Genomic DNA, 137,842 nt, shown 5'->3' with positions numbered 1-137,842 from the left:
CATAACATAGCGTAGAGCAGCTTGAGGCTGTGCCCAATAGCAGGGAAAAGGTGGGGTGAAAGAACACCCCAGCCACACACTCCTTCCTCCCTCGACCTGCCCCCTGCTCTGAGGAGGGGAGGATGCTGTGCAGAGCTGGCTACACCAACTCCGTACCTGGCAAGGACTCCCTTATTGAGTTGTTCCCTCCCATGTCATGGTGTAAGGGGTGTGGTGCGTAAGGGGATACCACAGCCACTTTAGGGCTCCTTCCCTCCACTGATATCAGGCTATCTCGATTGGTGGAAATGGGGCATTATGGGGGCTGCTCTCTCTGCTCCTGCCCAGACTGTCCCTGTCCTGTGGATAAACATAGGAGGGGCTGTTTCTTAATGACTCAGTTACTGTGGGGAAGGCAGGAAGCGGGAGAGGCTTTTAGCCACCTCTCTGGGTTCTAGGGACCTTTCTGATGTCTGGTGTAAATTAGAGCAGCCTCAGGTCTGCTTTAACTCACTGTCTGCCCCTGTGGGCCCTGCGGTGCCGAAAATAGCCATAGCTCAGTGCAGTCCAGCTGCCCCTCCTTCCCCTGATTGCAGCTGTTCCCATGGATGCACTGGTGTCAGCTCATGAGGCACAAGTAATGGGAGCCCAACACAGACATGCCACAGGTGAACTGCTCGTGGCATTTCCTGCCGGCCCCGCCGGGCATTGACTGGTTTTTTCTGAGTTAGGAGCTGTGGTACCAGGGTCAACCCTGGTGATTTGGGTGGCTTGGGCGATTGTCTCCCCTGCGAGCTGTCATTGGGTAACTACACCGCCATCTACACCGCTATCACGGGGTAACTGCAGCTCATGTAGACATACCAGAGCTAGCTTTAACTGAGCTGGCTGGGTACCGGAACGGCTAAGCCATGGCAGGCTTGTACAATCTGCACTGAAGCCGGTGCTGCCGGAGCTTCGCTGCTCCTGGACCCGAGCTAGCTAGATTAAAGCTATCGTGGGTATGTCTACACAAGCTGCAATTGTCGCCTGGGATTGCAGTGTAGACATTCCCTCTGCCCCACTCCTCCACCCACCAGTCAGATTGTGGAGGAAAGAAAGTGATAATACCTCTCCCAAAAACCCACCCACCTGTGGCACCAAAATGCAATGTTATTCCCAGTGCCTGATGCCTATCCCTCTACACATGTTGGACAGCAGCATCTGAGTAAACGCCCCATTGGAATGCATGGGGCCATTCGCCTCCATACTTCTCAGAGCAGTTGTTTCAGGCTCTCTGCAAACTCAGGCAGGCTCAGTTTACATTTGTTTCATATTTTTTCGCAACCATTTGTGCTAGAGACTTACTTTGTTTTTCCAACGGAAGCTAAGATTTGGGAGAATACAACAGCAGCATCGAAAGAGAAGTGTAGGGTCACTGACCTGACCCAATTCCAGCCCTGCCTCAGTCCTGCAGTAGGAAACAACTAACTTACACCTCTCCCCTACCCCATGCCTGCTACTTCTCAACAGATAAACCATTGTCAGTTGCACCTCCCTGCTTCTCTTCCACACACCCTCTCCCCTCCCCCCATGCTTGCCATAAATTATGTAGCATTTAAACATAACCCTCTAGCACATCACACAAAACAACAATCCCAAATGCCTCAAAGGAGATCAGCCCAGTCAGGCCACCGAGTTCTCCACTAGCTCCCAGCTGTGATCATATTAATAAACTCATCCCGAAACTCCGCAGCACCTAGTAACTCTGTGCTGGAACACAGAGTTCTTCTGCCTGCCTTTTGTTGTGGCTGCTATTGTGAAACAGCCCCCAGGCTGCGTGTGAAAAGGTGCCCCATTCCACCAGCAGGCAGAAATGCTTTTCTCTTTCTCCCTCAGATAATTGATGGGTGGAAACTGACACACAACATTAGCCTTGGACTGGATCCTACTCGCTCAGTGAATCAAAAGGTCTTCCCCAAATTCACCCTTAGGCAGCCAAGGTGCATCAGGCAATTTTCTGGTACCCGCCGCAGGATAATAAAACTCATCGCGAGTTCCAAGCCCTGGATTTGCCTCCCACGGGTGAGCCTGCTGAACATGCCCTTGATCATTAGAGATTATTATAATGACGATAATTACCTCGCATTTACTTTAGCAGCCCCTTTCCTACCAAAGGATGGCAATACACGCTGCATGCTGCCTGGGGACATGCGGCTACCACTGGGGGTGAGCTGTTGGATCGAGCAGGACCACGCTGCAGAGCAGCTCAGGAAGAAGCGCACGTGTGAAGACGAGGGAACCAGGATGGGCTTTGGCTGGGACCCCGGGATTCGCTCCCGATTGCTGTACCCTGCAAACAGATTTGTGCATGAATCTCATAAGACCCCGACTTGTAGGAGATGTATAACTGGATCTTTAGTGCTAGAATGGGCGTCTCTGTGTATCCGTCCCTCTTTCCCTGGTATTCCCAAGGTAGCTCTCATTGTAGTATTTTACCACCATTACAGAGGGTGAGCAAACGGCTGTTGGTTGAGAGACAGGGTGTGTATACAACTCTGCCTCTTCTCAGCCCTCTGGGCAGGTGAGTGTCTCCACTCTAGCCTCCGCCCTGCTGATTTATTGAAGCGTATAAACTCATGGGCCCAACGCTCCCCTGCCTGGCACCCTGTGTGTGACTACTTATTCCCAGGTTAAAACACAGCCATTCTGACCTGCTGCTATCTCACATGCACTGGTGCGAATGACTCACGTGGCAATAAAGAATAAGGCCCTGCAGTCTTTTAACTGTATAAGGTCTGGATCCTCAGCTTGTGTAACTCAGTCAACCGTGCTGATTTACACCATCTGGGCCCTTTGACTCCACTGGAGTGACTGATTTCTACCAGCGAGGGATCTGGCCCACATGCATATAAGGAAAACATCCAGTAGCGGGGGTGTGCATGTTTTACCCACCAGCGAGGGTTACTCACTGGCTGCCAGGTGCAATGCAGGGCTCAAGGTGAAGCACAGAAAGGGCTGAGTTCAGATTGCTTCAGTCGTGCTTTGTGCTTCTGGCTTATCATCTACGCAGGCAGGTGGTTAGCTCCTCAGAGCCCGTAGGGCCAAGGTTCGAAGGTGAAATGCAGCATCAGGTCTGCTCACCTGCTCTCTAATTCTTTCCCTCTCCTACTAGAGCACACTTCCCTGCCAGAGCTAGCAATAGAATCCAGGAGTCCTAACTTTCAGTTCCCCCTGCTCTAACCACTAGACTCCACTTCCCTCTCTGAGCTGCAAAGAGAGCCCGGGAGGTCTGACTCTTAGGCCAGTTCTTCAGCCACAAAACCCATCCTTCCTCTCCGTGCAACTGGCTACCTGCACACAGGTGCCATCTCTTTACCCCGCCGTCCTGCTTCATTCACACCTTTCACCAGCGGCCATCTTGGAACTCAGGTGAGGCCATGGGCTCTGGGTGCTACCGTGCAGTGGCAAATGCAGTGAATTGGCATGAGTGGAATGACAAACTGCCTGCTACTAAACCTGGTAATTCCCTGTTTTGATTTGTTGGCTTTGCTACTGTATGGCTAGATGCAGAGACGTGGTTGGTGCTGTGGAGATGGATGGACAGAAATGGGGGGAGGGTGTTCGGGGATAAAAAGAGAAGTTTTAGAAGTGGTTGAAATTTTTCAATCAATATTTTTTAATGAAAAAATGGCCTTTTTCCAATCCCCAAAATTGTTCAGAGTACTCTGATTTTTCGGTGTGTTTTTTGCTTTCTTGATGTTTTTCCCCTTTTCTCTTCCTCCCTCAACTCTGTTCCCTTTTTTCCTCCTCCCTGCGCCTTCCATTTGGTGACATACATTTCCCATCTTTTCCAGTCAGCACCAATAGTCAAACTGGACTGATTTGAGAATGAGTCCCGAAGTGGAGAAAGAGGCAAATTTGTCGGGCTAAACATTTGCACCAAATAATCTGATCCACTCTAGTGCTGGGTAAAAACCCTGGCACAGGGCCCTTTAGAACCTGCAGCCATTAGAAGGGAAGCAATTACCTAGTGGCTGACTAACAAGATTTAAAAGCGCCCCCACAACAAAGGCTTTGAAGTGAGTTACTTCAATGAACAGCAGAACTTTGCTAATTACAGCAGTGCCTCGTTAATTTCTCTTGGGATCAAAGGCTGGCTATAAATGCAATGTATTATTATTATTAGACAGCCAACTCTGGAGATCCTTGCTCAATCCTTAGTCAGTATTCCCACTATTACTCACTGGGATAAAGTCTGCCATAACACACTGGTGTAGCGAAGCAAAGTCTGGTGGTTGGATGACTTCTTTGGGATGTAGGTCTAGTGGAGAGAGCACTGGAGTGGGACTAAGGAGACTGGGTTTTATTTCCAGCTCTCCTATTTCCCTGCTGGGTGATCTTAATCAAATCCCTTCCCCACCCTGTGACTCAGTTTCCCCATCTGTAAAATGGGAATAATGATACTGACCTCCTTTGGAAAGTGCTTGGAGATCTACAGATAAAAAGTGCTCGAGGAAAGCAAGGTGTTGTTATTCTCATCTACTTGTCGGTGCACGTCATCATACTATCAGAGCGCCTCACAATCTTTAGTGTATTTAGCCCCACAACAGGGCAGGTCTGTTTCCTCCATTTTACCAATGGGGGAACTGTGGCACGAGAGACTAAATGATTTGCCCAAGGCCACACAGGAAGACAGTGGTGAAGTTGGGGCTCGCACCTGGAGCCCCCTAAGTCCCATAGACACCTGCATGGGAAGGGGAGTAAGGACGTATCTACACCCAAAAGTGATTTTGGGTTATGTTTTTCTACTTTAACTAATCAGGTGGCCCAGCGGATAGAGCCCTGGACGGGGATTTAGGAGCTCGGGGGGTCTACTCTCTTTTGAATGCCTGAGTCCACATGGCAATGTAGCTGTACACTGTCCCAGGATAAGCCCCTTCATACCAATCGAACTGCCTCCACTCCAGGAGGGCGAAAACAGTACAGCTTCGGCGTGTCAGACCAGCTGCTGACAGGTGGCTACAGCAAACAATTCTGTGGGAAGCCCAAGGCACCAGAGAATGGTGATAGGCTTACACCAGGTGGGATTGTTTTGCAGGACTCTGCGTGCCGAGTTCACCTCAAGCTCTGGGCTGGGCTGGAAACCTGGCTCCTCACTATGGTACTTAAATTGGAGTTGAACCTGAACTAAAATCCTGGCCCAACCTCCAGCTCCTCCCCCTTGTTCCCAGCTGGCAAAGTGCGTTGAAAGAAGCGGAGAGGATGTTACAACCTGCTCCTAATACTGTTTTCCATGGCAGCAATAGGCTGGGTGTTGTTTGATCAGCAAAGGGAGGCAGGGAGGGAGGGAGGGGGGGACCGCGGGCGTGTTGCACACGCAATCGTGAGTGACTGAGAATGGAGGGGTTCCAAGGCAATCTCCTTACTCAAATGTGGCCCAGTGGAAGGCCTATACCAGGAAATGTGCTGCCCAGGTAATGCTAGGAGACCCATGGTTCTGAGGAGGTGCTAGGAGGGGGTACAAAGGACTCAGGCCTCCTCACCCCCCATTGTAACTATTGGATCACACTTCCCTTCCCAGAACCCAGGAGTCCTTACTGCCAACCCCATTCGACTACACTCCCTTCCCAGAGCTGTGTGAACAGAAGCTGGCTGTCTCGAATCAATAGAATCCAGTTCCTTGCTGCTCTAACCACCAGACTACACTCTCTTCCCAGCCCTGGGAGTAGAACCCAGGAGTCCTGTCGCCCAGCTCTGACCAACAGACCCCACGCTTCTGTCAGAGCTGAGGATAGAACCCAGGAGTCCCGAAGCTCAGCCCTTCCTGCTCTAACCAGTACACACCCTGCCTTCCCTTAGCAAAGAGTGAACTATTCCTCTTGTTTGTAGCCCCGGGATTTCAATGTGGGACAGAGAGGACGGGGAGTTAGAGGCATGTGGACTCACCACCCAGGTTGGGACAAACTCAGTCGGTTACAAAACAGCAGTAAAGGTCTATTCTGCGCTACAAAATTAAGCACATCAGGGGGGATCTGGCTACAGCCCAGCAGGGCCAGGACCCAATTAAACCCCAGCTCAGGCTTGCGTGCCAGCAGGCCCTTGATAAAGCCATGTACGTTTAGGACAAAGAGGAGAAGTCAGGGGAAGTATTAATGGAGTCAAGCTGTTGTTGAGTGAGGAGCTTTGAATAAAGTCTTGGATCCAGCCCGTTATGAAAACATCCCATATTCCCACGCAGATCCGGGACAGCGGCAGTTAAATTGCTATGGAATTTTCTTGGGTGGGGATAATGTAAAGGTAACTGGACACACACACACACTCACACACACACACGACTGCAGTCTATCCCTAAAGACAGCCTATGATCATCTGTCAGTGTCTGCTGGGTTTCTAAGGTGCTTGAGCCCGCGTAGCATCTGGAATGCCTTTGTCTGGCCATGTGTGTGTGAGCCACGGATGTATGTTTGCAAGCAACTACATCTGTGCCCCTCACAGCAGCAGCCCAGTGACTCATTAACAGGTTCAAGTCAGGCAAAACTTTCCACCCACTCCTCCGAAACAGACTCCAGGGCAGGAGAGGGGTGTGTGAACAAGGCTGTGATTTGAACTTGTATTTGGGTATCTGGGATTCCGAGCGTGGCTGTTCTTTGTAGTGTTGCCAACTCTCACGATTTGATCACGATAGTTGGTGATTCACTTAAATCCCAGAGTCCTGTGGTTAGGTGAGAATCTCGGCTTCCATTTGGAAAAAAGGAAGTTCCTAGGCCTCGCAACTGCGGAGAAAATCCAGAACATGTGATCCAAGTGCCCACCCAAATAGCTCAGAAACCAGAGTGCAAAGAAACCCATGTTTTTCTAAAAGATCTCATTATTCTTTAGGTTTGACTCTTGATTTTTGCACTCTCAGGGTTGGCCATACTGTATGTGAATATTAATTGTACAAATTCAGTAGGGCTGTGTGTGTGTGTGTGTGTGTGTGTGAGAGAGAGAGAGAGCGAGCCATACTCTGGCTATGAATGTTGCTTGCATGTGAATATTTGAGGCTGTGGTGGGGTTTACATTTGACTACTAGTTGCACAATTGTAATAGCTCCGTGTGTGTGTGATGTGTGGTCACATACAGACATTAACACATCACCATCTCATGGTTGTGCATGTGTGGGGTTTGCTGGAGCCTTATTAGTGGTTTTGTGCAAATATCTGCAGAGTGGGGGAGTGTTTGTGTGTGTTCTTTGTGCTTCTTCTCCTTTGTTGTACTGCCTGGCTTAGTACTCTGTGGCTGAGCATGAAGCTTGAGTGTGTGTTGTAGTTGTATGTTGGGATGTTGTTTGCGGTCGTATATGAATGTGCATTGAGACAAAGAGAGTGTTCATTTGAATATGTGTTGCATATAATTGTGTATGTGGTTGTGGGCACAAGTCCGTGTGTTGTGTTGTTGTTGTGTTAATATTAAAATAATAACACCTAGCTCTTCAACAGGTTACAAAGTGTTTTATAAAGGAGAGCAGTATTGTTATCCCCATTTTACAGATTGGGAAACTGAGGCACATAGCGAGGAAATGACATAGCCAAGGTCACCCATACCCAGGAATAGAATCCAGGTCTCCTAAATCATAATCTAGTGCTCTACCCACTAGGTAACACTGTGACTGCTGTGTGTGTTTATGAGCGAGTATTACTCGTAATGGTATGATTTGTGTTTGCGTATGCTTGAGGTTGTGAGTGAGGGGTGTGTGTGTGTGTATGAATATTGTGTGTTGTGTTGATCACACTCAGTGTGTCATACAGTTTATAGATGGATGTGAACGCTTCCTCATGTGGGCGTATTATTTGTGCCTGTATCTAGGCGTACGTGTGGTTGGTGTGAATTTTACTTGCCAATATGCAGCATTTGGGGCTGGACACACTGGTGTTTATGTGTGTGTTTGGGCTGCCTGTGGTAGCATGTGAACACGCTCACAAGTGCCTGCCTGGGGGGAAGGCATGTGGTTGTGTGAATGGACAATCGGAGCAGGGTTGTGGGCCTGTCTGCTGGAAGGTGCAGGGAGGGCTGATAACATTCTTACATACACAAGTTTTACACCAGCAACATTCCACTGGCTTCCGTGCAGTTACTCCTGATTTACACCAGGGTGTGAGCAAATGGAGAACAAACAGAGCGTTGATCTCCTTTCCTTGGCTCCTTCACGGCTTAGCTGCCCACATCCCATAATAGTCAAAACAATAATTCCCGCGCGCGCGCCCACCCCCCCCCCCACACTGCGCGGGTGAGTCAGGCCGGTGGAATGCATCCCGTCTGGGCGTGTGGGTGTGCTGAGCACAGGGCCAGCTCGGAGGACCCTGCCGTCTGGTTACCAGTAATTACCTAGAAAGGACATTTCTGCCTTGGGATTTTGCTGAGAGTGGGGCCGCTTGCCAGCCACCTCGGGGGCCCTCTCTCTGGATGAAGGCGCAGAGGCAGGCTGAACGGGGGGGCGGGGCAAGAACTTGTTCTCAGCCAGCGCCTTGGCCGGACTCTGGTTCACAGGTTTCGTTACAGCTGGGAGCAGCTGGGCAGAGTGTGAGCTGAGGAGGGGGAGCGTCAGAGTTGGAGCGAAGAAGGCACAAGACCAAAGGCTTTGGGGGAACTATGGCTCCGTGTGCCGAGTTTGCAAGCTGCGTCTGAGCAGAAGCAGTGGCGCCTAGTGGATAGGGCAGCAGATTGGGAGTCAGGATGCCTGGGTTCCATTCCCAGATCTACTGCTGACCTTTGGGCCAGTCATAGCCTCATTCCGTGCCTCAGTTTCCCCTCCCACCCATCCTTTGTCTGTCTTGTCCATTTGGGGATTATAAACTCTTTGCGAGGGACAATCTTCGATGTGTGTGTGCAAAAGCCAGCGTACTGGGGCTTGAAACCGTTCCCTAGGATATACCTCCTCCCGAATCCATATAGCCCTGTCCTGGGACCTCCACCCGTGAGTGCCATGGGATCCCTGGCTCTCTTCCCTAGGCCCTGGGCTACATGAACACCTGAGATCTCAGCCCCATGGTCCCTCTTGGGCTGGACAAGGACTCCTGGCCAGGAGAAACGCACAAAGAACACTCCTCATTCCCCATTTGATGAGACCCCCCCCCCAGCAGTCTTGGTAGGCTGCAGGTCACCAGGAAGTAGTCATCCAGGGACAAAGGGCCCATAGCAAGAACTCCTGAAAGCAGCCAACCCCCTTCCCAACTCAACCTTCTTGCATACTACATGTGGCCATAGTTACCTACACCTCCTTTCTAGGGGCGTTCTGTTTTACTAGCCGAGACTGAAGAGACCAGAGGTTGTAAATGCTCCAATCCCCCCTTTCAGATTCCTCTCTTTTCCTGAGAAAGGTCTTGCTCCCTTCCCCACCTCCCTGATTAACCCTTGTCTTGCCCTCATCACAGCCCAAGCAGCGGCTCCCCCAGCACGCCGGAGGTCCCGGATGCGGCCGACTCATTAATTTTTATTGCCCCCAAAGAACAGCAGCAGCTGCATCTCTTTAAACCCGCCAGCCCCTCACTCTGTCAGTACAAATAAAAATGAAGCCAGGTAAATTATTTTCCAGGCTTCTAATTTTCCTCAAGGCCTGATCCTGGGTAGCAGTGACTCTGGAAAGGTCTCTGGCGTCCTGGTGGATAATCAGCAGGAGGGAGATTATGCTCCCTTGGCTCTGGTGTGACCACTGCCGGCACGGCATAATTCAAAGAGGATGTTGATCAACTGGAGAGGGCTCAGAGAAGAGCCACGAGAATGATTACAAGGACTAGAAACGGGCCCTTTTTTTTTTTTAAATGAAAGCTGAGATTCTAAGTCATCACCTGGCTCCAGGAGCTGGGGCTTTGAGACACATCGCATACTGTGATAGTTGGCAGCGCTGCTCTGGTTTTCTAGGTGATCAACAGATTGAAAGGGCAAGTCTGCTTTCCCTCAGGCCTAGAAGTGAGAGCAGTGGACTGGAGTCAGGAGAGCTGACTCTGAGGGCAGTATTATCCCCACTTTATGGCTGCCCTCTTGGCTGCCGCCAGCGATTGAACTGGAGACCTGCAGAGCTAAAAGCTTGAGCTAAAGCGGTGATGCGTTGTAGCTAGGGCTGTAATGCACTCATCTCTTCTGTGGATTGGGGGCCCTGTAACACACATGTGGGGGTGGAGTGATACGCTATAGTCAGTGGCATGTGTCTGTGTCTACCCAGCGTGAGGGCCTGGCACACAGGCGCTGCCAGACTAGATCAGAGCCCCACGGCCCATCTCGCCTGATAGGCCGGCACGAGATGCGTCAGAGGAAAGCACAGGAAACACGGAAAGAAGCAGGTGGGAAAACTGAACCTTCATCTCATTGGTTACAGCAGAGGTTCTCCTTCATCTCATTGGTTACAGCAGGGATTCTCCTTCATCTCATTGGTTACAGCAGAGGTTCTCCTTCATCTCATTGGTTACAGCAGAGGTTCTCCTTCATCTCATTGGTTACAGCAGGGGTTCTCCTTCATCTCATTGGTTACAGCAGAGGTTCTCCTTCATCTCATTGGTTACAGCAGGGGTTCTCCTTCATCTCATTGGTTACAGCAGAGGTTCTCCTTCATCTCATTGGTTACAGCAGGGGTTCTCCTTCATCTCATTGGTTACAGCAGGGGTTCTCAACCTCTTTCTGAGCCCCCCCCCCCACACACACACACTGTAAAAACCGCACGGCTCACCTGTGCCATGACAACTTTTTCTGCGTACAAAAGCCAGGGCCAGCGCTAGGGACACCAAGTATAGCCATTGCCCGGGGCCCTCCTGCAGGAGAATGTACCTGGTTATTTATTGAACCCTTATTATACCAACGCTGGATATTCTCGTTACCCACAAAAATGGCTCCGCTGTTTTGGAATTCTGGTGAGTGCCTGGCGTGTTGTGGCAATGAGTTCCGCAGCCTTGTGGTGCCGACAAAGCAGGTTGGCGGGCACGGGGCTGCAACATGGATTGGGTTGAGGATTTCAAAGTGGATTAAGGGATTTGGATTACTGGCTCCCATTCAAATGAATGGAAACCAGGTGTCCAAATAGCAGGGTGTGATCTGAGTGTAACCAATGCCTGCCCGAGGCTACAGAGAACCTGAAACCATAGCTCCAAAGGCCTAAAAACAATCAAATTCAGAGTAGCACCAGCTCAGAAAGGCCTCCTGCAACCTCTGGGGCTGTCCAGAGCTCAACCCTAGGCTTCCCCTAGGACAGCTGCCCCCCCAATTCTGGGGCCTCACAGCCCTTAGGTTGCCAGCAGGTGAAGATGAACAGGACAGTTCCCACATCGTGGAGCAAATGTCACAGGCTCACGCAGGCGTTGCGTCCCCTCAGTTCGCATTATACAGCTTTGCTTTGTACCCAGGAGGGCTAGAAATACATGGAGGTTTTGTAGTGAAAACTGAGATTCAGATCTCACCATGCAACTCCAGGTGCTGGGGCCCTGGGTATGGGACTTAGCTCTCTATCCAGTCCTGGGGCTATCTGATTCCTGTGGCTCTGCGTGAAAGACACAAGGGATTTAAAATATATACGTGTTTAATACAGAAATAGCTCCGTTGGCTCCTGGCCCTTTCCTGCCACGCCCGTGTCTGCAGTGACTATATCTCCCTTGCATTCAAAATCCATTTAGAACAGGGATGCTGACACCATTTGGGGCTTTAATAATTCAGTCACGTGACAGCCTCAAACACTGCGAAAGGCCGGGATAACTGTGGGACTGTCCCTGTCTTCCTGTTCCCTCTGTAATCACTTAGTGCCCTGAACACCCTAGTTTCCTTTTCACCCTACCCTGCACCAGTAGAGGTGAATGTATCTTCTTATTAATCAGATGGACCGGGACCCTAGTGGGCTGGGCACTGTCCATCATATAGCAGATGTATTGTGGAAGCACTTGGACCAGGACCCTGTTGTGGTGGGTGCTGTACAAACACAACATATAAGGAAGGAACGGTGGCTTGTGGTTTTGGTACAGGACTGGGTGACAGAGTGCCTGAGTTCTGTTCATGGCTCTGCCCCCAATTTGCTTTGTGACCTTGGCAAGTCACTTCCCCGCTCTCTGCCTCAGTTTCCCCATATGGCCTCCCTGCTTCCTAGCAGGCTGCTATGCTGCTGCTATTACATTACAGTAGCACCCGGAGGCCCCATGTGAGATCAGGGCCCACACTGTACCATGTACTGCCCAGACTGGGATTAGGGCCCCATACTGCGCAGACACATAGTGAGAGACTGTCACGGCCCCAGACTAACTAGACAGGAGTCAGACACATGAAGGATCCTCCTCCTCCTTTTGTAGATTGGGGAACTGAGACCCAGAGAGACAAAGTGACATGCCCAAGGTTACCCAGGAAATCAGTGGCAGACCCAGGACTAGAAGCTATATTGACTGGGTCCTAGTCCAGTGCCCTATAACCACAAGGCCATCCCCTCCCCACCCCTTGCTCAGCCCCATTGCTATTTCTGGAGCACTTTGAAATCCCAGAAAGGTAGCTGCCCTCTAAGCTCCTATTGAAGCTGATGGCAAAATTCCTATTGACCCCGGTAGTGCAGGGGAGAATGCTAAGGGCCAAGTATTTGGCCTTTCCACCAACTCCCCTCTGAAGATCTCCATACCCTTTGCAATCATTAATAAATTCAGCCTCACCATCTCCCTGCCGCCCAGTGGGGGATAGGTCAAGATCCTCCCCATTTTACACTGAGGGGGGAAACTGAGGCAGAGGGAAGGGAAGGGACTGGCCCAAGGTCACCCATGGAGTCAATCTCAGGACCAGGAATAGATGCTGGGCCTCGTGACTGGCTGTCTCCTGCACTTTAGCCACTAGACGAGTCTCTGGAGAGATTAGATATATAGACAGGCAGACGTCCTCCTAAGTATTCATTTGGCTGCCAGGCTGGAAGGATGCCAGCGTTTTAAGAGTTAATATAGCACAGGCAGGGTCCCCAGTGACTTCTCTGAAATACCGGCAACAGCGCCTGTGGGAGAGTATTTACATTAATTAATGTAGCCTGGATGGTCCCCCGGGGAGGCTGGAAGTATTAGCATCCATGTGTTATCAGTGGGGAAACTGAGGCACAACAAGTAATGTGTCCTTCCCAAAGATGAGACAGTGGCGGAGCTGGGAACAGAACACAGATCTCCTGAAGTCCCTTGCACTATTTTTTTGACCATGTTCCTCTCCCAGAGCTGTGGGTAGAGAGAGGACAGGAGCACTGACTCCTATTCCCTCAATCCCTGCTGTGGACCACACACTGTTTAAGAGTTCAGAACAGAGCCCAGGAGTCCTGCCCCTCATTCTTCTGTTCTACCCACTGGACCACACTTCTTCCCAAATTCTGGAATAAAATGCAGGAGTCCTGACTCCCAGTCCCTTCCTCTCTGACTTCTCGACCCCCTGGAGCTGGGCATAGAACCCAGGAGTCCTATCCCTTTGTGCCGGAATCTCTCTTTCGAAGAGTGATCAGCGCGGTTCGATGGGAAGTAAAGCCCAGTCCACCCAGGAAGATCAAATGCAAAAAATAAACCTTCCACAGAAGAGAAAACAACAGTCCATGAGACTTCAGTTTATAGCAACCCTGTATTTATAGAGAGGCAGGAGGAGGGGGCCAGACAGGGATTTTAAATTAAAGCTTAATGGAGGTCTGCACAGCACTTGAAAAGGGGATTTTAAACTCATAATCAGGCCCTGGTTGCTGAAATATCTTGGAGAGCCGCTGCTGCTGGGGCTAAATCCAGCCAGCGTCCTCAGACCGGCGATGATGCCAGAGCAATTAAAGCTCCTTTTCACCACCGGCCTGCAATGAAGTTGTTTACGGGAAGGGGAGTGCCAGGGGAGTGAGGCAGTTGCTTTGGAAAATCTGTGTCTCCAGTAGAAACTGCCAGTGTGTGCACATGCGTGTGGGATGCATGTTCAGCACATGTCTGCCTTGTGTTAAGGGCAAGTTGACTGGATCTTGGTCAGATTCCTTTGCCCTTTCTGTGGAGGGGGGAGAGCTTTGCAGTCACTGATCAACTGCAAGCCCTCGCTGCACCCTCCCCCCACTGCCACGAGATGGAGGAATGTCACCACCACCTTCCCCCAGCCCCTTCCACCATTTTACAGAAGAGGAAACTGAGGCACAGAGCGGGTCCCCCAGAACCCAGTGAGTGAGTGGCACAGCTGCCAGTGGAATGCGGGATCTAGGTCCTCAGCTGGTGCAAATGGGCCTAGTGCCATTGGCTTTAACGGAGCTATGCTGACGTACATCTGGCCCCAGCTCTCCTGTCCTGTGCTTTCAATCCTAGGCAACACTTCCTGCTAGAGACAAGAAGGAAACCCAGGAGTCCTGGCTTTTATCCCTACTCCACTAGCCATCGATCAGCATTCCTTCCTGGAACTGGGAATGCATCCTAAGTCTCCTCACTGTCTGCTTTAACCACTAGATCCCATTCCCCTCCCACAGCCAGGAATAGAACCTAGGAGTCAGGGCTCTCCGCCACCCCCCTGCCCCACTCCAATCAGTAGACCCCACTTACTTCCCAGAGTGAGGAGTAGAACCCAGGAGTCCTGACTCCCAGCTCCCACAGCCTCTAGCCACTAGACTGCAGTCCCCTTCCAGAGCTGGGAATATAACCCAGGAGTCCTGACACCCAGTTCCACCTTCTCTAACCACTAGAGTACACTGCCTCTGAGGCCCTCTCAGCTGACTTGAATAATCTCTTCCAGTTGTTTAGTGTGTTTCATCTTGAAAGATGCTGATCCATAGGTAAACCCCTATAGTGAAGCCATCTATGGTCTGGATGGTCAGCAATCAAACAGCACAGAGTGGTGTCCCACCCTAGAGGTGCCTAGGTGTCCATGGCAAAGCAAAGTGATCACTAGCAGTTTTTTAAAGTGCTTTGGGAGTTCCTTTAGACTCAAAGGAGCCATAACCACGTACGAACATGGTCCAAAGCATTTTATGCTCGCCTGGCGAGACACCGTAACCTGGCCGAAGGTGGCGGTAAGAGTTGGGCGACTTGCTTGTTATCCTGATTCAACACGTGTGAACTTGGGAAAATGACCACCTCGCTTTGTGCTTCAGTTTCCCCTTCTTAATCCCCGTGCTTGTGCGATCTTTGGATAGAAACATGCAGGCAGCCACTCGGCTGTAAATTTGCCCCCAAAGTACTAGTATTCGTGCCTTCTGCTGATTTCTCACCCAGATTGTCACACTCAGGGATAATCACTGACAGATTCCCCGCTTGAGTCTTTTAAATTAAAACTCAGCTCCGCTCTACCTCTGTGTACATGTGTGTGTGTGTGTGAAAGAGAGAGGGAGAATGCAGCATCCGTGGGTGCATTTGAGTGTCTGGGTGTACATGCAGCCTATCTGTACATGTGTTTGAATAGCGTTTTGAAGGAACATTTGTGGGCGTTTGCATATAGCATGGGTGTGTAACTATTTGAACGCAGTGCGTGTGTATGAATGTTCTTTGTGTGTATCCGAGTGCGGCGTGTGTACATTTAAAATTAGTAACTGGAAAAAAAAAGTCTGTCCTAACTGATACCAAATGTCTGTGCTGAGAAGTTGGAGGCACTTGAGAGAATGTGGTTTGCCTGCTTTAGCTTTTCCAAAGGACTAATTTTATTTTTACCTCCAGCTTTCATCGTCTGGGCGCCAACAGGAAGTGAGCATTCTGGAGCAATCCAGATGTTTTGGGCCAGGCGATGGGGAATGGACACAGCTGGATGGGCTGCCACAGTCTGTGATTGTCTAGGTAGAGCCCTGAGGAGGAGAAAGGAAAGGGGGAAAAAAACAAAAAACCCCTCCCGGCCCTATATCCTGGTCATGCTGCCTGGGTTTATTTTTAAACACTAAGGTCACATTTCTCCCGAGCTTTGTGGGTTTGGACAGAAACATCATTTGCCCTCATTGTGGGTCTGTTCCAGCCCGCATTTCAGGGAGAAATTTGGAGCGTGGAACATGACAACATGGTGCAGGGATACCAAACAAAAGCAAAACTAAGGAAGAGGCCCATGCCCCATCATCCAGCGGAGGAGTGAGTCACTAGCTTGTGAAAAGCTCTTACACATGCTCGCCAGTCATCTGTGCTACAAAGCCACCTCCCAGAACCCGCGGTTATAGAGCAGGGTTTGTAGGGAGTTCTGTATGTGGGACAGGGCCTGGGTCATTGTCTCTCTGCCCCGTGAGCAGTCATTTGCACCAGCGCATATGAATTCATTGCTGTGAATCCGTGCAACGAGTGAGGGCGGCTGTCCATTATCAATTAGGTGCATTATGGTAGCGCCTACGAACCAGGACCGACTTGTGCTAGACGCTGTACAAACACAGACCAAAAGGAGGATTAAAAGGAAAAAGAAAGTGAGATACAGAAAGTGAAAAGGGCATGAGAGAAAAGTGTGGGCGAGTGTGTTGCACAAGAGAGTGTGATGGAGAGGCAGTGTGGGACCGAGGGGGTAGCACGCCGAGGGTGTGTGCGTGAGAGCCAATGCTGGTCCCCACGCTGGGATGCACCAGGCACATTGTTTCTATCCTGCTATTGTTTAGCCTCATTCTGAGCATGGAGGAAATTTAAAACCTCACAATAATTGTATTTAGGAACTTCCAAGCATCTCCATGGTGACCCGCTGTGACGCCAGCCAGTACCGAGGTGGTGAGGTTGCAATATTCAGCCAGAGCACAGCACACAGCACGAGCCATTGGTTAACCCCTCCTGGGCCAGGCTGGGGCAGTTGGGAAGGGTTGGCAAATATGGGCATTTGTTTCTTGTAGGAACCATGGGGCAGACAGACACTCTGGGAATAAGTACCCTATCTCAGTGAGAGGGAGAGAAAGGTGTGCACGGGGAGGGGAGGGGAGAATGGGTAGATAGGCAGAATTTTAACAGAGAGGGTAATTAACCACTGGAACAATTTACCAAGGGTTGTGGTGGCTTTTCCCTCACTGGTCATTTTAAAAACAAAATTGGATGTTTTCTTTTAAAAGCTCTGCTTTAGGAATTTGTGGAGGGCAGTTCTCTGGCCTGTGTTACACAGGAGGTCAGCTTAGATGATCACAGAGGTCCCTTCTGGTCTTGGAATTTATGAAGAAAGAAAGAAAGAAAGAAAGAAAGAAAGAAAGAAAGAAAGAAAGAAAGAAAGAAAGAAAGAAAGAAAGAAAGAAAGAAGGTAGCTAGACTCTCTTCTACTTCACTGACTACCCAAAGTGCTACTTGAAAAGAAATTAAATAATTATTCCCCATAGGCAAAAAGATTTTTAAAATACAGTGAAACTCTTTCTGTACCTACATGGGGCTGCGCTTGTTTCAGCAGCATCGGCGTGGGTTGCTCCTTGGATGGGCGGCTACCAAAGAAATCTCAGGGTGCTGCAGACAGCAATGTGGGCAACTCAGCAGTGCTGACCTCCGTGCCCCAGCATGGTGCTGGGGGGCGCTGTGCTGCAGGGAGCAGGGTGGGGGCTCAGTAGGGGGGGCTCTCCCCTGGCAGTCAGGGGTGACCCCAATGGGATGCTGGGGGGGGCAGTGGTGCAGGCATCGGTGTGGGTAACTCAGTCAGAGGTGCTCTTCTCCGAGTCCGTATTAAACCCAGTGCCCAGGGCTCACGATGACTCAGTGCCTGGGTGCGCTCCCCAGTTGCGGAACCAAGCCATGGCCCGACTAGCCAGTTCCCCTTGGCTCTGAGTGACAGAGACCCCCCGTGGCACGGCCAGACAGCAGTGCCCATCCCAGGCACGCTGACTCACTAGAACCGCGTGAGGCTGAAGCAGGGTGTGCCAACTCCCGACACAGCCCGCGGCGAGTGGCACCGCTGAGAGGTAACGCTCTGCCTTCTGGGCCAGGGCCTCAGCTGGTGAAAATTAGCCGCACTCCATTGACTTCCAGAGTCGTGTGAAGTTACGCCAGCTGGGGATTGGGCCCCATTGGCTCCAGTGGCAAGTCGGTGGCTGATTTAGACCAGCACCTCCCAACACCAAAGTGGGGAGACTTGGAGCCTCCTAGGTGTGTGGGGGAGGGGGGGATTCAGGACTCTTGGGTTCTATTCCCAGCTCTGGGAGGAGAGTGTTGTCCAGTGGTTGGAGCAGAGGATTTGCAGTCAGGACTCAAACTCAGTCACTGGCTCACCATGCGAACTTGAGCTATTCCTTTGTCTCGCTGTGCCTCAGTTTCCCCCTTTATACAAAGAGTTTAATAACTTTTCCCTCAAAGGCGATGGGAGGGGTAGCAAGGCCCAGTTACCCAATGTCTGAAGTATTTTCAGCTCTCCGGATTATACGTGAGTGTGTGTGACTTATTGTTTCTGGGCTCTTGGTTACTTTGTGTCTGGGACTCCGGGAAAGACCCTTGCATGATGGACAACGCGGGGATACCCGCAGTCAATAAAGCGGCCTGTTGCTATGGCAGAAAAAAAACAGTGTGTGTGGGGGGGGGGTCGAAGGCTGCTCAAATTACAGAGATTTGCATCGAGAGAGAAAATCTCTCAGCTTCTGCCCCTATGGGCAACCTGCACTGAATTAAGTGTTATGTTATCAGCCTCACATAGCTGGACTAACCACCGTGACGTCCTGCGGCTTTGCCGACTTCCGGAGTAAAACACTGTTTAATGTCTGTGTGTAGCGTTGCTATGGAGATACTAGCCTGGTGTGTGTGTGTGCGGCCCCGCTTATCACAGGAAAGCAAATCTGGCCTCCACCAGGGTCTGACGCAAGCCAGAGACGGTCTGTTACCTATGGGCTGACAAAAGCAGAGGGGAATTCCTGGGTTTTCCCTAATCTTCTGCTGGGGAAGGCACAGGCAGACAATGGAGTGGACGGCTGTACTGGCAACAGGGTGTTGTACCACAACGCAGCAAGCAAACACCCCTCTGGTTGGAAAGCACATGGCTGCCACAGCTAGGCATGTCTCATTCAGCATGTGCAGCTTTGGAGACAGTAGGAGAGATTCTGATCTCCTTTGGGCCACCTGGTGTCTCCAAGGCCTGAATTTCCTGGTGCAACGGACAGCGGAGCGGAGAAAAGAATCCACACGGCCCCTTCTCTCTTCATCTGTGTTGGGAGTGGGCTGGATTCTGATCCGGTGCGGGAATCCAGGGGAGCTCTAGCAATAGGAGGGAAATTGTCTAGCGCAATGGCTCTCCACCTTTCCAGATGATTTGTACCCCGCTCAGGAATCTGATTTGCCTTGAGTGCCCCCAGTTTCACCTCACTTAAAAATGATTTGCTTACAAAATCAGACATAAATATACCAAAGTGTCTCAGCCACACTGTTACTGAACAGTGGCTTGCTTGCTCATTTTTATCATATAATTATAAAACAAATCCTTTGGAATATCAGTATTATACTTACATTTCAGCATGATACTGACCCTGTTTTTCACTTCTGAGCCTTGTCTGAAGACCAAGCCCTGACACTCAGGGCTGAAGCATGTAACTTAGCTGCATGGGGGCCCCTATGGTGATCCCCTAAACCACTCCCAGGACCATCCTTGGGGCTGCAAGCCCCTTGTCAAGAAACACCGATCTAGATGAGTTGAGTACCCCTTGGAAGACCTCTGAGTACCCCCAGGGGTACATGTAGTGGGTGGCTAGTGGGTGGCTATCTTCTAGCAAAGTCTCTTGTTGTTTTTAAGCTCCACGCAAGTTATGGTCTAAACTCCAGATGGGGGATACAGGTGTGACCACAACTTGCTACATCTCTGCCTTACCTGCATCAGGATCTTACACCGAGATAGCTACCTCGATGTTAAAAATCACACGGCGGGACAGTTCCGCCAATTTCCAAGGGGAGCCCCACACCAGAACAGACTCCAGCCCACACGATTGCTACCCACATCCTTTCCTCACCTAGCAGCAAAGGGCTGTGTGCTCAGATGTCTGCTTGATACATTCCTGAATGGGATTATCGGATAGCTGGCACTGGGCTTGGTGACCCAGGAGGTCCCTGCCAGTCCTATGGTCCTGTGCCCTGGATTAACGGTGTAGGCTTGGTCTTCCCAGTGTTTATAAAAGTGTGGGGTCATTTTGATCAGGGGGGTGATTCTTACCGATGTAGCTACACCAGTGCCCCTCGTGCGGATGCCGTAATATCAGCATAAAGGTGCCTTGTACCGGTATAGCTCGGTCCTCTTCCCTCCCCGAATCAGCACCTTCATGCTGGTACCGGCGGTGTGGCACTGCATAAAAACCGTGCCGCTTTGGTGTGGTGAATTCTAATCCAATCCCGTTTGTCATGGGGATCTGCCCCTTTCTGTGCCTCAGTTTCCTCACCTGTATTAACCTGACATGTTAACTGCCCACTCTGGTATTAAAGGGCTTGGGGGAGGGAGAACTTCCCCACCCTAAACAAGCCACGTGTTTCGTGGGCTGACAATAGGTTATTCCTGCGTCGCCCAGACCTTTCCGCTGCCCTGAAGGCCTTGGGAATAATAAAGGGCTTTTTGGATGACGAGGGAGTTAACTCCAGTCTGCACCCCCCAATCCTGACACCCCCTCTTCCCGTTACGGGGATTCTCCTTCACTTCCTGTCCTTAAATCAAGGGACATCTCATGTCACCGTTTACACTAGGGTAACACACAGCCACGCTCGTCTGGGAGCATTTGATGCCCCCAAGCCCCCCTGTAGATCCAGGACCCCCAGATTCCCACTTTTTCCTCACCCCACCCCCTCTTCCTCCTGAGCCCCCACCCCCATCTGCTCAACCAGCTGTCTGGCCCCCATCTCTCTCCTGAGCCCCCAAACCTCCTCTGTATTTCGCCCCATTTGCCCAGTTTGTATGGCCCGTTGCTGGGTTACCTGGGGCCGGGCCAGGCAGGGGCCGGGCCGGGTCTCCGAGCCCATCCCGGGGCACCCGAGCTCCGGGAAAGGGGCCGGGAGGGGCCCGGGGGCGGGGCGGGCAGCGAGACACCCGGGGCGCTGCCGGGTGCCCGGCTGGGCTGAACTCCTCCTAATAGCCCGGCAGCTGGGGCCGGCGGCGCGGGCTCTAGAGCGGGGGTGGGCTCTAGAGCGGGGGGTGGTGTCCAGAACAGGGTGGGCTCTAGAACAATGTGGCTGCTCGCCCAGTCTTAGACCGGAGATTCTAGCACAGGGGGGAGCCTAGGACTCGGACTAGGACCTTGGCCCAGAGAGGTCTCGAACTTGGGTTCTAGAAGAGTGAGCAAGTCTAGAACAGCTCTTCTCTGCTCCCTTAGATGAGGTGCTTTAGAGTAGAAGGGCATAGTTGAGGGAGGATCTAAACCAGACTGGGAGGTTCTAGGACAGCATCCTCTACACAGCTGGCCTCAGACTTGGAGGGGGAGGAGGGCTAGAGCATCATGCCAAGAGTGCCGGGGACTGGGCTAGATGACCTCTGGAGGTCCCTTCCAGTTCTGTGATGCTATGATCTGCTTAGAACAGGCTGGGGAATTAGTATAGTATCAATGAGCCGTTCCAGATGTGGTTGTGGGGGGAGGGGTATAGGAAAAGTTGGGGGCTGCACATGGCGGGGGGGAGTCTCAGACTAAAGGTAGGGCAGTTGGGGGCTGGTGGAAACTGGAATAATTTGGGTGGGGACCAGAACAGGTGTCTGAGTCAGATAAAGCTGACAGGTTTCAGAGGAGCAGCCGTGTTCTTCTGTATTCGCAAAAAGAACAGGAGGACTTGTGGCACCTTAGAGACTAACCCATTTATTTGAGCAGAAGCTTTCGTGAGCTACAGCTCACTGCATCGGACGCATTCAGTGGAAAATACAGTGGGGAGATTTATATCCATAGAGAACATGAACCAATGGGTGTTACCATACACACTGTAACCAGAGTGATCACTTAAGGTGAGCCATTACCAGCAGGAGAGTGGGGGGGTGGGGAGGGGGGAAACTTTTGTAGACACTCAGAGAGCTTGTTCTCAATCCACATCCGCTCAGGGAGTGGGGTCATATATTCTCCAGCACCAGTAACTCTGGAGGTTTGGATCAGTGTTTCTCTATTCTAGGGGTGAGAGGCTGGGATATTTTGGGGTGAGGACTGGACTGGAACAGCATCTTTGCTGGCTCAAGTCAGATATGCGGGGTGGGGAATAAAACGTCTTAGCCTTCCCAAAGTCCTGAAGGAGCCTAGTTTTAAAAAAAGAAGGTCCCATTAAATGAATGGAGATTGTTTGGGATTTTGCCTCATTCCCTGTGACATGATGACAATCCAGCTTTGCCTTAAGAGCAAACAAGTTGCAGGGGAAGTTGAATTAAATTGGAAGTTTTTGGGGGCAGAGACTGCCTTTTTGTTCTGTTTGTGCAGCCCTTAGCACAAAGGGATCCTGGGCGATGACTGCGGGTCCTGGGCGCTACACTAGTACACCTAATATATAATGTACAATCAAGTCCTGGTCCATGACGGAGGTCCCTAGGTGCTACCATAAACAAATAATAATTGCTCAGGGCATAATGCCCTTAAATCTTCCCTTTGCTCACTCAAAAGGCAAACAGCTGCTGGGTTGCTCAGATAGGTTAAATTCCATTATACCTTACTAAATCACCCTGTTGCACTTTCAGCTGGATACAGGATTCTTTACTTCCTGTCCTAAACTCTTGCTTAGAGTTGGTCCTTGTTAAATAGCTGCAGGTTCCATCCCAGAGGTGGCTGCCTCTCAGCGAAGGATGATCCCAGCAATCCCTGTAGTCCAGACAGCTTGTGCAAGCCCCTAAAGCATTCTTGCCATCCCTACAGGGTCTGTATTCAAGGATTGTTATAGCATTTTGCAAACTGTGTATGTAGGCATCACTTTCCCACCACTGAAATGCAGCCACCTCTGAAGTGGAACTTGGCAGCTGTCTTAACAACTTGCACCAGTTGTTTAGGAAGACAAAGAAAATCTTGGCCGCAAATGAGGGGATTTGTGTATTTATTTATTTTTCAGGCAGGTAGTCTGTAAATTACTCTGGCTGGAATAATCCCATGGAGTCTGGGCAACAGCCGTCCCCACGCCATACTCCTGGCCAATGTGCGAGCCCGCCAGCATTTCCCCTTGCACAATTGGAGAAGCAGAGCTTCAGTGTTGATCTTCGCTCCTGATAACAGATCCCCAAAGGTGCGTAACTGTTGAGTCAATCAGCACCTCCTACACAGGCAGCAATTAGGCTTTTGGGTTTTGAAATAAAAAATAAAATAATAATAAAAAACCCTCTCAAAGGTTAAATAACAACACCCATAACTCACTCAGCAGGAATGGGGCTGGGACCAGAAACAGGCCGGGGCCAAAGCCCTAGCAGGGCTAGGCATCCAGGAAACAAAGGGGGATTTGAAATCCAAACCCGCACCCACACTGGGACGATGGGCCCTCTCTGTACAATGATTATAATATGTAGCACCATTAATCCACGGCAGAACTAGGGACAGAGCCCAGCAATCCTGAAATTCCCCCCTCCTCTTCCTTTCCCAACAGCTACTAGACCTCACTCCTCTCCCAGAGCTTGGAACAGAACTCGGGCGCCCTGATTCCCAGACCCCCTGTCTAACCACCATCCCACACTCCCCTCCTGGATTTGGGAATAGACTCCAGGAGACCCTCAGTCCTACTCCCCCATTCCAAGCATTACACCCCCTACTCCCAGTCCCCCCGCTCTAACCACTAGACACCACTCCCTTCCCAGAGCTGGGCACAGAACCCAGAGTCCTGAGTCCCCCCCCGTTTTAACCACTAGATTACATTGCCATCTGGACACATCTCCCCTCATCCCGTGGTGTTTGATTTACATGCCAGATCTTTCTGCAGGAAGGTAAACCCAAACCGCTCTCACGGATCCATAGATTCATAGAGTTCAAGGCCAGAGAACTGCCCCACAATAATTCCTAGAGCTGAGCTTTTGGGAACACATCCAATCCTCATTTAAAAATTGCCAGTGAGGGAGCATCCACCATGACCCTTGGTAGATGGTTGCAGTGGCTAATTACTGTCACTATTAAAAATGTCTGAATTTGTCTGGCTTCAGCTTCTTGCCACTGGACGGTGTTAGACTTTCCTCTGCTAGCCTGAAGAGCCCATTGTCAAAGACTGGTTCCCCATGTAGATACTTATAGACTGTAGTGAAGTCAGCCCTTAACCTTCTCTTTGTTAAACTCAAAGAGCTCAGTCTATTTAACTCATCATTGTGAGGCAGGGTTTCTAATCCTTCAGTCATTCTCATGGCTCTTCTCTGAACCCGCTCCAATTTAGCAACACCCTTCTTGACCCGTGGGCACCAAAACTAGACACAGTGTTCCAGGAGCGGACACGCCAGTGACAAATATAGAGGTAATATAATCTCTCTGCTCCTACTTGAGATTCCCTTGTTTATGCATCCCGGGATGGCCGTATCCCTTTTGGCCACAGTGTCACGCAGGGAGCTTGTGTTCAGCTGATTCTCCACCACAGCCCCCAAATCTTTTTCAGAGTCCCCCATCCTGTAAGTATGGCCGACAGGCTTTGTTCTGAGACGTACACATTTGCAGTTAGAATGCACATGGTTTGCTTGGACCCAGGTCACTCGGAACAAGTGACCTGTTCTTTTCATTGCCCTCCCCCAATTTTTGGGTCATCTGCAAACTTCAGCAGTGATGATTTTGTCGTCTTCCCGTCTTTCTTCCTTCGGTCCCCCCTCTTCTTATCATCCTCTCCTTCAGCCTCCTACTGACCCCTCCAGCTCTCCTGCACTCCCTCCTTGGGCTGAGATCATCTCTCTGAGCACATCACACCCCTCCCCCCAATTCAGATCTTTTCCACTCTTCTACTCTTGAGTCATGTCCTATCATGTTGCCCCATCTCCACCCTGCCAACCGTGACTGCCTGGCTGCCAGCTCTCCTTACCCCTGTGTCTCTTCCCTGGACTTGTCCCTAGCACCTCTCACCTCTCCTCCTTGGGACCCACTGGCACCTGACAGCTGTAAGAAACCAGCCAATTAATGATCGCTGGATGGAGGGGCAGGCAGGATATATTTTGAAGACGCATCTGGCTGTCTCTGTCTTTAAGGTCTGATCCTGCAAGGGCTCCACCGAAGCAGATCAGATTGCAGGCTGTTCCCCACAGACCGTAACACAATCTAGCTAAGGTATTTGTCTGGGCATCCCACAATATTTATCACATTTATCCTTACACTCCCCAGGAGGCAGGGTTGTGCTATTATTCCCATTGTACAGATAGGGAAACTGAGGCACAGAGCTGCAGTGACTTGCCCAAGGTCAGCCAGGGAGCCCGGGGCAAAGCAGGGAATTGAGCCCAGGTCTCCTGGGTCCTTGACTAGCACCCTGACCATTGAGCCTTTTTTCCTTTCAATGGTAGGATCCAATCCCAGTCTTGCCAACTCTTGTGACTGTATTGTGAGTCTGGGATATTTGGCACATTTCATAAAGGCCCAGCTCCCAGAGTCAGGTGATTGCTTAAGCATCTCAGCTTTTGTTTCAAGAAATACTTCTCGTGGTTGCAGGGAAAAGCTTGAAGGTGTGACCTGAGTGCATCTTGAAGGCTCAGAAACCAGAAGGTAGATTAAAAGAACCCCAAATATCATATGAAAAAACCTCATGGTTTTTAACCTGAGCTCATGATCCAAGGAGGAGGCTCCCTGGCTCGTGATTCCTGAATGCTTGGGGTGAGTGATACCACAGTCCGGACGAGGTGCCATGGGCATAACTGCCAAACAGTTTAGGCGCCAATCTTGCAAACACTTACTCGTGAATTTAACATTACCACTGTGCCTAATGATAACAATGCGTAGCACTTATAGAGGGCGTTTCATCAGTCGATTTCAAAGCATTTTCCAAAGGAGGTCAGTATCATTATCCCCATTTTATAGATGCGGAAACTGAGGCATGGAGGGGTAAGTGACTTGTCCAGGTCACACAGCAGGCCAGTGGCGGAGGCGGGAATAGAGCCCAGGTCTGCTGAGTCATAGTCCAGTGCTCTAGATGGGAGTAAAATTACCCTTGGCTTCAGGTTTGAATTGGAAACTCTCTGGGAAAGGCCTGTCTTTTTGTTCCGTGTTTGTACAGCCCATTGACTTAGGCTGTTCCCTAGCGCCTGTCTCCATATGATCTGAATCTACTGTATCTCCATCCTCATTTGTCATCTCCTAGGCAAACTTCCCAAAAACCACAGGCTCTTTTCAGCATGGTCCCCAGGGGAAGAGCCTTTGCTTTCAACCCAGTGTGCTTCAGACCATGCAAGGCAGGGAATATCAGGAATTGCTTCCGTTCATTTTGCTCCGAGAAAGCTTCTTAGATCAGAAGATTCTCTGGGGGCAAACCCCCTGGACCTGAACAGCCTGAATATTAGGGTTAGGGCCCCGTCTCTGCGCTTGCACTCACAACCACACCAGATCTGTGGGGGCGTTCGGCTCCAGCTCCAGATCTGAGCCCAGCTCCGATGGGATGGGTGGGTTAGATCCCCTTTTTCCAGAGTGTTGCTGGGGCTACTCTCCCCTGCAAAATCGTGTTTCCTGGAAGGAATCCCGATCCTGTGCCCTGGCCTGCCTCCCACTGAGTCAGCAGGTCCAGCAGACGTGAAAGGGAGTCATACTCCACACATTACTGTAAGTAGGCCCCTCCCACCTCCTGCCTCATCTGTCCGTCTGCCCTCGTAATTAGCAAGGTGGGTGGGGCTAAGGTTTTAAAAAGGATTTCCCTTCTTTGAGTAAAAGTCAGTGACTTTAGGTGGGTAAGCTCCCAGCCTGGCTTTAGGCAGCTGGAGAAAGATTCTTCTGTCTTTCTGTCTGTCTGTCTGTCTTTCCTCTGTCTTTCACAGTGGAATTATATGGGGAAACCTGCAGATCATGGCTTTTGCAGCGAAGAATTTCCAAACTGGTAAGTAACTTCTTGGGGTTTCTGTTGATTTTGTCCATCTCTTTAGATCAGCTGTATTTTTTTCTAAGTGGAGAGATTAAATAATATTTTTATGCTCTCCAAAACGTGGATCTTTGTTGGAAAAGCAGGCCCATGTTTCGGTGGGGTTTCATTCCCTGCCTACGTTGAAAACAACGTGCAGCTCCCCAGCACACGGGGGAAATTCTTGACATGGTCTCAATTTGGTGGTGGCCAGATTCTGATTTACATTTAGGCTGCTGTAACTGCGAGCAGAATCTGCCCCTTCTATATTATTCCAGTGGTGGGAAAAGTTGGGCTAAAGTGGAATATTTATATATATAATATAAATGTAAACAACAAAACCAGGCTTATTCTTGCGCGGATGGAAAGAATTTAGAGAGGGTGGAGTGTGGGTTTTTTTTCTTTTAGGAGTGTCTTGGTTCTGTTTGCGCGAGTTTAACCCCATATTGTCCATTGCAATGAACCAAAGCAGCTCTGGCAAAGTGGCCTCTTGCCCAGTTTTGGAAGGTCACTCTGACAGGAGTGGAGGGGACACTCCTCAGGCCGCAGGCACGACTGTGCAGTGCAGACGGATTTCCTCGGGGGTGGAAGGTTCAAGGCAGAAGCCATCAGTTTCAGTTGCAAGGAGGGAATCTCTATCAAAGCTCTCAGCTTGTAACATTTCGAGTCGGGTTCAGTGGTGACATTTGGCGAGGGCTCAGGGTATGATGGGACATTAGCTGTTCTCCAGGTGGTGGGGGGAGAAGGGAAGGTGGGCGGAAACGGGTGTGCTGTGAAATCGGCAACCAAATCAGAATAAATCAAAACCAGGAAGGGGCTTCTTAACATTGTGGCTGGAAGGATGGGGGAATTGGGGGGCAGGGGGGCAGAGACAGAAAATCCAACCTTCTCCTGTCGAATTTACCAAAAGGCAGACTCCAAGAGAAGTTTTGCCAGGAGGCGTTTTGGCTTTTCCCTCTCCCCAGTCCCCCTTTGTAGTTGTATAACCGCCTACCGCTGAGTTATATAAGGACAACTGGAAAGGGATGTGAGATCGCTGGGTGGGGGAGTCAAGGATGAAGTGGAGTTGGTACCCAGCGCAAACCCTCAAAGCAGCTCTAATGGCTGAACGTGGGAGGGGATTTTAGCCACCTATTTGACTTGGCCCATGTCTCTTTCTACCATGATTCATTCTTTCCTTGGATCTTTCTCCCTTCCCTTTTGTGTGCTTAAGTATTCTGATCCTCGTAAATTACGATCCCAGGCATTCACACGCGCACACACTCTCAGTTTCCCGCACCAGGCATCTTTCAGCTTCAGGACATCAGCTCAGCTGTTTCATAAATAAAGCTGGCGTGGAAGTGAGGGTGGCCGGCATGCCCAGGGACTGGGTGTTGTCCAAAGGGGCCTGGTTAAAATATGAATAAACCACGTGCGTGATTGTGAAGCAGAATAAAAATCCAAGCGTTCTGGTGGCTGGCACGATGCGCCTGGATGGTGTGGCGTCTCCTTTGCTAGCCCACCACTGTCTAGAGTTGGTTGGTGCTCAGTTTCTTAGGACTTGGGGCTGGATCTGACACCGGTGGAAATCAGCAGAATTCCTGGAAGGATCTGGCCAGGGCGGCTGGAAATGCCGTGAGCAGCGCGAAGACACTGCCGTGCTTGTTAAAAAAACAAACAAAACTGGGTGTGGGCAAGATTGATTTTGTGCTGCCCCGCCAGACGGGGAAGGGGATGGGGCTCGCAGACCCTTCGCATGGCGCCATCGGCTCCCTGCGGCTGAGCAGAATCAGGCCTTTTGCCTGGGGAGGGCGCACCCTAGGGGGCTTGGACCCCGCCATCAGTCTGTCGTCAATCTCCCCTGCCAACGCCCCAGCAGCCCTGCATCACGAGACTGTGGCAAGAGACGGAACTTTTTTTTTTTTTTTTTTTTTTGGTGTGTCATTTCCCTCCTTTTCGGCTCCTGGGCTGGTCCCAGTAAATGACTCGTGGGCCAAAATTCGGTTTCCTTTGTGACGTAAAAAACAGGGACACACAATTGCTGAGGCTTTAGTCTGCCCAGGAGTGAGGATCAGCCAGCGAGGTCTTGGCTTGGGGGGAGCCCGAGACCACTTTGCCGTGTGACCATAAGGTGCTCTCTCAAACGTATCATAGCTAAGGTGGAGAACAAAGTGTTCTCTGAGCCACAGATGAGCTTCAGACACCATCTCGACGGGTCTGTCTTTCCCTCGGGTGCTGTTTACCTGGGGAAGGCACCCCATGCCAGTTAGAATCACATTAAATTTCCACCTCTTCCCAGCCACCTGGTGGGCCCAGTCAGCCCCCAGCCCATAGCCAACCCCCCCGACCACACACACACACACACACTCAAGGGCATACGGCCCAGGCTGCAGCACCAGACTGCCTGCCTCAGAGTCAGGCCTTGCCCAAACCCGTAGCAATAGCAGCCCTAAACTAGTCGCTCGAGCGCAGCGCAGCCCCTCCTGCGGGTAAAGGAGTCTCTCTGTGGGAAGAGAGGGGCATTAATTGGCTTTCTAATGCAGTGGGGAACTCAGGGTGGGGTCATGTCTCAGAGGTCCCCCTTTGCTGTGTGGCCGCTCGCCCCATTAATGCTCCTACCCCATGACAAGTACCAGACTTTTCCTGCATATCGACTCGCTTTCCTTTATAAACGCCGTCCGCCATCCAGAGGGCCCTAGCAACTTGACCTGAATGGGTTCTGGATCTAGCCCAAGGTGCCCCTGTCACCCGTCAATCTTTCTCTCCCCGTTTTGTGAAAGTCTCGTTGCTGGGTGGGGTTCCCGCGATAGGATCTGAAGACACAGTGCTGGATTTGTTTGCCTCGAGTTAAGCCCTGCACATTACAGCCAGATGCAGCAGCGACCCGCATGAATCTGGATGCCTCTGACCACTGCCATGAGCAGCCCGTAGAGCCGTGCGGGAAAAGCACCCGCGTGGTCTGGGGTTTCTCTAAGGGGCTCGTGGGATTTTTCTCCTCATGACCCTAAAAAGGCCAAGACATTTTTGATCCCTCTGAGCACATCTGGCTCTCACTCTGAATTTGATTGCAAACGAGGGGAATTGGGGTGACCCTCTCACTGCCCCGCCACCACCTCCCCAGTGTGAAGTTGTGGGGGCGGGCAGCCCCAGGAAGCTTGGGTTGTGTTTCAAAGCTGAGCTCAGCTTTATTTATTTATTTTTTTGGTGCTCTTTTTTCTTGCAAAATAAAATAAAGAGGCCCCTGAAAAAAGCCCCTTCCCTGGATAAGAAACAAGCTCCCTTTGTTTAAAGCAGGCAGGGATCCGTGCGCAGAGGGACTCAGCGGATAGGTCATACAGCAAAAGTGAGGCCGTGAATAGGAGTCCAGCTGGTATTTATGGGCCTTGGGAAGGAGCAGCCAGCTCAGAGTCCCGCTAGGAGTCTGCTGCCTGCAGCGGACTGGCCCCCAAGGGGGAGGTCACCATATCCTGTGCAGCACAGGGCACCCTCCACTCCTGTAGCTGTTAGCAGGAGCTGGGAGAACCTGGCAGCTCAGGGTGGGTCGAGTTAAATCCCAGCAATGGGTCCCTATTGCACAACGAGGACCTGATGCTAAGCCTATGGACATGCACAGGGGAAGGACTCTCCTCCCACCTGTAATTCCATGTGGATCCTGATTTCACACCCTGAGAACACATTCGGGACATGTTCGCTCCCTTTGGGTCTGGGGGGCTTTGCTTTGGGCTGCGGCTATTTGGGAAAGGGAGCGTTGTCTAGCAGTGAGAGCACAGGCCGGGTCATTGGGGAATCTGGTTTGTTCCCTCCCGCTCATGGGGACACCTTGGGCAAGTCGTCCCCCTCCGCCTCAGAGAACGCAGCTCGATTTCACACACCTGGCGATCTCTGAATGGGAGGCAGAGGGTAGGGCCAATCCCGATAATTGTTTCCTGCCCCAGCCAGGGCCTTTTTCCAGGGGAGCAGAGCCACCCCCGTGGACACTGGCGGGCGATCTAGCACTCTTGCAAGACCAGGAGTGGGCCCGCTCCTGTGGGAGGCTGGGAGCTCAGCTGACTTCTGGGGGATTTGATGCTCAGCTTCTCGGCAAGGTGATTTCTCCTATGCCCACGCACTCGGGCACACTCACCTGTGCTTACACTCACACACACACACGGGTGTGGGCACACACACCCCACACCTTTTGGGGCTATCAAGTTGTCAGGGCCTCACCCACTGAGGTCAATGGGAGCTTTTCCACTGTCCCCAACGGCCTTTACGGCAGGCCCCAGGCCTTAGCAAGCACTTTCTGAGTCAGTTCTTCCCCCCCCCTCCCTCCGTGGACCGGGACTTCAGTCTCCCCTGCCGCATGCGCCACTTGGTAAAGGCTGCCTCCTCCAGCCCGGGCAGCCCCAAGCACAGATGCCACCCCCTCCTGGGACCCCTCTCTCCATGGGGCTGCAGGTTGGCAAGAGCGGAAAGGGCTGCCTGGGTTGATTTCTTTACGCCCAGTTCCTTCTCCCACTTGCTGAACCGAGGGACTTGTCTCTGGGACCCCCCTGGGCTTGGGACCTGCTTGACCCAGTGGGTCAAGGGGCTTCTTCCTCAAATATCCCCCCTAGGTGGCAGGGCCACGCCCTGTCAATCAGCTCTGGGTGCGCTGGGGTCACCCACAGGCCCATCGGCCCCTGGGATATAGCTGTGAGGTCTTTGCGCAGGCAGAATCCCCTTCAGCGGCAGAGGGTTGGCTCTTGGTTACAAGGTTTGGCAGAGGGGTGGGGAGCTGAGGGGTAGCTCTTGGGGGTGTTCCCCCCGTCCTTCGTTGACTGCATTTCACAGCCTGTTTTTCCTGGCAGAAATAAGTGGTGATCAATTCCAAAGCTGGATGGGAGCAGGTTTGACTGGGCAGATGGGGATATACGTGGGGCTGAGATTGACACATGTCCCAGCCACAAGAGAGGAAAGCAGAGATCTGAATCACAGTAGTGTTACTTTTCACATCCAAATATCCCCCATGACCTGGGGCCTGATTCTGATTTCACTGGGGTTTTCTCCTTTCTCGTTGAGCTCCTTTAGATTTACGCCAGATCAGAGTCAGGGCCCTGGGCGTTGGCTGGGGCCTATCTCCAGCTGAGAGGCATGAGACACTGGGAAGCCTCCACCACCCTAGTGCGGAGAGAAAGATCTCAGCGGTAAGCTGTGGCGGGTGCCCACTGACGGCCCTCGCTGGGCTGACGAAGGCTCAATCTCCCCCCGGTATGGTCTCAGCGAAGTTAGAAGATGGCGTGCCATGGCTGCCAGCCACCCACAGTAACGGGCCCTGACTGGAATCATACCAGAGCCCCCTTTGAAAAGCTCTCTCTGAGACACAGGGACATTGTTCTTCCACAAGGAGCTAATTTCCATCTAAACCTGTTTATATTGATTTCAATTACAACACGGAATACAGCGTGTACTGTGCTCACTTTATATTTATGTCTGATTACAAATATTTGCACTGTGACAAACAAAAGAAATAGTACATTTCATTTCACCTCATACAAGTACTGCAAGGCAATCTCTTTATCATGAAAGTTGAACTTACAAATTTAGGATGATGTACAAAAATACCTGCATTCAAAAATAAAACTATGTAAAACTTTAGAACCTACAAGTCCACTCAGTCCTACTTCAGCTGATCGCTCAGATAAACAAGTTTGGTTACAATTTGCAGGAGACAATGTTGCCCGCTTCTTATTTACAATGTCAACAGGAAGTGAGAACAGGCGTTCTCATGGCACTGTTGTAGCCAGCATCGCAAGATATTTATGTGCCAGATGCACTAAAGATTCATATGTCCCTTCATGCTTCAACCACCATTCCAGGGAACATGTGTCCGTGCTGATGACGGGTCCTGCTCAATAACAATCCAAAGCAGTGTGGACTGACGCACGTTCGTTTTCATCCTCTGAGTCAGATGCCACCAGCAGAAGTTTGATTTTCTTTTTTGGTGGTTCGGGTTCTGTAGTTTCCGCATTTGAGTGTTGCTCTTTTAAGACTTCTGAAAGCACGCTCCACACCCCGTCCCGATCAGATTCTGGAAGGCACTTCAGATTCTTAAACCTTGGGTCGAGTGCTGTAGCTATCTTTAGAAATCTCACATCTGTACCTTTTTTGCATTTTGTCAAATCTGCTGTGAAAGAGTTCTTAAAATGAACAACATGTGCTGGGTTAGCATCTGAGACGGCCATGACATGAAATACAGGGCAGAATGCGGGTGAAACAGAGCAGGAGATGTACAATTCTCCCCCAAGGAGCTCAGTCACAAATTTAATTAACGCATATTTTTTTTTAATGAGCATCATCAGCATGGAAGCATGTCCTCTGGAATGGTGGCCAAAGCATGAAGGGGCATAGGAATGTTTAGTATATCTGGCATGTAAATACCTTGCAATGCCAGCTGCAAAAGTGCCATGCGGTGACATTGTAAATAAGAAGCGGGCAGCATTATCTCCTGTAAATGTAAACAAACTTGTTTGTCTGAGCAATTGGCTGAACAAGAAGTAGGACTGAGTGGACTTGTAGGCTCTAAAGTTTTACATGGTTTTGGTTTTGAGTGCAGTTATGTAACAAAAAAAATCTACATTTGTAAGTTACACTGTCACGATAAAGAGATTGCACGATGGTACTTGTATGAGGTGAATTGAAAAATACTATTTATTTTGTTTATCATTTTTACAGTGCAAATATTTGTAATAAAAAATAATGCTATAAAGTGAGCACTGTGCACTTTGTATTCTGTGTTGCAATAGAAATCAATATATATGAAAATGTAGAAAAACATCCAAAAATATTTAATACATTTCAGTGGGTATTCTATTGTTTAACAGTGCGATTAATTGTGATTAATTTTTTTAATCACAGTTAATTTTTTTGAGTTAATCACGTGAGTTAACTGCAGTTAATCCACAGCCTTACTCTAAACACTAGATTGCGCTTCCCTCCCAGAGCCAGAAATAGAACCCAGGAGTCCTGACTCCCAGCCACCTTGGCTCTGAGCATTAGATTGGACAAATTATCACAGCTGAGAGTAAAACTCAGGAGTCCTGACTCCCTAAACCATCCTCTGCTCTAGCCACGAGACAACCTTGCATAAAATGACTAAACATAAGTATCGGTTTTTGACTTCAGCAGCACTGAGAACATGTAAACTCTGTGTCCCACACAACCATAGGAGAACAGGCTAGTTCTCATGTAGCTAATTCTCCGCACTGTTGATAATTCGCTCCAACTCACCCCACCCACCTAGCAGCCTCTCCCCACTTCTCAGCACAGTAAGCTTTGCAGCGAGATCTCGTAAGGCGCCAATGGTTAAACAAAATACCCCAATGTCCATTCAATGATCTGCCCTCAAGACTGAAAAGAAAATGGCACCTGTCACAATAAGGGAACAAAGAGCATTGTGGGAATGCTGAATCCTTGGTTTTAATTTCTTTTGTAATCTTCTTTGTTTGCTAATTGGCACAACTGGACAATACACACGATAGATCTCCCAGCCATTGGTGTGTCAGTGTGTGTGTGTACACACACACATAGTAGAAACTGTGTACAAGAAATTTGGACCCAATGAAGTTCCAGCAGCTAGAGAGTGGCCTAAGCCACAAAGTTTGTATCTGAATTTGCCCAGAGCTGGGCGGGAATATTTGGGTCAGGGGTCTGGTTCTGACCCAGTGGCTGTTTATTGTGCGGGGAAATGAAAGCCCTCACAAACTGGTTCAAAGCACTCGAGATGTGTACATTTCAGTTCTGGTGACACAGATCATGAGAGTGAAACTGTGCCAGGAAAGCCTGCTCCGTCTGTCTCTGGGCTAATGCTCTTGTGCACTGGTGTAAGCGACTGGGTGAGGGATAAGACCACACTGAGTTGGGCGCAGAATCTCTCTCTGTAACCCTCGGTCCTTACACATCTCCTGTGGTGGGCCTTTGCCGTCTCTGACTACTAGGGTCCTACTTTAGGGGCTGGGTCATACACTTGTCAGGTTGCAGAGACCCACTGCTGGCAGGTGCGGGGGGGGGGCAGGGGTTTCAGACAGGATTTTCCATGCCCCTGGTGCTTAGTTTAAGAAGAAAGCTAACACTACTCGGATAAAATTCCCACTCCGCTTCCTCCCGGTGCCTTCGGTCTCCACCCGCTGCCTCCCCAGAAGTCAGATCCCTTTTAAGAGCAGCCAGTCGAGCTGCTCTCTAGTTATTATTATTTATTTATTAGGTGTATTACGGTAGTGCATAGGCACCCCACTCACGGACCAGCACCCCACTGTGCCGGGCGCTGCACAAACACAGAACAGCGCCCCTCTGGGCTATCCTAGGAAGCAGTCTCCAAATCTATTTCTCAGGGCCTGACACAAAGCCAACAGGGGTCTTTCCACTGGCTGTTGGATCAGGCCCTGGGCTCCGACACAAGAGGTTCTCTGGACGAAATGAGGCCAGCGTTGTGTGATCTGTTGGAAGAGGAAGGGACGCTGGGTGCTTGCAAAGAGATGCTGTGGTTTTAATTTGTAAAGGCTCTTTTCCCTCTTCTTCTTCTTCCTTTTTTTTTTTAGTATTAATTTTCAGACCAAAAGGAGTACTGAGGGGAAATTTAAAAGGGATCAGAATAAACACGACAACACGCAGTTTATCTGTCTCCTGAGCTGTCCATCCCAGGAACTCAGAGTTAAAGGGTTAAGCTTTACCCTGCTCTGTTGAGGTTAGTGCTATTTTACAGACAGGGAAACTGAGGCACAGAGAAGGGACGTGACCTGTCCAAAAGGCCAGGTTAGAACATAGGAGTCCTGCTCTGACCATTAGACAAGGCTCCCAGACCGGAATTAGGAATAGAACCCAAGAGTCCCGACTTCCGTTTCCCTCTTCCTCTCAGCCCTAGGCCACATGCTGGGCCAGGGCCAGGGCTAGAATACACGTCACTTGCTCTGAGCCTGCTTTCCTCTCAGAGCTGGGGATGGAACCCAAAGTCCTGACTCCTGGGTCTCACCCTCACTCTAACCACTAGACACCACTCCTCCTCACAGCGGTGGGAATAGAACCCAGGAGTCCTGACTCCCAGCCTCCACCCCTGCTTTTATCACTAGACCACCCCATTTATCGTGGCAACCTGTCTTTACAACCTTGACGTCAGTCACAGCTCTGACCTCACAGTCAGCCTCCGGCCTCTCCCCGGCACACCCCTGCTGGCTGTCACGTTCACTCTGAGGCCAACCTGACGCATCCTTCATCTGTCTCCTAGCAAAATGCCGCGACCCCTTCCTTTGAAACAAAACCCCCTCTGTAGCGGCCACAGCCCGGGGCAGGCGTGGGTAGGCCGAGCTGGCTGGATCCATCGTTATCCAGATGGGAGCGAGTCAAGGTCTGAGACTGCGAACTGCGGTGTGTATGTGTGTTGTGTTTCTAATTCAGCAAGACTCAGGGTAGGACCGGCTGTGGGGGGGGACCCAAGTCTGATACAGCTCCGTCCCTCCCCCCATGCTCAATCCCCCTTTGCACAGAGAGGGGAGGTTTCCCAGTACATTACTGCATGCATGGGGGACTTTTATTCCTTTGGGTCTCACCTTGTTCTTTGCAATTTCCCTATGCTATTCTGTATGCTCTCTCCCACCCCCCACCCTCCCAATCCATCTTTCTCTTTTAATTGAGGGGGTCCCCTTTCCTTTTATTCCCCAAACATTTTAAGGAATATTGTCCTGGCCCTGTTGTGGTTAAGGGCCGTGCTTCGAAAGGGGGCCTTAGCATCAGGTGGGGATCTGTGGGGCACTGAGCTTTGGGTGTGTGCATTTGTTTCTGGAGTGGGGCTCAGTACATCCCTCTGTGAAGCTGACGTCCACTCCCTGAGAGCATGCTTATCCTTTGTATTTGGTAGCATCTAGGGTCAGGAATCCTGTGTGTTGTATGTTTGTTTGGTGTATTACGGTAGTGCCCAGGAGTTCCACTCATGGACCAAAACCCCACTCTGCTGTGGCCGTATGGACACAGATCCAAAAGACGGTCCCTGCCCCACAGAGCCCACTTGTCCATAGACCATTAGGGGCTGAGAAGGATCTGGCCGCGAGTGTCCCAACAGGGCCTGCTGGGCCCTGAGCACTGCCGAAGTGGAAACGGCAAATCAGACCCAGGAAGTAGAATCAAGTTAATTCCCACTGATGTGTGGGAGACACCATCTCTCTCCGCACTGCCTTTCACAATGCTGGCGGTATTCGGTGTGTTTCTGAAATCCCCAGCCCCTAATGTGATCCCATGAAAATCCCGGCTTTCATAAAAAAAGCACATTTGTGGCCAATGTGGCTGGAGAGAACAGTTTGAAAACATGGCCCGAGCGCTCCCTACAGGGGCAGAAACTAGGAGGCAAAGAGAAAGACCCACCCCTGCTGTGGTGAATGTGATCTCATGGGTTGTCAGCGAATCTCAGGATTTGGGAGAGGGCTGGCTCATGAAGTTTGCGCTCTCGGGGTTGGCAGCAGCGTTGGGGCTGGAGCAAACAGGCCAGGTGATGACTCCACCACGTGTTCCACTGAGTCTGACCAAGCGCCCCTCAGGCCGATCACGCGCTGCAGGCTGCGATGGAATCTCCCGGGCTCAGCGTGGCTGTGTGAAGCCTTATTAAGAGGAGGGTCTCTGCTCTCTAATTGTTGCTGAGAACTGGGGGATCACACTTGTGGATCAGAGATCTGAGAACTAGCTGGGGGGGGGGGTGTTTACACACACACACTATATCTTGGCTGCAGGAGGTACACACACAATCTAGCATCTGTCTATCTTTGCATATGTTCCATCTAAGGTAGTAACCCCCTCTTTGGTTTACACCTCAGTCTATACAGCTGAGGGGCTGCTTCAGCGTGTCCTCTCTATGGTGGCTACCTAAAGTACACCATTGCCTCACAATGCCAGCATTAGCTCCATTTAGAGAGGGAGAAACTGAGGCCGAGAGAGCCTTGCCCCAGCTGGGTGGTGAAGCAGCTCTGCCGACACCCCAAGCGAGGGCTCGAACCTCCTTGTCTCCTGTCCGGCTGTGACAGAGCCCAGAACTCTCTGCTTTCGGAGCCAGCTGCTTGACCTGGCCTTGGGGAAGGGTTTGAGGAGACGGACAGAAGTTGTCGGGTTGCTGAGTAGCTGGGTAGAAGGGGGAGCTGAATGGCTCCTGGGTTTGGTTTTGTCTCTTTCAAGAACTGGGGTATGGTGGGGTATGTGGAGCTGGTGCCTGGGCTCTCGTTATTGCTCTGAATCAAAAGAAAATAATAAAATAGCAGCAGCAGCAGGTGTCTTACAGGAGCCCCCTTACTCTTGTTTAGTTTATTATGTGTAGTACTGTAGGGCCTAAAAGTTACACCCCAAATCAGGGCCCCTATTGTGCTGGGCGCTGCCCAAACCCTCACTGAGATCAGGGCCCCCTTAGTGCCAGGCGCTGCCCAAACCCTCACTGAGATCAGGGCCCCCTTAGTGCCAGGCGCTGCCCAGACCCTCACTGAGATCAGGGCCCCCTTAGTGCCAGGCGCTGCCCAGACCCTCACTGAGATCAAGATCTTCATTGTAGCAGCTGCTGCACAGACACAGAGTGGGAGGCAGAGCGCTCCCAACAGAGCTCACAGACTAACTAGACAAAGGGTGGGAAGAGAAACTGAGGCACTGAGCTTTGTTGATTTCCCCCTCTGGTGATCCACAAATCTTACACTTCCCAGCTGTGTCACCTGACGCCCCAGTAGAAGGTTAAACGGCAGAGACAGCTCACTAGTGATTACGCGTCACTAGAACGCCATTAATATGTAACCAGATTTACAGAGCCGGCCCGTAGGCTGCACCTGCAGAGACCTCGCAGTTCATGCAGCAGCCGGTGGATGCACGTGTCACATGGGTGCTTGTGAGCCCATCTCGCTGGGTGAACCCCGCGGGTGCGGCGTACACGCCTTGGCTTGGAAGTGTGAGGCTGAGTGGGAAATGACCCACTTGTCAATTGCAGCTACTGACCCTGGACGAAGGAGACAGCGTTATAAAGCAGCTCTCCTGTGGGACTGCTACAAAGCCTAGGCCAGATCCCCAGCTGGTGTCAATCAGCCTCACCCCATGGGACTCAGTGGATCCAAGTGGTATGGATCGGCAGCTCTCCCTTGGACTCAGAAGGCTGAATTCTCCCATTGAAACTGATGGAAGCTGGGAGACAAGCCCCTGTGGCCGCCCTGTCATATCATCCCGGTCGTAAACATACCAGGCCCCATCTTCAAACTAGTTAGGTTATTTGTCCCCACAGCCCCTTCCTTGCAATCAGTTCAGGGCTTTGGTCCCCCGCCCTGACCCTGCCGCCTTGAAGGAAGCCACCTTCCTCCCCTCCCCTCACACTCGAGGAGAATGTTCAGCTCAAGGACGACTTGCTGGCCTGGGCCGAATCAAGGGTTTTCACTCGATCAAAGCTTGCCGTGGGGAGGGGCAGGTCTGGCAGAGCACCTCACCCCACCCAGTGGCGTCCCGTGTCAGTTTCACTGTCCCAGCTACCAGCCACTTCTCCAGATGCGGGTCTGATTGCAGCCCAGGTACGCAGACCTGAGCTAGCTTGGGCCCCAATAGCCGGGAAGCCAGGGCAGACTCAGATCTTAGATCCTAGCTGTAGATCTGTCCCCTAATTTTTAAATATTTTGGGGGGAAATAACACAGCAAAGAAACAGTTCAGCCAGTGACATCATCCCTGAGAGATGTTAATGATGGCAATCAGATGCACCTACCTGTACTGTGGAATGAGTGTCACCACCACAGGATTGCACTCAGCAATCATCTAACTCCTTACAGGGCTCAGAAACCAGCGACCGGGGCTATTTAATCCTTAAAGAAAAGGTTATTTAATCCTTAAAAAAATCCCCTGAGACAGGTCAGGATTATCCCCATTTTACAGGTGGGGAAAATTGAGGCCTAAAGCTGGGCAGTGAGTTGCTGCATGAAGAGGCAGAGCTGGGAACAGAACACAGGAATCCCGATGGTCAGCCCCCTCATTCTAACTCACTAAATTTCCCTCCCCTGCTAAAGCGGGAGACAGACCCAGGAGTCCTGACTCCCAGTCCCCACTGCACTAGCCACGAGAAACCACTCCCCTCCTGAAACCCTGAAGTTCTGACTCCCAGACCTCTGTTCAAACCAGTAGACCTCACTCCCTTTGCCAAAGCTTGAGAAAGAACCCAGGAGTCCTGGTTTCCGCTCCGAGGCTTGATCTAGCCCTGTTCCATTCCCTTTGGCATTTCAAGTGAGTACACACAGGTTTTCCCAAACAAGTGGCAATAAAACTTTTATAGCCCCCCTGGGCACCATCAAACATTTTGTTTAAGCAGCTGAGTTTGTTCATTGTTTATCCATATTTTTTCGGACTCCTTCCACCCTTTTCCCTTTGAAGTACGTTAGTTACTATGGATACAGTGATGTCATTGGGGAGGTTGGGGCTTAGCTAGATCCAGAATAGCAGGATAACATCGATCTAGGCCACATTACACGTTTCTTCCAGGAGTTTCTGCAACTGATAGCAAGTCTGTGTAGACAGGATCAGGCACTGATTAGAGCAAAGAGCTGGGAATCAAGACTCTTGGATTGTGTTCCTTACTATGGGAGGGAGCTTGGCCTAGTGATTAGAGGTGCAGCAAATCAGGGCTCCTGGGTTCTGTTCATATTTTTTCCAGTGACTCACTGTATGACCTTGGGCAAGTCACTTCCCTGCTCTGTGCCTCAGTTTCCCTGTCTGCAAAACGGGGCTATTGGCACTGACCCACTCTGCAAAGTCTGCTGATAAAATATACCGCGTGAGCAAACACTAGGATGACAATGTCACCTTGTACATGTGAGACTGTGCTCCCTCTCCGTGTGTGTAAAAAGTTAACAAAATAACATTTATCAGGGCAAAAAACAACCAAAAAATCCTGTTTTCACTTTGTACTCAAAAACAGCTGACCCATTTTTGCTCGGTTTCCAAAACAATTCACCCCCCTTGCAGAGGCTCAAGATGGAAGGATTTAGCCTGAAGGTGAAAGTTATAAGCAGTTGAAAAAGATCCTTTAGAATGGAGCCACTTAGGCAACCTTAACTAATACCTTGCTCTTACCTAGTGCTTTCCAGCAGTAGATCACGAAGCCATTTACAAAGGAGGTCAGTATTGTTATCCATGTTATACAGATGGGGAAACTGAGGCTCAGAGATGTGAAGAGACTTGCCAAAGGGCACCCGGCAGGCCAATGGTAGAGCCGGGAACCAGGCTCTAAATCTCCTAAATCTCAGTCCCGTGATCGTCCTACTAGACTGCACTGTCTCACTATACATACGATGTGTGTGTGTGTACCATACATACAGGCCATGGCTGTATACACAAGCTGGTAATGATAGTATATGGACCAGGCCCGTGTATATATATACACACATATATGGGGCAGGATGTACTAGAGCTGACTAACGATTTTGGGGGGCCAATCTGAGATGCCTGAAAGGGACCCGATTTTCAGAAAGTACAAAGGGCCTCTGAAAAGCATCAGCCTCCTTAAAGATGTCCCAAGTTGGGCACACAAAATTGCGGCACGCAAAATCAGTCGTCAGCTTTGAAAACCATGGCCCTGCTAAACACCGCCCCCCCCACCCTACACGTCTGTGTACACATAACAACAAAACACCCCCGCCGCAGGAAGATACATACATGATAAATACCAGCCCAGGCAATTGTATACCTTTGCTTTGTTGATCTTGTTCGTCTCGCTGAAAAATACTGAGGCAGCATCCCTGGTTATTAAGGCCCTGATTCAGCAAGTGTTTATGTGCTTTGCTGAATCAGGGCCTAGGGGAAGAAGTCCGCTTTAGAAGCTGGAGTGTATAAATCGGTTATAGTGATTCCTACTTAGCTCCTACATCTACATATTAGATTAGCATGCCCACATAATCTGCACCACAGTGAGGGTCAGGACAGCTCTAGTAGCTGAGATATTTGCCCCTTCCGCTTGCTGATCCCTTCTCTTTGTAATGTTGGTGGACTTTACTTTTTATTGACTGGGGGGAGTGGAAACAGTCAAAGATCCTTGAAGTTCCATTTCTCCAAAGCGCCTTCACTTTTGGGGTGCTGGAGGTGAGGAGAACCTGGCCCCTGGTTTTCAGAATGCTCTCAGCACCTACAACTCCCACTGGTTTGCTGAAGTTGCATCTCGAGTTGGGCACCCAATATCAATAGACACATTAGCAAATGTTGGGCCCAAACCTCCCCGCCTGCAAGCCCAGCGTGCTTTGGGCACAGAGTTGAAAGATAAATGTTGGGTGGGTTCCCATTATGAGCTCCTTAAATGAACATTTTATACACACAGGGAACTCGCAGTCCCATATGTGTGATTGGCATCTTAATAATGCTGTTCGCTGGGGCACTGTTCAGCAGGAGACGCCAAAGCACTTTCCAAAGGAGGTCAGTATCATTATCCCCATTTTACAGATGGGGAAACCGAGGCACAGAGCAGGGAAGTGACTTGCCTACGGTCACAAGGTGGGTCAGTGGCATTGGTGACGCCTTTGTCTCTCCCAGTGATACATAGTTTAGTTTTCTGAGGCCTGAGATGGGTTAAGCCTAACTCAAGTTTTTGGGCTCAATATGGGGTATCTGGATAAAAATGAAGGCCTTGAGGAACACACAGGCTGGGCAGAATTTGATTTTTTATACATATATATTTTTGGGGGGTAACATTGGTGGGGTTTTTTTTTTCAGTTTTTGTCTATTTACAGTTTAACACTTGTGCAAAATTCTGGATTTGAAGATTTTTTATTTTATCCATTTCAGTTTTTACAGTTGTGGGAAATTATGGGGTCAGACAATAATTATTTAATGACAGGAGACACTTGAGATTCAAAAAGTGAAAGCTTTATAACTGTTACAACACAAATGGTCAACAGCACGTCAAAATATATCAAGTCAATATCCTTCAGTCAACCTCTAGTTCTCAAGCAGCCTTCTTCTTTCTTTGCCTGTCTGTAAGTTTCAGTTATTATCCATGGAAATATTTTCCTATCGGTTTGTGTGTGCATGGTGAAATTGCCATTTACCAATAAAAATCTAATCCTTCCAAGCTCAGTTCTCCAGGAGGTCAGCCTAGACGATCTAAAGGTCGTTTCCAGCTTTAAACTTAAACTAGCAACAGAGCCTAGGAGTCCTGGATCTACTGTTCAGGAACCTCAGATAAGAGAGAGTCAGAATGTCTCTCAGAAGGAAATTGATAATGGTTTCAAGGTTGTTGAGGTTGTGAATAGAACTAGTGGAAAAATCCAATGTTATTTCTTTGAATAGATTTGAGAGAAACTATTTTGATCAACATTTTTGACTGAAAAATCCATGGATTTTTTTTTTTCAAGAGAAACATTCAAAATGAAACTTTTGTGCCAGATTGTTTTGAATGGAAATTTTGCTTTTTGAAATCTGACAAATGTCAATATGGAGATCTGGGGGTATTTTTATGCCTTTAAAAAAGAAACATTTCCCCCCTTTTTTTGGACTGAAAAAGGGAGAGACTGTAGAGGTGGGAGCCAGAAAAAGGATTTTTTCCTGGTTTTTGGAAACCCAAGTGAAATGAAAATTTCAATTTGGGACTGAGATAAAAATTCCAGTTTCTTTTTCTTTTTATTTTTTTTAATCAAAAAATTGGAATTGAACGTTTTCAACTGAGACACAAAACTGCATTTTTCGATAGGGGGATAAAAGCTTCTTTGAAAAACTTCAACCAGGTCTAGTTGCAAGAAAGACCTTGAAAAGCCGAGGAACCAAGAGGTTCAAATTTTCAGGATCTAGGTAAGACGTTTGGTTGCAAATCTAAAATTCAGACTGAAGTTTGCAAACTCCTAGTGTCAGGGAATCCTGAAGATCTTGATGCCTCTGGTTTTAGGTCCCCGATGGGGGTTTCCTTAGATAAATGAGGTTAAAACCCAACAGATTCCATTGAGTTTTGCTTTGATTGTTTGAAGATCAGGGACGGAGCGAATCAAGGGGAATTAGGCACTAACTCCCTTTGAGGACCTGGATGGAAGGTCCCCCAGGAGATCTGTGGCAGAACGGGGAAGGCCCTAGACTAGTAACCTGGCCATTGTGATGTTCCTCCACTCTCATTCATTTGGGTTTGCAGATCCCTGTGGAAATCTCAGCCTCTGTCTCCCATCCACCTGGGTCCAAGCCTTATCTGGCTAGTGGGAATAGAAAGAGTAATTCTGATCAGATTTCCAGCAGTGTAACTCCAGTGACTTCCCTGGAGTTACTCCACATTTACAGGTCAGAATCTAGCCCTTGCCCTTCAGACAGGAACATGCTTTCACGTGCCGGGCCAGATTCTGATCTTGGTATAAATGTGGAGAAGTCACCGCAGATTCATACCAGGGTGACCCAGATCGGCAGCTGTGAGTCAATATTTGCAGAAGTGATTTCCTCCAAAACAGATCGTCCACACCTACACGGCGAGGCCTGGCGTCAGGAGAACAATACTCCCCTGGCTTTGTCATGGCTACAATACATAACACTGCAGTTGCTAAGTCATCACCTTCTGTCACTCTGGTCCCCCAAAGGCCAAAATCAAAAATTGCTCCACCTGGTGGACAGAGATGTAACTGCCTCTAAAAAAAATCCTTGCAGGTGAATGAAAGTTGTAACAAACTTTGCCTTGACTCCTGACCGCGGGCGTCCAAGGCGTGTTCATCGTTGACTGCCCAGCTTCAGGTGATCTGCCTGAGCCTCCGTAAGCATCCCCCTCTGACAAGCCCTCAGTGCCCGCAGCTTTGGTCGCGCCTCTTCTTGAAGCTGGCCCATTAGCCCTTGATTCCCCCAGAGGCCGGGGGTGTCCAGAACGGGGTATTGCTCATTGGCTCAAACGGCTGCCGTCAAATCCAGATCGTCCCTGCCTTCCCTCCAGAAAGAATGATTGTTTGCTCCAGACTCGGCCATGTTTTCTCGCCTCTTTAATTTACTTGTTTGTTCATTTTCGGTAGGAGCTCTGTTTTGGGGGAAGGGTATCCCCCAGTATATCCAGGGATTGCCCTCTAGAGCTTCTCTTCCTGGCAGTCATGGCGGTCTCTTTTCAGCTGTCTCTGCAAAGGCACACTCCTCTGCAGAAGCAGAAAGAGAACCCAGGAGTCCTGAGTCACAGCCCCCCCTGCCCCTCCCCGCTCTCCTCACTTGAGCAGGCTCCCCTCCCCGAGCAAGGAGTAAAACCCTGGAATCCTAGGTCCCAAAGCCCCTGCACTAATGCACTAGACCCACAGCTCTAACCACACAACCATGCCACGCGGCAGTTCTTAGACCCCAGGCGAGGCGTTCCTTCTGGTGTCAGTGTACCACGCTATGTGCATTAGCCTTGCCGGTCTCCTCCTGTTGGCTCTTTGCTGCTTGAGGCGGGAGGGCGGGTTTCACAGTGGAGCTGACTTTGCATTCCCGCCCCATCGTGTATTTCCCAGCGGTATCATTCGCCCACTGCCTTCCCAGCTGGCCTGGCCCCAGACTGCAGCTTTTGGGGGAGCTGCATGCTCGAGCCCCCAGCCCTACGTTTTTGGGCCCAGGCAATGCAAGGCAAAGCCCGTTCACAGAGCAGGGCTGTGGGCACTGGCAGGACTGGGTCCCCTGCCATGGGCCAGATCTCAGATGCATGATGGGACGGGGGAGCAGCAGACTGAGCCTGTCCCCACAAACGGGGGGAGAGGGAACCCCCCCGTGCAGCTGCGTGAGGCCAACTACATGCAAGGGAAGGGCAAGGGGCTGGCAGCCTTGAGGGGAGGAGGGCTGGAGACCAGCTTCGTGCATTCTCGACACCACATGGCACGAGGCCGGCCGGGGGTTATTTTTACTAGGGCTCTGTTAGTACCGTACAAGGGGCGGCCCCGATATAGACACGCTGGAGCCCGGAGGGAGCAGTCAGGCTATGACCCGGCCTGACTCGGCTGCTGTATGAAGGCACACGCTGGCCTGGGAAAGCAGGACCAGCGCACAGAGATCCAGAAATACCAGCAATCTCAGCTGTGTGCTGCCCGCCCCCATTGCAAGCACCCGAGGAGAGGGGTCTTCTGATCAACAGCAATCACGGGGCTGTGCAGTTGGGTAAGAGCTTCCAAGCCAGGGCCAAAGCCAGGGGTAGAACCCCAGAGTCCTGAGTCCCAGCTCCCCACTCTAACCATTAAGATCCCACTCCCTCCCAGAACCAGGAATAGAGCTCAAGCCCCCAGGGCGGGCAGCTCTACCCACAAGACCACATTGCCTCACAGATCAAGCATTTCCCCTGCACAACAGCTAAGTGTGGTGCCCAGCAGCATGGAGGTGCAAGTTGCCGGCTGGCAGGGCTTTGCCAGCCTTTGGGGAGCAGCCCCTGACTCTCATGGTCCCAGCTCTGCCAGCAACTCCAGCCTCTGGAGAGGCCGTTTTCCCAACAGAAGCTGAAGCAGAGGATAAAGAGGCTGGATCCCCGCTGGGATCGGAGGGGAGGAATTGAAGGCACCAGATCCCTTAAGAGTATAAATCGCAGACCCCATGTGAACTGACTGGAGGCTGCTAGGCATGCTCGCTCCCACAGCAGGGAATAGGGGACTGAGAATCAGGGCTGCTGGGGTCTGGCCCCAGCCCTGGGGCGGTGACTGGTTCTAGTGTGAACCAGGACTCCTAGCCCTGGGGAGGTGACTGGTTCTAGTGTGAACCAGGGCTCTTGGGTTCTATCCCTAGATCTCCCACTCTGAGGCTCTATAACCCCAGGCCGAGGAATTCTCAGGCCCGTTTGCCCAGTATCCTGTTTCTGACAGTGGCCAGAACCAGTGGAAGGAACATCCTAATATATGATTCTCTAGTAGGTGTATTACGGTAGTGCCGAGGAGCACCCCGTCCCAGAGGAGGACCCCATTGTGCGAAGTGCAGTTCAGACACAGAACAATCCCTGATACTTACAGACTTGCTCTAATCCTGAAGCAGGAGGTTTAATCTCCCTTCCAAAAGGCCTGCTTGCATTAACCTTACCCTCCATTTCTATCTCCAGTCCCTTTTTGAACCTGGCTGAGTTCTTGGCTTTGGGGCCATCCTGTCGCAGGGAGTTCCACACTCCAAGAGTGCGTCGGGCGAGAAAAGGGTTTCCTTGCATTGGTTTTGAATTTTGCTCAAGGACTAGAGATCAAGGTGATGGGTGTAAATAGAGAAGTTTGGCTCTGGGGCGTGGTTGGGGAAGGCAATTTCTTTACACCTCTGGCAGGACTAGAAAGGCGCTCTCCCTCTCTGTGTCTGTCTGTGCATGTCTCACACTCTTCTCTCTGTCTCTCTCTCTCTCTGGGAAGCTTCCCCTATTTATACAGCAGGATTCACTCCCTTCCCCACCCCCGCTTGTGACTAGCACCTTCCAAAGAAATAGCAGAAGCAGAAAATAGCTGGTTTTTATTTGCAAGTGCTTTGCACGCAACCAGCAGGAGCCCAGTTTCATCTGGGAGCTGAAAGGGGATGTCAGATCCAGGCCAACCCTCCTTGCACTCTGCTACTTTCCATGTGCGCACTCAGCTCAAAACCACGCTGGTCCCCTCCCCACCCACCCGATGAGCATCTCCTTCTCCACCAAGAGCCAAGTCACTCCAGGGGACTGAAATTGCAGCCAGTCGCACTGGGTGAAACCCCTCTTCATGGGAGTGAATTTCACAGCTCCTGCTGGATCACAGCTTAAAACCCTCAGTGGATTTTAATCCAGCAACCTCCCAGAACTTGAAATGCACCCCGCCCCCGCCCCGGAAGCCTGCACCTCTGGTGGGACGTGAACGCCAGGCTCCTCTGCTCTGGATCATGATGGTGAAGTCGTTCTGGGCCCGTAGAGCACCCAGATGCTCCCACTGTGCCATGGAGAGATGGGAGGGGAGAGCGAACTCCTCTAAACTCTGCCCACACAAGTTGCCGAACTGAGGTGCTGATCATGGTAGATTGTGCAGATAGTTGCGTATGATCCTATTCCGGCTGGCGCTTGACCTTGTCCGTGGGCTCAGCTCTTTCCTGCCTGGAGAAAAGAAATCAGCGGTGTCATCTCCCAAATGACACCCACTGCTGGCATCAAAATGAGAGGTGGTTCGCAGTGAACGGGACCGATCTGCCAGCTTCCCTTACAGGAGGGATGAAATAGTGAGCGGTTGTTGACTTGTAGCACTGTGGCATCGGAGTTCCCCTCTTCCTGAGTGGAATGGGGCAGGTCACATCTCTCCAAGCTCTTGTTCCAGGCTCTCGGCAGACTCAGGCAGACATTGCTTCCGCTTGAGTCACGTTCCTGTGGTTTTCTTTGTGACCACGACCACCACTTTTTTTAAAAAATGAAAACGAAGTTGGAGAACGGGAGAAATGCCAGCGTGCTGCGTGGGTGGGTTTCTGAGCCCTGGAGCCGGCTCCCCAAATGTTTCTCCGCTCCTTCCCCATCACTGCTGAACACAAACAAGAAACATTCTTGAAATGAAAACTGAGATTAGCACATGACTCCAGGAGCTGGGACTTGAAGTAACACACCCCATAGCCTGAGAATCGGCAAGGCCACATCTCTCCCCACCCGGCTCCCCATCTTGTTGCCCACCGTCCATTGGAGCTTGGTTTTTTATCCCCCTCGGGGGTCGTTCTCGCTCCATGAGCGTTTCAGTCTGTGGCCGTTTGACGGGATTCGGGGGAGGTGGACAAAATGAAGCTCTAATTGTAACCGTTGTTACTTTGGGACAGCTTGTTCCAAGATGGCTCAACAATCTCAGGGGCTGAGGAAGAGCTGGCCAGAGGAGACACAGCCCTCACTGGGCCCCGGCTGCAACTGGAAAATCCAAACCTAATGCAGACGCCAAGACAGCAGCCGGGTATTTGGGGATAAATGGTCCTTGAGACCTTGGGAAATCCAGACTTGAAGAGTAATAATCCCTAGTGCTGGGTTCTATTACCGGCCTCACCACTGGCTTGCTGGGTCCCTCGGGCACGTGACTGCCCCGCTTTGTGCCTCAGTTTCCCCATGTGTAGGATGGAGGTGATGACAGTGAGCTCCCTTGTAAAGCACTTTGAGATCTGGGGGACTGGAAAGTGCTAGGTATTGTCATATTTTGCAAATACAGAGAAGGGAAGCAAGTCCGTGGTAGAGCAGGGGGATAGAACCGAGGAGTCCCAGGGGAAATTCCAGCCAGGAGGAAGGACCCCCCTTGAAGTTCAATTTTAAAACAACTTGAGATGAATCAGCTCCATATGGAACTGCCTAAATCCCCACCCCTTGAATCCAAGCTGGCAGCGCTTGGTCACCTGCCTGCGGTCACAGCACCTGTGCTTGTGATGAGCTCACTTCTCACACGTTCAAGCAGAGGCAGGGCTGGCTGGTACTTGAATGGGTGAACTCTCCCTGGAAAAGCCAGCAGGGAGGCAGTGGTGCTTGGGAACTCAGCAAGGGGCACTCTCAGCAAGCGAATCCAGGGCCCAGCAGCGCCCCAGGGGACCCAGGGCTGCTGGAGATGCATCTTTTGGGTGACGGCAGCTTTAGTAAAATATCCTGTTGTCCAAAGTCTGACTCTGCTAATTACGTTCTTACCCCTTGTGTTTTCAATCGGATACGGATTCTTTTTCACTTCCTGTCCTATTCCTGCGATATTGCTCTGTGGCAGTTAAACAGCTGCCATTTTCCGTCCCAGAGACGGCTGCATCTTAGCGCTGAATTGGCAATCCCTGTGCAGCAGCCTTGCCGCAGGGCTGGTTAAAAACCATTTTTGCCCCACCCCAGAGGGAGCTGCGTTTCAGTGCTGGGTAAACAGGCCTTGTGTAACATTGCTGTTCAGTTTTTTAACTGCTCCACCTCAGAGGTGGCTGCATTTTAGTGCTGGGTGAAAAAAATTATATACAGCATGCTGCTTACTAAATCATACAGGCTGGAAGTTGCTATAAAAAGGCTTTTTTATATGAAATGTAATTAATTCTGGGCTTTCTTTTCCTGCTATTTTCCTTTTAAAGGCATCACCAATTTCCAAGTGGTGGAAAAGCATGCTCTGAATTGTGGAGAATTTGGTCATTTTAAAGTATTGTTATTATTTCATTGTCACTCCACTTACATTGTTTTTCTCCAGAACCCCCGCAGATGGTTGGAAAACACACAAAATGATCTGATATTTTCCAGCTCCAGGGAAGTGATGCAAAATGTTTCAGAAAGAGCTTAAATAACTTTTTGGAGAGTCTTCCTGTTCTCTGCTCTAGCCCTGAAGCCTAGTTAAAGGCCATTGTTTGAGAGGGGAGTAATGTTTTCCTGATATAACCTCTTCCAAGCAACAGTCAATCCATTCTCCCGCAGAACCGATATTTACGAATTTGTTCGCCATGCGAAGTAGGGATGATGATGTGTTGCTTCCATGTTTGAATGGCTGTTCGTTCGGTCACGTGGAGCTGTTACTGCTTCCTCGCTGGTTGACTCACTAACGCTGTGACCCCGCTGGGCGCTATACTTTGGTTATTAGGGATTCACTGCTGTGCCCGGGGGGCTGTTTTCCTGTTCACGCCCCTAGAATTGGATGGCAGTTGGGAAATCTGATCCTTGTGAGTTTGGGTTTAAAACAAGGCAAAGCCATCGGAATGCACTAGCGTGGTCTAGTGGATCGAGCAGCGTACGGGGAGTCAGGACACCCGAGTTCTAAGCCGACTCCCATCTTGGGGGAATTTAGATTGTAAACTCTGTGGGGCAGAGACTGCCTCCCACTGTCACTCACCCCACATAATGGGGGCACCAATCTTGGTCAGGGTCTATGCAGCGCCCGGTATAATGGGCCAAGTTCTCGGTTAGGGTCTCCAGCACCATTGTAATGGTTATAATATTGACTACTGGCAATGCCCATGTAATACATTGATAGCAGATGATCGATAGAAAATAACCCCAAGAGGGGATGGAAGCCAGCCGGCCGGATGTACTGGGTTCTGGCAGGAGCATGTGACTAGTCCCGTGGGGAAGGAGCTCCTTGTTAACTCAGACAGGGGTCTGTGCTGAAATGTCCCAGGGCGGCTGGCGCAAGTGTCACCTTTCTGATTAATTAGTAGGTGTCTTACGGTAGCGCCTAGGAGCCCAGACATGGCCCAGGAACCCATTATGCTGGGCGCTGTACATTATGTATTAGGTGTTTTACGGTAGCGCCTAGGAGCCCAGACATGGCCCAGGACCCCATTGTGCTGGGCGCTGTACATTATGTATTAGGTGTTTTACGGTAGCACCAAGGAGCCCAGACATGGCCCAGGACCCCATTGTGCTGGGCGCTGTACATTATGGATTAGGGAGCCCAGACATGGAGCCGCACTGTTCTAAATGCCATAAAGCTGAGTGCGGATCCTGCTCTGTTCCCCTCAGTAGGGACCATTAGTTACTAGCTGTCCATGTCCCTGTTAGGCTGGGGAGTCCCTGTTATTGCAGCCCTGCTCCCCGAACGGGTCACACCCACTGGCCTTTGAAATATCCCCGGTTTGACCTTAGATGTCACATGCTCTGGAGCAGCCAGGCTGAGCAAAGGCGTTCCCGCCGGCATGCTCACCTCCGGCCATGTGGTCAGGGAGAGGCACCCCACACCCGACCCTGGGCTGGGGCAGGACAGGCAGGGGGGCGTCAGAGGCAGGTGAAGGAAGGATCCCTGGTCTGTGGGCCTGGCAGCATGGCCTAGTTGGGGGCGGGGCTGGAAGCCAGGACAGCTGGGCTCTATTAGGAATGGAGTCGGTGCGCCATGCTCTTACAGGTATTTTCGGTGCACCCTTCATCATAGGATTGAGTTGCTGTTCTGGTGCTCAGCTGCTGAGTCACAGATGCCCCTCTCTCCCGACCCATAGACCCCTGCTATCCCCGCCCTGGGCTCCCAGAGTCCTCCCCTGCTAGTGGCCCTCACTCCCGACCCACAGACCCCTGCTATCCCCGCCCTGGGTTCCCACAGCCCTCCCCTGCCAGTGCCCCTCACTCCCGACCCACAGACCCCTGCTGTCCCCGCCCTGGGCTCCCACAGTCCCCCCCTGCCAGTGCCCCTCACTCCCAACCCGCAGACCCCTGCTATCCCCGCCCTGGGCTCCCACAGCCCTCCCCTGCCAGTGCCCCTCACTCCTGACCCGCAGCTCCCTGCTATCCCCGCCCTGGGCCTCCTGAACAGAGACTGCCAGTCCTGCCCTGCTCTGACCTTCCCTCTTCTCAATTTCCCATGCATCCTTCTCTGCAGCCAGGCAGCATTTGGAGCAGACCAGGACTCTAGGGCAGAGAGTCGTGGGGGAAGAGGAGGCCTCAGTGCTGGGCTTGGGTGCCGATCCTGGTTCGAGGGAGCTCGGGGCCCAGACAGGTCCATCGCAGGCCCAGTTGGGAGGGGCCCCAGGAGCTCGTATTGTTTGATACACACGAATAAAGACTAGCTCTGACAGGATGGCTGGAAACAGCCGAACGCCCAGGGCCCCACCCTGCTGAGACAGGGTTTCCGGAGCTGCCACTTAATCTCATTGCTTTCTAAAATCTATTTTTAGGGTCCTCTTTAACTGCTCCAGAATCCAGATGCCCCCATCCTGGGGGGAGGGAGGGGCCCGCAGGGGTGGCTTGGAGGGCTGAGCGTCAGGTTTGGGTCCAGAGCTCCTGGTCTCAGAGCAGGCTCAGCGCCAGGGGACTCCTCCCAAGGAGGCTGGGGTTGGGGGGGGGTGGCTTGGGATGATGTGGCGGGGGGGTTGCTGATCAGATGGGGTCTCTGATTGGATGGAGCAGGAGAGAGGGCTCTGATCAGGTGGGGGTCTCTGATTGGATGGGTTCTCTGATCTGATGGAGCTCTCCGGTTGGAGCAGGAGGGGGTTCTCTGATTGGATGGGGGGTCTCTGATTGGATGGAGCAGGAGAGAGGTCTGTGATGGGGGGGGGTTCTCTGATTGGATGGAGCAGGGGGGGGGTCTCTGATCAGGTGGGGGTCTCTGATTGGATGAGGGGGCTGGGGAGAGTCACTGATCAGATGGGCAGCTGCTCACCTTGCCTTCCCTTCCTGCTAGTAGGTGCAGGTGGATCTGCCCCCTGGGAGATTTCAGAGAGGGACCTGACCTGACGCGGTGAATCCAGAAGAGACTGGACACCCCCTGCACTCCAGATGCTGCCCATGTCCCTGTTCGGCTGGTGAGTCCCTGTTACTGCATCCCTGCTCCCCCCACGTCACACCCACTGGCCTTTGAGATGCAGGCTGGGTGCCCCAGTGATTGGTAGCCAGTGCCACGTGGGGGGGGGGGGTCGATGCTGAAAGGGCTGCTTCCTTCCTCTGCCTGGCCTGGGGCCTGAGCTGCCCAGGGGCTGAGTAGCTGAGACAGGGACTTGTACCCAGCTCCCCCATGTAGCAAATCGCTGCCTTCTGTTTCCGTAGGCACCAGGGACAGGGAAACAACTGCCCCAGGGTGGGATGAACAATCCCCAAGCAGCATCGCTGTGTTGTGATGAAAACAGCTGCCACGCCTGACCCCAGCCCGGGCTGAGGGATCCCTATGTAAATAGCCCCCACGCCGCACCCCAGAGCTGGCTGCGTTTCTGTGGCGGGTGCGTGTTCCCTGTGGACCGTCTGGCAAAGGCTTTGGGACAGAAAGACTTCCACCGGGTGATTCCTTCCCCCACCCCCAGCTGAGACATGACCCGTCTGTGGAATTGCATGGGTTGAAGGAGTGAGCTCGGGGGAGGCCCGGGAGTTGGGGGATGGGAACGCAGGGTGATGGGCAATGTGGCTATGCCCGGAGGAGGAAAGGGTTAAGCCCGCAGCAGTGCCAGGTGGAGGGGGATGGGCTTGTGGTTTGACGGGCGGGCGCCGGCTTCTAGGAAACAGCGTCAGCCCAGTGCAGCGGGCGTAAAGTCGCTTCCTCGCGGTGGGCACAACTGCGAACTTCCCCTTGGTGCCTGGCCCGGCCCAGCCGGGTCATGGGGCCAGCCGAGCCTTCGGTGGGGAAGGGGTGCTGTCCTGCCCAGCAGCGATGCTGGCGAAGGCTGGGGCCAGTCTCCACTGCCCACTCCCTCTGCTCAGCGTCCGTACCCGCTGTGCATGCCAGCCCCTCCCCCCCGGCCGTGTCAGCCCTCGCTGGCCAAGGGGCCGGGCGTGAGAGTGCGCATGACACTGCTAAGGAGCGTGTGCGTGTGAGACGAAGCGCGGGTGTGATTTCTGCCTGTTGGAGTGTGTGAGCAAGTGTAGGTGTGATTTCTGCATATGCGGCTGTGAGCTGCCTGGGAGTCGGCGGGTTTGGCTGGAGGCGCGTGGGGCAGTGTGAGGCGCGTGGGGGCGGCTGGGATCTCTTGGGGGTGGTGGGTTTGGCTGGAGATGCGTGGGGCAGTGTGAGGCGCGTGGGGGCGGCTGGGATCTGTCGGGGGCGGTGGGTTTGGCTGGAGATGCGTGGGGCAGTGTGAGGTGTGTGGGGGCGGCTGGGATCTCTTGGGGGTGGTGGGTTTGGCTGGAGATGCGTGGGGCAGTGTGAGGTGCGTGGGGGCGGCTGGGATCTGTCGGGGGCGGTGGGTTTGGCTGGAGATGCGTGGGGCAGTGTGAGGTGTGTGGGGGCGGCTGGGATCTCTCTCGGGGGTGGCGGGTTTGGCTGGAGGCGCGTGGGGGCGGCTGGGATCTCTTGGGGTGGTGGGTTTGGCTGGAGATGCGTGGGGCAGTGTGAGGTGTGTGGGGGCGGCTGGGATCTCTCTCGGGGGTGGCGGGTTTGGCTGGAGGCGCGTGGGGGTGGCTGGGATCTCTTGGGGGTGGTGGGTTTGGCTGGAGATGCGTGGGCAGTGTGAGGTGCGTGGGGGCGGCTGGGATCTCTCTCGGGGGTGGCGGGTTTGGCTGGAGGCGCGTGGGGGTGGCTGGGATCTCTTGGGGGTGGTGGGTTTGGCTGGAGATGCGTGGGGCAGTGTGAGGTGCGTGGGGGCGGCTGGGATCTGTCGGGGGCGGTGGGTTTGGCTGGAGATGCGTGGGGCAGTGTGAGGTGTGTGGGGGCGGCTGGGATCTCTCTCGGGGGTGGCGGGTTTGGCTGGAGGCGCGTGGGGGCGGCTGGGATCTCTTGGGGTGGTGGGTTTGGCTGGAGATGCGTGGGGCAGTGTGAGGTGCATGGGGGCGGCTGGGATCTGTCGGGGGCGGTGGGTTTGGCTGGAGATGTGTGGGGCAGTGTGAGGCGTGTGGGGGCGGCTGGGATCTCTCGGGGGCGGCGGGTTTGGCTGGAGGCGCGTGGGGGCGGCTGGGATCTCTCTCGGGGTCGGCGGGTTTGGCTGGAGGCGCGTGGGGGCGGCTGGGATCTCTCGGGTTCGGCGGGTTCGGCGTGGGTGTGGTTTCGGTCTGAGTGTGCGTGTCAGGAAGCGCAGGTGTGACGTGGTTTTGTGCCTACGAGGACGCACGCTGCAATCACCTGCCAGCCGCCCGAGAGCCGTGGTGAGCAGCCGCGCCCCAGGCCTGCAGCACTCGCTGCTCTCTGGCCTCGCAGTCCGGGGCAGCTTGGTCGGGGCTCCTCCGAGCCCCCACTTCCCGCTCTCACCGACCCCAGCCGTTTCCCGCCTCCCTGGGGCTGCCTGGTGTCCAAGATCCGTTGCTCGCCCCGCCCCAGGACGCCCAGACACAGGCCCCCCCTTCTGCAGCGGGGGCTCAGAGGCCCAGATGGCGCAGGACCCAGCCAGATTTCACAGCTGCTGGAGTGGAAACCAGAAGCATCCTCCTCTGTACGCTCCTTGATCTCTCCTCTCCCCGCCCCCCAGCCCTAAGGCCATTCGGCATGTCAGGCACTGCAGTGGGGACATTGGGTCTGTGCTCCTGTGTGGGAGGGGCAGGGAGAAGGGGGCAATTTCCCAGCCAAGAGGGATGTGAACCTGGCCTGGGGCCTGATTGCAGCGAGTCCATTCTCGAGGCAGGAGGAGATGGGGAGGGAGAAACTTGGAGCCACCTTTTTACTCCCAGTATCCTGGGGGATCTTGCCCAGCCCCTGGTGTAAGTTAGAGCAGCCTTGGAGCTGCTGGAACTTACGTTCTGCCCCCCATGACCCCTGGGAGGTAGAGAATGGCCAGGGTTCACCAGCCTTGTCCCCAGGCCCCTCTGCAGCCAGAGTGGGGAGGCCCCCTGTCCAAAGGGATTCGCAGAGGGCTGTTTCCCCTGTGTCGAAGCTGTAAGGAGCAGGCACGCTCCTCGCTGAGTCAGTGCAGGCCCCATTGGTGCACTAGGGGGCGCTGTGCTGCGTGCCAGGCGCGGGATCCCTGTATAAACAGCCCCCACCCCAGAGGCAGCTGCATCTCCGCTCTGGGTGAAGGAACCCTGTGTAAACAGCCCTCATGCCCCATCTCACCGGCAGGCCAGGCGAGGGATCCCTGTGTCAGCAGTCCCCATGCCCCACCCCAGAGGGGACCGCAGCTGAGCACAGGGCCCAGCGCTGTGGGGCGGAAGGTGCCCTGGAACCGTGTATCCGACCTGCTCTTTGCTCCGCAATCGCAGGTGCCGGTGTAACGTTGACCGGAGACTCCAGGTCTCCTCCCCGGGTGCTGACTCCTTCCTCTCCTGTCTTTTCAGCGGCTGGATGGGGTGTGGGGTCCCCCCAGACTCTCCCACCCAGCAGGGACAGCAGCCATGCTGGCTTCTCCCGCCCCTGCCAGCTGGGGTTCCTGGTGATGCGATTTTTATCCTACCACCCAAAATCACATTGCCAGGGATTTCCAACGGGCAGCGGGCCGCAGCGCCCAGGAGCCGGCTTGGCGAAGGGGGTGGGCCCGAGCCATCCCCTCCTTCTGCCGCCAGCAGCAGGCGCCCGGAGCCGAAGAGGAACAGCCCAGCCCGTCACGGTAACAGCTCAGAGCCGGGCCTGGGGCAGCTGGGGGATTCCTCTTCAGCAGGGGGAGCTGAGGGCAGGTAGGGGGCCCAGGGCAAAGGAGGGGGAGCTGAGGGCGGGGGGGGGCCCAGGGCAAAGGAGGGGGAGCTGAGGGCGGGGGGGGGGCCCAGGGCAAAGGAGGGGGAGCTGTGGGCAGGTAGGGGGCCCAGGGCAAAGGAGGGGGAGCTGAGGGCAGGTAGGGGGCCCAGGGCAAAGGAGGGGGAGCTGAGGGCAGGTAGGGGGCCCAGGGCAAAGGAGGGGGAGCTGAGGGCAGGTAGGGGGCCCAGGGCAAAGGAGGGGGAGCTGAGGGCGGGGGGGGGGCCCAGGGCAAAGGAGGGGGAGCTGAGGGCGGGGGGGGGCCCAGGGCAAAGGAGGGGGAGCTGAGGGCGGGGGGGGGGCCCAGGGCAAAGGAGGGGGAGCTGTGGGCGGGGGGGGGGCCCAGGGCAAAGGAGGGGGAGCTGAGGGCAGGTAGGGGGCCCAGGGCAAAGGAGGGGGAGCTGAGGGCAGGTAGGGGGCCCAGGGCAAAGGAGGGGGAGCTGAGGGCAGGTAGGGGGCCCAGGGCAAAGGAGGGGGAGCTGAGGGCGGGGGGGGGCCCAGGGCAAAGGAGGGGGAGCTGAGGGCAGGTAGGGGGCCCAGGGCAAAGGAGGGGGAGCTGAGGGCAGGTAGGGGGCCCAGGGCAAAGGAGGGGGAGCTGAGGGCGGGGGGGGGCCCAGGGCAAAGGAGGAGGAGCTGAGGGCGGGGGGGGGGCCCAGGGCAAAGGAGGGGGAGCTGAGGGCGGGGGGGGGGCCCAGGGCAAAGGAGGGGGAGCTGAGGGCGGGGGGGGGGCCCAGGGCAAAGGAGGGGGAGCTGTGGGCAGGTAGGGGGCCCAGGGCAAAGGAGGGGGAGCTGAGGGCAGGTAGGGGGCCCAGGGCAAAGGAGGGGGAGCTGAGGGCAGGTAGGGGGCCCAGGGCAAAGGAGGGGGAGCTGAGGGCGGGGGGGGGCCCAGGGCAAAGGAGGAGGAGCTGAGGGCGGGGGGGGGCCCACGGCAAAGGAGGGGGAGCTGAGGGCGGGGGGGGGCCCAGGGCAAAGGAGGGGGAGCTGTGGGCAGGTAGGGGGCCCAGGGCAAAGGAGGGGGAGCTGTGGGCAGGTAGGGGGCCCAGGGCAAAGGAGGGGGAGCTGAGGGCAGGTAGGGGGCCCAGGGCAAAGGAGGGGGAGCTGTGGGCAGGTAGGGGGCCCAGGGCAAAGGAGGGGGAGCTGAGGGCGGGGGGGGGCCCAGGGCAAAGGAGGGGGAGCTGTGGGCAGGTAGGGGGCCCAGGGCAAAGGAGGGGGAGCTGAGGGCAGGTAGGGGGCCCAGGGCAAAGGAGGGGGAGCTGAGGGCGGGGGGGGGCCCAGGGCAAAGGAGGAGGAGCTGAGGGCGGGGGGGGGCCCACGGCAAAGGAGGGGGAGCTGAGGGCGGGGGGGGGCCCAGGGCAAAGGAGGGGGAGCTGTGGGCAGGTAGGGGGCCCAGGGCAAAGGAGGGGGAGCTGTGGGCAGGTAGGGGGCCCAGGGCAAAGGAGGGGGAGCTGAGGGCGGGGGGGGGCCCAGGGCAAAGGAGGGGGAGCTGTGGGCAGGTAGGGGGCCCAGGGCAAAGGAGGGGGAGCTGAGGGCGGGGGGGGGGCCCAGGGCAAAGGAGGAGGAGCTGAGGGCGGGGGGGGGCCCAGGGCAAAGGAGGGGGAGCTGAGGGCGGGGGGGGGCCCAGGGCAAAGGAGGGGGAGCTGAGGGCGGGGGGGGGCCAGGGCAAAGGAGGGGGAGCTGTGGGCGGGGGGGGGCCCAGGGCAAAGGAGGGGGAGCTGAGGGCGGGGGGGGGCCAGGGCAAAGGAGGGGGAGCTGAGGGCGGGGGGGGGGCCCAGGGCAAAGGAGGGGGAGCTGTGGGCGGGGGGGGGCCCAGGGCAAAGGAGGGGGAGCTGAGGGCGGGGGGGGGCCAGGGCAAAGGAGGGGGAGCTGAGGGCGGGGGGGGGCCCAGGGCAAAGGAGGGGGAGCTGTGGGCGGGGGGGGGTGCATGAGGGGCGCAGAAGCTGGGGAGGGAGCTGAGGCCGGGGGTGTAACCAATCCCTGAGCTGCCCCGTGCCCGTCCGGCACCGGGGTGCAGGGCTTAGCTCACTTGTGAACAGAGTTCGCATCCGCATCGTGTTCACAGTGGCTAAGTTCCGCCCCCTGGGGTCCGTCTCCCGGGGCTCTGCACCCCTCCACAGCTAGACAGAGGTGGGGTCTAGTGCTTAGCGTTGCCGGGGGCGCTCAGGACTCCTGGGTTCCGTTCCCAGCGCCGCTGTTGTGTCCGGGGGCCCTGCGTGCCGCGCTCCCGGGCTCTGCCTCCCGTGCCTACTGAGCTGATACTCCGTTGCTTTGGTTAAACTGGCTCAGTTCAGCAGGAACAGGAGTCCGGCCCCAGCCTCGCGCCGGCCAGGAGCCCCCGCTGCCGCCGGGGGGGGCACAGCACAGGGGAGCCCCGAGAGCCTCGTGGGCAAGCCAGGCGCCAGGCTGGGGATCAGCATCACCAGATGATTCCTCCGCAGCCAAGGGGCTCCTCCTACCTGGGGGTGGGGGGAATCCTGGGCCCCAACCCCTTCCCCCCCTCCGCTGCGCCTTCCCCGGTCCCTCCTTCCACTCCTCTTCCCAAGCTATTCCCCATTCCCTCCTTCCACCCCTCTTCCCAAGCTATTCCCCGGTCCCTCCTTCCACTGCTCCTCTGCACCTTCCCCGGTCCCTCCTTCCACTCCTCTTCCCAAGCTATTCCCCATTCCCTCCTTCCACCCCTCTTCCCAAGCTATTCCCCGGTCCCTCCTTCCACTGCTCCTCTGCACCTTCCCCGGTCCCTCCTTCCACCCCTCTTCCCAAGCTATTCCCCATTCCCTCCTTCCACCCCTCCTCTGCACCTTCCCCGGTCCCTCCTTCCACCCCTCTTCCCAAGCTATTCCCCATTCCCTCCTTCCACCCCTCCTCTGCACCTTCCCCGGTCCCTCCTTCCACCCCTCTTCCCAAGCTATTCCCCATTCCCTCCTTCCACCCCTCCTCTGCACCTTCCCCGGTCCCTCCTTCCACCCCTCCTCTGCGCCTTCCCCATTCCCTCCTTCCACCCCTCTTCCCAAGCTATTCCCCATTCCCTCCTTCCACCCCTCTTTCCCAAGCTATTCCCCGGTCCCTCCTTCCACCCGTCTTCCCAAGCTATTCCCCGGTCCCTCCTTCCACTCCTCCTCTGCGCCTTCCCCATTCCCTCCTTCCACCCCTCTTCCCAAGCTATTCCCCGGTCCCTCCTTCCACCCCTCCTCTGCACCTTCCCCGGTCCCTCCTTCCACCCCTCCTCTGCGCCTTCCCCGGTCCCTCCTTCCACCCCTCTTCCCAGGCTATTCCCCATTCCCTCCTTCCACCCCTCCTCTGCGCCTTCCCCATTCCCTCCTTCCACCCCTCTTCCCAAGCTATTCCCCGGTCCCTCCTTCCACTCCTCCTCTGCGCCTTCCCCATTCCCTCCTTCCACTCCTCTTCCCAAGCTATTCCCCGGTCCCTCCTTCCACTCCGCCTTTGCTCCCAGGGTGCCGGGGGGACCCCATGGAATTGGCGTCAGTGGGGCAAAGTGCCTGGAGCGCCCCCTGTGGCGGGGGTGGGGGGGTTGTGTTGCTGTCTGCACTGGGGGACGCTAAGAAGCTTTGAGCCCAGCCGGGTGCTCCTGGAATAAACGCTGCTGACCAGTCAGAGCCTCTGAGCCATTTCTTGAGGGATGTCCGGGGGCGGCGGGGGGGGGGGGGGGCAGTGGTGGAAGTGTCATGTGACCTCGTGGGAGGGGCTGGGAGCCAGGACTCCTGGGTTCTGGTCCCAGGAGGGGAGTAGGGCATAGTGGTTAGAAGAGGGGTGGGGGAATGGGAATCCTGGTTTCCGGGCCCATCTCAGGAAGGGGAGTAGGGACTAGTGGTTAGAACGGAGGTGGTGGGGGATAGGAGTCCGGCCACCTGGGTTCAGCAGAGCCATGGGGGGAAGGGCTCACGGCCCGACCAGCAGAATTTAAGTGGCTGGGGGGGCGGAGTTCCCCTCCCTGCCCGGCAGCTGGGGCCGGAGGGTTGGTGTTTACACGTTATTACAAACACTGGGGGCTCTCTGCTGTCCGGGGGATGGGACCCAGCTGGCCCCTGCACGGCCGGGACGGCCCCTGCGCAGAGTTGAGCACACGGCTCACCACCCCCCCGCCCTCAGCGGAACATTCCCCAAGCCAAACCGGGGCGGGCGCTGCCCTCTCCCCTGGCAGCCAGGGCCGGGCCCCAGTGCGGCGCTCGGGGGCGCTGTGCTGCCGGGAGCAGGGCGGGGGGGTCTCCGTCGGGGGCGCTCTCCCCTTGCAATCCGTGCTGACCCCCACTGTGGTGCTGCGGGGGGGAGGGCAGGTGTCACTCAATATGGGGTGCTCTCCCCTCTGAATCACCGGCTAACCCAGGTGCCCAACCACACATTTTACAGCAGGGATGAGTTAACAACGTGGCCGTTTAAATGATCAGCTGAGGCCACCTCCCCGGGAGCTGAAGGCCGCAGGTCCCACCTCTCCGGGCGAGGCTCAGGCTCTCTGCAAACTCAGGCAGCCCTGGGGGCCTTTCTGAGGCCGTCTCGCAAGCGTGGCAGTGGGAGGCTTCTTCCTGTCATTTATTTTGCGAGGAAAGCTTGAGGGTCTGGAGAACAAGCTGGCAGCTCGAGCTGGACACCGGCGGGCGCAGGGCCTCCCTGGGCTGAGCCAGTCGGAGCAGTGGGCCCAGACCTTGTCCGTGCAGCCGAGCCGTGTGGTTTCGGAATCCGATTCCCCACCTGAGCTCCAGGCCACCCAGCCGGGCCGCTGGTGCGCCCAGGGAGCCCCAGCTCTCACGTTGGGTGTTTCTCCAGCCTTTGCCCATGGATCTGTGCAAAGGGGACCCACAGAAGGGCTGGGTTCCCTCGACCCCGGGGCAGGAGCCCAGGTGCGGCCCACGTACGCCGATGAACGTCCCCGGAGGAGGGGAATGGCTGGGGATCCTGCTCTTCCTAGCTGCCCAGGATAATGAGAAGGAATTGAGGGGGTGTTTCCCATGTTCCCCACAACCTTCCCCCTGCCCCCCAAAGCCTGCAGGCCCTCAGCGCCACAGCAAAGCCCCAGCCCAGCAGTACGGCCTCAGCCCTGCATCCCAGGGGGTGGGGTGGGGTATCGGTTCCTCCTTTGCAGCTCTGTTAAGAAACCAAGCGGTGGGAGGAAATGTGCAGTGGCCATGTCCCTCTCCACCCGCCACATGGAGCCTGAGCGGAGGAGACGGTTGGGAGAACCACAGGCTTCCTGGCGTGGCCTCTTACGGGAACGCGGAGCCGCAGGGCTATTGTGACACAGGGAGCGGGGAGGGGCAGCACCCATGGGATGGGGTTGGGGGGGGGCTCAACGTGGGTAGGGACCACTCGCCCAGCACCAAGACGCAGCGGTCTCCGGGGTCAGGTACAGGGGCTCTTTATACAAGGGTTGCTCACCTGGCACTGAAATGCAGCCACCTCTGGGGCAGTGGCATGGCAAGGCACTGCTGCAGAGCTCTTTAGGACAGGAAGTGAAGGAAAAATCAGTCCCGTCATGAAAACAGGGAAATTTAGGGAGGCGGAGGAGCTATTAGGCAAGGATGCTGCGGCTAACACACTGACCATGTGACCTTGAGGGGGCCAAGTCACCCCCCCCTTGGTGCCTCAGTTTCCCCCTCTCTAAAACTGGGGGGATGATTCTGCCCCCGCGCAGCTGGCGAGCGCTAGGGGCAGGGTGGCCACCACTCAAGTGCAGGAAGGCTCGTCTCCCCGTGGACTCTGACACTGAACAACGTGAAGCCCATGATGGCAGGCGTGCGAAACAAGCCAGGACAAGGTGCGGAATTGAATGAGAAGTTCACAGCGCTGAGCCCGGTCCCTGCCCGCCCAGCTCAGCCCCGGCCCACGCAGTCCCTCCGGGGCAGCCCCATGGGCGAATTCCTGACCCAGCGCAGCTCAAAGGAACGTTTCTCAGCAAGTCGAGGCCTCGTGGGCAATTAGCGGATTAAGGGGATCCGCTCCCACCCACTCTGAGTCACTGGCTCCCTGGCTGGTTGGCGCCTAGACCCGTCTGGCCTGCCCCCCGCGCAAGGCAGGCGGTGGGGGGGCTGGAATGTTCATACACAGGATACGTTGCGGGGGGGGGGGCACATGCCAGGCTAGCAGGTGACCATGTGGCCTTGCCCGGTAACACATGGCGCTGTGGCTAGCTGAGGGGAGCGGGGTATGGAACCGGTTGCCTCTGGGTTGCTGGTTCAAAGCCTGGCCAAGTCCCAGGCTCACTAGCCCTGCCTGGCTGGTCACTGCCCCCTCTGCCCTGCATGGAGTGAGTTTCAGGGGGCTCAGCACAAGCCATAGCAGGACCCGTGTCCACATTACAGAGCCGACCCTAGCCAATGCCACGGTTTAGCGCCTTAGCTCCCCTCCCCGCATCCCTGGAGGGAGTGTGGCTGGGGCGGGGGGGCAGAGGGGGCACGCAGAGCTGTGCCTGACACACCCCCTCCAATTTGCTACAGCGGGGCCTGAATTCAACTGTGCTTGGGAGGAGGTAATAACCCCACAGACAGAGGGGAAACTGAGGCATGGAGCGGGGAAGGGACTTTCCCAAGATGATACAAAGAGAACCCGGGCGTCCTGACTCCCACGCCCCTCCCAGAGCTGGGCTGGGACTAGAACCCAAGTGCCCAGACACTCGTGCTCCCCTGCTCAAAGTATGAGACCCAATGCCCAAAGCTGGGGCCAGACCCCAGGAGTCCTGCCTCTTAGACACCACACCCCTGCTCCCGCTCAAGCCCCCTCCCTCCCAAAGCCGTCACCCCAGGCCTCCACCGTGCATCTGCACCCATCCACGTCCTGCCCCTGGGTTCCTTTCCCACCAGCCCTCCCCCAGCCCGCCCGCCCGCCCACCCACCCGGGGGTGGGGGGGAGGGCCACCAGTTTAAAAAGGGGTGTTTGATCTTGTGCAAAATATTAGAGACGGCTCACTGAGGAACACCACACGCGCGCCCAGGCCTGGGCAGCAGCGGGTAGGTTGGGGGCGCTGGGGGGCTGCAGGGGTCACTCGCCAGCAGCCTGTCAGGAAGTCGTCGTCTGTCTAGGCCGCTTTGATCTGAAATGTCAGCTAGAAATAGCAGCAAAGGAAATGGAGTTATCCTGAAACCGTATCCTGGTCAGCCCCCCGCGCCCGCCCGGGCTCCAATCCCAGTCAGTCACAGCTTGCGCCTGCCGAGAGCCAACAGCCTGGGGGATGAAGGAAGTGGGGGGAGGCTGAGTGGCTGGCGTAGGGATGAGGCCGGACGCCTGGGTTCCAGGAGGGGCAGAGGGGCTAGTGGCTGGCACACAGGATCTGGGAGTCAGGGCTCCGGGTGAGACGCTCTGGCCTGTGTCCACAGCAGGTCCGACTGGCTGAGCAGTATAATCCCGTTCTCACTTTCCCGGCTGTGAAACCTTCACCGGCGTCTCCCGGCACAGACAAGGCTGGAATAGCCAGTTGGGGGGGGTCAGGGGTCTGGGGTGTGGCGAACTCAACAGCGCCCGCTTCCTCCCTGCATCAAAACCAGCCTCATCCCTGGTCGCACCCCCAGCCCCCTCCCTCACTTACCCCTCCTGCCCCCATGGCATTTGGGGCCAGGCTGCTTTAGAGCTGTCCTAGCAGCATCTGCCAGAGCAGGCCCCACAGCGAGCCAGGCAAAGCCGAGCTCTGGTTTCAAGCTGCCGGGGAAAACCCTGGCATGGCTATCGCTCCAGCAAGGGGCCCATTGGAGCCAGCCCCAGCCAGACATCTTCAGGCCGCTCCCCACCCCCCACATCTAATCCATCTTCCCAGCCAGGGGAAGCTCAATGCCTGTTATTAGGTATATTACGGTAGCACAGAGCAGGCCCCCCTGCCCGGGCAGTGCACAGACCCTGGTTGATGCGGCAGCGCGGGGGCCCCATTGTGTCCCTCCCGCACTCACACCAGCCACCGGCAGGCTCATTAGTGCCACTGTGCCGCTGGGGAAACTGAGGCACAGAGCGTGCGCGCGCCCGAGGACGTGAGGTGCACAGAGTCGCCCGCAGCCACACCCATGCGCCCCACACTCCCCTCCTCCCACCCCAGCATTGACTCACCCGGACCCCAGGCGCCCAACCCCCCAGCACAGGGCCAGGCCCCCCCGGCCTGCATGTTCCTCGCTCGCTTTCCACCCCGTACGGGTCTGACCAGGCTCCCCCCCCAGCCCCGGCGATTGCAGGCAGGGCGGGGCACCCCGGGGCCCGCCGCGCTGGGTCACGCAGTGGAAAGGGTGAGTCTTGGTCCCATGATGCCGCCACAGGCATCGGTCACGTGACCCTTCCGCCCCCGCGTGGCTTTTCTGGCCTCTCACCGGCTCCCTGGGTTGGCAGCGGCCTCGCGTGGGCCAGAGGGGGAAACTGAGGCAGGGAGCCGGGGTGGGAAGGGCAGCGCGAGAACCCGGGCGTCCTGGCTCCCCCGGCCCGCAGGCCGGGGAGGAGGCCGGCAGGGCTGCGTGGGCCGGCGGTGCAGGCTCCGAGAACAGCCCCGGAGCGAAACCCAGCCGCCGCGGCACGTAGCGCACGGGACTGGGCGCTGCCGGGCGCCCGCGGGCTGGTCGGCGGGCGCCCCCTAGCGGGGCACGCGGGGCAGGAGCCGCTCGGCTTTGCGAGCGGGCGGGGCCCGGGCTGAGCCGAGGGCGGCGGCCAGGGCCGGGCTCACATGAGGGTACCCAGGCCGGAGCAGAACCCGGGCGTCCTGACTCCCCCACCACAGCTGGGCTTAGAACCCAGGCGTCCTGACTCCCCCCACCCCGATCTAACCCCTACTCCTCACAGCTGGGCATAGAACCCAGGCGCCCTGACTCCCAGGCCCCCCTTCCCCCCCCCCCAGAGGTGGGCATAGAACCCAGGCGCCCTGACTCCCAGGCCCCCCTTCCCCCCCCAGAGGTGGGCATAGAACCCAGGCGACCTGACTCCCAGGCCCCCCTTCCCCCCCAGAGGTGGGCATAGAACCCAGGCGACCTGACTCCCAGGCCCCCCTTCCCCCCCCAGAGGTGGGCATAGAACCCAGGCGACCTGACTCCCAGGCCCCCCTCCCCCCCCCCCAGAGGTGGGCATAGAACCCAGGCGACCTGACTCCCAGGCCCCCCTTCTCCCCCCAGAGGTGGGCATAGAACCCAAGCATCCTGACTCTCACCCCCGCCCTAACCACTACTCCCCCCTCTTTCCACAGCTGGGCATAGAACCCAGGAGTCCTGACCACCCCCTCTCCGGAAACCACTGGGCCTTGGTACCCGACCTGGCCTCGGGCTGGAGTGAGGGCTAGAGGGACACAGCTTGGCCCTGGGGGAAGGTCAGTGCGTCTCTGACAAGCTGGTTCTATCCCCAGCTCTGCCTGGGCACGTCCCTTCCTCTTCCAGTGTTCCCGGGGGTAGGTAATTAAGTTCTTTAGCACCGCAACTGTTAGTGACCCCCCCAGCACAATGCTCCCCCCATCTCACCCTGGGACAGGGCAGTGCCCGGCTCAAGTGGCAGCAGGCGCCCCAGGCGAATGACGCATTGGTGAGAATGTGTTTCCTTTGATCAGTTTTGAATTTGGCCCCCCTCCCTGTTTCCTTCACCAGCCCCACCTCGTAAGGAGGCCGGGAGGCCCGTGCCCAATGATCCCTGCAGGGGGCCCATGCCTCCTAGCAAACCGGGGAGGATCTGCATGTCCCTGGCCTCCTGCCAAGCAGCCATGTGCGTAACCAGCCCCCCTGGGCTAAGGAGCTCAGGGCCTGGCCCCCGCTGCTCCCAGCAGAGGTTGTTCCACCTTCGTCCCCCTCTGCTAGAGAAAAACCTTCTACATTTCCATCCTCCAGCGAGCCCGGCCCGGCTTGGCGATGCCCCGAACAGACTCAGCCGCCCCCACCGCTGGCACCAAGAAGAAACCAAAAAAGTCGTTTTTTTTAAATGTTAAAACTTTTACAAAAAATACAATACAATAAACAATTCAATAAATAGAAAAAAATTACAAAATTACATGTTTTTTGTTGTAATATAGGCAAGGAAACAAACAAACCAACAAACAAACCCACAATGACCGGTAAGTAACAAACCAGATCAGGAGGGCTCCTCCCCAGAGCTGTGCAATATAGAATAGGATCGGCTGCTCCTCCTCGGCTATTAAGGGACACAGAGTATTAAAGTCAAATTAAAGCCCCCCGCCCCCCAAGTCACTTCAGACCCTCTCTTCATATATATTAATTTTTTTTAATTATCTCATCTTCACAATAATCGAGTCTGTAACGTGCCCGTGCGGGTCTTTCCTGAGTAGAATTTAGCCAGAGGAAAATGGAATTTTGGAGAGGGGGGAGGGCACCCCCTAGTGGACACTGAGAAGTTACCCTCCCGCCACCCAGGGTAGAAAAAGAAACAAAAAACCCTCCTAGGAGTCTTGTTCTGGCCTGAAGCAGGGGGAGGGTTTGAGGTATGAGCTACGAACCAGGAAAGCATTCGGCCCCCTGCCCGGAGCCTTGTGCTGGGAGAGACCAGATTAGGACTCCTTCACTTGGGGGTGTCTGCAGAACCGATCGCACCCCCAGCCACATAGGGGCGCAATACAGGCTGGATCAGGGCCCCCCCTTCTTTACTGGGATCGATTTAGCTTACCACCCCCTCAGAGCTGGGTCCTGGATTCATCTACATCTTCCTTCCCCCCAGGGTTGGAGCAGAAATAGTGGGGGGGGAGGGAGAACAGGGGACAGACAGGACCAGAGATAACAGGGGGGGTGTTGGTCCCTAAATATTCAACTGGAAAGAACTGCCCCCCCAGCTGGAAAGGAACTGAAGAACTGCAGGAAATCCACCAGGCTGGCAGGCGGGCGATTGTCCCCCTCGGCCGGGTGCCCCATGCTGGGCAAGAGGCAGCCCAAGAGCTTGGAGGTTGCAGGTGCTGGGCCCAGGGCTGGAGCCACTGGTTCCTGGAGACATTTTTGGGAGGTAGGGCGGGAACGGCCAGGCTAGAACCAAGGGCAAACAGGCCCTGCAGCTTGGTCTCCCCTGGCCTCTCCCAGCTCTGGACGACGACTGGGCCGGCTCCCTTCTCGCCACGGAGCCAGATCTGACCCGCTCAGATACCACGGGGAGGGGCACTGCAGGAAAACCCAGGTCCCCTCTGGCTTCCTGGCTCCTGCTGGGCTGGTCCATCCACCCTCAGAGACAGCGAGCGGGGCCACCTCGCAAGGGGTCATTTAGCCCTTCGAAAGGCTGGGAACAGGTGGGGCTAAAGGAGCTGAGGGCCTGGCCCCTCCCCGGCGTTACAGCTTCGGCTCCTCGCACTTGCAAGACGCCAGCAGGGGAAACAAATCCGCTATTGGCGTGGCCCCTGCCCTGCTTCCCCCCACTTCGCTGCTGGGGGGAATGGGCAGGGCAGGTGTGGTCTTCTGCTGTCACGGCTTCAAATTCCGGACAAAAATGGTGCGGATGGAGGGAGAGCTGGGGTGGAGACAGGGCTGATTTCCAAGGATTACGGATCCCCCACCTGGCTCAAAAGTGGCAGGAAACCAGCAGTGCCGCCCAGGTGCTGGCTGAAATCGCACTCGTCTCGCAGCAGCCGCCGAGCCCAGCTCCAGGGCCCCAGCCACCCCCCATTCTGTGCATCACACCCAGGCCGGCCCCCACCCCCAGCCGCTTCTGCCCAGCTCCGACCCCCCGCTCGGCTCTCACAGATGATCCTTCAAGACAGACGGCTGGTAGCCACAGCCGTCCAGCGGTAATACTGAAATCTGCGACTCCTACAACCCCACCATGAGTCCGCCCCCCCCAATATAAATTGAACACTGGAGAGAAACGGGGTCCTTCAAACGGGTATAGAGTCCCCCCATTGACCAGGTCCTGGCCTAGGGACCCCCGTTCAGATGGGGCCCCTGGCCAAGGGCTCCCCTGAACTGAATGATAGGGGGGCCCTATGTCAAACCAACTGTCACCCTCAGGGGGCAGCAATGTGGGGGTTCTCCAGCTGAATCCATAGACCCCCCCCACCTGAGCCACTCCTTTCCCAAGGCAGGGGGAGGATCAGCCTGTGCCCCCCCCAAGGGGGAGGGATCAGCCTGTGGCTCCGCCCCCTAGCCAAATCGCTCCCGCACCAGGAGCATGAGTTTCTTCTTGCCCTTGTAGGTCTGTTTGAGGTTGTCGAGGAACTGGCCGAACTGCAGGTGCCCGTCGGGGGCAAGCAGGAAGGTCTCGCGGGCCTTGCACAGGAACTCGATGAACTCGCTGTAGTGGCGGGGGCTGATGTGGGTGAGGCGGGAGTGGGTGGTGCTGACGTAGGCGGCAATGGCCGCCTCCAGCAGCTGGCACAGGGGGGCTTTGTCCAGGCCGGGGGTGGCGGGGGGCTTGGCGGCGTGGCGGCGGCCCGAGAGGGCGGCCAGGCCGGGCGGGGGCAGGCTCCAGCGCCGCAGGATGTCGGAGAGCATGGGGGCGCACTGCACGCTCTGGATGATGAGGGGCACGATGGCGGAGAGCTGGCTCTTGCCCAGCGAGTGGCTGAGCGAGCAGGCCCAGAGCACGTCGTTGACGGCCGGGTGCGTGTCCTGGTTGAAGGCGATGCTGAGGTGGGAGAAGGCCAGGGTGGCCAGTTTGTAGGCACGGAGGGGGAGCCCCCGGTGCTCCATGTACCGGGCCACGGTGAAGAGGTGGGAGTGGCCCATGCCGGCCGTGGCAGCCGAGTCCAGCACGATCTGGTAGGCGGCCTCGAAGGCAGCGTGGTCCTTCTCGCACAGGGTCAGGGCAGGCAGCGAGCAGTTCTGAGGGTCCTTCATGGCACACTGCAGGGCCACGGCCCGGGCCCGGGCCCACAGCTCGTCCCGCTGCCCGAAGGCCAGGTTGAGGCGCAGCAGGGTGGCCGGGGTGGTGCCCGTCACGGCCACGATGGTGGTGGCTTCGATGGGGGTGAAGAGGCTGTACCAATTCTGCATGATGTTCATCAGAGCCTGCACACCTGGGGGGGCAGGGGCGGGCTCAGTGCAGCTCACGGGTCTCCACCCGCCCGCCCAGCCTGCGAGACCCCAGGGGAGGGGTCAGCTCAGGTCACAGGCCTCAATTCCCCCACCCAGCCTGCGAACGCTGCAGCGGGCAGGGATCGTCCCCATCAAAAGAGACTGCAACTTGCCCAACTCCAGCTGGGATGAGAACCCAGGAGTCCAGGGACCCTACCCCTCACCTGGTCTCACCCCTAGACCCCACTCCGCTGCCAGGGCTGGGATGAGAACCCAGGAGTCCTGGCTTCCATCCATGCTGGGTTGCCGGGAACACCAGGTGCCGTGTCAGAAGGGTGGGGGTCAGCTGGGCAGAGGGCCATTCGTGGGGTATCCATGCCCCCCCCCGGCTCGCCCACTCACCGATCTCGGTGGCACAGCTCACCAGCCAGCGCACCATCTCTCTCCGGCGCCAGGTCATGGTGTTCAGAGTCATCCGCATCACCTGTGGGGTGGGGGACGACAGCTCGTGAGAGTGGCCGGGGCACGGCCCCAACAAGACAGAGCCTCCACGGCGGGGAACCCATCTACAGTTGCCGTGCACTCGGATTATAGCTCTTACAGAGCCTTTCACCAGAGGGGCTGAGGGCACATGGGGTGGGGTCATGGCACAATGGGAAACTGAGGCACAACAGGGGAAGGGACTGGCCCAAGGTCTCACAGTAAAACTGTGGTAGAGCTGGGAGTAGAACCCAGGTGTCCTGACTCCTAGCCCACCCCTACTCTAACCACTAGATGCCACCCCCTTCCCACTGTGTGCTGTTAAGCAGCTGCTGCGCCCCACCCCAGAGGTGGCTGCATGTCAGTGCTGGGCAAGCAACCATAGCAACAGGGTCTGTCAAGATCTTCGCACTCCTCCAGTCAGGAAGCAGCCGTCCCCCCCACCCCCCTCCGCCCCACATACCTGCAGGCCAAGCTCCAGGGAGATGTTGAGCAGCGTGGAGTCCGGCGGGGCGCTGGCCGGTGTTGCAGTCTTACAGGCATCCTGGGCCAGTTTGAACAGGAGGGCGGGGGAGTGGATGTTCTGCTGGATGGACCCCAGGACCGTGTGTAGCCACTTGGGGTCTCCTAGACCAGGGATGGGGGGCAGGGATTAGCCCCAGGGGTGGCTGGGACACCCAGGGGGAAAAGATCTGCAAGCTGTAGGGCTAGGAACGGGGGGGGAGGGGGAGAACGACTCGAGCGCCCTTGGGCCTGGCTCCCAGTGGGGCTGATGCCCACAGCTCCCAGCGATCACAGGGGCCCAGCTTCTGAGCCTCAGGAAGGGGCTACAAAGACTTCCCCCTCTAGGGGGCGCCGGCTCTGATCTGGCCCCAGGGTGGGGACTGGCTGGCTCAGGGGGGTGGGGAATGGGACACGGGGCCTGTCCCCTCTAGGGGGCACCGGCTCTGATCCGGCCCCAGGCTGAGATCTTGCATCCTTTCCCATGTGAAGGGGATCCGGGGGCCCTGCCTGGCCCAGAGGAACAAGTGTCTTATCACAGAAGCTTAGGGCTCTGTGGTCCCCTCGTCCTCCCATGGGATCAGCATGGGGCCGTGTGAGGGACTTGACTTGGGCACTCAGTCAGTGGCAGAGGAGGGAGTAGATCCCAGGAGACCTAGTATCATAGAATATCAGGGTTGGAAGGGACCCCAGAAGGTCATCTAGTCCAACCCCCTGCTCGAAGCAGGACCAATTCCCAGTTAAATCATCCCAGCCAGGGCTTTGTCAAGCCTGACCTTAAAACCCTCTAAGGAAGGAGATTCCACCACCTCCCTAGGTAGTGCCCAACTCTACCCCTCTGCACTGTAACGATTAGAGCCCACTCCCTTCCCAGCGCTTGGACAGAAGCCAGGGGTCCTGGCTCCCAGCCCCCCTCTAACCACAGGGCCCCACTCCCCTCCCAGAGCTGGGGACGGAACCCAGGAGTCCTGGCTCCCAGGCCCGTGCTTCAGTGTCTGGCTTCACCTTTGGCTGCGGTGAGCATGGCCGATGCCAGCTCGCACTGGCGCGTCTCCAGGTGGCCCAGGATGAACCAGCGGGGGAAGCGATTGGCCATCATGGAGTCCAGCGGGTTCTGGTGCAGGATGTCCCCGGCCGGCATCACCGTCTCCAGCACGGGGAGCCTGCGGATGGGAAAAGGGGGCTGGTCAGGGGAGGTCCCAGCATCCCCAACCCCGGGCTCAGCAGGACAGCCAGCAAAAGAACCAGGAGTCCTGGCTCCCAGCCGCGCCCCCCAGCTCTAACCACTAGACCCCACCCCCCTCCCAGAGCCAGGGAGAGAACCCAGGAGTCCCAGCCCCTCCCTGGTCCCAAAGGCGACAGGAGGGGAGATACACTGGATATCACCCCCCCACATCCCCCATGGGAGCAGCTCGTTCCATGGCAGTTGGCGGGGGGGGGGCGTAGGGGTGTGGATCGGCCCCTCCCCATGCAGCCTCACCAGGTATCCCGGTGCCCCCCCGGCACAGCTGGGTGACATGGGGGGGGGAGGAAGCGGCTAGGGGTACCCAGGCTGCGCGGCAGGGTGGGGGGGTGAGGTAGCCGGGGCCGGTGGGTGGGCACATACCTCATGGCTCTCAGGGCCAGGCGATAGGCCAGGTCGGCGTCGTGGGGCAGCAGGGCGGCGAAGAGGTAGCGAGCGAAGGTGTGCATGGGCACGCTCTCCCGGAACACCACCTCCCCGAAGCCGCTGAACGGGCCGCCTGGCAGGGAACAGACGCCAGGGTGAGGGGCTGGCCGGGCCGGGCGCCCTCCCCCCGCCCCACCGGAACCCCAGAGCCCAGCTGGGCCCCCCGGAGCAGGGAGGGAAGCCCGCCCGGCGGGACGCAGCCCGGTACCTGCCAGGAGCAGCGCGGCCTGCTTGCGCAGAACCTGCACCAGCCTCTCGTCCAGCTCCATCTCGTCCAGCAGGGCGACGAGCTGCTCCTCGCTCCGCACCACCTTGTCCTGGGCGTGGAGCCCCTCGGGCAGGGCCCGCTGCTGCCCCAGCCCCGCCACCGCCACCTCCAGTGCCATCGTCAGGTACGACGTGCCCGAGCCGGGGCTGCAGGGGATGGGCACATGCTGGTACAGCACCTTCTTCTTCCCCTCCGCCGCCACGTCTGCCAAGGGGGGGGGGCGTCAGCCACGGCCGGCGTGCCCCGCCTCCCCCGTGCGGGAGGAGACCGGGGGGGGGTCAGCCACGGCCGGCGTGCCCCGCCTCCCCCGTGCGGGAGGAGACCGGGGGGGGGGGGTCAGCCACGGCCGGCGTGCCCCGCCTCCCCCGTGCGGGAGGAGACCGGGGGGGGGGGCGTCAGCCACGGCCGGCGTGCCCCGCCTCCCCCGTGCGGGAGGAGACCGGGGGGGGGGGGGGGAGTCAGCCACGGCCGGCGTGCCCCCCCTCCCCCGTGCGGGAGGAGACCGGGGGGGGGGGGGGGGAGTCAGCCACGGCCGGCGTGCCCCCCCTCCCCCGTGCGGGAGGAGACCGGGGGGGGGGGGAGTCAGCCACGGCCGGCGTGCCCCCCCTCCCCCGTGCGGGAGGAGACCGGGGGAGCCCTGGACTGAGCTGGAAGTACAGACACCGATGCCGACCCCCCCCCCCCAGTCTGTTCCAGCACTGCCCCCTCCCCACCGGTCCCCATTGCCGAAGGGGGAGGGGGGGGTCGACGGGATCTCTGCTTGCGACCCACCCCCCGGCCACAGAGCGTGGTACACCCCCCCCCCCCCCGTACCTGGACAGAGCGACAGCCCCTCGTGGTCCGTGCGGCAGGGCTCCAGGAGGGTCCGACACAGGCAGCCGATGGGGTCCAGGGGGTGGCCCACCCAGCCCTCCAGGTTGGTGATGGACGTGCTGCCCTTCTGCAATATCTCTGCGGGGGGGTCGGGAGGGCCCGTGAGACACTGGCTCTCCCCGCCCCCCCACCCCGCCAGCTGAGACTGGCCACGCTCGCTGCAGGGGGGCCCCTCCCGGCCCAGAGCCCCCTGCTCCTCCACACCTGAGTCAGGGAGCCCCCCGGCTGGCGCTGGCAGGTCCACCTCCCACTTCCGTGAGCAGAGCCAGCAACCCAGGCGTCCTGGCTTCCAGCTGGCTCCACCCACTAGACCGTCCCCTCCCCCGCCCCCCCCCCCAGGGCTGGGAATAGAACCCAGGCATCCTGCCCCCCAGGACCCCCCCCCACCTTTCTTCTGCTGCTCGTAGCTCTCCAGCTGCTGGCGCCGTTGGAGGCGCATGGTGGTGCCGAGGGCGGTGGCCAGGCGCAGGGCCTCTCGGGGGTAGCCGTGGGAGCGCAGGGCGTCCACGCGGGCGCAGGCTGTGGGGAAGGGGTCGCCCAGCCAGAGCGGGCGGCCCTGGGGGTCGAAGCAGAGCTTGTCGCCTCCCGTCTTCATGCCCAGGCTGTAGCCCTCGCTGCTGAGGATCTTCTGCAGGTGGCAGTCGCCCCAGCGCAGCTCCCCGGCCTTGATGGCGCGGCCGAAGACGGTCTGGCGGGCGGCCGCTGCCGGGGAAAAGCCGGACTCAGGGCAGGGCAGCAAGACCCAGGGCCTGGCCCCTCTGGGGGGCACCAACTCCCATCCAGCCCCGGGGCAGGGGCCTGGCTGGCTGGCGAGGCGGGGGGAATGGGGCTCAGGGCCTTTCCCCTGTAGGGAGCGCCAAGATCTGAGCCATGGGGAGCAAACACTCCCCACGCTGCTTTGGGGTCCAGGGAATGGGGAACTGCTCCCAGCTCCATCCATCCCTGCCCAAGGGTCCCTCCAGCCTATCCCCTGTCTCTGCTCCGAGTTCCCACTCCTGTCCCCTCCCTGGGGCCCCCATTCTGTCCCCCCCCCATACCTGCACTGGGGACCGAGGGGGGCTGCAGGGCCATGGTGGCTCCAGGCACATCGAAGGAATAGTTGCCCTCCTCCAAGGGGCAGACATCCAGCTTGTTCCACTTCTTCAGCAGTGCCAGCCACAGGGCACGCTCCTCCGGCTTGCAATGGGGGTTCAGGACCACACATACCCACAGGGCCCCTGCAGCAGGGAGAACAGGGTGATGCAGGCACCAGCAAACCAAAAGTTCACCCAGGCTGCAGGGGCTGCGGGTCGGGAGCGAGGGGCACCGGCAGAGGTGGGGGGCCCAGGGCTGGGACAGCAGGGGGGCTGCGGGTCGGGAGCGAGGGGCACCGGCAGAGGTGGGGGGCCCAGGGCTGGGACAGCAGGGGGGCTGCGGGTCGGGAGCGAGGGGCACCGGCAGAGGTGGGGGGCCCAGGCCTAGGACAGCAGGGGGGCTGCGGGTCGGGAGCGAGGGGCACCGGCAGAGGTGGGGGGCCCAGGCCTGGGACAGCGGGGGGCTGCGGGTCGGGAGCGAGGGGCACCGGCAGAGGTGGGGGGCCCAGGCCTGGGACAGCGGGGGGCTGCGGGTCGGGAGCGAGGGGCACCGGCAGAGGTGGGGGGCCCAGGCCTGGGACAGCGGGGGGCTGCGGGTCGGGAGCGAGGGGCACCGGCAGAGGTGGGGGGCCCAGGCCTGGGACAGCGGGGGGCTGCGGGTCGGGAGCGAGGGGCACCGGCAGAGGTGGGGGGCCCAGGTCTGGGACAGCGGGGGGCTGCGGGTCGGGAGCGAGGGGCACCGGCAGAGGTGGGGGGCCCAGGCCTGGGACAGCGGGGGGCTGCGGGTCGGGAGCGAGGGGCACCGGCAGAGGTGGGGGGCCCAGGGCTGGGACAGCGGGGGCTGCGGGTCGGGAGCGAGGAGCACCGGCAGATTAGTCTGGGAGGTGCTAGTCTAAGAGGCTCCCTCCATTACCCAGCTCGTCCCACAGCTGCCGGCACTTGTCCGTCATGCCGGCTCCCTGCTGCCTCCACAGGGCCAGGCGCGGGTCCTCCAGGAACTGCTCCGTCATCAGGATCAGCATGCGGGCGCCGTTGGAGTCCCGCATCCGCAGCATCTCGCGCACCTGGGGAGCGGGGGGTGCGACTCAGGGGGGGCTGGCGACCGCTGTAGCCCAAGGCAGATGGTGGGGGGAGCCCAGGAGGCCTCCAGCCCAGGGTTGCTCCCCCCCAGCTCCAGCAGAGACCCCCGCACTGCAGGGCAAAAGGGGGCAGGCAGCAACACGCCCCCCCTCCCGCCCCCCAGGAAGAGGGGTCTGAGCCAGCTCCAGCAAGGGGCTGAGGTGGGACAGGGCACGGGGGCAGGAGTGATCAGCAGGGACCCCTGTTCTGGGGGACGCCATGGGGGGGGACAGGACCCCAACGTGGAGGGGGGAGGGAGGGGACACAGGCCAGGCCAGGGGGCAGGGCGGTTGTGGCCCTGCTGAGGCTGGGGAGCCCTTGGCGGGGGCAGGAGTTACCTTGTTGAACATGGACTGCAGCTGCTTGCTGGCCCCGTAGTAGCCGCCGTTGGACAGGAGCTGCCTGACCTGCTCCTGGATCTGCTCCTCGTCCAGGTGCCAGCAATTGGCGTCCTCGATGCCGGCGCCAGCCGTGGGGTCTGGGGCGCCTGGGGGGGGGGGGGGGACGGGGGTCGGGGGGGGGAGACAGAGTCAGCAGGGCAGAACCCCACCCCCACGACTCCACCTCCCTTCTTGGGCAACGGGGTGGGGGAGGGAGTGACAGAGGCCCCTGCTCTGCTCCCAATCAGGAGGCAGATCCCAGATTCCACAGCCACCCACGGGTCCCCCCACTCCGTAGCCAATGGGTGGCGGATCCCAGGGCCGAGAGCGACCCCCCCACAGGTCCCCCCACTCCGTAGCCAATGGGCGGCGGATCCCAGGGCCAAGAGCGACACACCCCCCCCACGGGTCCCCCCACTCCGTAGCCAATGGGCGGCGGATCCCAGGGCCGAGAGCGACCCCCCCCCCCACGGGTCCCCCCACTCCGTAGCCAATGGGCGGCGCCCCCCGTACCATGCACGCGGTTAATCTCGGAGCCCAGCAGGAGGATCTCGTCGGCCAGCCGCTGGGCGGTGGGCAGCACCTCGGTGTGGTGGGCGCTGATCAGGTACTGCACGAACTTCTGCAGCTGGTCGCGGTTCATCTGGGAGAGGGTCTCGGAGATGGGCAGACGCAGTTCCACCTGCCGGGCGTTGCGGATGCGGCAGAGAGAAAGCGCCACCACGTGGGCGCAGTAGAAGATGTCCCGGCTGCCGCAGGCGCAGCTCACCGACGTGATCTTGCACCGGTCAAAGCTGATGGAGACGTGGAAGCTCCGCTCCGGCTCACTGGGGCCGGCCGGCTCCGTGACATTCCCACTCAGGTGGAAGCCTGGGGATGGGAGGGGACAGGGTTGCTGCGGGGAGGGGGAGGCGGCCCCCCCGCCCCAGCCACTAGTCCCCGCTCCCCTCTGAGAGCTGGGGTAGAGCCCAGGAGTCCTGGCTCCCAGCCCCCTGCTCTAACCACTAGACCCCTCCTGCCCATTGCCTATGGAGCCTGGGAGCTCTCTGGGGGAGGGACCATCTCTCCCCGTGGGTCTGGGCAGCACCCGGCGCAATGGGGCCCCTGATCTCGGTCAGAGCCTGCGCAGGACCTGGCCCAACAGGGGGCCCTGATCCTGGGCGGTGGAGCAGGCGTGGGGAATCTGTGCAGCGCTTGGCCCAACAGAGACCTCAGTGGAGACTGGGGCCTTCAGGTGCTGTCAGAGTCCAGATCCCGCTGCCAGGGAGTTGGCCCCGGGCTTCCCCCTCAGCTTCTCGGTCACAGAATCACCAGGTCAGTCGGGAAGGTGCCTCGCGAGGTCACCACCTCCAGCCCCCTGCGCCGAGGCAGGGCCAAGAAAACCTCGACCACCTCTTAAACACTCCAGTGTCCGGGATCCTACAGCCCACCGCGGACACCCAGACCGGAGCTGCTCTGCCCCGAGAGTTAGACGGTTCCCCTAATATCCAGCCGACATCTGCCCTGCTGCAGAGGAAGCCCAGGGCTTCTTGTCCTGCCTCCAGCAGCCACGAAGAACAATCCATCCCTGTCCTCTGGCTGACCAAGTTTCCAGCCTGCAGGAGGCCAGGAGCGCCAGGGCACATGACAAATCCACACCGGCAATTCCCCCGTGCCCGACGTTATCCCCTATCCTCGCAGACCAACACTCGCCTCCGGACTCTCCCCGACTTCCCCGCGTCTTCCCTCCACTGCGGCCCCCGGAGCCGGCCGAGGCCTCCCCAGCACCGAGCGGAGCCCAGCACCGACCTCCCAGGCCTGACACCCCCCGCCTGCCTCTGCACCTCACTTCTGTGCGACCACATCCCATTGTCAGCCCATGTTTAATTTGTGACCCATGGTCACCCCAGGCCCCTTTCGGCAGCATTGCGGCCAAGCCACTTATTCCCCCTTCAGAGCCATCCCTTGAGTTCGGCGAAGTGGGACGACTGCCCTGGGCCCCATGCTCTGGGGGGCCCTGGGCTTCTATAAAACCGTCAGGAGGCGGGCGGGAAGGTGAGGCGAGCGGCAGATGGGCGGGGGGGGGCGCGAAGAGGAGCCCCCCTACCAGATCCTCCCCCACCAGCAGGCCCTGCCCAGCACCTCCCACAGATCAGCTGTTTCCTGCCGCAGGGAGGGGACAGGAGTGAGGGCTCAGAGCACTTGGGGGAAGAGCCGGGGCAGGGGCAGGGCCTTGGGGGGAAGAGGTTGATTGGGGGCGGGGCCCAGGCAGAGCCTGGGGGAGGGGCAGGGAGCAACCCCTGGCAGATTAGAAACAGTGCGCCTATGTCCCAGGCCCCGCACACCCCTAGTGATGGCCCGGTCCCCGGCCTGTAGCTGGGCCTTTGCGTTTCCCTTCCTCAGTGCGGGAGTTTGCGCTTCTCTTGCAGATTTCAGACCAATTCTCTGATCTGTCGCGGTTGTCCTGAATTCTAATCCTGCCTCCAAAGCGGGGCCAGCCCCTTGCAGCTCGGAGCCATCTGCATCCCCTCCATCATCCGAGTCATTAACGAACGGTGCCAGACCCAGGGCTCAGCCCTGCAGGACCCCACCGGATCTGTCCTCCGCGTTGGAGGGCAAACCCGGGTAACTATTCAGAGTACAGTCATTCAAGCACCCACCTTATCATAATTCCATCTAGACCACGCACCCCTAGTCCGCTCATGAGAGCGCCATGTGGGACTGCATCAAAAGCCTGCCTAAAATCAAGCTACATCACGTCTACTGCCCACGCCCCCCAGGCCAGGAACGCGGTCAAACGAGGACATTGGGTTGGCTTGGTACGGTCTGTCCAGTACCAGGGTCAGGCTGACTGGTCTATAGCTCCCAGGCCTCTTCCTTCCCCTTCTTAAGAACACGGTTGCCCAGCTCTGGTCCTCTGGGCCCTCCCCCGTCCCCCAGGAGTTCTCCAAGAGGATTGCGGACGGGTCTGAGCTTGCTGTGGCCAGCTCCATCAGTACCTAGGGCGAGTTCGCCGGGCCTGCCGCCATGCATGCAGCTAACTCATCTCCGTCTCCTAGCACCGGTTCTTCCCCCTTCCTGTTAGTATCACCACTGCCGAGGACCCGGTCGCCATTAACCGCTGAGGTGACGACTGAAGCAAATCAGGCATTAAACACCTCAGCCCTCGTGAGGTCGTCAGTTATGAGCTCTGTGGCCCCGCTGAGTAGTGGCCCGGCTCTTCCCTTCCCCTTTCTCTTGCTCCTGTCACATTTAAGGAATTGCTTGGTATTGCGGCTTGTGTCCCCCGCCAGGGGCAACTCGTTTTGTGCCTTAGCCATTCTCCGTTTGTCCCCACCGGCCTGGGCTGTTCTTTTGTGCTCCTCCATAGTACTGGTTTCCACTTTTGGCAGGAGCCCTTTCGGAGTTTCAAGGCATTAAAAGCCCTCTTCCCCCCCGCCCCCGGGTCACCTGCAGCCCCTCCCCCCGGCCGGAAGGAGCAGGCGTTTGCGGGTGAATCCCCGGGAGGCTGGGCTGATGAGAGCCGGCTTGCCCGGAGGAAGGGGCAGGGGAGGTCAGCCTGCCTGGCACACACCCAGCACCGGGGGTGAATCACACGGGTGAGACGGGTATTGGGGAGGTGGGGACACAGACACCCTGATGGAACCAGTCCGCCAGCAGCGCCCCGCCCCCGGCTGCATCACAGCCCAGCATGGGTGGCAGGTGCTGACGTCTGACCGAGACTGGCCCGGGGCCAGGCGGTGACTCACGGTGGCACAGCTCGGGGTGGAACCCGTGGCTGCCGGCTCACGTCACTGCACGCCGCAGGCTGGACCGGAGCCAGCGGCACACGCGGGAGGGGCTAGAAATAGAAAGAGGAAGAGACTGTGGGTGCCGGGAATGGGGCCGCGCTGCAGCTGGGGCCTGCCCGGACGGGGTCAGAGACACAGCAGGCCCCAGGCCACCCCGCCACCCCCGACTGAGACTGCAGGCAGTAAAACAGACAGTTACCGCCCGGGCACAGTGCTTCAGCCCAGCTGGAGTCCCCACGACCCAGAGGGGCCCCGTCACCCCCAAGGCCAGAGAGAAATCCAGGCACTTCACCCCGCCTCCCGACTTCCCACGGAGAAAGGGAGACACCACCCAGAGACCTGGGCTGGGGTCCCGTGCGGCCGGCTTGGAAGGACGGGCATGGGTTCGGGGAGATCCATACTCAGTTCCCAGCTCTGCCAGACTCTGGGTGTTGTCCAGCAAGTCACTGGCAATCTGTGCCTCAGTTTCCGCCCCACCCCCCAATCTACAATATGGGGATAATAATCCTCTACCCAGAGCGTGAGCTCTGTGGGGCAGGGACCGTCTCTCACTAAGAGAGCTCTAAGGCGTTGGGGGGGGGGGGGGGGAGAGTTGCAGCACCCAGAACCCAAGGGATCCCTAGCACTGGGACAGAGAACCAAAATCCACAGTGGGGAACAAGCTTATAACCTTCACTGGAATGCAGGATTCTTCACTTCCTGTCTTAAACAGGGGTGTGGCTTGTACACAGCTGCTGCCCCCCCCCTCCCCCAAGTGATGGCTGCATTTCAGTGCTGGGTGAGGACTCCCTGTACAAACAGCCCTGCAGCTGCTGCACCCTGCCCCAGCGGTGGCTGCATTTCAGTGCTGGGTGAGGACTCCCTGTACAAACAGCCCCTGCATTCCACCCCAGAGGCAGCTGCAGCTTGGCCAAGGTCCTCTAACCATTGCCATTATATAAATAAATGCTAAACTTTCTAGAGCTGTTCAACAATCCCTCACTGGTCCTCAGCTCCACCAGCAAGCACCCGTTAATAAAGTTCCTTCCTCGACGAGGGCAGCGTGAACCCCAGCTCCATTTGGGACGGATTCGGACAGGCAGCTGCACTGTGGTGTCCACTCTAGTGCTGTTTGAGTATGACCCTCCTCCCCCTCCATCCTGACCTGTTGAGCAGCGCTGCTGCGTGCCGCCCCAGAAGTGGCTGCATCTCAGGGGCAGGTGAGATTTAGATTGTGGGGTCCTTAGAGGCGAAATACACAAACAGACCCGACAAGCTTCCAGCCTGAATACGGAAACTCCATTAAATGTCTCACTCCCCCAGAGCCTGTGACCCGGGACACTGGATTTGTGTTACAAACCCTGTAAAAGCCACGGCCCTTGCTCAGAGATCTCGGGGAGGAGGAGAGCACAAAGGGGGTTATAAATACACAGCCCTGGCCGTAGGGGCCAGCCAAACTGAGCTACAACCAGGCTGATTTCAGCAAGCACTATTAGGGAAACTGAGGCACAGGGCAGGGATGTGCCCAAGCTCATATGGCAGAGCCAGGAAAAGAACCCCGGCGTCCTGCCTCCCAGCTTGGTGCCTGGGCCAAGCTGCCTCTGGTTCTACTCCAGACACTGCATCAAATCAGCAGTGGGAGTCGCATCTCGGCTCCAGTCGCACTCGAAGCTGCCCTGCCTCCGGCTTGGAGCAGGGGAGTGGGACAAGCCGAGTCCTGGTTTTCACCCCGTGGGTCCCGCCCACTCCACTCACACGAGGTGAGCACCCGGGGGCTGCTCCCCCCCACCCCGGGACAGCACGCCCAGAAATCCGGGAGCTCTGGGGCAGAGGGGCTGGGAACAAGCAGCCGACTGAGGCTATCCTCCATCCCCACCCCTGCACACACAACCCGGCGCTCCTGCCCACAGCCCCCCTCGGAAATCGGCCACCTTTCCCCTCCCAGCCCCGGGGGGAGCCGCTCACCCCTTTGCTCCATAGCCACCTTCGCACTTCCACGAGCACCCGGCGCCACCCCAAACCAGGCCTGCGTTTATCGCCCCGGGGACAAGCGCCCGAGGGGCCTGGCAGCTGTGCCAGCCCTGGCCCTTTCTGGCCCGAGCGCGGGCGGGTTTCTAACCGAGCGGCACGAGGAGCCACGCAGGAGGGCAGGCACCAGGATGTCTGGCCTGGGACCCTGCGCTCCCCGGGGCGTCGCCAGCCTGCTCAGGCGGCAAAGGGCCAGGATCTCGAGGCAGCTGATTTCAAACTCGTCAACGTTGCTGCTCAGCCCTTCGGCGCTGGAACAAGAGGGGCACGGGGACTGCCTGCCCGGAGCAGAGACCCAGCTCCGCGCCTCCCTGTGCTTCCAGGGACAGTGCACCAACCCCGCAGCAGCCCCCGAGGGATACCCCACCCCCTGCATGAGGTCTCCCCAAGGGCGTGTCTCCACCGCCCACTAAGCTGGAGGACCCAGGCTCAGGGACGCCGATTCCACACTGCAGCGCAAGCCTGGGTTTACAACGGCTGGACCCGGGCGTCACAGCCATGCTGACGCTCCACTCTGCGCCGATCTTCTGCCTCGGATCTGCACCTCGCCCTGCGTCCACACTGCGAAACGACAGGGCTTGGACCGGAGTCACAGCAGGACTTGGGCTGAGACCCCCCCGCAGCAGGGTCCCAGGACCCAGGTCTGGTGCCTGACCAGAGTCAGACTGAGGTGTGCTAGGCCCAATGCCGAGAGTCAGACCCCAGGCTTAGGCTGTAGTGTAGACAACAGTCAGAGCTTGGCTTCAGCTCTGAAGAAAGAAGTCATCCATCCCTTCCTAGATGGCTGCTAGCACTAACTGCGGCTGTCGTTGTTAACCACGTAAAACATCCAATCCCTCGGACCCTTGCTAAATTCTCAGCCCCGAGGCCATCCAGTGGACATGGGTTCCGCAGGCTAACGCAATGGTCAGACAAAGCCTTTCCTTTGAGCAGTTTGAAGAAAATGCCTTTTCATTTCACCAACGTCCCCTTGATCTGGTGCTGCAAGACAGAGTCCCCACAGCCAAACGCTTTTCAGCTCAGACATCCGCTAACAGACCTGGGTGACGCTTTCTGGCCCTGATCTTTTACACCAAGAACACATGAGCTTAAGCCACCCCACTGGCCCCAGCAGTAACTGCATTACGAGGACACAGCAGCGTCTTAGACAGGCAGGATGGAGCCGGCCCCAGCTCTGCCAATTCCGCTAGCGGGAAAGGTGCTGGGTCCGGCACCCACCTGGCTATTTCACATCAGCAATCCTGTCTTGAATGCAGGCACGGGCAGGTCAGAAGAGCTGGGAATCAAGGCCATGCGGCCCTGCAGGTCCAGCTGCATGCAACTAACTGGCTCCATATGGCTTTCCGGACACAGCTCTGTAATAGCACACAGGCAGGCCCCATCTCTAAGTGTCCCTGGGCAGACCTGGGCTGGAGCACAGCCCAGAGACATGGCTAGGACCGGTCTACACTCAAAATCACAACCGGGGGACTGGAAATGGGTCCTCTGCCAAGGTGGCTGCATTGGCCTGTGTTTCTACAGCGTGTGAACAACAAACCCCCAGCTTAGCAACTCTCAGTGGCATGTCGCAAAGCACTTCACGAACAAGGTCGGAATTATTAGCCCCATTTTACATATGGGGAAACTGAGGCACAGAGACAGGACCTGACTTGCCCATTGTTATGCAGCAGGCCAATGGCAGAGCTGGGAACAGAACCCAGAACTCCTGCATCCTGGTCCAGTGCTCTAGCCACGAGGTCACACTGCCACCCCATTCAGCACCTTCCACACTGCATTCCCACGTGTACAACACTGACCAAATAAATTGGCCTTTCCATTAGTAGCTCAGGGATGCTGGACACACAATTGGGCCCTAATACAAAGCAGTATTAGGAGCTGATTCCTTCCACGCAGCTGCACGTACAGGCTCACAAGGCCTTAATTCCCAGGTCTGCCTGGGCCTTTCCCCAACAGAGGATTGCTGGCGTGAAATAGCCACGCAGGTGCCAGACCCAACACCTTCCTGGGAGCGGAATTTGCAAAGCTGGGTGCTGGAGATGCTGCTGTGTCCTCGCTCCCTGGAGTTACTACTGGGGACAACAAGCGTGGGGGTGAAAGCTTGCAGCCTCGTGGCACGCAATCCCCCAGAGAGACGCAGCCGGAGCTGCTAGCAGACGTCAGCGCAAGACAGAGAGTCTTATGTCCGTGGGGTCTCTCACTGCAGGAGCCCCAGAGGGCATCCACTTCTACAACAATGGGACTCTGTTGAGCACTTTCAGACCCTCTGAGATTCAATGAGGAGCAAATTTCAAACCCACCCCCAGAAAAATCCCACAGGAGCGTCTGATTCTCAATACACACAAAGCAAAGCCATGCTGCGGGTGCCCTCACCCAGTTCTGAGAGTTTATTCCCAGACAATTTCCCCCAGGGCAAGGGGAAACATTTGGAGTGATTTTCCCCACTGGGGTGAAGGGGATCAGACTTTCCACCAAGGTGGGGGAGAAGAACCAGATTTCACACCACACCAGCCCCAAATGGAACCACATTTGAAAAAGACAAACAGACTTTTGTTGCCGAAATGAGAAGGGGACGGGAAGCCCTGGAAGTTGGTTGAGGAGTTGCTAGTGCAGACACACAGGCACCCCCCCCCGCCCCCAGCTGCCTACAGTTTCTCCTGAAGGGCCTGGAACAGCCCTTGGGGGGCGGGACAGAGTCGGATGGGGAGAGAACTCAGACAAAGGCAAAGCATGTGTTTTGGGCTAAGCAGCCTGCCGTTCACAGGCCCAGGAAGACAACCTGATGCCACACTAGAGACAGGGAGTGGCCGGTCCACAGCCGGGCAGATGAGGCCAGGACATGGGGCTTCTCCCAGGGACCTGGCCGGTGCCGATCCGAAGATGCTAGTGTTGGGACGGCAAAGGGCTTGGGATGTTTCAAGCCGGACGGGACCGAGCCCCCTGGGGACCGGGACCGGGACCGAGCCCCCTGGGGACCGGGACCGGGACCGAGCCAGCAATACTGGCCGGGTTAAAGGACTGGATCCCAGGGTGTGGGCCCGTCCCATCTCAGCAGCTGAGACTTCGCCTGGTTCTTAGGGCAGCAATCGTCCATGTCACAAGCCCCAGCAGCGACCAGCCCCTGGAGTCCCCGTTCCCCCCCCGCCCCCGCCCGATTGGGGTCTCTGTCGGACCAGGCGCTGCACACAGGCACACAATTAGGGGCCTGGGATGGGTGCTGCACAGACACCCCCGACATGGGGGTCCCTGTGGTTCTGGGTGCCACATGGGGCCCCCTGTCATGCCAGATGCCGCACAGGTGTGCCCCCAACCATGATCCAGACCCCCTCATGCCTGGCACCACACAGATCCTCCCCCTCCGGCTAGCAGGGGCTGCACGGACACAGAGCGACAGCTAAACAGAGAAGACAGAGGAAGGATCAGACCCTGTTTTAGATCTGGGGAAACTGAGGCCCAGAGAGACGCAGTGACTTGCCCAAGAAGTCCATGGCAGGGCCGGCAGTGGAACTTGGGTCCCAATCCTGTGCCAATCCCTCTCTCTGGGGCAGGCTCAGCAGAGGGACCGAGTGGCAGGGCGAGCGTAGGGGCTCCCTGCAGATGCCCTCCCAGTGAGGATCTACCTATGCAGCAGCTTTCGCCAGCCCCAACTGCCCTCTGCCCCGGCCCCCACCCTGCCCTGCTCCCAAGCCCCCAGCGGGCAGCACTCACCCACTTGCAGCACCCGGTTGACAGCCCCAGATTGCAGCAGGTGCAGGCCGCGGTTGAAGGGCACCCGGGAGTCGCGCTCGCCGTCAGGGGGGTGGCAGCCGAGGGACGAGTACATGCAGATCTCGCGCTCGCTGCGTGGGAAGGACCAGAACACGATGCGCTTCTGCACAGGCTCCGGGACGCGGGAGAACCGTTCCTCTACCTGCAGGACACGGGGGCAGGGGCGGAAGGGGCACGGCATCAGTCACCCACCCGGGCTCAGCCAGCGACTCTCGCCCTCCCTCACCCGGGTGGCCAAAGGCCGGTGGAAACTTATGGGCCAACATCTTCCAAGTGCCACCGGAGTAGCAGGGATGCTCCAGTCACTGGGCCATCCCTGGCCGCTGGCTAGGATGAGCCTGCACCTGGGAGCCAAGGCTGAAGAGACGCCCCCCGCCCCCGGAAGCCGGTTTGGTGGAGCAGGGAGGCAGATCAGCCGCTGTTTCTAGACACACACACCCACCCCCGAGCACAGACCCCTCCAGAGCGAGGGGCATGTGGGGGGAACTCTGAAGCGTTCTCCCCGAAGCATGGCAGGAGGGAAGCGGGATCTAGTGGCTAGAGCAGGGGAAGACTCATAGATCCTGTGTAATGCTCCCCATCACGACAAGTCCAACCCAGCGGCCGCTGGCTAAAACAGCCACCGGGGCTCTGCTGGCTTGGAAGACTCAAAGGGGAACGGAGCCAAGGCGTGTGGGGAGCAAGGACCATGACAAGAACCCAGGCCCCAGAGAGACACCAGGCGAGGGAATAAAACAGCAATGAACCATCAGTTTCCCCTCGGTGAGATTTTCAAACCTGACCATTGTTCTCATAGCCGGGCTGACGCCAGTGCCCCACTGCACCCGGCGCTGCACAGCCCCAGGCCGAAGGCCTGCCCCACACCATGGAACAGAGACACAAGGGAAGGATCATGCCCGCCCCCCCACACTTCACAGAGGAGGAAAACAGAACCGCAGAGAGGGGCAGCAACTTGCCTGAGGTCACACGGGGGAGGCTGGGTCCAGCACGTTCGCAAGCCCCTAGACTCAACACCCTGCCCCCGTGATGAGCTCATTTCTCATGGTGGGCCTGTTGCCTTCATCAGGCAAAGCTCCTGGGAGATCCCCCCAGAGAGGGGTGCAGGATCAGGGCTCCTTGCAACCAGCCCTCCATCCATTAACTGGAAGGCAGGGCTACTGCATTACACTAAAGCCCCATAGGGTGTTATTTTCAAGGACACCCACGGTCTATTCTCCCCCTACCAAGGAAATGTCAGGGGGTCAGAAACTAATGACAGACAATGTTCTAAAAGGGCAGATTTAGGTCTCCATGACGCAGGGGCTCAGAGCAAAGAGAAAAAGAAAAAAGCCACTGTCAGTTTCACCACAGAAAAAAACAGGCCGCCCTGGTTTGCATGTTTTCCTCTGTCAACCCCCTCAAAGCGGAGGATCAGTGACTGGGCGGGGGGGGGGCAGCGGGGGGGCTGGATTCAGCTGAGCAGCCCTGCAAACAAGGAGCCAGCCAGTGTTAAGAAGCAGAGACTTAAACAAGAAAGTGCTTGCAACTTAAAAATAAACCACTTTACAGAACTGGGGAGCTGCCTGGCCAACAGACAAGAGCCCCGACAGATTCATTAGACACCAGCACGGATACGCGAGGTGTGAAATATACCCTGGAGAAGGGGCAGGGAGAAGAGAGTCTATTGTACATGAGGGCCTAGCAATCTTTACTGTATTTATCCTCACACCTCCCCTGTGAGACAGGGCAGAGCTATCACCCCCAAGGGACAGAGGGGAAACTGAGGCATGGAGCAACAATGGGACTTGCTCCCGGCAATGGGCGTCTGTGGCAGAACAAGGAATTGACCCCAGCTCTCAGCTCGTGCACGAACCACCTTCCTCTCCCTCAGCATGCAGACCCCAAGCTGGGTGGGCCCCCATGGTCCGGGGCTAGGAGGAACGGGGCAAGAGGAGCATTTAGGATCTCGCAGTCAGGTGTGGACTCTTCATTTGCAGCTGGACCCTTGGAGTCAAAAAAATGACTAGGGCACCGTCTGCCACTAGAGGATTGCTCCTGTCCAGGGATGTCCCAGTGCTGATATTCTCTGACACCAGGATCTCTCTCTACCTCCGCAACCAGCCAGGGGCCACCCCCAGCCCCGCATCCAGCAATGGGGAAGGGCACGACATGACAGCTAGGTCAAGAACGGATGACCTAAGGGTCAGAGGGACCAATTCTCAGCAGGGCAAAATCTCACACCCTTGTGGGTCTTTACACCCAGCCCTCAGCTCAGCCCATCTCGCGCAGAAGAGTAAAACCAAGAACACAGCTGAGGGCTGAGCAGCCTGCATTTTTAACTGGTCCTATCAGCCCCCTGCCAAATGCGTCTCTGGGGCTGATCCTTGGATGGAAGGAAGCTGCCCTTTCTAAAGCCACCTCTCTCACCTGTTCCAGAGCACAAAGGCTCAGCATGCCCTGGTGGTGGGGGCTGGCGGGGAAGGGTTCATTCCTCTCGGGGAGGGGTGTCATGACAGGAGACTCCCGTCTGACAAGTTTCCCAGCCTGACTTGAAACCAAATCCCTTCCCTGGGAGAGGATCGTCCCAGCAGCCTGGATTCTCAGGGGACAGGGGGGTTTAAATACTGGTTTGGAGGGTGGGGGGAGTCAGGCCCACGTACAGATAAGCAGGGAGATGGGGAGACAAGTCTGCTCCCCACCCTGCTGCACAGCTGTTTGTCAAGGCTCCCTCCGGGGGTCACGTCTCAGGGGTTTTGCCCAGACTAGTTTTTGAAGTCCCAAGCAATGAGGAGGGTGCCCGCCAGCTCTCAGCTCTGGCTCTCAGCACAGATTTCCCTGGTACCCAGCTTGAAGGCAGGAATCTAGGGCGGGCAGGGGCCTCCTGGCTCATTGCCTCCAGTCCCGGAGACAACCCCTGAAATTCCCCTTTGCTCAGCTTCCATCCTCCCCAATAACTGAACACCCCCTCCCCACCAGTGCTCCCCACTGGGGCAGCCAAGCTGGGGAACCCAGAGGAGGGGGCTGAGCCGGGATTGCCAGTCACCCCAAAAGGAGGTCAAAGAGCCACCCAGCAATTTACAGAGGGCTGGTCTGGCCCGGGCATGAGTAACCACTTCCTCTGACCCCAGCCAGTGTCACCCTGCCCGCAGGCAGGCACCTGCCACGGGGCAGGGGAGGAGGAGTGGGCGGCAAGAGGCCGCTCAGCCGGTGGGGTGCAGGGCCTGATCCCGGCTCAGAGGCCGTGGGGGGCGAGAAGGTCAGAAGGTGGGTTGCCGACACCTGCTGTAGGAGCATCCCACAGGGGCGGTGGGGGGGTTCTCAAAAGGGACCGGGGGCTGGGGAAGAGGATGAGGTGGGGCCACCCCAAGGGAAGAGATTGGGGGAAATGCCCCAGTGGGGTTATAGGGGCAGCCCTCAGAACCCGGGGGGGGGGAGCTGAAGGCAGAAGTGTGGGTGGGTGATGGGGGGATAAGGGATAGAAAAATGGACACCCCCGGGGCTCCCCCCCAGGAGAGCCGACACGGGGGGGGGACACCCCCGGGGCTCCCCCCCAGGAGAGCCGACACGGGGGGGGGACACCCCCGGGGCTCCCCCCCAGGAAGGCCGGGGATCCCCGCCGGGGCCGGCCCCCCTCACCTGCTCGAAGGCCCACGTCTCCGCCACCCGCTTGGCGCTGAGATCCAGCAGCGTCTCGGGCCGGCCGCCGCCGCCGCCCTCCGCGGCGGCCCCGAGTCCGGGCCCCTCGGGCCGCCCCCCGCCCCCGGGGGGGCCGCAGCGCCGCTTGGCGGCCGGGTGCTCCATGGGCTCGGGCGGGCTCGGGCTCCCCGCGGCCCAGCGCTCGGGCTCGATCCCCGGGCTCGCCCGGGCGGCTCGCCGGGGCCCCGCCCGCCGGGTCCGGAGCTCGGCGGGTCCCGCCCTGGGGGGCCGGGGGGGGGTCTCCTCGGGCCCGGGCCGCTCTCGCTGCGCAGATCCCCCGCCGCTGCCTCCGGGCCGGCCCCGCGATGCGGCCCCTTTAAGACGCTCCACAACAATGAGCTCGACGGCTGCTTGATCCCCGGCTTCCCCGCCCCCTGCCCGACCCCCATTGGCCGCCGGGAGGCAGCCCCCTCTTGCCAATGGCTGATCTCTCTGTCAATCAGTGGCTGGGCCCCCTCCCCCACGTGGGAAGTCTGGGGAGAGCCGTCAATCAGGGCGAGTGATGCACCAATCAGGGAGCGCGGGACCGGGAGGCTGTGCCCATATATGGGGAAGGCGGGTGTGGCCGCTGAGCTTTCATTCACAACATTCGAAAGAGGCTGGAAATGGCAACAATATAGCAACCGGGAGGTTGCGGTGGGTTCCGGCCTAGGACGCAGGCTCCTCCCCCTCCCCGCCCAGGTACCCCCCGCGGCTCCTCCCCCTTCATCTCTCAGTCCTTTCGAGGGACCCCCCCAGCTCTCCTCCCCCCCCCCGCGTCTCCCAGCCCAGGGACCCCCATCCCCAGCTCTCCTCCCCCCCCCCCCGCGTCTCCCAGCCCAGGGACCCCCATCCCCAGCTCTCCTCCCCCCCCCCCCGCGTCTCCCAGCCCAGGGACCCCCATCCCCAGCTCTCCTCCCCCCCCCCCGCGTCTCCCAGCCCAGGGACCCCCATCCCCAGCTCTCCTCCCCCCCCCCCGCGTCTCCCAGCCCAGGGACCCCCATCCCCAGCTCTCCTCCCCCCCCCCCCGCGTCTCCCAGCCCAGGGACCCCCATCCCCAGCTCTCCTCCCCCCCCCCCGCGTCTCCCAGCCCAGGGACCCCCATCCCCAGCTCTCCTCCCCCCCCCCGCGTCTCCCAGCCCAGGGACCCCCATCCCCAGCTCTCCTCCCCCCCCCCCGCGTCTCCCAGCCCAGGGACCCCCACCCCCAGCTCTTCTCCCTTCGTCTCTCAGTCTCTTCGAGGGACCCCTCCCCCAGTTCTGCCCCCCCCCGTGTCTCCCAGCCAGGGACCCCCAGCTCTCCCCCCCTGTGTCTCCCAGCCAGGGACCCCCAGCTCATCCCCCCCCCCCGTGTCTCCCAGCCAGGGACCCCTCAGCTCCAACTCCTGCATGTCCCATACCATCGACATCCCCCTGGCTCTTCTTCCTCCCCCTTCCTCTTCCAGACTAAGAGATCCCTCGGCCCAGGAATCCTCCTTTTGCTGCAGTTCCCACTTCCAACTCCAACACCTCCCCTATTCCTCCTGCTGCAAGCAGATCACCCACTCCATGTGCAGGTTCCACCCAGGACCACGTACCCACCCCAGGGTTGCATGTTCCCATCTGTCTCCCATCCCATGCAAACCAGTGTGATGTATGCAAATCTCCTTCCCCTGTGGAAGGACCCAAAAGGCTGCTGTTTATAAAGGGCTCCAGTTAATTTTATGGGACTTGGCAGGGGAGGAGGGATGGATAATATCCAGAGCCCATGAAGGCAAAAGAGGGAGGGATGCTAATCAATGAGGCAGGACAGCATCCCTAAGAGCAGAGGTTTGCCCAAGTGTCCCTCCCTTTCTCTGTTACTAGCCGCTGTCACCCCCCTCCCCAGAGGTGGCTGCATTTCAGTAGCCCTGAGCATACAGCATTTGAAGTGCCTTTGGGGGGCCTCGGCTCATCCAGCCTTATCAACCATCACTTGCACGGGCCACCAGAGAGGCTGGCTGCACGCTGGACTTACCCATCCCCCTGCACAGTGGTTGGACTCGGGGAGAGTTCCTGCACCCAGATCCTCTATTAATTCTTTACCGCCAGGGTGCGACTCCAGGGTGACACCAGAAGTAGCTGGGAGATCAAAGCTTCCCAGGCCTCCCTCAGCCTGCTCTGCTACCCCCCCCCCTCCTGCCCCTGTCTCCCCCGGCTCTCCAGCTGTTCGATCTGCTCTCGGCTACCACCGGCTTCATCCTCTGCCGGAATCGACTCAGGAATTGAGGGGTTAAAGCGGAGTGATCCTTCAGGGCCACCCTAGCAAACCACTGGGAGGAAGGCAGCACGCCACCCACAAGACATCTGAGCTCTGCCTCTTCCTGGAGAAAGGGTAGAAATGGCCAGTTCCACACCACACTCATTGGTGGGGGTAACAATTGGGGGTTCCGTTGGGTACAGGTGTTGGTTATCCCACCCTTTCCGTACCTTACCAGGGGAGGTATGGAAAGTTAGAAGATAGGGATCACTGATATAATAATAACTGGCTTCTCATCAGATCTTCCTGCTTTGTCGAGAAGGCCAGTGTCATTATCGCCTTTTGTAGATGGGGAAACTGAGGTACAGAGGAGGTGTGATTTACTCAAGGTCATGAGTCAGAGCTAAGAATAGAACCCAAGTCTCCTGGTCCCCTGCGCTGGCTTCCTTCACTTGTGCGGTGCTCCTGAATGAACCAGACAAGTGATGAGTGTGGAACTCTGTCAGCCTATGTGATGGCTTCAGTTCAGACTCGGATTACTTAATGATGATTAATGATTGCTCGCAGGAGAGTAGCCAACTGCAATACAGTTCTGCATTGTGTTAAACATCTCATTTTGCATTTTCTAAGACCCAGTCAGAAGCCAGATAATCAGGAACCCTGTTCAAAGGAGTTCTTGCTAAAACTTGTTTCAAATCCCAGCGCTTGTTGGGTCTGAGCCTGTTAAGAAACCACAGTGCAGCCTAGATTCAAGGTAGGAGTTCGAAGCATCAGTGCCTTTCTTGGACAAGCAGGTACTTGCGTAAAGGGAACAATGGCTATGATGTGATTGTCCCACTGACTCCTCTCTTCCCCCCTCCCCCCCAAAAATGATTAAAAGGCAACTTGGTTTCTCTTCAGAGCCATGTGGTCTAGCGGATAAAGAACTGGACAGGGACTTGGGAGACCAGCGTTTTATTCCTCTGCTACTGGGTGATGTTGGGCAAGTCACTTTGCCTTTCTGTGCCTCAGTTTCCCCCTCTGTAAAATGGAGATAATGATACCGACCTCCTTTGTAAAGTGCTTTGAGAGCCGCTGATGAAAAGTGGTAGATCGGAACTAGGGATTGTTATTAATTTATTGCAGTGCAGATGCAGCTAAGGTGTGTGCTCCGGAATGAGTTGGAAACCCAGGCCTGATGCAGAGGTGGAGTAGCTGTTGCACGTTCTCTCCCATTCTACGAGCCAGGGGTGTGCTCCTGCAGTGACGCAGCTGGCAATCTCTGCCGGGATGCCAAGAAGGGATCCAGGCACCCTTCATTCCAATGGCAGCTCTCCCCAAAGTGCAATAATGAGAGTACCTTGGTGTGTCCCCAGCTCTCTTGGGGAATCTCATTATGAATGGAGCCTCACCGCCCACCGCTTTGCAAGATTGTAACATTAGCCCCATTTTACAGGAAGGGAAAGTGAGGCACGAGGGAAAGTGACTTGCTCAAGGTCACCCAGCAAGTCAGTGGCAGTGCTGGGAATAGAACCCAGGAGTCCTGGTCTCCCCATCCCCATTAACCACTAGAGCAGAGACCTTCTAGAGCCGGGAGCAGATTCCAGAATGCCTGGTTCTCATCCTTTTGCTTTGACCACTCGACCATTCTTCAAGCAGGGGGCAGGGAAGCAGATAAGGTTGCAGTGAAGGGGCAGGGGCCTGGGAGAGGAGAGATGCCCCGCTGCAGACAGATTGTCTCCAGGGCTGGAAGGCCGGAGTCTCTCACCAACATGAAACATCTTGCACACAAATGTCTCCTTGAGCAGCCCTTTTTGCATTTGAGGTGTCCAGCAATCCTGGTCACACCCGCACCCCCTCCAACCCCCACTTCCTTCCCTGTTCAGCATCTGGGGAGCTGGGGTTTCAGCCTGCTAAGTGCTCTGACCTCAACCAAATCCACCAACCCCCTTGCTGCTGCTGGGGGCAGGGGCTCCTAGGAGCTGGGAGGAACTAACACCCTAGCATGAAGCGAGGTGCATAAGGAGGCAGAATCGGGGCTAGAGTAACCCTGACAGCCTTTTCCCCTTCTCTGGCCCCTTGGGATCTCAAAGCACTTGGTGAACATTGATCCCCCAACCCTGGAGGCACAGGCCTGCGTTAGCTCTGCTTTACACAATGAGAAGCTGAGGCCCAGACGGAGGAAGTGATTGGGTCTGAGGTCACAGAATCAGGCAGCAATAGAGCCAGGAGTAGAATCCAGATCCCCCCAATCTGCTGCTTTCGCCACTAGACCCCATCCCCCTGCCAGAGCTCAGAATAGAACCCAGGAGCCCTGGACAAAGGTCTCTGCTGCAGCCACGAGGCCCCATTCCCCTCCTGAAGCCAGGAATAGAACCCAGGAGTCCTGGCTCCAGTGTCCCTCTTCTACCCACTAGCCTGAGCTTTCCCCCAGGGCTAAATCCCCTGTATAAATAAAGCCCCTGAAAGAGGTTTAAACTGCTTCCCCCAGCTGTGAGGTCTGGGAGCTGGGTTAGCAGTGCAAAGCCTGCATGGGGGGTCCCTCCTTTCGGTTGAGTCCAGTGTTCAGAACAGCCTTGAACCAGCCCCTGCGGAATCCCCATTGTTCCCTGCAGACAACTGAGGGCTGAGGGGGTTCCCCAGCCCATGCTAATCCCCCTTCCCTTTGGAGGGCTATAGTTTTCCGGGCAGCCCATTGCTGGGGGTGGGGTGTCTTACTTCAAACAGAGTGGGCTTTGGAGATAACTTGGAATCCACATCCCCACCACACAGGAAAGATGGGACCTTGCTGAATGCCCCACAGCCTTGGCATGGGTGGGGAATTGTCTATGCTAAATGATGGAGCATCAAGAATTAACTGAGTGGGGCTCAGTGGTTAGAGCAGGGCTGGGTTCAGGACTCCTGGGTTCTATCCCCAGCTCTGGGAGGGGAGTGGGGACTAGTGGGTTAGAGCAGGGGAGGCTAGGTGCAGGACTCCTGGGTTCTATCCCTAACTCCCCTCCCCCTGCCATGTGTCTTTGCTCAATTTGCTTCTAATCTCTGTTCCTCAGTTTCCTCCTCTGCTCCCCAGAAAACTGGGCTGGGAGCCATCAAATACTTTGCAGCCAGGCCACTGGAGACGTATCAGGAGGAGGGGATCAGAATTTCAGCTCCTGATGCAAAGGGCTCCATCCCCATCACCCCTCCCGCCCACCCCAGATGCCAATGGCTGCCCCATCTGATTAGAAACCAGGCCTGGGCTTAGCAGAGCTGATTATCCACAGGGAAGGGGGCTGACCCGGCTCCAACAGATCAAAGACCAACCCAGGTCCAGCAGGAGCAGATGAAAACCTCCTTCCGTCCCCGCGCTGGGCTGTTAGCACATGCAAGTGACAAAGGCTGGCCGGGGTGACGGATCCATCGCACCGGGACCCAGTGTTTTTAGTCTCCATTCATTCTGCCCCCTTCTAATCCCTCTGTCCCACTTCCTGGGAAGATGCTTTGATCTGTTTCCCTCAATTCCCCACGCCCCTGCCCCCACGGTTCACTACACCTCCCCCCATGACCTCCAGCAGCCAGGATTATCTCCCCCACGCCCCTGAAATGCCACCTCGATGGGAGTTAATCAGGTTAAGGAGCAGAGCTGGGCCTTGGAGAGTGATAACGGGCCAGGCTAGCACATGGGTGGGAGAACCAGCACCACAAAATGCATGAGCAGGCTCTCAGACCACATCCACACTGCAGACTTCTGACAGCTCTGGCCAGCAGGGGCGCGAGGAGGTGCGATCCCCGTCTGACAGCCAGCGGAAGAGCCCCGTGTAGCTGCAGCCATTGCATTTTTGGCACGGTAGCTGGTTTCGCTCCTAAGCCAGACCCGTACACAGCACGGCTCGGCCAGTGCCCACGCTCGGCTGGTTCTCCTGGCGTCGCATCACCGGGACAGCGCTCGGCGACGTGGACCAGTTAAATCAACACGGGTGTGAAAATCCCCCCGCCTGCAAAGCGCCAGGGGCGTGCGGACAGAACTCCCAGCGCACACACAGATATGTCAATGGCAAAGCATTTTCTCATCGCTTGGGGCGGTGGCGTTCCTACACCGGCGGAGAAACAGGTTCCTCGCTCGGGGTTATGCGGGCAGAGCCATGGCAAGCTAGCTCCTCCGGTATCCAGTGTTGTGTAGACACACCCTTAGTGTGGACCAGGCCTCAGTAGGGCAGAAACCGAGCCCCAAAGTTTGAGGACATTCACCTGGGAGCATAGTCATCATTTAAGGCTGAAGGGGCCATTGTGATCATCCAGCCCAGGCTCCTCCAGAACGCAAGCCGGAGAGCTGCCCCCCAGCCCAGCCACCTGCACGTTGGAGAACCCCCCTCCCTTAGCCCAGAGCTCATGGCTGAGCCACAGCACGGCCTTACTCAAAGACACGCCCCTTGATGGAGACTCTACCGTACCCTTAACACCCCCTGTGGGGGGACGACCCAGTGGTTAGGGCAGTAACCTGGGACTTGGGATCTCTGGGGTCCATTCCCAGCTCTGCTACAGGGCTCCCTGGGTGACCTGAGCCAAGTCACTTAGGCCCAGCTCCTCCAAGGCATTAGACACCCACTGATTTCCCTGGGAGTTCGGTGCCTAACTGCTGTGAGGGTCTGGATCTTGGCCCCCTTGCTTCTGAAGTGGGGTATTAGCCTCACCCTACCTGACAAAGAGATAGCCTCTAAGGTGCCCAGACATCATGGTGATGGGGCCATATGAGAACATGAGATAGAGCCACACAGGGAGTCACGCACGCAGACCCCACGCAGGGTGGAAGTCCTACAGGGACCAGATTTCACACAATGCAGGCTTTTTCACAACACACAGTTAACCTGTGGAACTCCTTGCCAGAGGATGTTGTGAAGGCTAAAACTATAACAGGGTTCAAAAAAGAACTAGATAAGTTCATGGAGGATCAGTTCATCAATGGCTATTGGGCAGGGATGGTGTCCCTAACCTCTGTTTGCCAGAAGCTGGGAAGGGGCAACCAGGGATGGATCACTTGATGATTCCCTGTTCTGCTCATTCCCTCTGGGGCACCTGGCATTGGCCACTGTTGGAAGACAGGCTACTGGGCTAGATCAGGGGTGGGCAAACTTTTTGGCCTGAGGACATCAGGGTTCCAAATCTGTAGGGAGGGCTGTGCCTCCCCAAACAGCCTGGCCCCTGCGCCCTATCCAGCCCCTCCCACTTCCCCCCCTCAGAAACCTCCCTCATCTCCTTGTCCCCTGACCGCCCCCTCCCGGGACCCCACCCTGCTCCCTGTCCCGACTGCCCCACCCCCATCCACACCCATGTCCCCTGACAGGCCCCCCCAGGATTCCCACACCTATCCAACCCCCCCCCATCCAACTGCCCCGACTACCCCCTGGGACCCCCTGCCCCATATCCAACCCCCCACTCTCCCCCCTTACCATGCTGCTCAGAGCAGCCGTGCCGCCTGACTGGAGCCAGCCAGAGTGCTGGCGACACAGCGAGCTGAGGCTGCGGGTGGGGATGGACAGCAGGGGCGGGGCGGGGCTGGGGGCGGACAGCAGGGGCAGGGCTGGGGGCTAGCCTCCCTGGCCAGGAGCTCAAGGGCCGGGCAGGACGGCCACCTCTGGGCTAGATGGACCTTTGGTCTGACCCACTATGGCCGTTCTTATGTTCAGATCCACATGTCTAATCACATCCACCATAGACCCCCTGCTAGCCAAGCCAAGCAGAACCTTCCCCAGGCTGTCCTGAGCACAGAAGGCTCTGGGGGTGGTTAGCTCACAAGGACCATGTGGCTCCTGTATCCAAGCCCCAGGGCAGGGGCCTTCAGCTATCCTAATTTTACAGTCCCCAAGGAGGCGGAACAGAGGAGTTACAGGAGAGGACATTCCCACCCAGTACATTTTATTAAAGCACGAGAGGACAGTCAGGGCAGGGAGTCACCCCGGCAACGCACCACTTCCCCCGGGGCGTTTGCGGAGACCAATCTGCGCGGCTGGTGTCAGTCGATCCAGCTGGTAAGAGAACATGAGATTTAGCATCTCTGCTCCACTGACCCAAGCTGCTCCCCTTCCACTCACAGCAAATGAGTTTAGCCTCAGGTGCGTAATTCACACAGGCAGGTTTTCCAAGGTGCTCCACCGGGGCTCCCAGGTGCAGAGGACCCCCAGCCAGCAATTCACCAGCAGAACAAAAGCCTTGAGATGCTCTCGCTCACTCTTCCCTGGCTGCACCAGCTCCCGCCAGAGGAAACACCCTCCCTGACTCTGCAGTGGGAGACCTCTGACAGCAGAGGGGGCCCAGGCCCCAGTTACTTTCCTGCCATAGGGAAGGGACAGAGAATCCCTCACATAGGGCCTGGCTGAGAACTACCAAGTTGCCCTGCCCCGTTCAGCCTCAGCATCCTTCCAGGTGACAAGACAGGCTTCGCTTGTGCCATTTGTGGCACGAGGCAGGTTAACCACATAGGGTTAAGCCACCCCTCATCCCCAGCTACAGGGCATGGAACAGGCCATGGGAGAATATGCACCACGGGAGACATTAGAGGAGGAAAAAGTCCAAGGAGGTAGCTGCAAAAGCACTTTTGTTCAGGGGGACACAGCTGCCCCCATCCCTCCTCAGGGCTCCCAGCTGAGTGGGATGGTTGTTTTTTGTCCAGTCACAGGCTATGGGAGGCCCCAGGAGCGCAAGGATGGTGGCAGCCCCCCACGCTCAGGTTACAGGGGAGACTTGCTGGACTGGCCCTTCTTCTTGGCTCCCTTCTCTGGTGCTTTGACCACAGTCAGCTTCTTGGCCATGCTGGTGCTGGCTTTCATCATCACCTCGTGTTCAATCTTCTTCCGGATGCCGACTTCCAAGTTCTGGGGAAGAAGGAGGCCGTGAGGCAAATTAACCCAGCAGCAGCCATCTAAGCAGGGGCCTCCTGGGGAGGAGTCAGGGGCTAAATGGGAGCCCTCTAGTCCCTGCCCAGCCCACGCCTCCACGCTACCAACGAGTGCAACTGACCAGGTCTCAGACTGAGCAGATGAGACACCTTTGGAAGTTATAGAATCATAGAACTGGAAGGGACCTCGAGAAGTATTTAGTCCAGTCTCCTGCATGCATGACAGGACTAAGTATTATCTAGATCATCCCTGATAGGTATTTCTCTAATCTGCTCTTAAAAATCTCCAATGATGGAGATTCCACAACCACAGTCCGCACACGGAGGGCAGGACTCGCATTGTTCCCTCGCAGGGTTCCAGGCTAACATTACACATGTCCATGTCTAGCATGGTTCCAGTTATGTTTTTGTTAGGGCTGTCAAGTGATTAAAACAATCAATCAGCAGCATGGAAGCATGTCCTGTGGAATGGTGGCCAAAGCATATGAATGTTTAGCATATCTGGCACGTAAATACCTTGCGATGCAGGCTACAAAGGTGCCATGCAGACGCCTGTTCTCACTTTCAGGTGATATTGTAAATAAGAAGCTGGCAGCATTATCTCCCACCAATGTAAACAAACTTGTTTGTCTTAACGATTGGCTGAACAAGAAGTAGGACTGAGTGGACTTGTAGGCTCTAAAGTTTTACATTGTTTTGTTATTGAGTGCAGTTAAATGAAAAAAAATTAAAAAGCCTACATTTGTAAGTTGCGCATTGCGATAAAGAGATTGCACTACAGTACTTGTATGAGGTGAATTCAAAAATACTATTTATTTTGTCATTTTTACAATGCAAATATTTGTAATAAAAAGTAATATAAAGTGAGCACTGTACACTTTGTATTCTGTGTTGTAATTGAAATCAGTATATTTGAAAATGTAAAAAAAATCCAAAATATTTAAATAAATGGCATTCTATTATTTTTTAACAGTGTGATTAAAACTGATTAATTTTTTAATCGCAATTAATGAGTTAATCACAGGAGTTAACTGCGATTAAATCGACAGCCCTAGTTTTTATTGGTTAGCTGTATTAGAGTAGTGGCTAGCAGCTCCTGTGGCAGACCAGGACTCCACTGTGCTAAGTGACGTAAAAACACAGAAGAGAGTTTTCACCCTTGCAGAATTTACAATCAAAGGCAAGAGACAACAGATGATACAGACAGGCCAACTGAAAGGGGAGCACAAGGAAACAATGAGACAATATTGGTCACCACGATATATTCAGGTAGCAGCCCATGTGGAGAGGATAAAGCAGATTGGAGTGAGTTACAGCTTTGATTTACAACCCAGAATTTAAATCCAGTCTATTCTCCACAGGTTCTTATCCTGCTCTTCTTCACCTCCCAGTCACACATCATACAACACAACTGACACCTGTCACATGTGGCTCATTCTCTCTCTCTCTCTCACTGAACGTGGAGATGGAAGAGACCCTGCCCTGCAAGGCATCCAGTCTAGCTCCTGCTGGCCCAGGCCACCCCCTCATACCACCCTGTTCACAGCCCTTATCAAGCTCCATCTTGAAGCTAGTTCTGGTGTTGTCCTCACTGTGCTGACTGGGAGGCTGATCCAGAACCTCCCTCCTCTGATGGCTAGGGACCTGCTTCCAATTTCCAAGCTCAATTGATTCATGTGCAGTGTCTCCTCACTGGTGCGAGCAGTGGTGCGGTCTGTTTGGTAGATGTACACGCTGCTCTGTGTTTACACTGGAGGATCAGGTTGGGGCTTTGTAAAACTGACAAGCAGCCACCCTATTACTCCTGGAGAGAAGCCTCTACACCCCGAGTGGCCAAACTTACTGACCCTCTGAGCCACGTACAATAATATTCAGAAGCTCGAGAGCCGCACAACCTTTACACATGCATTTTTTAAAATATTAACACCCTACTTATTGTATCTTGGCTAATTACTGCTAGAGCTAGAGGCCTTTTGGATCTCCATCCTGGCTGTAAGTCTTTGGAAATCCAGCTGATATGCTGTCAGGGCAATACAGAGGCGCTCTGTCAGACGTCGATCTGTAAGAGCTGCAGGACATTTTGATTTTACCAACTCCATCACGGAGTACAGCGACTCACAGCAGTATGTTGGGGCAGAAATTGAAATGAGTCGCACACGAGTCTTCCTGAGTTGAGGACACATCGTTCCTGGTGCTTGCTTGCGGAACTTGATTGCAGACCGTGATTTATGCACCCTCTTTAAAGCATGGTCCTCCTGGAGTTCCAATAGTTCCATTTCCATGGTGAGTGTTTGGGGAACTGGACAGCCATCGTTGATTGCATCAACCATGAATGGGGTTTACACGAAAGGCGAAGCAGGGTCTCCACTTCTGCAAGTCTTCAAACCTGGCCAGAAAGTCATCAAGCAGACCTTGTACTTTACCTCTGTATTCCTCGAGTTTGTGATCCTCTACTTCGATTTCTGGGAACGTGTTTACCCTATTCTTGAGATGGGGAAAGTGGTTGAAGTCTCTTGACACGATGTCTCTTTGCAGAAGCTTTAACTTGTTCTGGAACCTGAAGATTGTCTGAGTAAGGTCAGAAATAAATCTGCGGAAACATAGCCAACAAATATCGCTAGTTGGGGTTTACCTTGTACGTCTGGATTTGTCGAGAGCTAGGCTGAATGCTAGAGAATTCTTTAGATTATTTTGCATCTTGCTTGCAACATCAACACTGATCTGGGAGATACGCCTCTCTGTAGTGTGGCACGAAATTGGAATGTTTTTTTATTAGTCGTTGAAGTTGTGTTATTTGGATCTAAAACTACAACCACTTTTGCAATATTCTTCTTAACAAATTCATCAGAATATGGACCTTTAGTAGGAGCGATGTTCCATGACATAACAAAACTAGCTTCGGTCATGTCAGCTTCCTTACTGAATGCCGAAAGCAGTGTCTGTTGACTGTTTAGGCGTAATTTTAATGCGGTTAACTTGTTTTTCCTTAATTCTGATTCAGGAGGGTATTTAGATGAAAAGTTGTTATTTGTTTCACAGTGATGTTTCAAGTTGCTCGCTTCGTAGCAAATGAGCAATGCATTGCAGATAAGGCTCAGAGGTTTACCACCTTTAACAGTGAATGCAAACTCTTCCTCCCATTCTGGCTTAAAACTTCAGTTTTCCTCTTCATACTTGCATTTCTTACAATTTGAAGTTATCATTGTCATCCATTAAATTAACGTACGGTTAACACTTAAATCTAAAACTATTCAAATGCAACTTATGAACCGTAAATACAGCCTGTATTCTGCAGAATTCAGGGAGATCGCGAGCACACCAGGTCCACACAGAACAAAGTCTGAATATAGAAAGACAAAATTTCCTGAAATTTCTCCACAAGCCCTGCACTTTAACTTTAAAAGGACCACACTGTGGTTCACAAGTAGCAGTTTGGCCACGCCTGCTCTAGAACTAGGTCTCTACCAAATTCATGGTCCATTTTGGTTAATTTCATGGCTATAGGATTTTAAAAAGAGTAAATGTCATGATTTCAGCGATTTAAATCTGAAATTTCACGGTGTTATAATTGTAGGGGTCCTGACCCAAAAAGGAGTCGTGGGGGGGGGTTGCAAGGGGAGGGGTTGCGATACGGCTACCCTTACTTCTGCATTGCTGTCGGCGGTGGTGCTGCCTTCAGAGCTGGGCAGTTGGAGAGTGGTGGCTGCCGGCTGGGACCCCAGCGCTGAAGGCCGAGTCGTCGCCAGCAGCGGCGCAGAAGCAAGGATGGTATGATATGGTGTTGCGGCAGCTCTGCCTTCAGAGCTGGGTACCTGGCCAACAGCTGCTGCTCTCCGGCTGCCCAGCTCTGAAGACAGCGTAAAAGTAAGGATGGCAATACCACAACCCCCCCTAAAATAAACTTTGCCACCCTCCTTTAACTCCCTTTTTGGGTCAGGACCTCCAATTTGAGAAAAGCTGGTCTCCCCTGTGAAATCTGCCTGGTATAGAGTAAAGGGATACAAAAGACAAGATTTCATTGGGGAGGGGGAGGATGCGTTTTTCATGGCCAGGAATTTGGTAGGGCCCGATCTGTAACAAACTGAGCTATAGATGCTGCCACTGCTGCTAGGGGCTGTTTGTTCTCCTCACCCCACCTCACCTTTTTCAGTTTCTGCTGCTGGATCACCCGAGCTTTCTTGGGAGCAATTATCCGGCCTGGGGGAGAGACATGGGGGAGGGGGGGTAAGCGTTTGGCTCCCTGGAAGCAGAACTCAATGCCAGCAGCTGAACTGCCCCAGCCTGGCGAACCCCAGCCTGTCGGCCAGAGAGCCCCTGTGACGGTCCTGGGGGAGAAGAGTAGGGGGGCAACAGCCGCTCTCTGGGGACTGCAGGGGGATGGGGCTTCGGGGGCCCTCTGGAGCGCGGAGGGAAAACAGGTCGCTTACCCCCCCCCCGCCCGGGGGCCAAGGCCCTGCTACTCTACTCCCCCCCCCCGCCCGGCCCAGCCCGGGGGCCAAGGCCCTGCTCGCTCTCCCCCCCCCCCCAGCCCGGGGGCCAAGGCCCTGCTCGCTCTCCCCCCCCCCCCAGCCCGGGGGCCAAGGCCCTGCTCGCTCTCCCCCCCCCCCCAGCCCGGGGGCCAAGGCCCTGCTCGCTCTCCCCCCCCCCCCAGCCCGGGGGCCAAGGCCCTGCTCGCTCTCCCCCCCCCCCAGCCCGGGGGCCAAGGCCCTGCTCGCTCTCCCCCCCCCCCCAGCCCGGGGGCCAAGGCCCTGCTCGCTCTCTCCCCCCCCCCCCCAGCCCGGGGGCCAAGGCCCTGCTCGCTCTCTCCCCCCCCCCCAGCCCGGGGGCCAAGGCCCTGCTCGCTCTCTCCCCCCCCCCAGCCCGGGGGCCAAGGCCCTGCTCGCTCTCTCCCCCCCCCCAGCCCGGGGGCCAAGGCCCTGCTCGCTCTCCCCCCCCCCCCCAGCCCGGGGGCCAAGGCCCTGCTCGCTCTCCCCCCCCCCAGCCCGGGGGCCAAGGCCCTGCTCGCTCTCCCCCCCCCCCCAGCCCGGGGGCCAAGGCCCTGCTCGCTCTCCCCCCCCCCCAGCCCGGGGGCCAAGGCCCTGCTCGCTCTCCCCCCCCCCCCGCCCGGGGGCCAAGGCCCTGCTACTCTACTCCCCCCCCCCGCCCGGCCCAGCCCGGGGGCCAAGGCCCTGCTCGCTCTCCCCCCCCCCCAGCCCGGGGGCCAAGGCCCTGCTCGCTCTCCCCCCCCCCGCCCCGTGGTCTCGGGGCCCCCGAGGCCTAGCCCCGCCCCCAGGCCGCTCACCTCCCTTCCGGGGTCCCCGGACCCCCTGGGCCGCCGGCTTCTTTCCCCCGCCCGGCTTCTGGGCCTGGAACTTCTGCTTCCCCTGAGCCATGAGGCGGCCTCCACTTCCGGCAGAGCCCCAGTGCACGCCGGGACACAGCGCGGCAAACCACGTCCCCCAGCGCGCGCCGGGACACAGCGCGGCAAACCACGCCCCCCAGCGCGCGCCGGGACACAGCGCGGCAAACCACGCCCCCCAGCGCGCGCCGGGACACAGCGCGGCAAACCACGCCCCCCAGCGCGCGCCGGGGGGGAAAAAAATGCCACTTCCGCTGCATGCCGGGATAGAGAGGGGCAAACCACGCCCCAGTGCATGCCGGGATAGAGACAGTCCTGGGGGGGCCAGTGAGGTCACCCCCCCCCGCCCAATCCCAGATCACCCCCCCGCCCCGTGCAACGCTCTGAGGGCGCTGGGGGAAGCTCCCTCTGCCCCCGTTTGCTCTGGTATCAGTGAGCCCAGAGCCCAGCCCCGGGGAGCTGAGGGAGACTCTCCTGCGGCAGCAGAGGGGCTATGACACACGGGGAGGGGGGTGGTCCGACTCCATCCAGCAGAGGACACGCAACCCACACACTGAAGCCCTGCTAATTTAGCCAGCTACAGGCATCACCCCACGCGGAAAAGTGGTGGTGGTCAAAGGCGATGGGGATTTATTAACAGCGTGTAAACCAGAGCCAGGCACAGGGTGTATTACCCCCCACCCACAGTCTTCGTCTCTGCGGAGGGAGAGCCGGGCCTCTCTCCGCCCCTTCGCAGCATGAGGCAGAGCAGTTATTGGCCCCAGGGGTTCACTCCCCTTTCACGGCCCCGGGGAGGGCCGCTCGGAGCTCTTCAGGGCAGAAGACACCAAGCTCCGTGATGATGCCCCCAGTGATGAGCTCGTGCGGCGTGATGTCGAAGGCCGGGTTCCAAACACCGATCCCTTGGCAGGAGAAAAACAGAGACACCGTGAGCCACTCAGCAACGTGACATGAATATCCAACCAAGAATTCCCCCACCGGCCCAACATCGCCGCCTCCTCTTGCACCAGGATAGCCCACTGGTCCACAATACTGTTCGGGGATACACCCCCACTGCAGTACCTGGGGCTGCAATCCTCACTCCATTGACATCTGTCAGCTCCTGACTCGGCCGCTCCTCGATCACGATTTCAGCCCCTTCTGCCAAGCTCAGGTCGCATGAGGTGCTAGGGGCCGCCACGTAGAAGGGGATCTCATGATGCTTTGCAGCGATGGCCAGCTGGTAGGTGCCCACTTTGTTGGCGGTGTCGCCGTTGGCCACCACCCGGTCGGCTCCCACGACGACAGCTGGGTGAGGGAATGCAACGCTTAAAGTCCTGGCGGGGCGATTCCTGCGTCACATGACCACCAAGGAGTCAGCAACGAGATGGCCACCTTAGTATACGTGTGATCTCATCGCGGTCCCCTCCTCCCGCCCCCTCTCTACTGCTGGTCAGCCCGGTGACTGGCAGATCCCAATCCTCCTGCACCCTCCAGGGACTGCAGAGGGCCCCAACCAAGCAGCTCTGTGGAGCACCCAGCATGATTCTCTGAGAGGCAGTGATGTCCAGGGGAAAGGGCACCATGCTGGGAGAATACCGTGATTCTATTCCTGGCTACGACCAGTGATACCCAGCAGAGCAGTTGCAAGCCATCACCCCTCTCTAGGACTCAGTGTGTCCATCCCCCTCATAAACGGGGGACAATGCTACAAATACACCGGACTGTGTGTAAAGTGCTGCGAGCTCCATGAACGAGGTGCCCTACATACAGAAATAGGGGTTACGGTGTCAGCCACGTGCAAGACAGGCTGAAGCAAGCTGGTGCTGGCTCTGGTTGGTGTCATGATACTGGATTAGATGGATCCACTGAGGTATTGATTCCTGTGAGCGTGCACCTCAAAGACTCAACCAAGATGGGTCCCCATGGCACTGGGCACGGCGCAGACGTCCCCCCTCTGACTGAGACCGGGCCCCATCGTGCGTGATGCCGCACAGACCCGGGCCGAGATTGGGGCATCATCATGCCTCTTTGCAGATGCCCGCCCTTGACTGAGATCAGGGCTCTATCATGCCAGACTCCAGGACAGCCCCTGCCTTGCATTGCTCACCAGCTGAACAAGCCCTAGGATCCACATCTCCTCCTAACAAGGCCAGGGGGTTCAGGCTGCAGCTTGTCTCCCACTCACCCGACACACCCTTCTCCTTCATGGCCACAGAGACCATGCTGTCTGCGATGAGCGTGGCCGGGATGTGATCGTACACCAGCTCGTAGGCTGTCAGCCGCGCCCCCTGGTTGTACGGCCGCGTCTCTGTGCAGTAGACGTGCTCCAGATGGCCCAGGGCGTGCAGAGAGCGGATGACACCTGCAAGGAAGAGGAGAATTGTGAACGGTAGTGGGGGGAGTGCAAGAGGTTAGTAAGTTGGAGAGCGAGGGCTTGTGGTCAGAGCAGGGTAGCAGGACCTCTGGGGTGAACTCCCCTGACCTGGGAGGGGAATGGGATCTAGTGGTTAGAGCAAAGGTTGGGAGTCAGGACTCCTGGGTTCTACTCCCTGGGTCTAAGTAGGAGGGTGGGCTAGTGGTTAAAGCAGAGGGAACTGGAAGTCAAGACTTCTGGGTTCTCTGGCTCTGGGAGGGGAGAGGAGTCTAGTGGTAAGACCCAACTCTACTTTGCAGTCCTGTCAGACCCCCCTCCCCTTTCCTCCAACCCAATCTTTACAGGCAATGTGGCTCCCCCCCGGTGTGGGCAGATGCCCCCTCCAGCCCCACTTACCCAGCGCGGTGCCGTAGCCGGCGGTGGCCAGGGAGCCGGTGTTGCAGTGGGTCAGCACCGTCACCTTGTCCTGCGGTGAGGCCTGGAGCAGGTGGCGTGCCCCGTGCTCCCCGATGCTCCTGTTGTCCTGCAGATCCTTCTCCAGCATGGCCTCTGCCCACTGGATCACGCTGGGGGGTGGGGAGAAGGTTAGGGCATGGCTCCCTCGACCCCAAGGAAGAGAAGGGGCTGCGGGCCTGGCTCTCACCTCTCCCGCAGGCTCTCGGCTGTGGCCTCCTCACGCTGGGCCTCCTGGGAAGCAAAAGCCCCCAGCTCCTCGGCCGCCCGCGCCATGTTCACAGCTGTGGGCCGCGCAGTCACCAGGTAGCGGAGGGAGTCACGGATGAAGGTTTCCAGGCCGGTCTTGTCCTGCCCCATGCCAGCCCCACCATGCAGCTCCACCGCCAGGCTCAGGCACCCCACGATGGCAATGGCAGGGGCACCCCGCACCTGGGGGACAAGGGGCACGGTCAGGGTGCAGTGGGATCCAAGGACGACATGGGCGGCTTTAGGGGCTGGGGTGGAAACACTGCAGGGGAGGAGTTGCCACCCCAGGTCAGAGCAATAGTCCAGCTAGGCCAGTCCCCAGGGCAGCCCGGACCCAGTGCCGACAGCCCACCACGTCCCCATGCCCATACTCAGCCCTGTGCCCCCCTCTCCACCCTTCTGTGCCCAGCCCTGTGCCCAGCCCCAGCCCTGTAGCCACTGCGCCCTTCCGTGACCTGCCGCACCCCCCTGCCCTCTCCAGGCTGCAATCCCAGACCCCCTTTCTCCCCACGGGTGCAGCCCGCCCCCAGCACCCCGGGGTGCAGCCCCCACCTTCATGGCCCGGATGGCCTCCCAGCCCTGGCGCACGCCGCCGATCTCCTCATAGCAGCTCCGCTGGGGCAGCAGCAGCTGGTTGAGGATGCGCAGCGAGCCGCGGCGGTAGCGCAGGGCCTCCAGGCTCATGGCCCCGCGGGCGGCGCGGCTCGGCTCGGCTCGGCTCGGCCCGGCCCGGACCTGGGCCATGCGGCTCCGCAAAGGGGCGGGCTGGGTCCGAAAGGGAGAGACCCGCGCTGCGCCGCGGCCCTAGCGCCGCCGGTCCCCGCCTGGGCTCTGCCTCTGTGAAAGCGGGAGCATACTCCGGCAGGACCTGCCTGAGACCCCAGGCGTCCCGGCCACCCCCTGCTTTACCCACTAGACGCCCCGCCCTCCCCAAGCTAGGGAAGAGAACCCAGGCGTCCTGGTCACCCCCTGCTCTCACCACTAGACCCCCTCCCCGCCCTCCCAGAGCGAGGGAGAGAACCCAGGCGTCCTGGCCCACCCACTCTAACCACTAAACCCCCCTGCCCTCCCCGAGTTGGCGATGGAACTAGGGTTGCCAATGCTCCAGGACTGTCTTGTAGTTTCCAGGAACTAAAAATTAATCTTTAATTAAAGATTAGTCATATGATGAAACCTTCAGGAATACGTCCAACCCAAACTGACAACCCTAGATAGAAGCCAAGTGCTGATCCCTCCCCCACTATTCTCCCTGAGCGAGGGATACAACCTAGGGGTCCTGATTCCCAACCCCAGTCTGCTGACCATGCTGACTCTAGAACCTAGTGGACATAAGAATGGCCACACTGGGTCAGACCAACAGTCCATCTAGCCCAGGATACCCCGGCAGTGGCTGGGCCAGATGCTTCAGATGGAATGAACAGAACAGGGTAATTATTGAGCAACCCATCCCCTGTCCTCCAGTCCCAGCTTCTGACAATCAGAACCACCACAGCATGGGGCTGCATCCCTGCCCATCTTGGCCAACAGCTACTGAGGGACCTATCCTCCATGAACTTATCTAGTTCTTTTCTGAACCCAGTTATACTTTTGGCCTTCACACATCACATGGCAAGGAGTTCCACAGGTTGATTGTGCATTGTGTGACAAAAGTACAACCTTAGGTTTGTTTTAAACTTGTTGCCTATGGATGTCACTGGGTGACCCCTGGTTCTTGTGTTGTGCGAGGAGGTAAATAACACTTCCTTAGTCACTTTCTCCACCCCAGTCATGATTCTACAGACTTTTCTATAAACATTCTCCCCCCAACCCCCCGCTGTTATGCTGATATAAAAGATGCCTTCTACAGTGTATTCCCCTGCCCAGATAGGAATAGTTACACTGTACCTTTTTACTGAAACAACACTGTCAAGCCCGGGGGAGGGAGCGGTGTGCCAGTTTTAACTAGCCCAGTGTAGTTAAAAGTGGTACAATTTGTGTGTGTTTGGACAAGGTCTTAGTCTCACTGAAAATCAACAGGGCGAGTTCTATGGTTTTAATTATTTCAGTAGAGAAATGGCAGTCCTGGCTGACAGTTACACCAGCACACGATCTGTACCTAAAGCAGACCTGAGGGTCTAGGTCATTTCCTGAAAATGGGATATAGGGTCTCAGGTCACGCCTGCGTTTGAAAATGTCACCTGGAGACAAGTCCCTTGGCAGCCCTACATTTAGCAGGTTTAATATATCAGCAGCTTGCAAGGGTTTCCATTTTAGCTATTCCCTTCCCTGCAAAGTCCCTGCTAACTGCCCATCTCCAGTCCTGTTGCTATGCAGCAGGAGAGACTCGAAGGTTCATCACAACCATCCGGGTGCGTGCTGCCAGCGAACCACATGGTTAATCAGCTGCGGCCAGCATTTAATGGAGGACAGACTAAAATAAGCCCTGCCTTTACTATGTACAGTGGAATAATGGATCAGATACAGGGGACGAGGGGCGGGACACAAGGGTGAGGGGCACTGTATAAATATCACAGGGGCAGATGTGAATCCACACTAGAGGAGCCTGCCTGCGATCCTGGGGGGAGGAATCTCATAGACACAGGGTACAGGCTCTGCCTTTCCAGGGTTATATCAGGAAGGGTATCAACAGCGCTGCTCCGGGTGTTTGAAGGGCTGGCTGGCTGGGAGCTCTGTGGAGAAGGACAGATCACTGCTGTGGCTTGGAGGAGCCAGATTTCTGGCTGGGTCTATGGCTTAGAGTCATTGAAAAAATACAGGCCCCCTAAGTCCAGCCCTAACCGGGGTGGGGGGGGGCAGGGGGGTGTCAGTCCACTTCAGAATCAGAGCTGGAGTTTGAATAGTCTGCCACGAGAGAGGAGCTGAGCCTGGCGGAGCAGGAGGTGCTGGAAGTGCCCGCTGCAGGGAGGACGTCGCCGCTGGCCACGGGGGAGCTCTGCTGGGGCGTCCCATGGGCTGCGCTATGGCGGCTCTGCCCGCCAGTTCGTGCCCCGTGCTCTGTGCTCTCTCCCGGGCTGCACAGGCTCTCGGGCCCCTCCCGGGATTTGCGGCGCACAATGCCCAAGTGGCTGATTGTGATGTGTGAGCCACCAGCGAGCGCCTTCGGGGACATGACTTTCCCAGCGAGCCCCAGCTTCTTAAGCGTGTCGGTGGCTTTGCCACCTGCAGCCTGAGCAGGGGGGAACCAGGAGCGGCCAGAGATCTCTGTTCGCTTCAGCTTCTGTTTGTCCTCATAAGCTGGAAGGAGAGGGAGGGGCAGCAGGGTAGTGACAGGCATCCATAGAGGGCACGCGTAGGAGCACAGGGGCACCTGAAAGCTTCAATGGCATTGGGAGCATTGGCTCAGGGCTCCTGCCCTGGGACCAGCACGATGCACCTGTGCTGAGCAGCACACTGATTTATGGGGCTCGTAGCCCCCTAGCTCGAACGCCACTCTCCTCAGAGCCCACCCCCAAATCACACATCTGTAAGCAGCAAAGCCAGGACAAGAACCCAGGAGTCCTGGCTCCCACTCCCCCCGGCCCGCAACGCTGGGAACAGAACCCAGGAGTCCTGGTTCCCTCGCCTCCTGCTCTAACCACTAGACCCTACCCCTCCAAAGACATGAGTAGAACCCAGGAGTCCTGGCTCCCTCGATTTGTTCGTCCCCAATGTAAACCACATCCAACTGACAGTATCAGTGGTGACCTTAACCCTATGCTGCCCACATCCCTCAGGCCAAGACAGGGCCCTGAATCCCTCTGTGCCAAGGGCCACCCAGAAGACCCGAGGCAGCCCCCACCCACAGCCCCAGAAGGCAGCACGTACAGTCCAAGCTGTGGTACTTGAGCAGGGCTGCCAGGCGCCGGTCTTCCTCCGTCTCCTGCACCAGGGGAATGCTCAGGTTGGCCTTGGTCTGCAGAGCCAGGTCCTTCTCCTCTTCCTCCTGGAGAATCTTCTTCTCCTCCTAAACAGGGGAGGGACAGGACAGTGAGAGAAAGGGCCCAGCCAACATCATCTATGTAAGCCATTGAAGCTCAGCCCTGGTGTAAGGAGAGGGGGTAAATCCCATTGGCTTCAGCAGAGCTTACGCCAGGGCTAGACTTGGCCCCTGACCTAGTGCCCAGGAGAGCGATGCTACAAGGAGTGTCCAAGAGAGAGAATCATGGACATGCATCACTGAACTGCCACAATGTCTAGTGCAAAGGGCAGTCTCAGCAAGTCCTTCCTCCAGCCCAGCACCACCCCCCGGCTCTCTCTCCTCTAGTACCTTCCATCCACAGATGGGAAAGCACTGTACAAAGGAGGTCAATAGCATTATCCCCATTTTACAGATGGGAAAACTGAGGAACGAGGAAGGGAGGGGACCTGTCCAAAATCACCCAGCAGAGCCCAGGTCTCCCGAGTCCCAGTCCTGTGCTCCATCCACGAGGTCAGGCTGCCTCCCAAAAGGCCAGGAGGGTCCCAGCTAGGAGCAATGCGCAGTCCCCATGGCTCTGAGTCCCTGCTCACCCGGAACTTCCTGCGCAACATGCTGTTGATGGCGAAGTCGTCCTTCCAGGCGCTCTGGGCCTCCTGGATGTTGGACAAGGTGGGGATGGCTCTCTGCAGCTTGCTCTGGTCCATGGCACCATGCTCTAGCCGGTACATGGCATCTGTCTCCAGCTGCTTCTTCTCCTCGTGTTCTGGAGGCAGAGGGACAGACACACGGACTCACCGGTGGGCTCTGTCCTGCCAGCCGCCGGAAGGAGCAGGGCCCGCTGCCCCCTGGACTCACCTGTGGTCAGGATCTGCTCGTTGTCCTGCATGTCCCAGCGCTCCTCCTTGCGCTGGGCCCCGCTCACGATGACGTAGTCACAGTTGGCCGGGTCCGTCTGCATCTCGATGTAATTGACACACAGGTGGCACTTCATCCGAAACCTGGCACCCAAGGGGACAGGCTGGGGGGTTACTTCCTGGCCACCTCCTTGCAGCCCCAGCCAGACTCCAGCTCCCCAGTCTTTGCTCCTGTCCCGCTAGAGGGATCTTATGCCAGCTCCTGAAGTCTCTGGCACGCGGTCCCACCAGAGACAGGACATTGTGCTAGCTGGACCCCAGGCTGAGCTGCTGTGGCTGCATGGGGCATAAGAAATCCCAGGAGCTGCTAGTTTTATTCACCTTCCCTTTAGCCACAGGGAGGTGGGAAGCTTCTGCTCTACCACAATAGGCCGCGCACTTGTGGAGCCAGATCATCCCAGCCACACATTGCCACGTGCTCCATAGGCAATTACCTCGCCTCTCCGTATTATCCACCCGGTAGGTGTGTGTGTGCAGGGGGGAAATCGAGCATGGAAGGGGGAGATAAAGGACTCATCCAATTCAATGGCAAAGCCGGGAATAGTCTCCCCTGCTCTAACCACTAGACCCCACTCCCCTCCCAGAGCTGGGAGGAGATCCCAGGAGTCCTGGCTCCCAGCCCTGTGCTCTAACCACAGGCCCATCCCTAGGGGAGCAGGTGGCTCAGGGGGCGGCGATGGCACACAGAGCCCAGAGGACATTGCTTTAAATCCAGCTCAGCTCAGCAGCAGCTTCCTCATCTCTGTCCTGCCACGTTCGTCGCTGGGGCGCTGCTGGCTGTTCCGGGGGCAGCTTCCCGCCCCTTCTGGGAAAGAGGCAGGCGGGGCCTCTAGGGCCCATTCTAACCCTGACTGCTTTGCTGGGGGAGGCCGTTTGGCTTCAGCGACAATGGTGGGATTCTGCAATGTGGCCTGGTGGCTCCCCAGACTCAGTTCACACAGGTCACCGCTCTGCATAGGCTCAGAGCCCAGGAGAGGAGCCCGCGCTTCCCGCACCCACCTGTAGATGGGGGTAGTGTAGTAATTCCCAACTTTCTTCTTCTCCGCGTTGTACCGGACACCTGTGACAGACAGAGCTGGGAGCTGAAGAGCCAACTCCACCCCGACCCCGCATCTCCCTCAAGCGGGAGCAAGGATGTCATGTCTACCTGGGCTCCCAAGCTGTGCTGGGAATAGGACCCAGGAGTCCTGGCTCTCAATCCCAGGGTTCAGAGACACTCCACATTGTCAGTAGCAAGACTTCACACTGTTGGACAAGTCCAGATCACACAGCAAGTTGAGGTATGAGCTGGCAAGAGAACCCAGGAGTCCTGGCTCCCAAACCCACCCCCCAGTGCCCTCCCACAGCTGGCAAGAAAACCCAGAAGTCCTAACTCCCCCGCTGCTCTAATCGCTATCACTCTGCCCTCCCAGAGCTGGGACCAGAACCCACGAAGAGTCCTGTCACTCTGTCTCTTGGTTTGACACCACTCAGAACTGGGAATAGGACCCAGGCATCCTCTCCTCCTAGTCCCTCTATGCTGACCACTAGACTTTACTGACTCGGAACAAGCGGCTGTTCCCTTCTCTCCCCAATCTCGCTTTCCTGCCTCATCATAGATTCCATCCTTTCAGCACCCTGACATGGAGGGACATATTATCACCCCTATTTCACAGATGGGAAACTGAGGCATGGGGTATATCAAGTGACTTGCCCAAGGTCTCACAGGAAGCCTGTGTCTGAGCTGGGAATGGTCTCCCAAGTCTGAGTCCCGTGCCCTACCCACCAGGCCACCTTCCCCACAGCTGCTGCTGGTCGAGCCATCGCCCCAGATAGTGCACGGGACATGGGGCGGGGAAGGGGTGTGTGTGTGTGGGGTGGGGGGGTTGCTATTCAGCCGGGGCCCAGAGGCAGCAGAGGGGACAGCACAATAACAACCATCAGAGAGAGTAAATTAAAGCTGGGTTTGGTCCCTCCCCTAAAGTCAAGGAGCCAACCCCTAAGGCACCATCTCTCTCCCCGCCCCGGGACATCCCCACTCCATCTTCTCAATCCTGTCCTGGCTTAGCTCCCACCACTGCAAGGAGCACAACTGCCTGGCCATGGCACTGAGTGCCAAGCATCCAGAGGATCCCGGGTGCTAGGCGAGCGGGCGCTTACCCATTCCAATGTGATTTTTGCAGCCATCGCACCAGATGTTATAGGGCATCTCGAACCTAGGAGAGAGCAGCCAAGACGGTGCCGGTCACCCTGATGCCAGAACCCCACGTCCTCCCCAGCGAACAACCGCTGAGCTGGAGTGAAGGGTCTAAGCGCAGCTAGGAGCAGTGCCCCATTCTGAGTCAAGAGTCCACAACCAACCTGAATTCTGCCTCAGGCTGCACCGGGGAGCAGAGAGGACCTGGCTCCTTTAACCACAGGCAGTCAAGCATTGCCAACACAGGCATATCAAAAGAGAGTTTGTCCCCTTTACTTCTAGGGGAGGTGACTGCACTGACCTCACCTGGGGGCTTGTGAGAATAGAACCCAGGAGTCCTGGCCCCAGAAGCCCCCTGCTCAAAGCACTAGACCCCATTCTTAACCCAAAGCTGGGTTAGAATAGAACCCAGGAGTCCTGGCTTCCCAGTCCCCTGCTCTACCTACAGGGCAGCAACCCACAGGTTCCCTCGAGATGCATTCAGGGGTCCTGAGGGATGGTAAAGGGAGCACAAGCTCTTACCTGATGATAAGGATGCCCTGGGAGAGCTTGCGGGCTCTCTCTCGCAGTGGGTGGCTGTTCCGGTATTTATTAAGGGAGACATGCTGTGCGGGAAAGAACAGAAAGGCAGCCCTTAACCCATAACAAGAGGCCAACATCAGTTTGGTTCCTAGAACTGGAGCACCAGATCAGACTGACAGTCCTTCCAGCCCAGTATCCCATCCATGGCAGCAGCCAATTCTGGATGGTTCAGAGGGAGGTGTAAACCCACCACAATATCCCACGGAGGAAACTCCATCCTGACCCCCAGCTGGAAGGCAGCTCACACTAGGAAGAATGCAGACCTATAGGCCTTGTGATCCTAGCCATGGCGGACTTTGTTCTTACCAATATCACCATCTAATCCTGCTTTGAAATTTACTAAAATACTGTAGCAGGGAGCTCCACAGTTCCTTATAAAGTAAGTTACCCTTTATCCACTTAAAATCTGTTGCCTTTGAATTTAATCACCTGCCCTCCTGTTGCTTTCTCACAGGAAATGGGACAAAGTGAGGACCGACTGGCTTAATTCCCAGTTACTGGTTTCATTCCCAACTCCAGCCACAGGCTCAGAACTTTGTCCATGAAGCTGACTGGTAAACACAGTGTTCAGGCTGGCAAGAGCAAACCTGGACACCAAGCATCAGCTGATGTATCTATGACCAGGCCTTGCTGTTCAATCCCTGCTCTTACCTTTGCTGGATCGAAGTCAGGAGGGTAATACTTATTCACGCCTTTTCTTTCACCCTATAAAGAAACAAGCAAAAAAATAATAATCAAACTCCTGCGTCAGGATGCAAGACTCAAGCAGCTGATTATTTATCTCGGGTGAGGTTCAATTCCTCTTATCTGTCTGTCTCAGCGATTTCATGAGACTCTCAGCTTTCATTAAAAACAAAAAAGGCAAGTTCCTGCCCCGCAGCCATGAAGGAAAGCTTAGAAACGTGGGCTGAGTGATCTGAACAGCGCAGGAGGCGAAGAAAAGGAACTAATGAAATCTCACGATTTTAAAAACAATCTCATGACTTTTTGAGGCCTGACTTGCAATTTTTGAATACCCCAGGATGGCAAGATTGGGATCAGCTCCACTCACCATTGTGAAAAGTCTATAGCTTCAAGCAAGCACCTGGAACACACACAGTCTATGGGAAAGATAAGGAGAGAGGGTCATTTCTGGGGCTTGAAATATTAACAACTTGCTTTTATAAAGCACTTTTCATCCGTAGATCTCAATGCACTTTACAAAGGACGTCAGTACCCTTATCCCCATATTACAGATGGGGAAACCGAGGCACACGGCAGGAAGGGATTTGCCCAAGATCACCCAGAAGACCCGGGGCATCCCTCCTAAGTCCCAGTCCACTCAGCCACACTGTCTCTCTGGCTCTTTCTTTGCCTGTTAAACTGATCCCACAAGGGCAACCGCAAGCCTCTCCTACTGCCTGGCTCAGCTCCCAGTTCCTATCATCCTGGCGAGGGACGGGAGACTGGTTATAGCCCGGTTGACCCCACCGCCCACCCTCAACATAGTCAGAATGAGTTTTGGCTTAGTAGTGTAGACAGGCCCCATCTGTGTGCTAAGCATGTCCCCAAGCAGCACACTAGTCTCTGAGGTGACCAGACAGAGCTATGATGGGGGCAAGGGGAAGGGGTGTTGCTGCAGCCCCCGTCTCCCCCCACCCCATTAGCAGAGACAAGGCCAAAGGGGCCTGAACGAGTCAGCACCAGGGCAGTTCAGCCGGGATCCCTCCCCCCGCAGTAACCGACATCAGTGTGTGTGTTGGGGGGGTGGGGTGAGGCTTCCCCCCTGTTTACATGGTGGTAGGGGGACAATAAGGGGCCTTCTTGGGAGTTGGGACACCTCAATGGAACCCTGTTCCCCCCCATTCCCCCCAGCTAAGAGAACAGGGGGAGGGAGGGAGACACACAGAGAGGGGCCCCTCCCCAGTGCGTGTGTGCTGTGTGGGCCTGGGGGGGCCGAGGGAGGGGGGCAGAGAGGGAGCCCCCCAGTATAGGGGTGTGGGGGGGAGAGGGGGCAGAGTTACACCCCCCAATGTGGGGGGCAGAGAGGGAGCCCCCCAGAATAGGGATGTGTGGGGGAGAGGGGGCAGTTACACCCCCCCAATGTGGGGGGTAAAGAGGGAGCCCCCCAGTATAGAGGTGTGGGGGAGGACAGGGGGCAGAGTTACACCCCCAATGCGGGGGGTAGAGAGGGAGCCCCCCAGTATAGGGGTGTGTGGGGGAGAGGGGGCAGTTACACCCCCAATGTGGGGGGTAGAGAGGGAGCCCCCCAGAATAGGGATGTGTGGGGGAGAGGGGGCAGTTACACCCCCCAATGTGGGGGGTAGAGAGGGAGCCCCCCAGTATAGGGATGTGTGGGGGAGAGGGGGCAGAGTTACACCCCCCAATGTGGGGGGTAGAGAGGGAGCCCCCCAGAATAGGGATGTGTGGGGGAGAGGGGGCAGTTACACCCCCCAATGTGGGGGGTAGAGAGGGAGCCCCCCAGTATAGGGGTGTGTGGGGGAGAGGGGGCAGAGTTACACCCCCCAATGTGGGGGGCAGAGAGGGAGCCCCCCAGTATAGGGGTGTGTGGGGGAGAGGGGGCAGTTACACCCCCCAATGTGGGGGGCAGAGAGGGAGCCCCCCAGAATAGGGGTGGGGGGGGCAGAGAGGGAGCCCCCCCCAGTATATGGGGACAGAGGGGGACGGTGTGTGGGGATGAGGGGGAGGGGACAGACAGGAAACCCCCCATAAGTATCTGGTCGGGGGGGGGGGGGCTGAGGTTTCCCTCCCCCAACGCAAGCCCGATCACTAACCTCTTCCTCCTCTGCCTCCTCCTCTTCCTCCCTGTCATCAACAGTCGCCTTAGCTCGGCCCCTCCCCCGCCCGTGTGGCCCCGCCCCCGGGCCCCGCCCCCCGCCAGCTGCCGCCGTTCCCACGTGGCGGGCTCTGGCGGGGCGGGGGCGGGGCTCGCGGTGGGGAGGTGGGGGCTGCCACCTAGCTGGACTCCGGAGCAGGGCCCGCAAGCCCCAGCAGCCCCCCTGCCCGGCGGCGGGGGAGTCCCTCCCTCCCGTCATCCTAAACAGCAAGGCGTTGGGTTGCCAAGTTTGGGTGGAGGGATTCCTGGGGATTGCCTCGCCTGACATGATCTTTAATTAAAGATTGATCTGTAAGTCTTGGAGACTGCAGGACCATCCTGGAGCGTTGGCAACCCTAAGCAACCCAAAACTCCGCTGCCCTGTCTGCACACACCCACCCACCCCCCCAAAATGGGAGAGAAGAACCCGGTCTGGGCACTGGGGGGACGGGATCGAGGGGGAGCGGGAGGCCATGAATACTTCAGGCCCATGCCCCCGCCCTGCAGGATTGGGGAATAACCCCCCGGCCCCTCTCCAAGGGCTGGCTCAGCGGACAGAGGCGTTGAAACCTGCTTTGGGATCAAGGGGTGATTCGCAGAATCGTAGGGGTAGTGAAATGCCCTCCCAAGCGCCCGAGCCTTTGCCAGGACTCCCCCTGCATGTTGGGACTTGGGAGTCCTGGGCTCAATTCCCACCTCAGGGAGGGGAGCCTTAGCACATGGCTAAACTGCTGGTTGAGAGGCAGGACACCTGGTTTCTTTTCCCAGGTCTGACACCACTGGTGGGACCTAAGGGCTAGAGGAGGTGATGAGGCAGCAGGACTCCTGGGTTGGGACACCAGATCGGGGCTGGGGGTGGAGTCCAGTGGCCACAGCTCGTAGTTGGGTTGCAGGACTCCTGGGTTCTACCCCTGACTCCTCCAATGAATCAGTACATAATTTTGGGCACGTCACGTCCCCTTTCTATGCCTCAGTTTCCTCACCAGTAAACTAGGGGTAACAATTCAGGTACATATTAATTAGGTAATCCTTAACACAGAGGATGAGGCATGCTTCCTCCCCGCCCCCCAACAGTAGGCAGGTATTATATACCCCATTATCAAGGGGGGAACCACACAGATAGCAGGAAATGGGACTAGCACCATGGACCTGAAGCCAAATTTGATTGGAGCTTTTAGCTACTGCTGAAATACAAAGAATACTGTGTCTTGCCTGAGCTGACCTAGTGCATCACGGTACAGATGGCAATGGAACCCAGGAGTCTTGATCTGAAACCCCCTTGCTCTAGCCCCTGGACCACACTGCCTCTCTTCAAAGCAGTCGCTGAGGAACAAAGCAAGCAGATTCTGACAAATAAGGACATTTGTAAGTGACTAGAACAGTGGGAAGGGAAAATGCAGATGCAGGGATATTAACATAATCCCACTGGGGCAGCAATACAGCTGAGAGCCCATTTTAAATGGGACAGGCATGCAGGGAAGGGATTTAGGGTTATGACTCAGTGGCTGGCCACATTTATAAAAGAAACATGGCAAACCCAAGATTAATGGGAATCAGCAGCAGAGAGAGAGGCAGAATATTTTCACTGCAACAGGCTTAGATCCGTGTATAATCAGGCTTGCGGGTAGGGTATCTTTTCAAGTAATAGGAAGAGGCTGCAAGTGCCTGCGTGAAGCTGGGTACCAGGATCCCCAGCTCTGGCAGGTGAGGGTGGCTGGCGTGGGGTGGGGAACTGAGAGGGAGCACGCCTTGGTTTTTATTCCAAGGCAGCTTGGCTAACTTACTGTGACACCTTTAGGACAAGTCCCTTCCCCCCCACACTTTTCCCTATTGCAAATCAAGGATTACAAGAGTTCCCCAGCCTTTGTAAAGCACTTTGAGATGAAGGGAGGAAAGTGGAAAGGTTGTATTATTATTCCTCATTAAAAGAGAGCAAGTTCAGCTAGAATTGTTCCATTTCAGAAAACTTGGTATTGAACATCTGTCTAAGGGGGCCACTGCTGAGCAGGTGATGGTGGGGGGCACGCAGGACTCCTAAATTCTAGTCCTGGCTCCCTATTCTTTGTTCCAGGGCCCCTATTCATGCATGAGGAGCACCTCATAATCTTTATCATATTTATCCTCACAACCTCCCGAGGAGGTAGGGAAGTATCAACTCCACTTTGTAGTTGGGAGGTACAGAGACATTGAGCCCCAGATCCATGAAGGTATCGAGTCTCCTAACTACCAGCAGTCTAAATATTTTTGTGGATCTGGGCTTTAGAGCTAGATTTTTAAAGGTATTTAGGTGTCTAAAGATGTAGATAGGAACCGAAGTGGGATGTTCAAAAGTGCCCAGGTCTAAATGTACCTTTAGGCACCTAAATACATTTAAAAAATTTGGGCCTAAGTGACTTGCACAAAGCCACACAGTGAGGACACAGTGGAGCTGGGGAGTGACCTCACCCCTGGCCCACTCTTCCTCTTGTCTGCAATCACAGCCCAAGTGGGGACAGATTTAGAAAGGCAGAACACCACTGAGAGCAACTCAAAGAAGGCAGGGGTGCCAAGCACGGGTCTGTCGTTTATGCAGTTGCTGAGGCTCTAAGACACTTCAGAGAAAACTGAGGTTTAAGTGCTGATTGCCTTTAAATAGGGCATGCTTTCTCGGCTATATTTAGGCTGCCTAATCCGCACCTGTGATTTAGCCTACATTTTTCACACGCTGCCGTTGCAAAGAAAAAAATGCAGCCCAGAGCTGTGTAATTAGCTGAAGGCAAATGGACTATTCATCTCCAACTAGCTCTGCTTTAAGGATTGCTCTCAGTGCAGCTGCAGGGCATAGAGTAGCATGGAAGGTTGTGGATTCTAATCCAGGCTCTGCTGCTGACTTGCTGCATGACTTTGATCAAGCCAGGGCTCTGTGCCTCAGTTTCCACAACTGTAAACCAGAGGGATGATGGGAAGCTTGATAAACAGTGCTCTGAACCAAGAGAGCACGCCAGGAGTTATACGTATTCATAGACTGTAAAGGCCAGAAGGGGCCGCTTTGATCATCTAATTGGAGGGCTTGTCTACACTTACAACGCTACAACAGCACCATGTTAATGTAGACACTACCTACGCCGACAGGAGGGGTTCTCCCTTTGGCATAGGTAATCCACCTCCCCAAGAGGCAGTAGCTATGTCAGATGAAACGGTGACAGAATTCTTCCATCAACCCAGCGCTGTCTACACGGGGAGTTAGGTTAGCTTAATGCTTGGATTTTTCACACCACCCCAACCGACGTCGTTAAACCACACCTAATTTTCTAGTGTAGATCAGACCTGACCTTCTATACAACCCAGGCCATAGGACTTCCCTGAATTCATTCCCGTGTGAACTAGAGCAAATCTTTTAAAAAAACACCTAATCTTGATTTAAAAATTGCCCAGTTTTAACAAGCTGCTCTGCCCCAGAGAGACTAAAAAGCCGTTGTGTTTTGAAATAATGGAACAAGCACAACATTAACGCGAATGCCACTTCTTATTGCCAGGACATCTGCTGGCCGATCGTAGGATTCTGCTCACTTTAAAAAAATCACTGCAACCCATTGGCACTCGAAGTGAGGGCAGGGTTAGAAGGCACTGGGGCGGAGGGTGTTAGTGAATCCCAGGGGGTGGGGCTACAGAGCAGCATGGGACGGGGGTGCCGCATTTCCCTTAATGCTCCAGGTCCTGGAGTCACAAGATTAAGTAAGAAATGGTTGAATATCCCTCCCAGCTCCTGTCAAAAAAATTCTAGACCCCACAGCTGCACGGGAACTCCTGGAAACGTGCCTCTCTGCAATGGTTCTGAAACCAGCCAGCACATGGACAGAACCCAACTTCTTTGACATTTTAAGCCAGTCTCATGGTTGGTGGGTGGACAAAATCAGAGTGAGCTCGCTATAACATGTGCCATATTTTACCCAGGTGGATTTTGAGTCACAGTGACAGTAGAAGAGATCTCCCTCTTTGGCACTGCCCATCCACTCCCTCTGGCTTTGCTCTGGCCTCAGAGCCTGGGGAGCTTGACTCAAGGATAGGATGTCACAGCCTTTTCTATGAGACACGTCAGAGCATTAAACCAGTTTGACAGCTTCTAAAATAGAAGGGGATGGGGGGGGGGAGAGATTGCCAAGAGCTGGCTCTGGAATGGAGAAAGCCTTTGCCAGCTGGGCTGGGATTGCAAGAGAGCACAACAAGCCATGGAGTTCACAGCCTTGACTAGAAAGAGTCTTGGGCCATATCTTGGGAGACCAGAGAATTAGCTCAGGACTAACAGGGCAGGCTAGTAGATTATTCTTAAAGGGAGATCCCTAGAGCAGCTAATTGATAACTGGAGGCAACATGCTTTGTTGGCTAGTGCACAGGGCTTGGGCCAGGACTGCTGGATGCTATTCCCAGCTCTGTCCCTCTCTAGGTTCTTGTTACTCCCCCTGGTATCTGAGCAACTCCCAAGGTTATAAAGAAGGCATTTAATTTCTCTTGGCCCCAGCCTGTGACGGCTCAGCCAGCTCATGGCCCCTGTCGGTGTGCCACAGTATCCCCATCTGAAAGTCAGGGATAAGAGGACCTGTCTTTGCACAGATCTCTCAGACCCTTGCACAAAGCGCTCTATAGGAACTATGATATATTATCAGAGCTCTCAATGATTTGACCAGGCTCTTATCAGATATAACCTGCAGTGCAAGTTGTAGCCATGGAAAACACTTGCAAAGCTCTTAATCTCTGCCCCCAGTTCCAAGACTGCTCTATTGCAGAGAGCAAGCTGCAGTAGACGTGCTGGATAGGGTGGGCGGGACAGCCAGCCTGGCCCAGTGCTCCAGAGCAGGAGCTCTGCAGAACTTTACCCCACATCCACAAGAGAAGAGGCCCAGAACAGAACAGCTGTCCTGGCCAGGGGCCCTGATCTCATTAAGATGCATCAAATCTTTTCTCTAGGCAGGCTCTTGCTGAAGGAGAGGGGAAATAAAACGCAGCCGGATTTGTTTAATTATCTTCTGTATGGAACAGCCAGTTAAGGAACTTGCTCAAGATCAAGGGCCCTAAGCAGAACAGCCAATCTGCTCCAATTCTCTGATAACAGCCTAGACAGGGACCAGTGAGTATACGTCAAAGGCTTGGACTGTCCAAGGCCTGTACTGTTTGCTGACTGATGGTGCAAATCCCATCTACATTAGAAAGCAGAACCAAGTAGTAACAAAGGGGCGGGGCAGGTTCAGAGCAGGCAGCTCCATTGCTAGCTGTATCCCCAACAAAGTCCTAGCAGCCTATCAAGAGCAGCTGAAGGCTACCCCTGAACTTGGTTCCCTTGCCCAGACTGTCCATCTGCCATGTAAGCCACATAGGGCAGACAAGCTGTCTGGCAGGCATCCGTCCCTTCCTTTGAAGCACCGGACGCTGGCAACCGTAAAGGGCAAAGTATCCAACAGACAAGAGCTCTGGCCCTGTGTGGCAGGTGAGATTCTAGATATTCGGGATTGGGCAGTTCCCAAAATAAAATAATTAAAGGTCTAGAAAACCTGACCTTTGAGGAACGGTTAGAAAAACCGGGCATGTTTAGTCTTGAGAAAAGAAGACTGAGGAGGGACCTGGGAACAGTCTTCAAATATGTCAGGGTGGTTACAAAGAGAACAGTGAAAGATTGTTCTCTGTGTCCACTGAAAGTAAGACAAAAAGCAATCAGCTTAGTCTGCAGCAAAGGAGATTTAAGTTAGATCTTAGGAAAAACTTTGTAAGAACATTTAAGCACTGGAACAGGCTTCCAAGGGAGGTTGAGGAATGCCCATCACTGGAGGATTTTAAGAACAGGTTAAACAAACGCCACCTGTCAGGGATGGTCTAGAGCAGTGGTCCTCAAACTAGGGGTGCCGCTTGTTCAGGGAAAGCCCCTGGCGGGCCGGGCCAGTTTGTTTACCTGCCACGTCCGCAGGTTTGGCCGATCGCGGCTCCCACTGGCCGTGGTTCGCTGCTCCAGGCCAATGGGGGCTGCGGGAAGCGGCGCAGGCCGAGGGATGTGCTGGCTGCCGCTTCCCGCAGCCCCCATTGGCCTGGTGCGACGAACTGCGGCCAGTGGGAGCCGTGATCACCCAAACCTGCGGACCTGACAGGTAAACAAACCGGCCCGGCCCGCCAGGGGCTTTCCCTGCACAAGCCGCACCCCTAGTTTGAGGGCCACTGCTCTAGAGGTTTATTTGGTCCCCCCTCAGGGAGCTGGACTAGATGACCTCTCGAGGTACCTTCCAGTCCTGTATTTCTGATTCTCCTAGCAGATACGTGCACACACACCTCAGACAGCAGAAGAAGAACTTTGAGCCATACAGAGACAGCAAACTGCCTACCTGCATCTCCTTCTTCTACCCTCAGGATCACACAGCCAGAGCACCTGACCGCCCCCAGCCCAGCTCACTTTCGTTCACCTTTGCTTACAGTTGCTTGTTATAGTCTAGTGCCGATGCCGCGTAACCTTGAGGCCAAGCTGCCACTCAAAATAGCCTTCCCACCCCCACCGATTTGCAGTTGGGATCTGGCTCCAGACGTAGCAGCTTTCCCACTGATGGCATAACTGGAAATAAGGCACAGATACCCCCTTGGTCACGATGCTCATTCCAGGAGACACTGCCTTCCTTCAAAACAGACAGCCCCGAAGAAAGGGTCAAACGACCCAAGCCTTAATCCAAACATCCACTGAGGAGGCTGCAGGGTTTGCAATTGAAGTTGTGTATTGTTAAAGTGACATCACCCTTTGCAATGTTATTAATGGTGACCTGCCACCCGCCCCCCTCCGCACCTCCCAGGGAAACAAAAATTGTGACTTGTGCTTCCATGTAAAGAAAGCCTGGAACTGTGATTTGGAAGACAGATAAGATGGGGGGTATTTCTGCTTTTTACATTAAAAAGTCAGGCCACATCTGCCCCAGAGGGCTTTATGGACAACTGGAGAACTGGCAGAATAACACTGCAGATACTGAAGTATAAATAGCTGATCAGTCGTTTAAAACACTGTCTTTTGGGGGTTGCTGAATACCTATTTAACTCAAACACCCACATATATTGGGAGAAAAGATCTCAGTGTTAAAGAGTCAACACTGCAGCATCCTTCAGTTAAGGTTTGCAAAAGTTCATCATCTGCCTTTCAAACCTCCAAGGAGTCCCCCAGCAAAGCCAGGGAAGGCAAGCCTTGATGTTTCCAATATTTACGGTGTAAGACTGTGACAGAATTACTGAGCTGGCCGGGTGCATGTGTCTGGCACAGCCAGACAGCCCCTACAGAATGCGCCCATCTCAGGAAGTAACTCTGAAAGGTGTGTGCCTCCTGGCTCAGGGAGAGAAGGAAGCTGTTTGTACCAGCAGCAGGAAGGTAGCTGCCTCTCTTCCCTCTTTCAGTTCTTCCGTTAAACTGTGCTCACGGCCATGTCTTTATTCTGGGGCTCAGCAAGGCTCTGCTGACCCACCAACAAGGAGACTGCGAGGTCAGAGGACAGTAAACCTTTTGGGCCTTCTTGATACATTCCAAAAGGGGCCCTTTATAATGATCCAAACTCAGGATAGCAGAGGGGCTCATTACGAAGTCAGGCCTTAAGGGACGGACCAGCACACAAGGCTCAAGGGCCGTAGAATAGAATATATATTTTAATTTACACATGTGTCCAACCAGATAGGAAGAAAAAGACTCTTCTATCCTGATAAGGCAACAGTGAACAATGATAAACCTCCAGAGAACAGAATGGGGGAGGAAAAAATAATATACAAATGGGACTAAGTTTAAAAAAGTTGTAATGAAAGATTCCCCCCTCACCCCCACCCCGTCTGCCCCAAGCCTCCTCCCTGTTCTTCAGTCTCCTCCTGTCTTCACCACTTCTTTTTGTGCTCATCCATTGACACTCCTCCCGGGCCCAGCGCCACCACCAGCAGCAGGCCCCCTATTACCGACATGGTCTGGAAAAAGTCATACTTTAGGAAGTCGTGGAGAGGCCTGTAGGTGGGGATGTTCCAGAACGCATTCTGTACCAGATTGATTACGAAGAGCCAGATGACCAGGGTAAGGGCGGCCAGCTTGGTCTTGAAGCCAATGGCCACTAAGATGATCAACGCCATGCCAAAGATGTCCTGGAAGATCTGGGATGGGGGAAATATCAGGAGACGCGAGTACCTGCACAGCTCTTTTATGCCAGGAGCTGAAAGCACTTCACAAACAGCAAGTCAGTGGCGGAGCCAGGAATAGAACTCAGGTGTCCTGGCTCTCAGTTCCCTGCTCAGGGCTAGACCAACACTTCTCCCCAGAACTGAGAATAACCCCAAGATCATCATCTCAGTTCCATCTTCCTTCATGCCCAGCTCCTCCTAGGGATTCTCCCTACATTGGTCACCGCACCCATCTCTCCGCAGCCTCCCATACCTGGCCTATTCTCCCCCTTTTTTGGGTCTTGCTTGTTAGACTCTCCAGGGCAGAGGAGCTGGCTGCATGTGGAGGGCTTGGAAAGTGAAGAAGGTGGTTTGGACTGGAATGCGGAAGCAGCAAAAATGCAAGACCACGTTATCCAGCCCACTGCACTAGCTCAAGGCAGGGTCAGGTGGGTCAGGAGGTCTGAGGCCTCTGCTCACTCTCCCCCCGACTGACCAGCAGTGGAGTAACCTCCCCGCTTTCCTTCCCACACACATGCCAAACAGGGCATGGAACCTGCAACACGGAGCAGCCAACTCGCCTGCCTACACTGCTGCTGTGTGTGGGTTACAGGGGAGAATCCAACAGCACGAAGGGCCCCTGAAGTGAAAGGGGAGGACATCACAGGCTTAACCATGGAGGGAGGTGGCAATCCCTTTGCTTCTGGGCTAGGGCAGTGTCCAGCACCACTGCTGGATGGGCTGCCTGTAACAGAGAGGGACCCAGGATAAGGTGACAGGGAGTGTCAAAGGTCACTTACGGTGAAAGCACTGAGTTCAAAGTGCAGTAGTGTCATGAACATGAGCACAAGCAGGAGCCTGCCCCCCAGCTGCATGTACTGTCGCGGTGAGATGTCGTCCACGGTGGGGACGCCGGCGAACATGGACTTCCCTTCAGAGCGGGACTCTGCCAGTAGCAGCAGCAGCCCACCTCCTAGGGCAAGGTTCCTGCAGCAGGGGGAAGCAAACGGATCAACGGATGACGGAGCTACTGTCTTCTAACATGTGATGGCTGCCATGCCAGGTATGGAACTGGGGACCTCCAGCTTAAAAGCAAGAGCCCAGTCTCCCTAGCTGGGGCTGTAACAGACTCGTATCCCCTGTGGATTGGGCACAGCGGGGGACCTATAGCACACACTCACCAGTGGGTTACACAAGCCCCCACCAAGCCACATTTCTCGCCTCTAGCCCTTACCATCCTGGAATCACATTGCACTTGGGTTCATTAGTGAAACCTGAACCCTACCAGAAAGGACTGACAAGTGGGGAAACTGAGGCACAGAGTGGCAGTGACTTGGCTAAGGTCAAATAGGAAGTCAGTGACAGAGAGAGGTTAAGCACCCAGGAGTCTTCTCCTCCATTTTTCCTGTTCTAATCGCTGGAGTCAGGGATTGCCTTTAGGAGCCAGGCCTTGCCCTCATTTCTTTGCGGCTAAGTAGCACCAATTCCATTCATCAGCTGAAACTCACCTCATCAGGAATTTGAGATCCCATAAAATACTGTAAGCGACTGTCTGCAAAACAGAAACCACCAGTTTAAACCCTGTGGCCAGGTAATAGGTTCAGCTGGTTGCACCAGATGATCTCAAGGAGTTGTTCTAAAGTTAAGCCCCATGGAAGAGGAGTCAGTTTCAATTTCACGTTACAGAGCAGGAAACTGAAGCACAGAGAGACCCCGCAGCAAGTCAATGGCGAGCACCACAGAGTCCTCAGCATATTTATCCTGTGAGGCAGGGCAGGGCTACTATCCCCACTGTGCGGATGGCAAATCATTTAAGTCTCTCCCTGGGCTTTGGTTCCCAAGAGCACAGGTGCCGACTTCCTAATTTCCCTGGGGGGGGGCTCAACCCCCACTCCACCCCAGGCCCCCACCCCACCTCTTCCCACCCCCATCCCCTCCCCCAAGCACGCCCTGACCTTGCTCTACCCCGCCCACACTCCGCCCCCTCACTCCCCAGCACCTCCTGCACAAGGCTGAATAGCTGATCTGCGGCAGGCGCTGGAGGGGAATGGAGAGCAGCTGATTGCCTCCCGCCTGCCAGCAGGCCCTGCCACTGGGGTGTGGGGGAGGCGCTGCCTGGTGGGGCCACCGGTGGGCGCTGGGCATCCACTAATTTTTTTCGTGGGTGCTGCAGCCCTGGAGCACCCACGGAGTCAGCGCCTGTGCCCAAGAACACACAGGGTGTCTATGGTACAGCAGGGAATTGAACCGGGGTCTCTCTCAAGTCTCATGCTAGCGCTCCACCCACCGCACCATCTTTAAGAGAGCTAACTGTGGCCTAGCAATGATTAAGATGTAGATGGACATAATGATTTACAAATAGAGTTGAAGGGGGCAGGACACCCTGACAGGTGAGAAATTTAGTTTAACAGAACTGCGGGTGATCAGGAGGAACGAAAGTAAGGAAGGGGAACATTTAGGCTGAACAGCAGGACATTTCCAGACAGTGAGATGTATTAGGCTGTGCTGTAGTCTCTCCCAGGGAAGGGATAGAAGCCCTGGGTGCTTGTGACATTTACATATTCAACTAGAAAAAACTTTAGAGAATAGAGCGAAGGGCACAATCCTGCCCCAGGCAAGACACAGACTAAGGGATTGTCAACATATGAACATTAATCCCGAGTAAGGGAGGGTGTGAATTTAAAGCAGATTCACTTTTCTTGATTAACTCCACGTGTGGACGCTTTTGTTTCGGAATTGAAGTGCTTTATTCTGAATTAGCTTAATCCACTTTAGAATTAGAATTCACCCGTACTCTTGAATAGCTGTTCCTGATTAACTCCCCATGTAGACAAACCCTAATAATAGTAAGAGGTCATTAGTCTTTTCCATTCTCTAGCTTTTAGGGCTCTACAGCTCATATCATTCCACAGCCACTGGCCACCAGCACCCACTACTATCAATCCACCAAGCAGCTGGGGGAATCTTTGCTAACCATGGCATCCAGCACTCCTGTCTGGAGCAGTGTCTTGAAGAGAGCCCATCTCCCACTCACCTGCATTAAGATAATCCCAAACAGGCCAAAACAAGCATAAGGAACAAACTTCCTGGCCAGGACTAGAACGCACCCAACTGCAACAGAGACACAGAGAATGCAAAAAATCAGCACCAGAGCCAAAGCAGGTGAACAAAACACAGGTGGCCCTTTCAATACTCAGGTCTTCTCTCTGAAGGAGTTTGGAGCATTTTACCACCAGCGTAGCACAGTCAGGGAAGACAGCCACATGAGTCTTATCAGAATTAGAAGAGGAGCTTCTCCACAGAACAACCTCAGAGGGACACTTGACTAGATGACCTTAGAGGTCTTTTTCCAGAGGGATGGTGGAAGATCACAGGAGATCTACGCTCTACTCCAGACTCTGCCCCTGACTCACTACGTGACCATGGAAAAGTCATTTCTGTGTTCTGTGCCTCAGTTTCCTCATCTGCATAAGAGGGATATACCACCCTGGGGCACATGAAGTTTAACACTATGAGATCCCAGTGTGGAAGGTGCCAGAGACAGGAAGAGAGTTGTTATTTCAAGGATTCCAGCTTCTGCAGTGAAATACTGCCTCTGTGCGATGCTCAGCATTTGCAGAGCTGGGGAGAGGCCGGGGAGGGGTGGAAAAGTCACCTATGTACAAACCAAATGCAGAAGCACAAAATGGGGAATAACTGGCTAGGCAGCAGTACTGCAGAAGAGGATCTGGGGGTTATAGTGGATCACAAATTAACTACGGGTCAACTGTGTGATGCTGGTGTGAAAAAAGCAAATATTCTGGGATGTGTTAACAGCAGCATCATACGTTAGACATGGGAGGTAGGGCTGTCGATTAATCGCAGCTAACTCACGCGATTAACTAAAAAAATTAATCGCAGTTTCAATCACACTGTTAAACAACAGAATACCAATTAAAAGGTTTTCAATATGTTGCATGTTTTTCTACATTTTCAAATATATTGATTTCAATTACAACACAGAATACAAAGTGCACAGTGCTCACTTTATAGTATTTTTATTACAAATATTTGCACTGTAAAAATGATAAAAGAAATTGCTTTTCAATGCACAATGGTACTTGTATGAGGTGAAATCTCTTTATCGTGAAGTGCAATTTACAAATGTAGATTTTTTGTTACATAACTGCACTCAAGAATAACAATGTAAAACTTTAGAGCCTACAAGTCCACTCAGTCCTACTTTTTGTTCAGGCAATCGCTAAGAGAAACAAGTTTGTTTACATTTACGAGAGATAATGCTGCCTGCTTCTTATTTACAACATCACCTGAAAGTGAGAACAGATGTTCGCTTGGCACTTTTGTAGCTGACATTGCAAGGTAGCATTATCTCCTGCAAATGTAAAACTTATTTATCTGAGCAATTGGCTAAACAAGAAGTAGGACTGAGTGGACTTGTAGGCTCTAAAGTTTTACATTGTTTTACTTTTGAATGCAGTTATTTTTGGTCATAATTCTACATTTGTAAGTTCAACTTTCATGATAAAGAGATTGCTCTACAGTACTTGAATTAAGTGAATTGAAAAATACAGTGTAAATATTTATAATAAAAAATAATACTATAAAGTGAGCACTGTACACTTTGTATTCTGTGTTGTAATTTAAATAAATATATTTGAAAATGTGGAATACATCCAAAAATATTTATATAAATAGTATTCTATTATTGTTTAACATCGTGATTAATCAAGATTAATGTTTTGAATCACTTGACAGCCCGAATGGGAGGTAATTATTCCATTCAAGTTGGCACTGATGAGGGCTCAGCTGGAGTACTCTGTCCATTTTTGGGCACTACACTTTAAGAAAGATGTGGACAAATTCGAGATTCCAGAGGAGATTAACGAAAATGGTAAAAGGTTTAGAAACATGACCTACTAAGAAAGGTTAAAAAAACTGGGCAAGGTTAGATCAGAGAAGGGAAGGCTGAGGGGGGAGCGGATAACAGTCTGCAAATATGTAAAAGGTTGCCAAAGAGGATAGTGATTAATTGTTCTCCATCAGCTTAATTTGCAGCAAGGGAGATTAGGGTAAAATATTAGGAAAAACTTTCTAACTCTAAGGATAGTTAAACACTGGAGCGACTGATCAAGGTAGGTTGTGGAATCCATCACTGGGGTGGCCTAGGTTACTTGGCCCTGCCTCAGCATGGAGGGGGTCTGGACTAGATGAACTCTCGAGGTCCCTTCTATGATTTTGTACCCAGGCTCCCTCCCAAACAGCAGCTCAGAAGCGTTGCTGAGGTGGGAGGGCTCTTACCCAGCTGTCCAGACATGTTGATTAACACGAATAGCGTGGCCAAGATGATGCCGCTCCCCCATGACATATGGATGTAATCCCGCTGCTCGTTCCATTGAAACCACATCCGTATCCCATCCTCAAGGAAAGTGCTGATCAGACAGAGGTGAGCCAGGTGAGGTAGGTAGCGCTTCGTCACCCGTAAGAACTGGAGGGGGAAGATATGGCCAGAGGAGGAAGAACAAAAGGCAGCATTAGAGAGTCAGAAAACAATGGCCCACAGCAGCTGAAGCAACAAGTTGCTAGGTGACCCAGCTCCAAAAACGATAATACTTTGCTCAGAGGAGACTCTCAGGGCGTCTTGCACACGTCCATTAATAAATCTTTCCTTCACCTCTGGGAGGCAGGTATTAGCCCCATATTAAAGATGCGGAAACTGAGGTGAGAGCCGCAACTTGACTTTTCTAAGGTTGTACGAGTCAGCAGCTCCCAGCCCCTGCTCCGACCACTCCACATGCCTTTCCAGAGCCAGGAATAGAACCCACGAGTCCAGACTCCCAGTCCTCTGCTCTGCCCACTAGAATACACTCTCCTTCCAAAACTGGGAGTAGGTCCCAAGAGTCCCAACTCCCAGTTTAAACTCTCTGGAAAAACATATCAGGACACCTTTGAAGCGGTAGGACTGCTGCAGGAAGCTACTTTGAAGAGCAGGTAATTCACACAGCTCTATGCTGTGCATTAATTCTGTAGACCCACACAGTAGAGATTCTCTGAAGCAGGGGAGGAGACTGCTTAGTTGCAGGATTTAAAAGTGTCTGTGTGGATAACACAGGACACCACATGTGCTTTCTAAGGAGCTCAATTTAACTTTAATCTAGACATACTTCTAGTGTGAGAGAGGACAGTGCCAAAGAAAACTCAGGTTTCAGAGTAGCAGCCATGTTAGTCTGTATCTGCAAAAAGAACAGGAGTACAATTTGTTAGCCACAAGTACTCCTGTTCTTTTTAAAGAAAACTCACTAGATCCACGTGCCAGAACACAATGCTGAGGAAAAAGCAGAATAAAGGGGTTGCAAAAAAGTCAAGTTATTGGGCTCAGTATAGGGGTAACTGAGTGAAATTCTATGGTCTGCAATATACAGAAGGTCAGACTAGATGCTCTAATGGTCCCTTCTGACTTTAGGATTTATGGGACTACCTCAAATCCTTTATCCACTACTTACATTTCTATAATGCCTTCCTATCCTGAAGGATCCCAAAGCAACTAGCTGGCTACATAGCTTTATGGCCCCCATCTGTCAGATTTGAGCAATCAGTTGAGTAGAAATCAGTTTAATCCCCAAATCCCTGTTGTCTGAAACTGGGTTACATTCTCTAAGACAGTGCTACTCAAAGTGGTGGACCGCGGACCGGTGCCGGTCCACGAGCCATCAGCTGCCAGTTTGCGCGCACATTTGAAAAAAAAAATTGCCGGTCCCTCACATCAGATAGCTTGAGAAGCACTGCTCCAGGGTCCATCAGTTAAGTGTGCTCATACCAAAACCCCTGTTTAATTAATAGAGCCCAGCGCAAATATAAAATTTGTATCCGCGTCCGCAAACACGGTCCATGGATATAAGCAGATATCCGCAGATTTGCAGGGCTCTATTTATCTGAATGAATTTCATATCGTCCTGATCTACATGCGTAACAGGGCTCCACAGAACACCAGAGGGAAGCAGCCACATCTGGGAAGGATGGCAGCAGGTAGTGCACAAGCAAGCTGAGAACTGGGAAGGGGGAATTTTCGCTCAGGAACCCTGCACAAGTCAGACCTTGGGATCTCTAATACCCATTCAGACTGGACAACTGCCTGAGTTTTAAGGTTTGGTTCAAGAAAGTAAAATGCATGGGGCTCAATTTACAATTGTAAGCAATGTACTGTGTACTTGGAATACAAGCCCTAAATCCCCCTAACTATTCCCAATATCCATTTTAAACACAATCATGTCAAGATGTTTTCAGGCTTTGTGCACTGATGCCTACTGCACAACAGAGACACCAAAAGACATCCTGTAAAGCACATGCTCAGACTCAGCTCAAGCGTTAACTGGAGTTTGTTGTGTCCTCAACTGAGACTGAGCAATAACACAAATTAGAGTCCCAAACCCCTTTGCCCTAGGATCAAATCAAGGTGCCACATTGACAGCTCTGGAAAATGAGCTACTTATCCCCAGGATGGATACAAAATGGGAAATAGTGAGGCAAACTTCACAAACACATGCAACCCCTGCCAGCATACCTGAGCTGGAGAGACTCCTTCTAGGGATAAGCCAAATACCATTCTCTGAGAGGAGGCTTGAAGGTGTGATATTAACTAACACACATTTTAAAAGTCTAACACAACTTAGCCAAGACTGTAACTTGACCACTTTAGCACGTGTTGAAGGCAGCTTTCATTGCCTACCCTAGATCTTTTAAACAGGTTAGCATGTGCTGACATCATACCTTTAAATCCCCATCTAAATATGGACTTTTTTTACCTCTGGCAAGAGAGCCAACTGCAAGACTGACAGCAATTGTGCAAGTCCTAGTAGGAGTTTAGTTGAGACTCATGAGTGCTATGAAGATATTCTGCAGTCTGTGTAGGCTGAGATGAAGTCAGAACTCCCAGGTCCGCCACTGATTCACTGTATAACCACAGGTAAGTCATTTCCCCGATCTGTGCTACGGTTTCCCCATTTGCAACACAGGGATAACACCTACCTTTCATGGGCTGTGAGGTTCAATTCACTAATCAGTTAGTGAAGTCTGATTATCACGAGGTAATGCTGGATTACTATTGGTGTGGAATGGGACTGAACTATTGTCGTGAAGATTCCCTCTCCCAGTATAACTGACCCCTTGCACACAGTGCTCAGGACAATGAATTCCCCTGTTCTGTCATTGGGTTTGTTTATTTTGAGGGAATTAAGATCAACTGGAAATAGTCAGGAGAGCAGAAATTTTAATCCCATCAGATTCATTACTTCATGGTTCAAGGCACAAAAAGAAATGCCAATTCAAGTCAACAGAGCATCCCAAGCTGCACCAGCCTCACTTACTAGACATGTGTGAGGCGTGCTGGGCACTGTCAGGGGTTCTGTGCTCTTTGTCCCCTTCCTCCCCAGATTCTTGATTTTACCTTTGACCTCACTCCCACTCGTTTTTTCATTTTTTGTCACCAGAAATCAATTGTGTGCTGGGCTTAGTGGTTCCTCCCCCACCCCCGAGCTGAAGGAGGACGGGGGGGGGGGGAGATTTAGATACGGGTGGGCCTAGACCTGCCTTCCCCAGTACTACAAATAGTAGCCTTGCAAACCCCAGGCTGGGTGCCCTGTACGCCGTACCCCACTGCAAACCAGAAGATGTGGGTCCCCTTCCTTCTCAATACCACCCCCAATGGGGGGGGGCGGAGAAGAGGGGAGACACATGGCACAGCCTTTCCCCCCACTCTTCCTAGTGTGTGTGTGGGGGGGGGGAAGGTGGTACACGCCTCCCCCCAAGCAGAAGGAGAAACAGGTGGTACATGCCCCCTCCTCCTACAGGCTCCCCAATGGGGGCGGGCAGGAAGAGTGGTTGGCACCCCATCCCTTCTCCACAGAAGGCCCCACGCTTGGGGGGAAGAAAGAAGCAACAATTGGTACATTCCGCCCTCCCCCCGGGGAAGGAGGAGGAAAAGCAGGTGGTATATCCTCCTCCCCCCCCATCTTTGACAGGTTCCCCCAATACCCTCCCCATAGTGGTACGTCCCCCATTACTTCTCTATGGGGGCAGTAGGTGGTACAGCCCCTTCCCCAGGGGTAGATGGTAGATCCTCCCCACTCCCTGCCTTCTCCATACCCACCCCCTTCATGGTAAGAGGAGCAGGTGGTACGTCCCACCCCTCACTATCCTTGGGGGAGATGGTATCTCCCACCCCCTCAATGGCTCCCACGCTGGGATGGACCAAACCATTCCCGGATGGGAGGGGGCAGGTCTGTCCCAGCTCCCGTTCCTCCAGGAGGAGCCGCCCCCAGCCTGGACACCTCTCCCCCTCACCTGGTCGGCCAGGTCCTCAGCAGCCCCCATCAAGTCTCCACTGGGCGCCATAGTCGGCTCCGGCCCGGCCTCACTATCTCCTCAGGGGCCGAGACTGGGGAACGGAGGGGGCGTGGCCTAGGGCGGGAGAGGGCGTGGCCAGAGCGCAACCAGTCACCGGGAGGCTCCCCCCCACCCCCACCCCCAACGCCCGGGGGATCACGTGGGCGGCCTCGGCCATGGCTACCGAGGCAGGCTCTTTCGTTTCAGCGGCGTTGCCTCGATAGCCATGGCGGCCGGGTCCGGGGGAGGAGCCGAGCGCTATCACCGCCTTCCCGCCCTCGGAGGGCTGCGGTGAGGGAGGGGGGAGCCCGCTCACCACAGGGTCCGGGACTGAGGGGAGCTGGAACCGGGACACAGCCACGGCCCCACACCCCGCCACGGCGCCCCACGGCCCGCCACGGCCCCACACCGACCCCGCCACGGCCAAATCACCTCACTAGCGGCCACGGCGCCCCACACCCGGCCACGGCGCCCCATGCCCCCACAGCCCGCCACGGCCCCACACCGACCCCGCCACGGCCAAATCACCTCACTAGCGGCCACGGCGCCACACCCGGCCACGGCGCCCCATGCCCTGCCATGGCCCCACGGCCCACCACGGCCCCACACCGACCCCGCCACGGCCAAATCACCTCACTAGCGGCCACGGCCCCACACCCCGCCACGGCGCCCCATGCCCTGCCATGGCCCCACGGCCCGCCACGGCCCCACACCGACCCCGCCACGGCCAAATCATCTCACTAGCGGCCACGGCGCCCCACACCCCGCCACGGCGCCCCACACCAGCCCCAGGGCCCCACACCGACCCCGCCACGGCCAAATCACCTCACTAGCGGCCACGGCCCCACACCCGGCCACGGCGCCCCATGCCCCCACAGCCCGCCACGGCCCCACACCGACCCCGCCACGGCCAAATCACCTCACTAGCGGCCACGGCGCCACACCCGGCCACGGCGCCCCATGCCCTGCCATGGCCCCACGGCCCACCACGGCCCCACACCGACCCCGCCACGGCCAAATCACCTCACTAGCGGCCACGGCCCCACACCCCGCCACGGCACCCCACACCAGCCCCAGGGCCCCACACCGACCCCGCCACGGCCAAATCACCTCACTAGCGGCCACGGCGCCCCACACCCCGCCACGGCACCCCACACCAGCCCCAGGGCCCCACACCGACCCCGCCACGGCCAAATCACCTCACTAGCGGCCACGGCGCCCCACACCCCGCCACGGCGCCCCACACCAGCCCCAGGGCCCCACACCGACCCCGCCACGGCCAAATCACCTCACTAGCGGCCACGGCGCCCCACACCCCGCCACGGCGCCCCACACCAGCCCCAGGGCCCCACACCGACCCCGCCACGGCCAAATCACCTCACTAGCGGCCACGGCGCCCCACACCCCACCACGGCGCCCCACACCAGCCCCAGGGCCCCACACCGACCCCGCCATGGCCAAATCACCTCACTAGCGGCCACGGCCCCACACCCGGCCACGGCGCCCCATGCCCTGCCATGGCCCCACGGCCCGCCACGGCCCCACACCGACCCCGCCACGGCCAAATCACCTCACTAGCAGCCACCACACCCTGCCACGGCCCCACACCCAGCCATGGCGCCCCACACCCCGCCACGGCCCCACACCACATCCAGTGCCCCACACCTGGCCACGGCAAAATCACCTCACTAGCAGCCACGGCGTCCCACACCCTGCCACAGCCAAATCACCTCAATAGTGGCCACGGCCCCACACCAGCCCCAGCGCCCCACACCTGGCCACAATGCCCCACACCGACCTCGCCACGGCGCCCCACACCGACCCCGCTACGGCACCCCACACCCCGCCACGGCCAAATTACCTCAATAGCAGCCATGGCCCCACACCAGCCCCAGTGCCCCACACTCGACCAAGGCCAAATCAGCTCATGAGCGGCCACAGTTCCCCATTGCCGGCCCACGCATGGGGCCTCATGCCTGGCCACGGCCACGGTGCCCCACACCCGGCCACAGCACCTCATGCCTGGCAACGGGGACATCGCCTCATGACCAGCCACGGCCACAGTGCCCCACAGCCAGCCACAATGACAGCACCTCACACCCAGCTATGGTGTCTCATGCACAGGGCCTCACACTTGGCCATGCCGATGCCGCCTCATGCCCAGCCACAGCCACATCATCTCACGTCCAGCCAGGGCACCTCACACCAGACCACGGTATCTCACAGCAGACACGGCATCAGTTCTTCAAATGGCACCACGGGGCTGGCACCTCGCGCTCAGCCACAGCGACAGCACCTTGCACCCAGCCAGGGCAACAATGCTTCAAACAGCGCCATGGCAACATGACTCAACTGACACATATGATGACGCCGTGTGTAAGCGTGACAGGGGATGCTCTGTATCCTGGTAAAGAGGAGCAGATAGATGTTGATAAAGTACAGGTAGGAACTGAAGAGAAACAGTCAAATGAAATAGAGTCCCATTCTGTTACCTCACATGAAGGCAGACAACTAAATACTGACAAATTTTGTAAATGCTTGTACACAAATGCAAGAAGTCTAACTACTAAGATGGGTGAACTTGAGTGCCTGGTAGTAAATGATATTGATATAACGGGCATCACTGACACTTGGTGGAATGATGATAATCAATGGGACACGGGAATGCCAGGGTACAAAATAGATAGGAATGACAGAATAGGTTGCACTTGGGGGGAAGTGGCAGTATATGTGAAAGAAAGCATCGAGTCAAATATAGTAAAAATCTTAAATAAATCAAACAGTACCACAAAATCTCTATGGGTAGAAATTAAATGCTTGAATAATAAGAGTATAGCACTAGAAATGTACTACTGACCACCTGATCAGGATGGTGATGATTGTGAAATTCTTAGGGAGATTAGAGAGGCTACAAAAACAGAAAACCCAGTAATAATGGGAGATTTCAACTATTCCCATATTGACTGGGAACACTCAAGGAAGACAAGGCTATTGTGGAGAAGCTAAATTGATTCTTTGCATCAGTCTTCACTGCAGAGGATGTGAGGGAAATTTCCACACCTGAGCCATTCTTTTTAGGTGACAAATCTGAGGAACTGTCCCAGATTGAGGTGTCAATAAATGAGGTTTTGGAACAAATTGATAAACAGTGAAAAATCATCAGGACCAAGTGGTACTGTATTCACTGAAGAGTTCTGAAATATTAAATTGCAGAACTACTAACTCTGATATGTAACCTATCGCTTAAATCAGCCTCTATACCAGTTGCCTGGTGGATAGGTAATGTAACTCTGATTTTTAAGAAAGGCTCCAGAGGCAGTCCTGGCAATTACAGGCTGGTGAGCCTAATTTACCAGGCAAGTTGGTTGAAACTATAGTAAAGAACAGAATTATCAGACACACAAATTAACACGATGTGTGAGGAAGAGTCAACACAGCTT

At 56.0% G+C, this 137,842-nt stretch overlaps 6 protein-coding genes and 1 long non-coding RNA gene across 9 annotated transcripts; 1 reads left to right on the top strand and 6 right to left on the bottom strand.

Moving 5' to 3' along the window:
• The first annotated feature begins 26,601 nt into the window (after positions 1 to 26,601).
• LOC311510737 lies at positions 26,602 to 56,547 on the top strand. The gene is made up of 3 exons (XR_014709130.1): positions 26,602 to 26,738; positions 52,698 to 52,818; positions 56,204 to 56,547. It is a non-coding gene; the product is annotated as an uncharacterized lncRNA (long non-coding RNA).
• Positions 56,548 to 61,120: 4,573 nt separating this feature from the next.
• LOC311510271 (uncharacterized protein) lies at positions 61,121 to 64,720 on the bottom strand. Of its 2 annotated transcripts, none has more exons than XR_014709053.1 (4): positions 64,632 to 64,720; positions 63,507 to 63,642; positions 61,980 to 62,039; positions 61,121 to 61,512 (listed from the first exon to the last, which is right to left on the bottom strand). XR_014709053.1 is itself a non-coding variant. In XM_084609810.1 (4 exons), the coding sequence occupies exons 1-4, from the start codon at positions 64,684 to 64,686 to the stop codon at positions 61,133 to 61,135; spliced, it is 627 nt and encodes a 208-aa protein (XP_084465936.1). In that variant the 5' UTR covers positions 64,687 to 64,714; the 3' UTR covers positions 61,121 to 61,132. The 2 variants fall into 2 exon arrangements, 1 of the variants encoding a protein (XP_084465936.1); XM_084609810.1 differs by having other exon boundaries at positions 61,121 to 61,508; positions 64,632 to 64,714.
• A 1,790-nt stretch (positions 64,721 to 66,510) lies between these two features.
• ZSWIM4 (zinc finger SWIM-type containing 4) lies at positions 66,511 to 89,385 on the bottom strand. 2 transcript variants are annotated; one of them, XM_084609809.1, is made up of 14 exons: positions 89,011 to 89,385; positions 85,336 to 85,537; positions 76,367 to 76,723; positions 75,812 to 75,960; positions 75,268 to 75,418; positions 74,319 to 74,498; positions 73,669 to 73,983; positions 73,222 to 73,359; positions 72,349 to 72,612; positions 72,078 to 72,213; positions 71,477 to 71,634; positions 70,434 to 70,597; positions 69,893 to 69,974; positions 66,511 to 69,492 (listed from the first exon to the last, which is right to left on the bottom strand). In XM_084609809.1, exons 1-14 carry the CDS (start codon positions 89,173 to 89,175, stop codon positions 68,618 to 68,620), a joined length of 3,336 nt encoding a protein of 1,111 aa, XP_084465935.1. In that variant the 5' UTR covers positions 89,176 to 89,385; the 3' UTR covers positions 66,511 to 68,617. The 2 variants fall into 2 exon arrangements, with proteins under 2 accessions (XP_084465935.1, XP_084465934.1); XM_084609808.1 differs by having other exon boundaries at positions 72,078 to 72,612.
• Positions 89,386 to 97,120: 7,735 nt separating this feature from the next.
• LOC311510719 (leydig cell tumor 10 kDa protein homolog) lies at positions 97,121 to 103,650 on the bottom strand. The gene is made up of 3 exons (XM_084610650.1): positions 103,398 to 103,650; positions 102,258 to 102,313; positions 97,121 to 98,093 (listed from the first exon to the last, which is right to left on the bottom strand). The coding sequence occupies exons 1-3, from the start codon at positions 103,486 to 103,488 to the stop codon at positions 97,950 to 97,952; spliced, it is 291 nt and encodes a 96-aa protein (XP_084466776.1). The 5' UTR covers positions 103,489 to 103,650; the 3' UTR covers positions 97,121 to 97,949.
• Positions 103,651 to 104,061: 411 nt separating this feature from the next.
• MRI1 (methylthioribose-1-phosphate isomerase 1) lies at positions 104,062 to 107,310 on the bottom strand. The gene is made up of 6 exons (XM_084610649.1): positions 107,065 to 107,310; positions 106,454 to 106,695; positions 106,207 to 106,376; positions 105,622 to 105,798; positions 104,517 to 104,741; positions 104,062 to 104,356 (listed from the first exon to the last, which is right to left on the bottom strand). The coding sequence occupies exons 1-6, from the start codon at positions 107,254 to 107,256 to the stop codon at positions 104,223 to 104,225; spliced, it is 1,140 nt and encodes a 379-aa protein (XP_084466775.1). The 5' UTR covers positions 107,257 to 107,310; the 3' UTR covers positions 104,062 to 104,222.
• A 1,219-nt stretch (positions 107,311 to 108,529) lies between these two features.
• On the bottom strand, positions 108,530 to 116,923 carry YJU2B (YJU2 splicing factor homolog B). The gene is made up of 10 exons (XM_084609912.1): positions 116,857 to 116,923; positions 115,134 to 115,182; positions 114,734 to 114,787; positions 114,023 to 114,105; positions 113,464 to 113,519; positions 112,324 to 112,384; positions 111,266 to 111,408; positions 111,001 to 111,173; positions 110,317 to 110,455; positions 108,530 to 109,746 (listed from the first exon to the last, which is right to left on the bottom strand). Exons 2-10 carry the CDS (start codon positions 115,134 to 115,136, stop codon positions 109,316 to 109,318), a joined length of 1,143 nt encoding a protein of 380 aa, XP_084466038.1. The 5' UTR covers positions 115,137 to 115,182; positions 116,857 to 116,923; the 3' UTR covers positions 108,530 to 109,315.
• Positions 116,924 to 124,504: 7,581 nt separating this feature from the next.
• Positions 124,505 to 134,491, bottom strand: LOC311510611 (surfeit locus protein 4-like). The gene is made up of 6 exons (XM_084610410.1): positions 134,361 to 134,491; positions 130,323 to 130,509; positions 128,059 to 128,135; positions 126,533 to 126,576; positions 125,825 to 126,011; positions 124,505 to 125,018 (listed from the first exon to the last, which is right to left on the bottom strand). The coding sequence occupies exons 1-6, from the start codon at positions 134,409 to 134,411 to the stop codon at positions 124,752 to 124,754; spliced, it is 813 nt and encodes a 270-aa protein (XP_084466536.1). The 5' UTR covers positions 134,412 to 134,491; the 3' UTR covers positions 124,505 to 124,751.
• Positions 134,492 to 137,842: the final 3,351 nt, after the last annotated feature.

The sequence above is a fragment of the Lepidochelys olivacea genome, assembly GCF_965140295.1.
Source record: "Lepidochelys olivacea isolate rLepOli2 genome assembly, chromosome: 20".
In the NCBI taxonomy this organism is placed as follows: domain Eukaryota; kingdom Metazoa; phylum Chordata; order Testudines; family Cheloniidae; genus Lepidochelys; species Lepidochelys olivacea.
The sequence above is the reverse complement of the archived record's forward strand: the minus strand, read 5'-3'. Positions and strand labels throughout refer to the sequence as shown.

What these genes read in the sequence shown, in the direction of transcription:
- LOC311510271 (XM_084609810.1), bottom strand. Translation starts at nt 64,686, where the DNA reads ATGCAGGCCGGGGGGGCCTGGCCCTGTGCTGGGGGGTTGGGCGCCTGG. An exon ending in GTTGGGCGCCTGGGGTCCGG is followed by an intron (nt 63,643 to 64,631) that starts GTGAGTCAATGC and finishes TGCTATTTCTAG; the next exon opens with CTGACATTTCAGATCAAAGC. An exon ending in TGGCTGCATTTCAGTGCCAG is followed by an intron (nt 61,509 to 61,979) that starts GTGAGCAACCCT and finishes CTGGGCAGCTAG; the next exon opens with GAAGAGCAGGATCCCCAGCC.
- ZSWIM4 (XM_084609808.1), bottom strand. Translation starts at nt 89,175, where the DNA reads ATGGAGCACCCGGCCGCCAAGCGGCGCTGCGGCCCCCCCGGGGGCGGG. An exon ending in CAACCGGGTGCTGCAAGTGG is followed by an intron (nt 76,724 to 85,335) that starts GTGAGTGCTGCC and finishes TCCCATCCCCAG; the next exon opens with GCTTCCACCTGAGTGGGAAT. An exon ending in CGAGATTAACCGCGTGCATG is followed by an intron (nt 75,961 to 76,366) that starts GTACGGGGGGCG and finishes CCCCCCCCCCAG; the next exon opens with GCGCCCCAGACCCCACGGCT.
- LOC311510719 (XM_084610650.1), bottom strand. Translation starts at nt 103,488, where the DNA reads ATGGCTCAGGGGAAGCAGAAGTTCCAGGCCCAGAAGCCGGGCGGGGGA. An exon ending in CCGGGGACCCCGGAAGGGAG is followed by an intron (nt 102,314 to 103,397) that starts GTGAGCGGCCTG and finishes TCTCTCCCCCAG; the next exon opens with GCCGGATAATTGCTCCCAAG. An exon ending in AGCAGCAGAAACTGAAAAAG is followed by an intron (nt 98,094 to 102,257) that starts GTGAGGTGGGGT and finishes CTTCTTCCCCAG; the next exon opens with AACTTGGAAGTCGGCATCCG.
- MRI1 (XM_084610649.1), bottom strand. Translation starts at nt 107,256, where the DNA reads ATGGCCCAGGTCCGGGCCGGGCCGAGCCGAGCCGAGCCGAGCCGCGCC. An exon ending in AGGCCATCCGGGCCATGAAG is followed by an intron (nt 106,696 to 107,064) that starts GTGGGGGCTGCA and finishes CTTGTCCCCCAG; the next exon opens with GTGCGGGGTGCCCCTGCCAT. An exon ending in CGGCTACGGCACCGCGCTGG is followed by an intron (nt 105,799 to 106,206) that starts GTAAGTGGGGCT and finishes TCTTCCTTGCAG; the next exon opens with GTGTCATCCGCTCTCTGCAC.
- YJU2B (XM_084609912.1), bottom strand. An exon ending in CTGACTTCGATCCAGCAAAG is followed by an intron (nt 114,106 to 114,733) that starts GTAAGAGCAGGG and finishes TTTCCCGCACAG; the next exon opens with CATGTCTCCCTTAATAAATA. An exon ending in CAGGGCATCCTTATCATCAG is followed by an intron (nt 113,520 to 114,022) that starts GTAAGAGCTTGT and finishes GCTCTCTCCTAG; the next exon opens with GTTCGAGATGCCCTATAACA.
- LOC311510611 (XM_084610410.1), bottom strand. Translation starts at nt 134,411, where the DNA reads ATGGCGCCCAGTGGAGACTTGATGGGGGCTGCTGAGGACCTGGCCGAC. An exon ending in TTGGGATTATCTTAATGCAG is followed by an intron (nt 126,577 to 128,058) that starts GTGAGTGGGAGA and finishes TCTGTTTTGCAG; the next exon opens with ACAGTCGCTTACAGTATTTT. An exon ending in GATCTCAAATTCCTGATGAG is followed by an intron (nt 126,012 to 126,532) that starts GTGAGTTTCAGC and finishes CCCCTGCTGCAG; the next exon opens with GAACCTTGCCCTAGGAGGTG.